The sequence below is a fragment of the Sturnus vulgaris genome, chromosome 1 (assembly GCF_052056855.1).
Source record: "Sturnus vulgaris isolate bStuVul1 chromosome 1, bStuVul1.hap1, whole genome shotgun sequence".
NCBI classification, from domain to species: Eukaryota; Metazoa; Chordata; class Aves; order Passeriformes; family Sturnidae; genus Sturnus; species Sturnus vulgaris.
The window spans coordinates 13,138,745-13,276,000 of NC_142243.1; the positions used below are offsets into that span (position 1 = coordinate 13,138,745).

Sequence of the window (137,256 nt, forward strand, 5' to 3'; positions counted from 1 at the left end):
TTGTATGGCCATACAGGAAGCTCTATCAGCCTGTTGTGCTTGAAGCTAAATCAGGCAAAGTTTTCAGCTAGCCTCTAACCCAGCTTACCATGTAATTGTGCTAACATTATTACTGGCTCAGGAGAGAAGCAGAGGAAATACGTGACTGGGGAAAGACAGGACTGTTTTTCTGGGTCACGGTCTCACTCAAGGGGCTTAAGTGACTGAGACAGCAGCCTAAATTTGGGAGTCATCTCTGAGAGCAAATGTATTCTCATGAATCCTCCCTATCACTACTCCTATATAGCCAGTTGCTTTTGCAGGACATTTCAATGTTTTTTCTAAGATGCTGAAATAAAAGCAGGAGAGGATTTTTAATCATGTGAATTTGACTAGTGCCAGACAACTGTAGCTTCAGCAGTTTATCTGAAATCTTCCACTGCACTGTTCTCTTTGTTTTGGTTATATCATTTACTTCCACTTCAAGAACCTGGAACATCAGACAGCATTGCTGAGCACAGACCAATAATCAGAAATATGTAATACAGATACTGAAACCAGCACTGGCTTTTTATTAATCTGTCACATTTACCTATCATGATGGAAATAATAATTTTGAATTACCTCATTTCACAAGCACAGTTGCTGGATCTCTGCTGGTGCAATACTCGAAACATATTTTTAAGTAAAAGATGCAAAGTTTTCTGCTGTGCCAAAGGAAAATTAGAATTGTAATGTTCCGTCAAAGGAGGAGTTATATATTTTTTGACAAAATAAAAATGTTCATGGAAATGAGGGGCTATGTAGCCAAGTGAAACTTAATCTCTTTTCATGCCCCTTCTCAAAAAGAAAATATTAACAGCTATTGCACAATCACTCACCCACTCCAACTTACTACTTGTTAGACATGTGAAAACTGCAAGCTACCTGATTCTACTTCCAAAGTTGTGATGTCATGCTAATCTTGACTTCTAGCAATCTGCTTGAACATAAGAGGAGCTAGTAGAGAAGCTTGAGAAGGATTTTATCTGGCTGTTACTGTCACAAAACCAACAAAAGTATGTTACATCAGGACATAACAAATCATAATAAATCTGAGGTGGTTTACCCTTTGAGGAGGGGCCTACAAATGCAAGGCTCTCTCAGTTCTTCCTAACACCTTTGAGATTATACAGTATTATTTGTAGGTGAAGCACTGGCATGAGAGTCCTACAAAACCAATTTTCATACATTTGGAGAACAAGCATAGCTCAGAAGAATTAAATCTTAGTTTCCTTGCAGATGTCTCAAAGTTTACCGAATTCCACCTGAAATAAGAGAAAAATTATTCCTTTATTTCTGGAAGTCTAGGTTAAGAGTGGGCAGGTTTAGCATTTTTGAGATAAAGGTACTTGTGAATTGTCCCACATATCTCATTAATACTTTTATTTACAGAAATACTTCTTTTACCTTATACTGTATACATCTGGGCCTTCACCTGGAAATATTTTTATGGGCAGAGGTCAAGGTTTTTCAGACTGTGTCCACAATTTCTAAATCCAAATATGTTCATATTGGACTAATGCATTGTCCATGTCATCTGCCTATCATCTCTATGTACACTGATTTTTCACATTTCCTGTAAAGTTTACAGCATTGTATATCACAGCCATGTATACCATGTATTCTTGCTTTTTCTTGCCCCTGAAATCTGGGAAATTCTACTTTCTTTTGTCTGTCAAGGCATTCCAGGGACTCTTCATTTTCAAAGCAGTGACACAGGCTCTTTTTATACCTCTATTTTATGCATTTGAGCATCATTTACATCTTTGAAGCTTCTCTCACCCACACTACATACAGTGATGAGTAGTGGCTGTTTTTGTTATTGTACCCTGTATACTTAAGAAAAAAATGTCCACTTGCAGGTGTAACTTTGGAATGTCTAAAAATGTAACTTAATAGAGAAACAATTCCAACCTCCACTGTCAAGCTTCTGCTGCAGAACTTGGACTCTGCATAAGGCACAGGTTTGCCAACAGCCTTGTGACAGAAATCCCAACTCAGGCACATCCCAGTCCTTTCGTATGCATGGGAGTCCACCACCTCCAGTCTTCATGCCCTGTTTTTAGGGCAGCTTTCTGGGGAATACACGTTTAAAGTGAACCTTGCCTCATTTCTGTACTTAGCTAACAAATCTGTTGTGGTTTAAGCCCAACCAGCAGCTCAGCTCTATGCAGCCTCACTCTCCTCATGTTGGTATACAGGACAAATTAGAAGAAAAAATGTGAAAAAAAACTCACGAGTTGAGATAAATCCAGTTTAACAGGTAAAGTCAAAGCTGTGCATGTAAGCAAAGCAAGAAAAATTAATTCAGCACTTCCCATAGGGAGCTTTTCAGCCATCCCCGGGACAGCAGTGCTCCATCACACGACGGTGACTTGGAAAGACAAACACCATTGCTCTGAACATCCACCCCTTTCTTCTTCCCCCAGCTTTACATGCAGAGAATGGCACCCTGTGGAGTCATGCTATCAGCATGTGGAAATGCCTTCAGTCAGCTGGAGTCAGCTTCTTGTGCCACCCCAGCCTCCTCACAAGAAGCAGAAAAGGCCTCAATGCTATATCAACACTGCTCAGCAACAGCTGAAGCATCTCTTTGTTATTAGCACTGCTCTCAGCACAAGTCTGAGGCACAGCCACAACCAGTTACTCTGAAGACAATTAACTCTACCCCAGCCAAAACGAGCATAAAGTCAAAGAAAGCACGATTAAGTCACTCCTACAAAGTAGAAATGCATTTTTTACAAATAACAAATAGAATGCAAACCCTCAGACCCCAGTGATACAAGTATATGACTGTAGAACAAGTGCATTCAAACACTAGGCCTGAATAAACACAAGACTCAGCTCTCTAATGAGTCCTGAAACAGAGAAATGTTGCACAACTGGGATTGCATTTCTTCAGATTGTATCGATACACAAGATCTGGAACTAACGCTGTTTTCAGCTCAAACAATAAATAAATAAAGCTGTGCTATCTTCACTAACCACTCAGCTCAGCAGAACTCCAATGTGATTTACACAATTTCCTTTGCAAGACTATAATCCTCAAGCATTGGACAGGAAGCTTAGGCAATAGACTGAAGTATCAGGATTTTACTACTAGTGTAGTATTTAGACCTTATTCCTTATCTTCATTCCTTGTTGGCTATAGTAGAAATAGGAATTAGGTTACAGGTTCAAAGATTTGAGATTCTGAAGTCAAAGAAGTAAACATCACAGTGAGATGCATTATGCCATTAACTAAGCATTATCAAACACACATTTACTCTAAGCTCCAAGGCACATTAATGTATGTTGCACAGAGAAGTGCACGTGGGATATTCTGTTCTCTTCATTCTCTTATTTTGAAATACATTTTAATTGCTTAGTCCTGTTCCTTCATCACATATCCATGGGAAGTATAGGAATTATCACATCGGAGCAGGCACCCTAACCTCCTGCTTTTCTTGTGTTGTGGGCATCCTGGATAGAAGTTAAATGGCATTTGTGGTATCAGAACAGTTTCCCACAAAAGGGTAACCATGTTCACCGGATTTTATACTTTCCAGAGTTCATTTCATGAAACACCATAAACAAATGGCATCTTCATCACACCCACTGGTCTTTTCAATGAAACATATCACAGGGAACTTTAATGTTGTTCTAATCCTTCTGGGGTTTCACACTCCTGGGCTGTCAAGAAAGAAGCCTTCACTGATGTTATGTTTGATTTGAGTTTAGGGGTTTTTTTTACTATAAGAAAAGAGAAACATTACTCCATTGAAAACCATGTATTTTTAGCTAGCCATAGCAGAAGGCAAGTGCCTTCATCACGAATCAATTTCCTTCATACAATAAAGGGAAAAACATTGCTGAAGAAAGTACTGAGGTGCTCATGGGCTGTCAGAAGAGACTAACTCAGTATCTGTGGGATTTTCTGAGAAAGGAATATATGTCTCCATCTCTTTTTTGGCAAATAAGGATCTCAGTCTTGCAATTCTTTCTATCACTATTGTTTTCACCAATGATCTGAGTATCCTGAAGTCTACAGTTACTGCACATATGTGTTGGAACCCTATTATGTATGTAATTTAACTATATGGACCAGAAAACCCAAACATTTTTAGAGATAACTACTTTAACAGTCTTATTTCAACAAGCTGATCTGTTGAATTAAAAGCCTTTGCTATCCTACCTCCTAATGCAAATCAATACACATAAAGAGAAGGGTGATGTGCATAAAACTGCAAGAACTCAAGGCAACCACTGTTTTCCAGGTGGGATTGAATGGTCAGGTATAAAGAACTGGAGAAGCAAGATCCACAACAACTCTGTTAATCAGAATCTTTTGTGATATACTGGTAAGACTGAAAGCAAAAATACAGGACAGCAAATAGATTTCTGTCTGCAGAGAGAACTAATCACACATGTCCTAAAGCTGTCAGCATCAGTGGCACATGGTACTGCAAATGCAGACAAAAATATCTTCAAACATTTTCAGATATGCACTGATTATTAATTTATGTTGTTCATCTGAATAACATAACTTTTGAAGTTGACATCGGGAACCCACATAAACTAAATAACTATCTTGGTTAGACTAGAAATTTGGGTCGGGGAACTTTATTGCAATATGCGATTTGTACAGTGTTTAAATTTAAACCTTCCTCCCTAACAAAGAAAAAGAAAAAATAAATCTTGTGAAGAATTTTGTGGTTGTATTCTGAGACTGTGTCACAGGTAACAGTGTATTTTCATTTACATAACAACGCTGAAAATTAACTATTGACAAAAATCCAACAAATTTTAACAAAATAGCTTCACAACACTTTATAATATCCTCCCGGGATTGTGTATTTTCAATTCCAAATGAACAGCTGACTCATTCCCAAGAGTTGCAGAGTCACACATTATCTTAGGCCTTCTTATGCAGCTGTTCAGCTCTGTAAATATCCATAAAAATAGTTCTAGAATACATTCAAAAGGTTAGGAACTACTCAGAAATATTTTTTTACTTAATGCTAAGTAAGTTATAATATACTAGCTGATAAGGAAGAGTAAAGAGAAACAAAATAATCATTATCTAGTATTTCATGGTCATGGATATCTCTGTACTTCAAGCTTAATTCTATCCATATTCACCAAAGTAGAAATATTGAGAACATGATATTTGACTAAGCATATTGCAAGGCCAGATCTAAAGTCGAGGGTTTGCTGTTTAAAACGAGATGTGAATGAACTTGGATCTCCATCTTAAGAGCTCCTCACATGGCTACAGTTTTGCTCCTGTTAACAGCTACAATTTTTCCAGTGCTCACAGAGCTGCTGCTTACACTCAACCTAACCTGAATGCCAAAGGCAACCTGATATCATTAAGGTTTTCAGTTAGCTTCAAAGTTGCAAAACTTATTTCCATACTTTCAGATCAAACTTGACATATGAAGCCAACAAAACTATTTCTACCCTTTAAAATGACACAATCCACACCTGGAATGTTTATGGCACATCTTCCATGGCACAGAATCAGGACCATTGTCCCAGATGTAGGATGTATCTAATTCCTCTTCTGCCAAAGAACATTCAATCTTACCTCTCCTGGGAAGTCTTCAGCTACCATGCTGGTCAGGGTCTGCTGCCTGTACACCATTACTCTGATAATACCATCTCCCCTTCCTTACCACAGCTGTTCCTCTCAGGACCTTTTCTTCAAGATAAAAGTTGATCTGTCTTGGAAAGTATCAGGAATCTATAACATTGAGGTTGGGTGTATCTTGATTAACTTTAATTGAAAAAATCAGCCCTCTGTTTCTAGTTCATCTTGGAACTGTTTGTTTAGTGGAAGGGAAAGAAAGAGACTTCAGCAAGGGCAAATAATTCCATCCTCAAAGTTATGGGCTGCATTATGGAAACACTGCCTGCCATCCCACTGAAATACAGAACTAGACAGCAGAGAAATACCTAGAATTTAGATTACCATTGTTACAAAGGATGTGTATCACTTCAAGCAACTAACAGTTAAATTATCCAGGAATGAGGAGAAAGGGGATGGACGTTTTATATCTACTCCTATGAACTTCTCTGAATTTTAACATAAGCAGTTCATGTACTGTGTAGAGAGTTTATACACATCGAGAGATCCAACTACCAGATTTGGCCCAGATATCTTAAGTTAAGACATGCAACAATTTACTGGACCATTTAGTATCTGGCCCTTAAGACACTGCTATTTCCCCCAGCAGGCTCACAAATGCCATTGCAGTTCTCCTGGGTAGCATCAATGTGGGATGCTCTTCTAGGTTTCACCCCCTCTAGCACTTCTGCAGTGATGACATATCACCTACATTCCCTGTATTTTTTAATATCTTTCGTCCTACTTTATGTTGCTAAAGATTCAAAGTAGATGAATTCATTAGGAATAAAATCTTTAACTACATTTAAAATGTATTTAGCCACTGTCTTTATGATTCTATTAATTTGATAGGCTTATTTCCTTTTCAAGTATGTATTTTTAAAACAAAGCTGCTGTCCTGACACCACTTCTCTACATTATTGCAAAGTTAATGTTGTATTTTAATAGGATTATTTTATATCAGTGATTCCATTTAGTGTGTTTCATTTTGCTGGGCATCTGTCCAAGATCCCAGATAACTAATCTCTAAAAAGTGACCTACATACTTAACCATTGTCCAGTTCATAAGTGACACTAATTGACTCATATTTTTCTGTTTGATCTATACACCATTTCTCTCATGCAATTGCATAAATCCTTGTACTTTAGTATTTTTTTGTTTATGAAGATTTTTCCAAGAGTAATTCAGACAGATAAGACCACCCCTTATCCTAACCAAAATTTATGTGGACACTGTTAATCATGCTTTCCTTTGTCCTAAATATAGACTTTTTGCAGTGCATAATAAAACCATGAAAGCACTAGGTTTATTTACTTAAAATTTCAGCAGAGGCAAGCATCAGAATCAGATTTTTTACATAATCTGCTGCAAATTAATTCTTTCAGATTCCTTAGACTGGCTGGACAGTTGAAGCTTTGTATTTTCAAAACGTTTGCAGGGGGCAGAGGAGTACTTGAGGAAATGCTTTGGCCAGATTTAGAGCTCAGAGTAGAGCTTTGATAGTTTTATTATGGGAGTATCCTCTTGTTTGAAGGAAGCTTTTCCTTCCTTCAAGTTTGAGCATATGCCTTTATTTTACCTTGGTGCACTTGAAAAAGCTCTTGGACATTTCTATAGCTGTTCTCTTAAACTCTGCATTAAAAAGAATAACAAGTTCCCTTGCCTGAGACAGAAGCTGACCATCTTGCTAGAGAAAAATTCAAACTTGAACTTTGTTACCTACAGGCAGCTATGCTTTGCTAGAAGAGTCATTGCTCTGAGAAAAAAACTTTGAAAAACCAAATAAAAGAAGCCAATAAAAAGTGATAGTTCCAGAACTATTAATAACTTGAGAAAGTTCTCTTGCATGTGGTTTTGGGGAAATGAGCAGTAGAAAGCAGAGGTTCTGTTGCCAGTCATTTACAAAGGAGATCTGGTAAAAGTGTGTCTCTAGAGATGGCTCTTGACCTGAGGACTGCAGACACTGCTGTGCATATTTGCATAAGTTGTTTCTGTTCTCTGCTCATACCTTTCCAAGTTGCACAATGAGACCTCTGCTGTTCATGAAAGCACACAGCTGAGTTATGAGAGCAAATCCATTTCTGATCCATAGGGAGCTAATGGCAAAGTGGGAGATCAAACAGAAGAGCTAAGGATTTCCAGGGCTAAAATACTGGCTAAAGACATTTAATGTTTATTTCATTCTTGATAGTGGGGTGGTGTGGGGGTGTGTGTGAATTGCAAACAGGAGGACTTTGTGAAACCAACTGATCTACTCAAACAGCAAGAGCTAATATTAGATGTTGTTTGAGCATAATGTTTGTCACCTCAGGAATGCTCTAGTCTGGGGAAGAGATACACAACCAGATCTAACACTGACCAAGAACAGCTACACTGAAAACAGCTGGGAGAGCAAATCAGTTTTATAAGCTTTACAGTCATATGCTACAGTGAAAGCGGATACTGATCCCCTTCAGACTATCTCTGTTACAACACAAAGTTAACTGTGACCAAGTTAATATTTTGGACTGGGCAAAAACTTGGCATACATTAGCACCTGGTTTAATTGTCAAATTATATAAATATTTAATTTAATCTCTTAATAACAACAATTCCCAAACCACATATATTTTAATTTTTCATGGAATAGGCCTATAAACTTACCATATGCAAATGCATTTGTTGTTCTAGATCTTGACATCACATCTCACGTATTTGGCTAATTCTCTTGAAAGAGTTTAAAAAAAATTTCTATTTAGATGCTCAGTTCACTCACTTCACAGGTGCTGTGGTAAAACACACATATAAACTGCCCCACATGGTCACTTGCAGACGTGTCTGTGGGGGACAGAATATATAGTCATGGCTGTAATGCAGACCTGTGCAATTCATTAGAGAAGTGGAATCTATCTAGCCTGAAGAATTATTTTTTTCATGACTTTGCTTTTATTCTTCCTGTGTTCTGAATTCCCCCTTTTTACCTCCCCCTTCCATGTCCAGAATGATATTTCCATATGCCAGGATTAAAACTACATTATTTCATTTTCCCTTCACATCATTACATCTCAAAAGATACTTAGGTTTTTTTATTGTATTTAATTTCTGTGACCTAGAACTAATAACTACTGTGCTTCAATAGCAGTATTTGTAATAGAATTTAGATAAAATTGTTGTTATTATTATTATAATTATTAATCAAAATTAAATAATTCCCATTTTGTCTTTCATTAAATGGAACTATTGGTCAAAAAGACTATAAATTGAAAAACTGTCAATATGATTTTTTTCCTCTTGAAAGGCTATCAAATTTTAAATCACTTATTTCTAACTACATATTAACACAGGAACAACAGGAAAAAATGAGTTTGTGTCCTCAACAGCCAAAGAAAAACCCACCCCTCATATCTCCCCCACAAGATAAAATAAATTCTTTACTCCTGGAACATCCTCTGGCTGCTTTATCAGTTTGAAAATAAAGTGCAGACATTTATACTCCACAAGGTGTCACTCTAAAACAGCTGGAAAAATATGATGACTTTTTTGCTCTGAACTTTACTAAGATGGTCAGAAATTACCAGCATTTCAAATTTAAGAATGACTTACCAGATTCTACTCAGAGCTACTACAATGTAGCAGTATAGGCAGTGGGTATTTTTTTCTTGTAAATAGTGTATTTCAAAACAAAAAAAAAAAAAAAAAAGGAAGGTGTCAGTAACCGTTTCAATTTGTGGGAGCATCCAGCAAGTATCTTATCAGGATACATTGCACTGTCCTTGACTCAACTACCACTGGCTCGCTGAAGAGACAGAAAACAACATCAGACCCAATAGCTTAGGTCTGCAAGGTATTCAAGCTTTTTAATAAAATACATTTCATCTATAAACAAATTGTCATTTTAAACAAATATGGTATAATCTATAGACATTGAAACATCCTCCAAAAATTACAGTCATCAACAAAAAAACCTCATTTTCTATGATTCACAGGCAATCAGTGAATTAATTCTATGGAATCTAATAGGAGAGAATTCCCACTAAGTTTTCTTGAATCTAAAAAAAACTTACATTCCAACTTCTCCTGTAGAAAATCCATGCCTTCATTTCTAACTACCTATTTTCATGAACTTTTGAGAGATCTTTGACACATCTACGAACTTTTAATTGCTGTTGACCATCAGGTGCAAGACATATTAGAAGAAATGTGACACAAAGATGAGCAACTGTCATTTCACAGGAAACAATATTAGTATTTCAGGAAAATGAAAATCATCAAAGAGAAAGAACAAAGAATATATGGAACAGGTCTGAGAGCATGAGGGAGGGAGCTGTAGGTAACAATTTACACAAGATACAACAAAATAGTGGAACTGATTTTGAAATGTTAACAATTTTCATCCTGGGCTCAACACTGCAGAGCTCTGATCCCTGCATAGACCAATAGGGTTCTTGCACAAAAAATACAGAAATTAAAAAATAAACAAACACAAACTTACCAACATCTTACATCCAAACTTACCATACCTGCTTGTGTTATACTCTGTAACAGCATTGCTTTTAAACACTTTGTTCAACCTATCCGGACTTTTCCTGGTTTTCTGTGGCTGTATTTCATGTTAGGACAATTTCCAACAGACACACTTCAGAAAAGCTAATTAGATCAGACCTCAAATGATAGAAAAAGAACAATGTCTGCTTCAAAGATCTTAACAGATTTAGGCTGCTCACTTGTCATGAAAGCTGCAGCTCCAGGCCCATATCTGGATCTTTGAAGTAACTGACAACTTCACTGGTAAAAATGCAAGGGTGTCAAATATTTGAGCATTTTTTTGTTTGTATGCCAACTGACAAACTTCAGAAAGCTTTTAGTTCACACAACCAGGATCTTAGAAAATCTAGTTCTTCAAAATCAACTTCATCAAGCAAAACACCTCGATATGCATTAAACTTAAAAATGTGTTTGCAGTTCTCTCACTTCTGCAAGAATTATTGAAAGCTAGAAACGTGATAAATACTTGCTTAGTGGGGAAAAAAAAATCTTTAAGAGAACTATTTTAGAAAAAACAACCCCCTTGGTCCAGACCAAGCTTGTTAAACAACTGCAGCGGCTTTTACCTGGTGTGAGTACAACCACATTGGGAAGGGGCAGAGGGGAGAATCATCAAAGTGAGAATATTAAGACCCTCATTCAAGTTTGTTTGGAAATCGTATTTTTGAAGCCACAAAACAAAAACAATGACTTGGCTAGATAACCAGATTTCTGAATCGTGACATTTTTATAGCCATAATTCCATTCACAAGATGTATTAATCACACCCGATTCTGCTAACAAAGGCTATTAAAGGAGAGGAAAAAGCTCAGCAGTTACCATAACAAAGACACTTCCTTCACTGGTTTTTCCATTCAAGTCACACAGAATACAATGAAGTTATTTTTTTCCTTTGTGTACATGCAGCCTTCAACTCACACACTACTCTCTCTCTCAGACTTAGTGCATATACACAGCTTCTGCTTCATACTGCATTGAACAAGCCTGTTGCAAGAAGGAAGTTCTAACTCAAAATTAAGAAAAAGAACCAGAAACCTGAGAAAATAAGCTAAAAATTCATTTGATAGAGAAGAATAAATTGATTTTTGCAACCTGCCATTTCCAGTTGGCATGAGAGACTATCAAATTGCTCTAAAATTTACCTATTTTCCTCAGTTATTAAACCAAGCAAATACTAGAACACTTCTGCTGGAATAATGAGATTCTGTTATTCTTATCCAGAAGGGCCTCATAGTGCCTTAAAAAAATTTCAGAAAAACCAGAACCCCCTCCCCACACAACAGTATTTTCTACAAAAAGGCTGACAACCATAAGGCAGTTAATTCTGTCAGCTGCTTAACAGCTCAGCACTCAGTACAGTCTTGCCATGTACACACCCACACACTAAACACCAAGGGGATCAAACAGAAAAAAAACTGTGGGCAAAATGAGTCAATCAGAATCAAAGTCAATTCAAACCAGAAGCTGAGCAGACCCCTTCGTTTTCTTTGAAGTGATATTTAATTCAGAAAAAGATCATGCTGAATTTAGCTATTACACTGATGTCTGCAGGGTACCGGTACAGATCAGCAATTGCATGTGACATGAACTGAAGGAAAACCAAACAGGAGACAACTTGCACTCCTCAGTGCAGAAAAAAAAAAAGAAAATCCACAATTATTCTTGCAAACAGCAACATCTATGGGACTAACAATCAAAAATCCTCCCAAAGAAACTAAATCCACACCTACTCACACAATATACTTATTTTAATCCCTTTCTTCACTGGCCAAAATAGCTGAGGCTGTTTTAGAGAGTCAAGAGAGATCTGTCTGGATAATCTATAGAGATTTCTGTATGCACATCTGTTTAAGAAAGCAGCTATGACTCAAAGCTGTACCTTAAGAGGAAGCTGACTATTACATTCCTCATCGCCCACAACTCTAGGAAGCTGAAGACATTTTACAAAGACTATTTTACCTGAGCTACATGAAAATCTATTTTGAAAAAAAAAAAATTAAAATCCATGCAAGCCTGTATACATTTTCCCTCAAAGGCCAATCTTCTAGCTGTCTATCTTAAAGAAATTTGTAATTGTGTGGTGTCAGCAAGAAAGGAGTTTCATACCATAGAAATGCAGTTTTCTAACTGAAAGGAAAAAAACCCACGATTATTTTGGCCTTTTTTCCTGATAATGAAAAAACAAAATTCCTGTTTCTGCCAAATCAAAGCTTGGGCAGTACTCAAATTCTCTTGTAATAAACCAACACGGATTCACTTGATGTTTCTATATAAAGAACACTGTTGAAAAGGCCTTTTTCTGCACCACATCCATCACTCTGCTTCAGTGTGTGCCTGTTACCCCAAAGGCCGAGTGCATCCAGGGCTGCATCAAAAGCAGGGTGGGCAGCAGGTGAGGGAGATGATTCTGCTCTGGTAGGATGTCACCTGCAGTGCTGCATCCAGCTCTGGGGGGCCCAGCACAGGAAAGCCATGGACCTGTTAGAGCAGGTTTGATGGAGAGTCACAAACACAATCCCAGGGCAGGAGCATCTCTCCTATGAAAGCAGCCTGAGATGGTTGGGCTTTTTCATCCTGAAGAAAAGAAAGCTCCAGGGAGACCTCACTGAGCCTTTCACTACTTACAGGAGGTTTACAGGAAAAAAGGAGAGAAATTTTCACACAGGTAGACAATGACAGGACAAGGGGCAAGGGTTATAAAGAAAAGAGAAGAGATTCACATTAGATATTAGGAATTAATTCTTTACTCAGAGGTTAGTACTCAAGCTGCTCAGTGAAGATGTATTTGCCCCATCTCTGGAAGCATTCAAGGCTAGGCTGGATGGAGCTCTAGGCACCATGATTTAGTAGTGAGTGGCATCCCTGCTCATGGCACAGGGGTTTGGAACTAGATGACCTTTAAGGTTCCTACCAACCTTCCAACCCAAACCATTCTATGATTCTACTAGTAAAGAAATTAGTATTAACTACACAGATGTGGAACAGACAAGGATTCCTCCCATCAAATTTCTAACTGTAGTTAGTACTAGATACTATTGTGAAGATGAAGGGGGTTTTTTACTGGAGACATATCTACCACACACAAACAAGTTTCTCTCTATTTAAGTTTCCAAATCCCTCGTGAGTCAGGAGCAATTCCTACCTGTAACAGAAAACACACTTTAGTGACAGAGCCACAACAAACAACTTACTTGGTGCACTACAGAGGCTGCAACACAGACGTGCAGATTGCATTCATCCTATCCAGCCTGAACAGAACCTTTGACTTCTGCTGACCTTAGCACTTCAGATGTATTTTCACAGTGAAGAAGGTATTTCAGAGTTTACTTTACTTTTGTTCCAAACCTGCAGCAGAGTCCTAGAGGCCAGAGGCATCTTGTTACCTCCTTTAATCAACTGATGTGGCTGCAGGAAGTGAGAGAATACCTCTTCTTACAAATGGTCTCACTTAGGTACCTAGTGGGATTTTCAAAATATTTGAGAAAATTATCCTGTGTACTTCAAGTAATTCAGGAAAAAAAGAAAAAATCATATAAACCAACCCACCCCAACAAGATCAGAGTGAAGAGGGTTAAAAGCAAATTGAGTTGAAATTAAATAAGGAAGTCCCAATAACTTCAGTATGATTCCATCCCTCCTCCCCTTCCACTCACACTCACACACTCACACACACTCACCCCTCAGTAAAGCAATTTAAGTAGGAACCAGGCCTTTCTTCCTACCACATCAGTAAGGCAATGGTGCTATTCGTTCCATCAAAGCTCCCAAATGCTCTGCTCATAGACTGTACTGACCAAACAATTAGATCACTCATGAATTAAAAAATACCCAGAAGCAACTTTGCCTGTGCACTAGCTTTTTCAAAGCACAATGGAAAGTTGGCACACACTGCATTTACAAGAGCTGTAATCTAGTTTAAACATGGGTTTATTTTAAAAATCTTCAGCTCTCATCTGTAGGCCACTCCAGAACCCAGTGAATTAGCAAGTAGTTACTATTTATTGGAAAGCTTCCTTCTTTAGGACACCTTGACCACCAGTCAGTAGTTTGCTGAAATTGTAAAAAGAACTGCACCATCAATCTTCACTACAGGCAACTATCCACAGGTGTACAGGATCTAGAATGTGAAGTATTCAGGAGAACATTTGAATTTTGATATATAGACCTCCAATGAAACAAATATTCTGCAGATTACAAAAAATTTAAGTAAATAGCAGCTGTAAAACAGAGAGCTTCCTACAGGTATTGACAATATATACTTTGCATCATGTCATGAGCTTAGGTGTGCTTTTTTCCCTTTGTCTTCTTTCAGATACTCATGGATTTTAAAGCATCTCAACCAGGTTTTTAAAGGAAATCAGACAGTACACAGGTTAAACAACATGGTTCTATTAAAAACTATCTTTAACCATGGCACTCAGTGACAGCAATACAATACTTTTCTCCACAAAGCAACTAATATAAAAATATGCCATAAAATCATCTGTAGACTAGTATGCTAGTACATACATATAATCATAACATTCTTTTATAAACTCTTTCCTGAGATACCTTGAGTTGTTTGATTTTCTTGTATTACTGGATGCATTATTTTTATGATTCATCTGAAACAATTGCAAAATATTTTGAATGTGCAGGACACTCAGTAACATGTAAAAAGTAGTATGTAAATATATGGCAAAGAAACATCTCTTAGAAATTATGCGCTTTTTTACTTTGTTATATTTTTTAACATTTGGCTCCTTGGGAGACAGAAGGATGGTGCATGAAAAACCTGAAAATAGAGCTATGAACTGACAAAAAGCAGGAAAGCATTCAGGAATGTTAAGAGTTGGAATATATTATAAATGACACAAAGAGAAAGCTGTAAGTCATGTTGGCTATGTATTGTCTTACAAAGCAACTGGACATATCTTAGTTCACAGTATAATAAATATTTTTACTAATCTGTTTTGGAAGAGCAAATGTCTTTTAGGGTTTCAAGCTCCTGTATAAGTTTCTTGTTCTGAACTTCTAGCACTGCAACACGACTCTCCAGACATTTAATGTATTCTTTCTTCCGACGGCGACATTCTTTAGCAGCTTCCCTGCAAAAAGCAGAAGTAAAAAGTGCAAACAAAAAAGCCATTTGCATGCCATTAGAAAGCTCAGCAGAGTATGGAGACTATGACAGAATTCCAAATTTTGGAATATCGCCCAAATCAGTCTGAAAATACTAAGCAAAACTGGGTTCCACAAGGGCCTCAAGTGTCTCTTTCTCAAGTTCATATGGCAATCTGTAGAATTGCTTCCTCTCATGCCTTGATTAAAGTTCATAATAAAGGAGGTCCAAATGAAAGACAGTTATTCTGCTTTATGACAATAAAGATCTTTGAGGGCCTTGAGTTCCTCAATGAGAGTCTTGTTTTGGTTTTCAAGCACAGCCACACGATTTTCAAGACATTTGACATATTCTTTCTTCTTTCTGCGACATTCTCTGGCAGCTTCCCTGGAACCAATACAAGGCAAATGACTACAGGAACAGCCACAATATGGCAAAGACTGGATAAATGCAATTACCTGCATTCCCTGTGGTTCCACAATAACAACAACCACCACCAACCACTGCTGGATTGCACAAACAAAACATTGGATAGCAGCCAAAAGCAGTAACATAGACAAAATATAATCCAAACCATCTAGAACTTGAAACACATCCAGCATCACCAAATACAAAGATGGAACCGATACACAGAAGAACTGAGAAAAACAGGGAGTAAATGATAATGTATTGACTTGAATTGTACTGAACATTAGGATGGAAAGCAGCATTTCTTCTTCCAGTCACATTCTACTTTGTGTGTTTATCAGGAGCATTGTCTTCTGCCATCAAAATCTTAAAACCAAACCCAGAGAATATACTTTCAGAAATCACAAACATAACACTACTCTCTTCAGATAAAAAACTAGATGCCAAGCTTACATGAAGATAAAAACTTACAGCATGTTGTAACAATGTACAGTACAATTAAAGTCCAAACAAATACAATTTATTAGCATTTCAGGACCAGCTGCCTCTGCACATTTCAAGCATATGAGTCTGTGGTTTTTGCTGCTGGCAAATGATAGCCTGAAGCCATTCCTGAAGGTCTGCTCAAAAGTCTCTTCCATTGGAACTAAATATAGAAGTGTTCAGAAGCATGTGACTAAACAAGCATTCAATTCCAGAAGAAACTTTAGAAGTACTGGGAATCCTCCTTTACCACCTTGGAATATGATAAACTATCAAATTTTGAGAGGCTAACATTCCAGCAAGTTAGGAGCTATAGCATAGGCACTAGTTTTAAAACTGAAGAGAGAAGAAACAAAAAGTAGGCACAACAATGCAGTGATCCTCACAAGTAATTTAAAATAAAGGACAGGCATGAGAGCAAAGCAATACCATTAATTCAATCATAAGACAAGTGGTTAAGCAGTGTATTAGAGATCTGCAGAGCAGACTATTTCTACTATTAATCTGCCAATGATAGAGGTGGCTACACATTTAAAAAAGACAGACTCCTCTAAGAATAACAAGAAGAATGCACAGAGAAAGACTGACATTTACAACATTCAGTCAAGTCCATGACAACTCATTAAAAAATACACAGCAACTTCACACAATATGCCTCACAAAATGACAGGGGCACTGCAAAGTATCTCATCCCAGCAGCCAAGTATTTAGGAAAGTCTGTAATTATCATTCCATCTTTGAATAAGTCCTCTTCACAGCATCATTAATGGACAGCTGCTAATGAGATTCTCAGCTATTTTCCTAACCAATTCTTTGCTGGGATGTTTTTAAATGAAAAATCTCCTACTGGTCATTTTATTGTCAGCAGTGGGAAAGGATGGGAAGTAAAATTCAATTAAAAGTATAACTCTACATCATCACAAAAATTATCTGATATTGATTTCTGAATCATCTAATATTTTCAAGTTAAAAATCCATGGGTAAAAGGGCAACTCTAATCTTCCAGAGTTAACAAGCAATACTCTATGCTAGAAGGACATGGGATGACTGACAAAGAATTTCCTGCCTTCCCTTCATCAATTACAGGCAGTGCTCATGACCTTAAAAAGAAAATGTCATTATAATGTCCACGGGGGAGGGGGGTGGTTTGCAACACTGACTACAAATTATGATATAGTCTTACCTGTTTTTCAAAAGTCTCAGCTCTCTCTTGCGTGTTGCCTCTTCTGCCATTTGCTGAGGGCTATGCAAAGTCCCTGGCGAGGCTGCCATAACCACTCCCTGAGGTAAGGTAGTAGTGGGAGTTCGAATCTGGTAAGCTGGCATGTCTCCAGTGGCAGCTGTATAAAAGAAACATATTTTACAATGTATGGCAAATAAAGAAGTATATGTGAAAATAACAGATTTCTGACAATGATTTATTCAGGATTCCAGATATGTAAATTATTTCACAGGTCTGTAATGACACAACTTCCACACTATAAAGTATCTGAATTCCTCTAGCATGTGGCCCCACTAGCCAGCCAGACTGAAAGCTTTTACATGGCTCTCGTCAGACAACATGGAGAAAGCAGTTTGAGAAACAGTTTACTTCCTGTTTGCACAATTCCACAAAAATAGCGTCCTGCTGTGGCAGCCACTGAGGCTTATATGCTACCCTGTTCTCCCTGTACAGGACCCAATTTGCTTCAGAAGACAACTTTCTTCTCCTTCCTTGTGACAGCAACACTACCAGGTTTACAGCCTCTCCTCTTCTTACAAAAGCAATATGGCAACCCTTGGGTAATGAGTGAGAGCTGCTGTTGCTACAATGAAAAGGAACAGACAAGTGCTCACGATGTACAGGCATTTGCTCCCTGGGCAAGAGGACCAGACATGGGATGCTGCAGCATTAGCAAGCAACAGGAGGCAGCAGAGGTTACACAGGAAGGGGTGGAGCTGCACAGTAAATCAGAGGGCAAAAGTTCAGATTCAGCTCCTGAGTTTAGCAGTTTTGTGCTCTCCCCAAGATAAATGCTGATCTGATGTGACTTGAAGCCAATACCTCTCTGACAGTCTCATGTCATTTCTTTGTTTCAGACATACTTGTCCCTACATGATGTACCTCAACCTAAAAACACTGGGGAAGTACTAAGTACTTGTATCTTGTCTGACAGAAAACAAAAGCAAACAAAAAATATATCCCTCTTTACATTTTAAACAAGTATTTATCTACTCTTTTCCATAAGTGTTTTATATTACGATAAAACAAAATTTCAAATTTTGTCATTAAAGCAATTGTATAAAGCTGATGTTTCAGAGGCTATTGTTACACTTGGTTTACACTTTAATTCTTTAAAGCATCATTCAAATAATGGAAAAACCTGTCTCACAGTTTAACCCCAGCCTGCAACTAAGCACCAACCACAGAGTCACTTGTTCACTCCACCCACACAGCTCCCCAGCTGAACAGGGTAAGAAAACGCATAAGTTGAGATGGGAACAGTTTGATGGAAATAAAATAATAAATGTAATGAAAGGGAAAACAACAAAAAGAAAGAGAAATAAGACCAAGAAAAATAACTGATGCAAATTAAAAACAATTGTTCACCACTCACCAACTGATGCCCAGCCTGTTGCTGAGCAGCAGGCCCCAGGCCAGCTTTCCCTACAGTTTATATGCTGAGCACAATGCCTTATGGTATGGAATATCCCTTTGGCCATCTGGGGTCAGCTGTTCTGGCTGTGATCCTTCACAGCTTTGGGAGCACTCCCAGCGTACTCACTGGCAGAGCATGAGAAGCTGCAAAGTCCTTGACTTAGTGCAAGTACTGCTGAGCAACAACCAAACAACGAATGTGCTACCAACATCTCTCTCATCCTAAAACCAAAACACAGCACTGTAGCAGCTGATAGGAAAAAATATTAACTCTATCCCAGCTGCCACTAGGACAACTTGGAAAAATAAAATGTAGACAAAAACATCTTGGGAAGGCTGACAGGTTGAGCAGTTAAGAAACATCTGTTAACTATAGGGAGTAAAAAATTAAACTATAGGGGGGAAAAAATAAAAAATGAAAATATAGCATTATTCTTACTATATTAATGCAAGTGCTCACTAATTCAAAACAAAAAAATTAGAATCAAGTTGTGTTTAGACTCCATTCCACAGCTATGTCCTGAAATTATTATCAGCTTAAACCCTGTGCACCTCCCCCCCGCCCCCCGCCAGGTCGTGCGGGTAAAAGTGTTTGTGGAATTACAAGATGAACTGGACCAGTGAACTGACCTGGATAATCCCCCGGGGATGTGAGAGAGAGGGAGGGAGAAATCAGCCCGGAACAGCCCTGTGAGCACTGACAGGCAGCTGCCATGAACACAGAGCTTGCTCATCTTGTACATCTACACAGGAATTAACCCTTTAAGTCCTCCACATTTCTAGCAGTCCCAGTCACGTCAACGGACTGATAGCTCACTAATTATAAAAATGTAATTTTAGCAACTCTTCAGGCTCACATTTATGCCGGCCGTATTACATCACATGCATCTTACAGACTCTCTGGTAAGAACTACCTTTTTCTATCTCACCACTAGGTATTAAAAGAGATGTTTCCCTTAGCTACCATGAATTAGAAATTCAAGTAAGATTTTGTAGATCAAGTCATGGAGAACACTCTACAACTCAGATAACCTCAGCCTGGCAAGACCAACTACTTTGTTTTCTGTGTCTGATTTATACTCAGATGGCAGCAAACAGGACTTACTGCAGCTTTTGTGCAGAGGACTCAGTGTGATCATGTACCTCCAGCAAGACTTAACAAAAGCAAGTCCCTATCTCAGCTGTGATCAGCAAACACCACTGGTAAGTATTCTAGTCTGAGCAGGTCCCTGTAGTGGCAGGCTCTGCCTGACAGTTGTCTCACTTATAAACCTGTCAGCACAGGAACACAGATAAATAACTATTCTGGTGGTACAAATCCAGACACCATTGCTTAGAAACAAGAAAGAGGCATAGGATAACACTGACAAAGTACCTTTTAGCTGTGCAGAAGTTTTATGATAGATCATTGCAAAAGATATTTCAAAGACTGAAAAATGTTTTGTATATTATCTCAAGACACTACAATGTAACTGATTTCCCCAGAAAAAGACGTTTGGAAAGATGAAACAGGCTTTAAACAGAGTGGGATATGCTTAATGTTTTTCAAAGTTATTCGAAGCCTAGTTATGTATCTATATTACAAAGAAGCACACCTTCCATTTCAGAATCTGAGACAAATGTCACACACATTTCATCCAGACCGACAAAATTCTGTGGCTGTTTCTAACGTGACACTTCACAAAGGTTTAATGCAATTCCTGAAGTACCAGAAGTAGAACTGAGAGTGTTAACAAAGCTACAAACCTGGAATTGGTGCATTTCCCTAACACATCGCCCCAGGCAATTTTTTTTCCTCCCTCCTTAAAATGCAAGGTAGTACGAAGTCACTGAAAACCTGAAGCTTTTAGTTGAGACTTACAAAACAGAAAATTTAAAAAGCCAAAAGACAAATAGTGAAAAAAAACCCCTCTGCATTAAAAAAAAAAAAATTAAAAAAGGAACCACCTCTTGGAAAAAGTAACTTGCCGAACACTAGAGAGCATCCCTGCCCTCGAGTTCTTTCAGTGACTACTCAGGAGAAAAAATACCCAATGTATTTGGACACCTATTCTCCCCCTCTGTGAGTCATAATGGTGGGACTTGATTATCAAAGGGTTTTTAACTTCACCACTAAACCGGCTACACAAGGGATGAATCATTATCCCTTTGAGCATTAAAAACATCGACCTGGAGAAGATATTTATCTGTGGATTAATGAAACAACGTGTGCCAGCACTGAGCAGCAGCACGTAGGAGCCGGCAGGGAAGTAGTTAATGTTACCGAGCTGCCGGAGGCAATTGACGAGGCAGAAAGGAACTGACTAAATCGCAGCATGACTTGGAGCTGACGTCAATGTGTATCTTGTTTGGAGTTTAACTTTTCCAGTTCCCTACTGCAACACGATTCCAGGAAATCTAATGACGTCAGCCTTTTGAACTCAATTAGCTGAGGAACAGACCATTTTAACAGTGGAGGAGAAAACAAGCAGGCGTTACAATACTTCAATTATTGCCCTCAAATTTGTTTCCATTCAGTGTTTTTCTTAATAATGGAAGCACAGGGTTGATTTACACTGCTGAAACAGTTTCTGTACAGCTAAGCTTAAGCCCATTACTATCAAATTTGTAGCGTCTATTGCTCAATAAAAAAGGCAGTTGTCATTTTTACAAAAGAAAAGCAATTGTAAACGCAGTAACATACATGACTATCATCACAATAAAGGAAAATGCAAAAGTAGACTGGTGGATTGTTTTCAGCAAAATCCTGCATCAAAAAATAAAGAACAGTTACTGAATCAATCTCTGAAAGAACTCATGCACTAGCAGTGATTTTTTGTTTTTTCCCTCAAACAGAACTGTTAAAATAGCCCTGGAATCCTACACTAAGTAGACAGAATTAGAAGTTATTTGTATGACTTTAGAGAGATGAAAGAATTACAGTAATAAGTTCAAAAGAAAATGTCACGAATATTAAGCAAACACTGCACAGACATAAAAACATACCATGTCAAAGGCTAACAAAATTGTTACCTGTTTCATCTCCTGTTACAGCCATGCTAACTTCTGCACACAGGATTCTGCTGCTCCTCTACCAGAGCTCAGCATGAACTGTTCCAAACTACCAAGCATGTGCAGGATTACAAGCAAGAGCACTGACATCACAATGACCTCACTTGCTTACCACTGTCATTAACATGCTCCATCACTGGAACAGCTCACTGAAACTGAAGCCTGAAGAATTCCTTTTCCAGTAAACCTGCTATTTTTTTTTCCTCTTCCATATTGCTATAATCCTAGCTTTGTTCTTTTTCCCTGAATTATTCATAAAGCTACAAAAAGCACTCACCACAAAGCAGGCTATTAAGAAAGACCTGAAAATTCACAGCACTGGCTGACAGAAATTAAAACATGGTTCTAGTATTCATGAATGAATCCAAATGATAAAGTCATGATTGGATAGAAAATAGGAAATTTAAAACAGACATGCAGTTGTTTTTATTGGCACAGTTCCACTAAAAGGCAGAGAACTCTGTTGGACAGACATGCAAGACAGGAAAGCTTAATAAGCTGTCACAAATAGGTAAATGAAAGGCTGGAGTTCCTTGCTTTGCAGGAAAACCCACAACTCACTCATTTAATTTCAGTTAAAAGCTTCAGAAATTTTTAAGGAACACTCCAAGAAAGTAAGTCAACCTAATGCCAGTGATTTCAGATGCTCTAACAAGCAGAACAGTAACTCTGGGTAAAGGCTACCTCTTCCCCCTTCTCTCCTTTTTCAAAATATGCCCAAGAGATCTGGTTCACTTAGTTTTAAAATATAAATTAAAACAAACAAACAAACAAACAAACAAAACCAACTCGGCTCCAAGAGAGTTACTCCTTATTTACATCAATGCAAATGAAATTAGTTTCAGACCAAGAGTCAAAGCACTGGTTTGTATGTAGGGCACAGCAAACTTCTAACAAACAAATTCAGACTGGTAATTTATCAACTGTGAAACTGTGCTAGATGGCAGCAGTGAAAGCATCGATGTTTGCATTGATGTTCTCTGTTTTACACTCTGTGTTTACAGGAGTGTTTTGTGATTACAGGACCACTTCAGGATCATATGTACAGAAGATCAGAACTAAAGCACAAGAAATTCAAGCCACAGATTGGAAGTATCACTAACAATATAATGAGAACACAGACAGATCCCAATAGAATGATTTTTTCTATAACTTTTCTATACTCATTTTCCCTAATAGTCAAACACTTCCTTCTTCAGCTTGCAAAAAAATCCTTAACCCTTAATGTATTAGGAAACTGCCCACACACTAGAACTGCCTCTTATTTTGTCTACAAATGTAAATTTGCAGCAAATACAATGTCACTCAGTTGGATCAATATATTTGACACTTCTATCCCTAGCATTTTTCCACACCACAGGTTACCAGAAAATACCAAGCACAAGGCTTATGTCATCTTATCCATTATTACATGAGATACATTAACAAATACTTTAGAAAAAAAATACCAATACATATGCTATCTGAAAGATTCTGAAACAGATTCTGAAACAGATCTTTTCTGCTTCCAGGTATTTGTTATATTATTTTCTTCTTCTATGATTAAGAAAAAAATTATATGCTACCTACCCCAAAATCATTATAAAAATACATATGTAAGTGGTAAGATTACTAAACAGAATAATTTTTCTATTATAATCTATGCTATCACAATATTAGGTGAAAAGTCAACTACAAAGTGTACATAAATGACAAATGTTCATAATCTGTATTCCAACAGACTTTCTAGCATAGACAAGATAACCTGTAGTAAGGACATTCAGACACTTGTCTATTCAACTTATTCTATTGTCTCACTCCATCATGATTAATTCAGGTTTGCTGCCTACATACAATTTTATTACTATAAACATCTTCAAGTGCTTTCCCTCTTTTTTGCTATAGAGGGTTTTTTCCCCTGAAGATTTTCTCATATCAATAGCATGTAGAATAAGTTGAAACCTTTTATGTTCTCATTGTCTCCAAGTTCATGCTCACTTACCGTTTGCTTTGTACTTTTCCCTGTATATGTTATGCTGCATTTTTCTTCTGTGTTAACAGCTATGAGGCTTAGTAAAGCACAGAGGAATAGAGAATTCCAGGAAAAACTTCTCTGAGCATGGACAGAGAACAAATGAATTTAGTTTAAAGCATCTGGATGCTTCTGGAAACATGATACAGAAGGTATTCAGTAACTGTCTCTGAATCCATTTTGAAAGTTTCCATCACAGGGAAAACACTTAATGGGCAATTCCATCTTGTGGAGCCCACTGCTGAGACTGAGTAGCTCTGTCAGAGAACAGCTCTGTAATGGAGAGTCTGTAAAGGAAAATCAGTCAAATGGAATTCCCAAGGACTGAAATGCTGCCAAATAAAATCCTCACATGCTGTACTTTTTCACAGACTTGGGAAGTTTTAGGAAGCAGCTGAGGAGTTATTCTTTCTGGCCCTGATGCCAAAGCCCTGAAGAATCAAAGCAATACCTATAAAAATACTACAGTCAACCTGGAGAGATGGAGGTGCCCTCTGATTTAAGGGATGTGTAGGCACACACATAGAAAAGGTATTAGACTCATAGTCAGAAAAACATGCAGTACTAGAGTGGGAAATTGGTTTGAGGGACAGCCAAATTTGGGTCTTAAGGCTTTGTTAAGAATGTATTCATAATAACATCTAGGGAAATTGTAACAATACTCTCTGAACAATAAAAACTAACATTTGGCTACGGTGTTTTCATCTTATAGTCTTAAAGCACTTGAAATGCTTCTGGAAAGTCTTGGGATGACAATGTATTTCAGCATTTATTTGATGACCCTCACCCACTCCATGAATAAATATCTGAATCCTTCCAAGTAGCTCTTCTCATGGCTTATTTCAGATAGCTGTTTTGGCTTAAGAAATTATTCATACAGCCTTCCCTCCCTACTTCTCTGTGTCAGTAAGTTGTTTTTTTTTTTTTTAATTCTTTATATTCTCCATAGCTATTAATTTAGTGTCTCTATAGATAAATTTCTCTCCCATTTTCAAAGGTTTTCATCACATCATGTGTGCACTTTATAGAACCTTCAAAGTGTTCCTCTGTGGGAAAACTAGCTTCAGTAAAGGATCTGCTTTCTGGTAACTGCAAGAACCATAAGTTGCAAGGAAATACTGCCCTAAACATACTGCACAATCTTCAGAATCTGTTTTATTAACATTAACTGCTGAAAAAACCTAATTAGTTTCATATATTAAATGATGCACACCTTCAGCATCTCTCTTCAATCTGTAAGAGTACCTTTAGTCCAATTAAACATGTCTGAAAATCTGGGCAAGAGAATCCAAAGGAGAAAGTGATGTTATACAGCTATTTCATTCTTTTTAACCAAGCATAGTAGTTGCCTCACTAAGCAGAGAACCTGAATTCTTTCCTAAGACTCCTTCATCTTACCATGAGTATTTTACTTAATAGAGCAATAATGTCAACACAAAATAAGAAACCTTTTAAGAAAAATTGTTTAATATGAAAAACAAAAAATGGAGTAGACTAGTAAAATATACCTTGAACAACGACTTGGCTTCCAGGAACAAAAAATTGTTGTGTGCCATCAGATGACTGTGCTGCATATTGTACAATGGTAGCACCTGGCTGAGGAGCTCCTGAATTTGTCACAGTCTGAATTGTACCACCTTGAGATATGGTAACTAAACAGAAAAACAAAACAAAACAAGGTAAGTTAGGCAATAGAAAGACATAACATATGATAAAAAACATGAAATAAAAATTGTCTTATAGGAGTCCTGGTCCTCTCCTTGCTTAAGGATCAATTGTACAATAAAACTTAGGCAATATCAATACTGATTTCCACAAATATAAAGCCTGTTGTATAGTATATGCCATACATATAAGATAAAAAGCAGTGTTCAACACATTTTATCTCTATGTTTCCAGAAATATTAACTCTACTAAAATAGTTTAAATATGGGGGGGGGGGGGGGGGAACAGTAGCTCCTAGCCATACAAAAGTGTTGTTTTAAATAGTAACATAGAAGTTAATTAAAAAAAAAAATCTTAAAAAAAGCTGCTTATCGACTCTCAGAAAACAAAAACCAGGACACCAAGACAAAGGAAGAGAAACAATCCTTTCCTAAGTCTAAGAAAAGGTTTAGCACATTTAACCAGGTAGTACACAGTTATACAGAGCCCAATACTCATGTAAAAAGAGAAACAGAACAAAGTGGGGTTCTTTCCTCAATGTAATAGCAATATTAAAAAAAAAAATATACTTTACCCATTAAAAAACATACTGCATTTTGTCATTATCAAGTATTTATAAAAATGCAATTCTCTAGAGATATTAATTGTATATTCCTTTTGAAATTAGTATTGCCTTTGTTAAACACAGAAATATCATTGAATCATAGAATGGCTTGAGTTGGAAGGGATCTCCAAGATCACCCAGCTTTAGCTCCCCTGCCATCTTCCACTAGATCATGCTGATCAGAGCTCCCCATCCAGCCTGGCCTTGAACACTCCCTGGGATGGGGCAGAAGTGTTCTTCCCCACTTCTTCTGGGCAACCTGTTCCAGTGTCTTGCCACCCACAAAGTGAAGATTTCATCCTAGTACCTAAATTAGGTCTATCCTCCCTGTTTAAGCCATTGCCCCTCACCCTATCACCACACTCCCTCCTGAAGAGTCCCTCCCTGTCTTTTCTGTAGGCCTCCTTTAAGAACTGGAAGGCTACGGCAAGGTCTCCCTAGAGCCTTCTTTTCTCAAGGCTAATCAATCCCAAACCTGCCAGCCTGTCTTTATAGGGAAGGCCTCCAGCCCCTGTTAATCTCCATGGCCCTCCTCTGGATCTGTTCAAGCAAGTCCATGTCTGTCTTGTGCTGGAAACTCAGAGCTGGATGCAGCACTCTACATGGGGTCTGACCAGAGAAGAGGGGCAGAATCGTGTCTCTCCATCTGCTGCCCACACTGCTTTGGATGCAGCCTAAGACCTGGCTGTCTTGCAAGCACACATTGCCAGCTCATACTCAGTGTTTCAGCCACCAGCACATCCAAGTCCTCTCAATCAATTGCCCAGCCTGTATCCACAATTAGGATTGTCACAACCTATACACAAGACCCTGCACTTGGCATTATCATGAACTTTCCTCTCTACTCTGTCACAGTCCCTTTGGATGGAATCCCTTCTCTCTATTGAGCTTTGAGTACCAACTGCACCATTTAGCCTGGTGTCACCTGGAAACTTTCTGAAGCTGCATTCAATCCCACCTTCCACATCTCCAGCCAAAGATACCAAATAATACTGATCCCAAACCAGATCTCTGCAGTACACCAGTCATCACTGGCCTCCACCTGAACATCAAGTATTGACTATAAGTCTTTGAGCCACTTCCTTATCTACCAAGTAATTCACCAGCCAAATCCACATCTCCTACAATAATAAGAACAGTCCCGAAACTTAGCTGAGAACCCAATCTCCAAGGAGTAAAAACTCCTTTCTCCCCAAAAGATATTTAAACTGTGAACATTGTATTTAAAGTGATCTGAGATGTTACAAAAGTTAGATATTAAAAAAATTTCAGGCTTGCCAAGTCCTCTGAATTCATTGTGAGATTACAGTATTTGATGACATTGTTGAAGGTTCAGCTCTGCTTATCTCAATACAGGATCTGTTAGATACTTATGTGAATTGTAGAGATTGCTACAATTTCAAATGTTGTGTTTTGACAATAGTAGGTTATTTCAAAAGCTCAACTTCAGATATAACCACTTGAAAGAGACTGAGATTGCCAAATCCCAACAGCTGAATTAGCTTCTTTTGGGGAAAACATGGAATTCTTCTCATGCTGAATTAAGTTCAGAGCCTTATCTGCAATACTGAAACAGGATTCAGCATGGACCTCCAGTCCTGCCCTTGGAATGAGGAGTATGTAAAATAGGGATTAGTTGGGTGCTGCACACAGCCTCTGTAAGGCATTGAGGAGAAGGGGAAGAGTGTGGCAGGGTGTAGAGTGCAAGATGTTTCAGTCTGGCCTCCAAAGCAGAAAGTGCCCCATTTTAGGGCAGGACAAAATAGAGAGAGAAGCAAGAAAAGTAAAGCATTGTATCCTCAACTCTTCACAAAGTCCAGGACAAGAGCAACAAGATTTGTCAATTCTACCTCCCATAGAAGTTAGAAAGAGCCAAATTCTGCCTCTCAGAGTTAGCATCAGGAATGGTACATCTATACCATCACAGAACCATACCATATAAACCCCAGTCAGTTTGGCTTCCTAAGCAGTAAAAAAGCATAAGCACAGATTGATACAAAACTCTTGGCTTCACAGTGAATCTGAGTAAATAACTGTCACAGCTGTCCTGCAATTATTCATTCAGATCCCAATCTAGTACTTTATAAACAAAAGTGAATTAACTCCAGTAACTGCCTTCATGGACTGGTAACTGCCATATTCCCAGAACAACACACTGCCTGCCCTCCCATTCACTGTCCTGATCTTAGCCACTGCACACACTTTGTTGTGCTGGAGCTCCACTGAAAACTGGGCCTTTTATGATGAGTACAGGACTTTCCTGGACAGCTGAATGTCATGCAGACAGATGGGTGCAAGTGGCATCTTCTCTTCCAGCTAGGAGTGAGGACAGTACTAATACCACCCTCTGAATATGATCATCAGCTCTAATCCAGAAAAAAAACGTAGATGTTTTCCCTTCCAAAACTGGAAATGGACCTAAACTTAGTCTTTCCCAAAAGATTTCTTAATTCTCCAATTGTTAAAATCTATTCTAGGACAGCAAGAAACTCAAACAGATAGAAAAAGATCTAATAATTTTCATCCCCTCTGCATTTTTTCATGCAGATCATAATGATATGCACAAGGAGGCAGGGGGATGGGGAGGCTCATTCACACACTCCAACTGGATGAACAACTCTTGCACATTAGACCACTACTGCAGGTGAACCATTTCTTTCAGCATTAAATAACCAACATGACAGAACTACAGCCAACAGAGAAGGTGTGTAGTCAGATGAGAACACAAGGTTCCTACATAAGACAGCACCTTGTGCAAAACTACTCATTTCCCTGACAGAAAGATCACACATATGTTGATGGAGGTAGCTGGCAAAGACATTTTATCTGGTCATGTCAGTCTGTCTGCTTCCATAAGCCAAAGCCAAGAAGCTCCAAGGAAAAAGATATTTGGAAACCATGGTAACATACCATTTTGGCTGGTGAAAAGTAAGTAGAGAACAGCCATGAATGCTGCTAATAGACAAAAATCCATTTGTTTCCCAGAAAAATTTACTTATCAAGTTCTTCCAAAAAGAATCATCCCAGACATCCAGACATAAACACACACTCAAAATGATCTTTTCAACTAAACTGCCCTTCCTTTGCAGGAACAGAAAGAAGAGTAGAGAAAAAAATGATACAGCAAATGTAGTAACATAACACCTCCTTTAAACCAAGGCACACTACAGATAGCCCCAGTGACACCACAAGGCCAGTTCTTCATTGCCTCGGACACTGCACAAGCTTTATGCATCAACTACTGGGTACCTGCACAGGAGAACCTGTGCAACCCATGCTGGCCAGGGAGAGAGGAATCCTCAGGCACAGCACACACAGGCAGAAGCACAGAGTTATTGACAGCAGACATAAAGATGAAGGAGATACATGGAGTCACCCTCTGCATCTTATCAGTCTAAAATCAACTCTATCAACTGGAAAAAGCAACTAAAATCAACTGGAGTTGCTACATTCCCACCCAGTGCTCCTGGTTTCAGCTGAGCAGTTCCTGAGGATCACAGGCAACCAACAAGATGGCTCAGAAATGCTTCAGATCTGTGCTTCATACATGTAAAGACTAGGGATCAACAGTCAAGCTCTCTTCAGCAAGTTTCAAATTAAGACCCCCTTTATTACAAGGAAATGACCATCCTTGCTACCACCTGGCCTAACTAGAATTAAAATACATAGACTTTGCTGAGACAAAAGATATTTTAACTTACAAAAATGAACTTTAAAAAAAAAAAATCAAACTAATGAACTAATAAATTCAGCAAGAAAATCTATTTCCAAGAAGAAAAACTCTCAAAACTAAGTTTTTGAGCCAAAACCAAGAGAGTCCATGAAGTCTGACATTGCATTTTGAAGCAATGCCCCATTATGATGAGAACCTTAATTATACAGCACATGTTTTAGGCTAAAACTATAACTTACTCAAAGAAAAAGCAGGAAAGAACAGAAATTTCCCAAACTTGGCTTATAGCCAAGTTTAAACTACGACACATGAGATTTAATTAAATTTTTGTAGATTCTGTTCTCACATTATCAGTGATGCTCTCTGTTTCTTACTTTTCGGAAATAAATGTCTGATTGAACAAGAAAGCAAAACCTTTGAATTTTGTCATTCACTTAAACACTTCCCTATCACTATTGTTTATGGGTGTGTTCAAATGAAAATATATGCCCCTAAGAATCAACTCCTGCAAGACATTGCAGTCAAAGTACAACTCTGGCTTTCCAGATAAACCTAAGCTCTAAAATTTCTTAGAAATCCTATAGGTTTACAGGCTCACTAGGTAATACACAGACATTGTAACACTTTTTTTAAGCCTTTGAATAGTAAATACATGTCTTCTTAATTAAACCTAAGCAAAATCAAAAATACAATTCAAAATTTGAAGCAAAATATTTAACTTTTCTTAGAACACAAGAACACATGCTAGATTCTGTACTGGATAGTTGTAATTTAGGAGGACCATATTCTTTTCCACAGAAAAGAACACTTCAGATGCTGGATATCACACAGCAAACATTTATTCATGTCTATAGCTTACAGAACGGGTAAGAAAAGCAGCCTAGGGGCACAATTACTTTCTATGCCAAAAGGATAGATACTACAAACAAATTCTATCTTCTCACCATTAATAATTAGTTTAGTTACATAAATTAAAAATAACTGAAGAATTCTAAAGGTGAGTAGAACACAACTAGAGCCATTCTATCCTCTTTTATATGCCACTGCAGCATTTTAATAGACTTCCTCTGTTTTCTCATCTCAGGAAAAAAACTCCACAACAGTTCTTACGCAATCTTCCTGTCATTATATCAAAGGAAAAACACCTGTGCTTTAGTGTGTCTGCTTATGAAAAGAAATGAAAAACCCCTACAAACTGTAGAAGTGAAGCTTCATAAAATACATAATTTTAAAAAGAGATGTTATTATAAAGTTTTCCAAGCTGATAACTGATTATCTGATTATGTCCAAAGAAGCCACAGGGTCTAAGTTATGCAACACTTCCACTATAAATACAGGAATAAAAATATCCAAAAGCAAATCTATGGAATAGATCTGTGAATATAACTTTTAACTTGCATTTGGATGATGTATCAAATGTTGGAAACCATTATTTAGGTTAATTCTGTGGTGAAAATGTAGATACTTAAAACTGGTGACAAAAAGACAGTTCTTTTAAGAAAGAAAATTTGAACTTAGAAGTAATTTCATACTCCGACCTTACATTTCAAAAAACTATACTTGCCATTTCATATAATGAATAGTACTAATACATAGCAAATCACAAGAATTTGAAACTGCAATTATTTGTATCATTAAACATTCACATAAAAGCGTCAACATTTTTCATTTCAGCTGAGCCTCATCCCCCACATTTTAATGCATAGAAGCTCTAGAAGGACTAAATCTAGCAGGCAACAAATACTACAAGAAAGAGACTAAAAGTCTATAACCCCCATGTTAGAAAAAATTAATAATGACTTAAAATACAGAAACCCTTACTCTTCTTCATCAAAATCAAACATCCCTGTTGCATTATGCAACTCCTACAAACAAAGCTGTGCTATGTATGTTCTGCATCATCACATAGTACATTTGCAACATACGGTATTGCCCTGTGTTAGTATGATACAGGCTGGTTGGCATGGCCATTGCAGAAATACCAGAGGGCGTTCCTTCATCTTCTGACTTCTCTTCTTCTTCAATCTTCGCTATTGCAGGAGCATCTGATGAGAGCTCATTCAAAATTTTTCTAAAAAAAGAACGTAAGTAATTTTATGTACTTGGTAATTCATACTCATAAGAAAATCAAGTAACTGACTTTTATCAGACAGTTTTGCTGTAATAAATAAGCTGCCTTTAAACCAGCAAAACCAAAATTAAAGGTCCTTACCGGTATGAAGGCCTTCTTGAAAGTATTTCCCTACGTTTTTGAGAATCAATTATCACTTCTGATTGTGCAGCTTCATCTGCAATCGATGCTACCTGTAATAGCAAAGTTCCTGAAATTCATAACTTAATTTTTAAAAAGTAGCAGCAGAGTAAAATATTTTTAAAATTCCTTCCACGTTCATATATGGGAAGTTTGTTGACTTATTTATCACTAATCATGTGATTTTGGACTACTTTTTCCAACACAAATCACAAATTCTGAGGTTACCCAGACATAGCCACTCAGATAACAGCTTCCATTTGAAAAATGAAAAAGTCAATGTAATCCAGGTTACTTTTTTGTGAATGACACTTAGAAAAAGTACTGGAAACAGATTTCTTTAAATATAAAAATATTATACAATTTAACTAGCTCTTAAAGTGAGGTCAAACATCTAAAATGCGTTAATGTGCCATAAATAATAGTATACAATATAAAAGTTTCTTCACACCACACCAAAGCTATTTAAAAAATAACTTTATTTACATATACACGTTTATTAGATTTACTAATACATTCATAAATACAAAGACATTGCTTAGCAATGTTGTATGAATTTTGGAAATGCCTGAGAAGTCAATTTTCTCAGACCTTTAGTATCTTCATATATTCATCGTCTCTTGAAATTACCCCAGACAACATTAAGGCCTAGGGCTGAATCACATTCTCAACCAGCACTTATCTTACTACACAAAACTCAAAGTCATTATTGAACAAGGAAAACACATTATTTTCTTGGATTCTTTTAACTACTCTATTATAGAACTATTGCTGTATTTAGATTTCCAAATTGAAACAGTGTGAAAATCTTTTTACATGAAGACAGACCAGACTGCAGTTTCAGATTAAGCACTTTGTTAAACTAACACTGAACAAACATGATGTAAGAGACCAGAAGACTTCAAGTGCTTGAACCAGCTGCAGTGGAAGCTCAGGGAATACAAGGAAGAATTCTAGAATTAATGCATCTGCCAGTCCTCTAGTGTTTGGTACTAGAAATAAAATCTGACTGACCTCAATAGAAAATGACTGTCTGGAAGGTCCTGAAAATTTATAGGCCTCGGTCACCTCAACACAAACCTGCAGAACTGCACCTTGAAGGAACTGTGGGTTATTGCAGAACAAAATTGTCCCTTCACTTGTTAATTTTATCACATTGCACTTCTGCATAAAAATACTTAATGCAGCCTCATTTTGCTGGGTAATATGCAACAAATAGCATTAGAACTTTATGTCTGCCACCTAGATAGTGAGAGTTACTTCTACATGTGTATAGATGTATAGTTCCAAACCAGACATCAGAGCTGACTGCAGAGATACAGGTGCTTCAAGAAGTTTGTATTCCTCCTTTCGCAGAAGAGACAAATGCTAAGCAGCAGAGAGAGATCCTGAAAGACATTTCCCTCCCAATGTCTTCAACAATCTCCTTATGGATCGACCTTCAAGCCTCTGGCATAATCCTTCTAAATAAACTAAGGTAGTATTGCACAGCCAAGAAAGAGCCTGGGCATCCTAACTCAAAACAGATTTTTCATTCTGCTTGGATCTGAGGATGGATCTGGCCAAGCTTGGGCCTATAAAAGATGGTGGTAACGCCTCTGTGTTAACATATTTAGGAAGGAATCAAAACAAAGCTTGATTTGTTTCAAACAAATCAAAACACAGTTTCAATTCTAGCCAGAAAAGAGGAGGAGGTGAGAACATGTGAGGGAAACAACATGGAGACACCAAGGCTAGTGAAGAAGGAGGAGAAGATGCTCCAAACGCTGGAGTCAAGATTGCCCTGCAGGCTGTGGTGATGACCATGGGGAAGCAGCTGTGCCCTTGCAGTCTGTGGGGATCCATGGATCATGCTGAGATCCATCTGCAGCCCGTGGGGATCCACAGCGGACACAGAGATCCATCCCCAGCCCATGGCGGAGGTGCCCATGCCAGAGGGGGCTGTGATCCAGTGGGAGACCCATGGAGAGACAGGGCTTGCTCCCAAGTTGGAACAGCCTGTCCTTGGAGGACTTCACCCCTTGGAAGAGTGAGCAGTTTTGGGAGGACTGCTGCTCAAGACATTGGAGCCACACTGGAGTAGTTAATGGAGAACTGTCTCCCATGGGAGGGACCCCACAGTCTCACTGGGGAACCACTTCTCTCCCTGTGCAGCAGAGGAAAATCCTGGGTGACAAACTGACCAAAACCCCCACACTTTGTCTCCCTGCACTGCCAGTGGGAAGGAGGGGCTGGGGGAAAAGAATTGTTTTTAAGGGCTTATTTTACTTCTCATTATCCTGCTCTGATTTAGTATTAAATTCGTTTTACATCTTTAAGTTGAGCCTGTTTTGCCCTTGGAGCGTTTTCTCCCGGTCCTCATCTCAACTCATGAACCCTTGGTTAAATTTTCTCTCCTCTGCCCAGCTGCAGCAGAGGAGGGGTGAGTGAACAGCTTCCGTGGGTGCCTGGCATTTGGCCAGTGTCAAACCACCACAATGTGGAAGAGAACATTTTCTGCAAGAAATTGCAAAAGCTTTAATTTTCATCACAACAAAGAGAGAAATGAACACTTCAGATCACTCTAACGGCAAACAACCATGTCCATAATGTTAACAAACAAACCGTTGTCATTTTTTTACTGGACATCATTCAGATTTCAAATTTACCTATTTCAACTTAATCTGCATTTGAAGAAATTTAACTTCAAATTCATGTTAAGTCTTTCCAAGGCCTGATACACTATAGGGGAGAGCAAGCAGTAAATCAAATAACAATTTAAATCTTCCTACAAATAAAACAACATTTAACAAAACAATAAGGAATGCTGTAAACGTTTTTTTTAATCTAAAAAGCAACAGCATTATGAGAAAAGCTTTCGAGCACTTTCCGGTTGAAAATGGCAGATGTTTCAGGGAGAGGTCATGCAAGCTTCAACATCAACCTTCAGCATACTTATTTCTTTTTTAAACTGATACAATTTCCCAAGTTCTCCACCATCTGGCAGAGAGAAGATAGCAAGTTAAAGCCAAATGATCTGGAGGAAATACCAGGTGGCAGGGTAGTGTACTGAAAAGGATCACAGAAGGGCTGAACACCCTCTGTAATGGAGTCTTCTACAGCAAGCCCTTTCTTATCCAGATGAAACCAAAGCAAAATCCTGGAACTAACTAGCTGGTATTGGGACAAAATTTTCCTTTTTCTACTCCTTTGGGAAAGGGTGGACAGCCAGAGCTCACTCAATACAACAAATAGTTGACTTCCACTCCCCTAAGATGACACAGCAGCAGCTGGCAAGAGACTCCTGAGATACTTCTCCTTCTGAGCTTTGAAAAAAATCCTCTTTGTATCTATGTCCTAACTACACTGACTAAAGGAAAAGCAGTGACAGAAACTGGGAATTAGTAATGTGCTTATTGAATGAAGGTTACTCAGGAAAATTACAGTTAGAAAGAATTCCAATAAAAAATGTATTCGAATACTCTGTTCTGACTTCAAGTTTGATCAAGTATTGACATCTACTGCACCTCTTTCAATAGTGATGTAGGATTTCAAAACCTTGAGGTGCCATCATCTACACCTACTGCTCAACAATAAAATATTCTTTATCTGATCACAGTTTTATTCTTTTTCTCAAATATAAATCATATATGTCTTTTTATTTAATACACTAGAAAGTTACTAAGAAGCCTCTAACATTAAAGATGGCTTCTCAAGACCAGCAATGCAAGGCTTTTCCTTATGTTGCAATAGCCACAGGTAAAATCCTTCCCTCATAACAGGGAAAAATCAATTGCATCTGCAAAAAGCAATCAGTTGACATTTACCAAACAGATTTTAATACAGCTAGAGCAGAGGCCTTCCTAGCTACAAGAAAAACACCAATGGGAGGCCTAGCAATTTTCAAAACATTCTCTCTTGCCTTTTCTACTTTTTAAAAACTCTGAAAAGTCTTACGCATTTTGCACTGATCCCTGTTTACCAGTTCCAGCAACTTTAAACGTGAACATTTGCCACATAAATGTTTGCTTTGAGGCTGCCCCTATTTTTGGTATCTACATATCCACATCAAGCAACACTGGATGCTCTAACAGGGTCTGATAGGGTCTAAAAACAAGGAACCACTTGATACAGTATGCTTACTTCTGCTATGTTCAGACCCTTTCCAATAATAAAATAGGAGATACTTGAAAATATCTGAGTTCATAGTCTCATTAGAAATATTATGTTCATAGAATTTAACAAAATGGACACACTGAAGTAAGGCCATGTTACGACAGAAATTTGCTATTGCGTAAGTTCAGACACAAGTTCCAAGACAGCTTCTTATAAGATAAACAGGAAGTATTAAGGAATTGCTACACAATGCTTGTAGAGTTGCTGCTGGTTGGATGTTTGCCACCCTTCCCCCTGCCTCTTCCTGTGCCATCTGAGTAAATCTTGCAGCATTGGTTGGAATGAAGAGAAACTGAAGATGGTTTGGGAAAAGAGTTATGAGATACCAAATATTCATGAAAATGTAACAATAAAAAAGCTAACCTGAACAGCTTGCATGTGTGGTGACTGAATGACTGAGGGCTGTGTGGCTTGAATGACACCCTGGACATGAACAGTTTGACCAGAAGGCAACTGCACTAGAGTTACAGCTGGAGATCCTCTTCCAGCACTGGAAGCAGCTACAGAAACCTGCAAAAATTATAATCATCATGTTTAAGTAAGATGCCTTAAGACTTCAGCAAATGCTTTTAGAAGTGATAACTAAAACAAACTGATTTTGTTGTCACATCTAAAATAGCTTAGCTGTATATAATTATCACACACAAAAATAAATTAGTTTTACTAGTTAAAGTTTGGCATGTACCATTCCAAATGGTCTGGAAAGCTTAAAACTGTACCCTAACAGTTTTAAGCCTAAACTGCAATTATTTGATTTTTTCCCTCCAGAGACTTCGTATTTTCTTTTCAACCAAAGAAAAAAAAAAACTAACAAACAAACAAACCAAAACCAACAACAACAACAACAACAAAACAAAAAAACCCCAACTCTCAGCTATCACACACCAAATCTGCTGTTGCTAGCATGAAGGTTAGGAAGAACCCCCAGAAGCACAACAAAACCTAAAAATGCAGATTCACTGGAGTGGAATGTCCCTGACACAACAAAAAGGGCAGAATGTTCTTAGGAAAAAAAAAAACAACCTAGAACTGCTTTAGTTTTGCTCTGCTTATTATGTAAGAAGTTATGCTTTTTGGATGGATATCTCAAGAGACATAAGAATTTTTCAGATAGTGAAAAGTCACCCAGTTAAATAAAACCATACAAGGATTTGTAAATTGATTTAGTTTAACACACTCCTGTTACATATATAATTATATATATCAAGAAAAAGAGAGCTGGAGTATATCAGTGCTTCAAAACAACAACAAAAAGAAAGAATAGCTGAATCTTTTCTAAGCCTAGCACAGCCACAGAACAGCTTTCCCCAGCCTGTGGCTCTCAACCCTCAGTGCTGAGGATGAAGGGGTTGAGAAACAGCTTAAGACCTGTGGGCTAAGAAATAGTTCCATATTTCTTCTGTTACTGTTAAATCTATTAACAGAAACAAATAGTGATGCAAAGGGAAAACACTACAATTCATCTCAATTTGTGTGAGGAAACATCTCTAAACTCAGAAAAGACAATGATAAACATAAAGCACATAATAAAAAGAAGTACTGTGTTTTGCAATTAAACTGCATTGAAAAGTCTTATTTCTATATTCTGTACATTCAACACAGACTCAAATATAAAACTCTGTTATTATTCCCTTCCTAGCTTTGTTCTCAGCTCCAAAGGCATCTGGCATGAGTAGTAAATGTAAAATGAGATAAGAGTAAGAAGAAAAACATGAAAAATGCTGAATATTTAAAAAAAAAAAGTTAAAGAAACTTTTGTAATTTTTATGTATTTTCACTGAAGTGTTTTTTTAAATCCAAATATAAATGCAGTTTTCATTCCTGATTCATACGATATTGCTTGCCTAGGAAATAATCCCATCTTGAAGCAAGTGAAAAATTTTAACTACTATTAAGATGCACTGCTATCAAAAAGTCCTAACGTTGGTTCAAATTACCTCGAAGAAACAACGTTTCTAGGAAACAAAGCCAGGATCTTGTCAACATTCACTATTCAATTGTTCAATGTTATAGGAAACCGAACCGCTTTTCACAAAACAGAACAATTGAGGGCATTTTTAACCCTGAAATGAGTTCCTTAAATGGCATGAAATGCTAACAGGGAAATTGGACATACAAACCTTCTTCCCAACCCATTCAACAAATGTTATGAGAAATTTATCAGAAATAGATATTTGAGATTAGGCTCTAGAAAGCCATAAAGATCTGAAGCCTATGATCTATTTTGTGGAAAAGCTTACACCCTAAACCCAAGCTTCAAGAAGTGATCACAGAGCAGTCTAAATGTTTACAAAGCACGCTAACTTTTCAAAACATTATAAAGGCAGCTTCACCAAACCTTTCCACTTACTGCTCTCTTTGTGAGAATTGCAACTTCTACAATTCTCAACAATACTCAGTGGGTCAGAAAGAACTTTCGAGTACAACAGCCACATAACAGTAAAAGGTGAACAGTTTAAAAGTTTCCTTTGGGTACACAATGGGTCAGTCACACATAATCAGGAAATAATCCAGTACTTGAGATTAAGAAACTACATTCATTTTAAAGCTCCTTATTCAGTATAACCCCACAGGAAAAAAAAAAAAAAAAAAAAAAAAACCAAAACAAAAAACCCCTCACTCAGCTAATACTCTTTTGGACAGTTTACAACATAACATAGCAGGAGAAATTGTTTTCTTCCATTAATTCAGATAAGAGATTAAATGAAGGGGGTAAATGCTAATGGAAGAGGAGATAGTAGTAGTATAAAATTTTCAAGGTTCATATTCTGCATCACTTTTATAGATATTGGAAATTATTATTAGAATATTCATTCCGATTTCCTTTTACAGTTTTTAAGCTGAACATTCCTGTATCAGCTGAAATACTAGAACGTTTTTGGGCTTTCATGCATAAATCCTGACTGAAACAGACTTGGCAAAGAAATTTCTTTCTGACATCAGTGATGAGCAGTGCTACCTTTAACATCATTACTTCAAGGACAGTTGTCTGGCACAGTAACTGAAAACAATCCACAGAAGCAACCCAGAAACACAGAGGCTGAGGGGAAGCTTAGCACATTCTACAGGTTCTATGCTCCTAGGCATGCAACAGTCATGTCCAATAGCTTCAAAAAATATCAACCATGCAACCACAATAGCAGTACGGTCCCATATTTCAGGTATTTGGAAATGTAAGTGCTTCCTCTTCTACATGAGGAGAGAAAAGTAGCCAGCAAGAATGATCAGGTACAACCTTCCTACTGAGACACACTCTCTTGCAGAGAAAGAGGCTGCCCACCATTTATCTGACTTCAAGATACATGGTATAGCTGAACAGTTATCCTGGGGATCCTGTGAATGTCAGATATCCTTTCTCTGCTAAGTACTAGAGAGGTTACCTTCACATTCAACCCCTCATACCTCCAACACTGGCAAATGAAGAACACAGGACACAGGCCTATTTGATTTCTGCCCCTGCTGTAGACTCTAAATACTACAAGGACTCTAGAAGTGAAGTGAAAATTAATTCTGGAAAAGTCAAGGCAAATCCACACTGGATTCACCTAACAAACGAACAAAGGACCTGCCACACTTGGGCACCCAGTAGCCTCCATGAGGAAAAGTCGGAGACAGATGGTTTGATCAATTCCAAAGCTACTGCCAAAGCAGAAGCACCTACTTTTAAGAAAAATAAGGTTAGGCTGACTCCAGATATTTGGTGCCACCATACACTTCAAGGAAGTACAAAATGGTGACACAGCAGCACATTTATAATCCTCTAACATCAACTTTGCAAAATGGCCAGCATTTGCATTTGGCAGACCATTTTAGAGCCTTACTTAAAACATCCTAGCAAACTCCTATTGGTCTCAAACTCTAGGGAGCAAGATTTAACACTGTTTGATGTCAAGAGCCCACAAGGACAACCCCCTCTAAGTGCTAAACTTGAACAGCCCCAGCTTGCAATAGCTGTGCACTCCAGACTCTGAAAATCTCCCTATGCTCTCTGACAGCAGTTCTCATATTGTAAATTCTGACATATGTCTAATTCAGGGCCACCATCAAAAGGTCAACAGATGGTATCTCAGACAAGGTCAGCAGATAGCCCTACTGACAGACAACATGACAAGGTTAACAGAAAGTGAACCAAAGAGGAATCCATCAAGATGTAGGATTAAAGAAAATAGAAAACACAACTGAAAGGGTTTTTATCAAATCTGAGAAAGGTTAAACACTGTTACATTTTGTGTAACTGAGCACAGAGCAACATAGAGCACAGCACGGCTTCTGGAAATCCTGCAAAAGAAATATCTAATTTCTCTTTGAACACCATTGCAGATATAAGTCTTCCAAGATGCAAGTTTGACTATCATTAACACTATCAGAATATTCCAATACAAATTAACTTCCTTTTAAGTACAGCTCTATATACAGCAACAGATGACCTATGCATGTGAGACAACCCATGGAACTTATCTTAAAACAGGTTGAGAAATTTGCCATCTCGCACCTCTCCTCTTCCCTCAAAGACATTAAGCTTTTGTACAGGTGTTCTGCACATTTTCAACAGCTTCTAAAGACAGCCACTAATAATTTTACTTTCTTATCCATTTATTCTGATGGCTGGATCACAAAAATATTACCATGTCAATTCATCAATTGGCTAAAAGTGACAGATGCAAGAAATGCACCTATAAACTGATTCTATAGTAGGGCACTTGATTAAGAAAATAACCATTTAATGGACAAAAAGTGCATCCCGTCTTTGCTAGTTTCAAATTTACTAATTTTTGCTTTAGTAGAAAAAGTAATTTTACTTTTAGCACCAAAAAATTGCAGGAGAATATAGCCGTATCTATGACACAAGCTAAGAAAAAAATGCAAACACTATTTTTTCTTTACAAATAGTGTATAATAGGTCCTTCTTAGCATTGGAGGTTATCCCATCACACCATAGTGCTCCAGCCCACACATTCTTAATGTCTCCTCTCCCTCCCAACAGGGGAGACATTAAAAATACTTCAGCACAAAACAATCTCTGCCCTCTAGAAATTATCATCTTATGGAGTACCTGGTCCATCCTTTTAAAACTAAATAGCAGGTATTTCTTTAAAAATCCTACAGAAGAGGGGAAAATAAATCAGCTGCTCCCCCAAGAAGAAAAAAAAAAAAAAAGGTGCCCACCTCCTACGTAGTTGTATCCCTCAGCATTTTGCTAGTCACTCCCTGGCCAAAGTCATAATTCAATTAAATATCAAGCACATTAAAAACCATTACATTCCATCTGGACATAAAAACTCCACTTATTGGAATGGCAGTCACCTGCTGGTACAGATGCCCAGAGAGGTTCTAGAGACTCCATCCTTGGAGATATCCACAACCCTGTTCTGGTTGACCCTGCTTGCATAGGCAGGTCAGACTAGATAATTTTAAAAGGCTCCTCCCAAGCTTGACCCTTCTACAATTAATTATTTGAAAATACACAGAAAACCACAAATTAAAAGACAGTGTATTAAAATATTTTACTTCTGACTGACCAAAACTAAGGTTGAACAAATATTTCCCTAGGAAAAAAACACAAAAAAGCCGCCGTCTCCCCAGTTCATTGGAGATATCTGAAAAGGAGTCCTCATTGACCAGGCATTTTAGTTCTCAGTAAGAATCAAGTCTTTCTTTTCTCCCACTTCTGCTTATTTACAAAATAATTAGGAGGAGAGATGACTGGAAGCTGGCAGAAGATATTTCAGACACTTGTAGTGGTTGTCTTCTCTTAACTGCACTCCTCTACAGGTCAAACTGGGAGAAGGGATCTGTGCTCCTCCAGAACAGTCAAAATACACAGGCACCGGAGCAGCAGCACAGCCACAAACTCCTCAGAAACACACAAATTTCTCACCTGGACCAACACAAAAGCAGTCACATGTCCCATACAGGGGCCTCCAGTGGGCTTTAGCCCCTCAAGAGCCAGGCCCAACTTTCCATGACAAAGCGCCTCACCTTCCAAGCCAGCCAGGTAGGAACACAGGCTAAGAAAATCCTACTCATCTTAATCCAAAGGAGCGTCTCAACAAGGCTTGTCGGCAACAAGTGTTCTGTCTGGGCAGTTTTTCCACAACAAATGCTGTGGCAGAGCAGTCTGAGGGCTCAGAGGGTGTGTGAGGGCTGCGGGCCCCAGGAGGCAGCGGCTGAGGAGACGGGCACAGGCCCGGAGCTCCCGGAGCCCTGGGAGCGGGACAACAGCAGCAAGCCCGCGTGTCCGGAGCCCAGGACACGGATGGCAGCGCCAGCTCCCTGCGGCGAGCAGCTCTCACAGCTCCGGGACAGCCGTCTGAGCCAGCTGACCAAGGAAAGGGACTCCAGATGCCGACTCCGGAGTCTTACCCTCAGCCTTCAAACTGAGGTACATGTTTTGGTTTAATGTTAATCGAAGGAGGTTCATCAATACTTCAAGGTTATTCATTTTAACTGGAAAGTATGAGACCCATACCCAGTACAGCTGAACCTTCACACACAAAACTCAAGCATTAAATGCAAACGAACATAAAAAGCGTTATATACTGCACAACATAGGAGTGCAAAAACTCTCCTACAGCATTAGTGCCACCTTTGTCTCTAGATCAACATTAAAAATCCCAAGTGACAGAATTCACAGCTGTCTTCTCCAGAGACTATGGCACAAGCCAATAGATTTTACACATCAATCATCCTATGAAGTTCAAACAGAAAATTTGAACAGAACTACTAAAGAAGAAATGAGGAGATGACATCAACAGAGCAAACCAAATAAAATTTTAAAGAAAAAAAAGAAAAAGCTGAACCAGCAATATTCCCCATGCTGCATGTATGAAAACCAACAAAAAAGGTTGATAAATATTTTGCAATCTATTTTGTGTCTGAAGATCTGACAAAAAAAAGCAGCTGCTTTCAGTTTTAAAAATATATCTATAATGTAAATCAAGTATCTAACATACCAAATACATGGCATCAAATCTTAGCAAATAACTTCAAACTTCCAATGATGAAAAAATTCTGTAAGACATTTTTTAAAATCAGTTCTTTTATTTAACAAAGGGCTTTTGAAGATCTTTTTAAGGTCCATACACTTTTCTGAAGCTATAAATCTTAATACTGTCAGGAGCACTATTTCTATCAAGTGCCAAATTTTTCAGTACGTATTTTAAATGCCTGAGAATTGTTACTATATAATGTTTTATCCAATAACTACCAAAGAATAATCCAGGTAGAGCAACCATAGAAAACATGTGAAGAATGCTTTTTAAAAGTCCAGACATTGTCATTAGATACACAGGGTTGAAAACACATTAAAAATGTACCTGCGATTAGATGAAATACATTCTGTACAAAAACTGGAACTATGAGAGAACCATGGTTATTTTTATTCATGTTTTCATTTTTGTTATACAACACACCTTCAAAATATACAAATGGTTTAGATATGTTTGATCTTGTAGCCACCTCAATTCTTTAAGACTGTATCCCATCTCTGTAACAATCACTCTGTGAAAGTGAAAGGAAAAAAACCCATCACTCTTGTCTCAAAGGGCTCCTGAAAACGTTACCTTTTAACAGACCTGATGTTGTATTAGTCCTTTGTTAACTACTGAAGGCATAGTTTCCAGTATACCTTTGCTATATTTTTCCTATTTAATACCAAGCCTTATCAAACATGAGAATAACATACAAACTGATAGTTTAAAAATCATAGCAGCTCTGAATATCTCTTCATTGATTCTTCTCATCTTTCCACATTTCAACTTACCTCAGATCCTGAGGAAATCTGACTTTGGCCTGGCTGATTCTGAAGGTGACCAGCACTTCTCTCTGTCACAGAATCCACTGCATTGTCATCCTGTTCAACCATTTCCATGGTCATCAGTCTAAAAATAAGTATATACACATTTAAATAACTCAATACAGCGAGGTATATCAGGCAACTAGGGAGAGTAATTCCAAACTATTTTATATTTGGAGCAGACAGAAAATAAATGTTTCTGTCAAACTGAAGTCATTTCTTCATTCTCCTGTATTAAAATATTCACTCATATAGCCAAGAGCTCTAAAACAAGTATTTTAAAAAGCTGCAGGGAGGGGCAGTTCTGGAGATGGCTCTCAGGGGGGAGGGACAAGCAGAGTCCCAGGGTCCCATGCAATGCTGCCTACAGAAGGTCCCTTCAGCCTCTTGGGCTGCCACAGCCTTCTTGAACCTTCCAAGATGCCTATTCCCTGCTGGCACCTATGCTTGAATTGTCTGTAACCTACTCATGGCTCGAGAGCCACAACAATTCTTCTCACTTTACAAATTTAAAAGTAGGGTAGATTTCATCGAAAAATAAGCAACTTGCTGACCCTCAATTCAAACTAAGAGTTTAAACTTCATAGAGAAAACTTCCAAATCTGCTATATAAAAATACAATTACCTGACAGCTCCTTTTCGATATTTCTTGGCACACTTAGTCATAACGGAAGGTGTGAGTTTTAAAACAAGAGCTTGGATCTCTTCGGCTCCCTTTCTCTCCTACCAAACCCTGCACTGAAGGTGCAACATTGAACAGGTGATGTCAAACATTGCCATGGCAACTGGTCAGTTTACAAACAGAGAAGAGACAGGATAGGGTCAGGCAGAGGCAGGCAGGATGCCCTGCAGGCACGTTCCCACCTACACCCTACTTACACAATCAATTAACAGCCGCAAAAGGAAGACATAATATTAGTTGAGATATTTAAGAGGCCGCAAATCTCTGTTCCCCAGGTTCAGTTTCTGTAACCGGGGATGCCAAGCCTGACTGAAGCCAAAGTTCAACTATTTCAACTGGCTGATAGTTACTCTGGTTTCTTCTCAGGACTTACACTGAGAGATGCAAGAGGCAGGCAAAGACTGCTACCCACCTGACTCTGAGGCTCTGGAATTTAGTCCCACATGTTATAAGTTAACTACATTAAATCAAATTAAATGTAAACCAAACTCCTTTTGTGGCATTATTTTACAGAACACTCCATAATCTTTGAAGAGAATAAATTTTATTCATTTTTTAAAAATCAAAATTTTGCCCAAAATAAAGGCATGGAAATATGAAAAGATACCCATTCAAATGATTCAGAGAAGCATACTTCTAGCTTATATGCCTCCAATGGTACTCTACTGACCAGACTTAACAGTAGCATAACTAATGGTAGCCAAGGTGGAAAACAATTCACCATTTCATTCACCATTCACCATTTTATGGGTTAACATGAATATTTCTGCTCAGAAAAGTTATGTACCCTATGTCAGTATCAATTCAGATTAGAATCATAGGGATCTATTTTACAGCTAAAATCTTTCTATATTTTTGTCTCACTAGTTACCACCAATTACCATTTTCTTTAGATACAATCTAATTAAATGTCTACTGAAATTCACCAAAGTCTAACAGCTCTGGGGAAAACGTTTTCACCAAGCTTTTCACCATAATTTTCTATAAGAAGACCTTACCTGATTAAACTATTCTGGTTTCATATATGCACAATAATAACTAGGAAAAAAAAAGTTCTTCCTTTGTAAACTAGGGCCACCCATAGAGTCTCAAATACGAAAGGTCCATGTGGTTCATGTAAGAATAAGCTTCAGAATAGCTCACACACCAAGGAAGATTAAATAATGCATAGGTACTGGCAACATATTCATTGTAATCTCTTCCTAAAGATGGGAATACAGTGAGAATTAATTTACTTTATGAAGGCCCTGAAGTATTTTTGTATCCAGAGCCATCTGTCACAGAAAACCTACTGTTGAAAAAAAAGCAAAAAGCAAAACCAAACAAAAAACCCCAAGTAGTTTTATTCCCACTGAATGCATATCACAGAAATTTTACCCATAAAGAGCCATTTTTTATCTGGGAAAAAAATGAGTTCTTACTTTTTAGCTTAATTGTTCACTGATTGCAGAACAGTATAAAAAGGTATTTCTTTCTACTATTTTATCAGGATTTTTCTCCCCAAGACTTTTCACCTGCAGTGCTGCACTAAGTTAGCAAAAAAGCTACAAAAAGAGCATCAGTGCAGCAGAAAATCTAACAAAGTTATTCCTCGTATTTTGCAAAATGCAGTACAGAGAGAGGTGTGGTTTTTTTTATTAATATTTAACCTAAATTAAATTAATTAAACAGCAAGAACTATACATGTCAGTGGAGTGCCAAACAATTTAGATTTATGATATACGTGGAAAACTCTAGAATTTATATAGATTTTCCAACTATAATTGTGTGTATTCTGACTCTTAATACAAATTATTGCTTAACTGAAAACTTTAGCAGGGTGGAGTAAAGTCTGAAAATCTGACTACCATAAAATGCAATCACTTCTCTGAAACATAGCAAAATACTTTTCCTAGGTAAGCTCAAACCTGCTTCTTTTTGACAGCCTCTGTGACCAAATAGTGACTTGACTTAAAACAACATCCAAATACAAAGATCCAATCACAGCCTAAAAAAAAACCAAAATAAAAATGATAAGATATACGAGTAATTTTTAAAGATACACGTGCTATCTTGACATAAAACTTCAGTGAGAAAGATGACTTAAGATAAACTGTAGCACATCAGTATCACAATTCAGACATGTTCAAGATTAGGAATCTGATAGGCACAACCATGGGATCCCTGAACTGGCAGGAGCAGGTCAGCTGCAGTCATTTGAGCCCACAGGGTCAGCACAGGTGCCTGTGCCAGCTCATGTGGGCTTGTACACAGCTCAAGACCAGGCATGCCAAGGAACTCCTGAATTTCAGACTAGGTTGTCACTGCCTTCAGAGCACTCTTATAACCTGAATTGTACAGGGTTTTTCTTTCCTGTACTACATTCATGTCAACATGTATACATCAAACTTTTCAATAAATACACAGAAAAAATACTGAGTACACAGACTGTAGCATGAAGCCATTACCAATCAAATCCAGAAAAGTTTCTACACATACCACACTCAATCTGCATTGCAAGCAAATTCTAACATATTCATTGCTTTTAAGTTTCCAAGAAAGAAAAACAGAATTCTCCTCCAAGCCCTTAAAATCCTTTGTAAAAGTCTATCAGTAGCAGTACACATCATACTTAAAAGTTTAAATTACCTTCCGTTTTTAAAGGAAAACTAAGCAAATAGTTTAAAGTAGGTGACCTTGGGTCCTGTTTAAAATAACAATGTTTTTCTTCATTGTAAGACTAACTATATACAAGTTTTAGTCTTATACTCAGTATTAATACATTTATTTCTTATACTTTTTATCTTAGTTGCTTACAAAGACTGAACAATAATTTTAAATATTAGTCTGGACTTTGAAATTAGTAAACAAGTTACACCTCTGCACTCACATAAAAAGGGGACAAAATGGTTTTCCGTAATATAAGCAAAGATACCTGCTTCTTCCTACAACACTGCAAAGAGATCTTCAGGATCTAGCAGGAAGTTTAACTGTTATCAAACTAGCAACATTTCAAAATATATAAGCACATGTTTACTGTAGTCACTGAGACTAATGGACAGCAGGTCAGTAGCAGATAAACACTGATTAAGATGATGCATACAGTGCACATCAAAAGCCTCTTCAACTGTGATCAGATGAACCATCCCTGACAGGAGAAATCCGACAGATGGAATCAGCTAGAGGAAAACAGAAAATTTTTCCTAGAAAATTTGAAGTAATTTACAGCTAAAGGTGTGAAATTTTAGGATTTTTTCCCAAAGGTAAGAGATGATGGACAGCATCCCTATGAAGACATGTTATTTTGCAATAAAGAGCACAAGAAATCCTTTCACTCCTTCCAATACTGCTGTTTGTTTTACATCACTGCATATTAATATAATATTTAATGACTATTGGTGAAATTATGCTGCAAAACCAGATTGCTACAGTATTTTGCATAACTGGAAAAGTGTGTGACTGTCTAAATAAATACCCAGAGACATTTTAAAAAACAACTTTTTATTTCAACCATCCTTTATACATCAGGGACTGCTTACAGAGTTTGATACAAAGGAAATCAATCGTAAGGGGCTAAAAACTACGTTTCAGCCCTTACTCCAAATTTCTTTGCAGGCTTTTACTCACAGGGGAGTTACTAGAAAGCAAGAATGCGAATTTACAAACAGCTGTTTTGCATTTTCTGATGACCCCGCAGTGAATGTGAGAACTCTCAGAATGCACTCGCTTCAGGAGAGCACTGTGTTTTCAATTATGAACTCTGTAATAACTGCTTTACCACCCCAAAGGTGAAGGACACCAGCTAATAAGGTGGTCACAGAATTCAGTCAAGTAAAATGTGCAAAAGCAGAACAGACCCGATTTTGAAAGTGTAAACTCAGTTTTCAGCATCACCAGAAGCTTCATCACTAAGCTTCTTGTGCCTCCTCCACTCTCGGTATTTCCCTATTTTTTCCCAGAACATCTCAGCTAAACCCTAAAAGCCTAAAACCCCAACGTGCACAGGCAACGCTGCCTGGCCACTCGGCACCTGCCACCTCACCCATCCTGCCAAGGCAGCGCAGAGGACACACGGTCCCTGGGCAGGCCAGAGGATCAGCCAAGCATCGCTCCCCGCGGAACCACTTAACGCGGCTGCACTCAGCACCTAAAGCGATGTTATCACAGCACTGGGGGATGCACACAAAACGTTCAAAGTTTTAAGCAAGACTTCGGACTCACAAAGCCGACTGTGATCCCTGCCCACTTGTTCTGACCCAGCTCCAAAAGCCCTGCGGGCCAGAGTATAACCGGGAGTAACGGACTAAGGGGCAAACGTCACCGGGCACCCCCGTTCCCCTAGGCCGGGGCAGCCCCGCGGAGACCCCAGGACGGGCCGTCCGGGCCGCTCTGCCCGCGCTCCGAGCCGCAACGCCGGGAGAGCCGAGCCGGTGCCCCAAGCAAGGGCTGGAGCCACCGCCTGCCGGAGCTCGGCGAGCGCCATGGCTCCCGGGCGGCACCGGAGCCCTTCCGGAATTCCCGGGATGCGGAGCCGCCTCGGGGCCGCCCCACAGCGCCGTGCGGGCTCTGCGCGGCCGTCCCTGAGTCCTGCGCGCTCCCGGCTGCCGACAAGGACGCGTCCCCGCCGCCTCTGCGCGCTCCCGCGGCGGGGCTGAGCCAAGCGCGGCACAGCGCCCCCCGCCTGCCCTGCCCGTGCCTGCCCTGCCCGCCGCGCCGCCCGCTGCCCCCCGCGCTGCCCCGCTCCCGGCCCGCGGGGGGTCGGGCTGCGCGCACACGTGTCCCCGCCCCCTCCCGCACTCACCCGCCGCCCTGTACGTGCTGCCCCCGTCACAGGGGGTGGGGGGGACCGAGCCGGGCGGAGCCGCACGTCGGCCTCACGTCAGCGCTGATGCAGCCGCGCCGCCGCGGGGGCGCCGAGGAAATGGCGTCTGTGGGGCCTCCCAGCGCCAGCGGCCGCGACGGGAGGCGGAGCCGCGCGCGGGCGGCGGTGCCGGGCGGCCGCGGGGCGCAACGGCCGCGGCGCTGACCAACCGCCGCCGCGGGGCCCCCGCCGGCGCCGCCCATTGGCCGGGGCGGGACGCGCCGCGGTGCGGGCGGGGCGGCCCCGCGCTGCCGGGGGCGGGGGCGGCCGGTAACAGCCGGGGCCGCCGCGGGCCCGCCGCGCTCCCTGGGCCGCGCTCCGGGCGTGCGATAGCGGGGCGGTGCCGGCTCGGCCGGGCCCCGCCGATAAGGGTGGTTGGCTGGGCTCGCTCCTGCGCAGGGTCCAGCCCCGGTCGTCCTCGCGCTGACAGAGGGAAGGGACGCGCACAAGCCCCTGTTGTCCCCTGGGCGGTGCCGGAACCCTGAGGGACACGCGAACCTGCCCGGAGGCCGGCCCGCCGAGGTGCTGCCCGCGGGTTGTTTTGTAATTCTGCTTAGTAAAAACACGTTCCTTGCGTCAGTCATTCATGGTATGACATAGTATTTTGCATTTTTTTTAGCTAAATAAATCAGAAATTGCCAAGAGGCAACAAACGGGAGCGACGTGCGTGTTTCCCCGCTCTTTGTCACGGCATTACGTTCAAATATCCTGAGTCATGTTGGGCTTGTGCTGTAGGTGTGAGCACGTCCTTTGCTGGGAGCACAGGGCTCGTCGGCTCAGGTTAATTATTTTAAAATGCAATAAATGCGTGAGCCATAAACTTTGTTACTAGGGATGTTTGAACATCCTATGTCCTATAGCTGCTCAGTATTTTATGAAGTAGCGTAAGAAGGAATTACGCTGCAGTATATTTCAAATTGAATGTCTATACATCACTGCACGTATATTCTGAAGTTACATAATGTATTTACCTATTCTTGTGTTTTGAGTTTGGTTTTGTTTTTTTTTACTGTGAGAAACTACTCAGTATACTAAATAAACATGAAAAACCTAAGTTAATTTCGCATAACTCATTGTGATTGAAGAATTGGAGGATGTGTGTGTCAGGATTGGTGATACGTCCACACAGGTCAAACACTCAGTCTTATTCATGGCATGAAGAGAACCTGCGTATTGATTTCCTGTGTTTTTCTAAAAAAACAAATAACTCTTATCTCTGACTTCATAAGAGATGAATCATATTTATTTGCAAAGGTTTTGCCTTTAAGCATTTAGCTCTTTTATTTGCTTCACAGGAGATACTTAACATAGCTATCAAAATTGCAATGCAGTGGAAAAAATACAGAATCTTCAGTTATCACTATTGCTTGTGCAAGTTTTCGGTTTTCATCCTACATTTCCTTTGTTGAAATATTGAACACCCCCTTCCTGTTTTGAGTTCTGTTTCCCTCCCTTTGTTTGTAACATACATATTATGTGTCTGTTCTGGGTTTTTAAAGGAGTTTCTCTTCCCATAATTAATTCTGCTTTAAGGCTCACCCATTATGTACACTATTGTTATGCTCATTCATTAAAAGATATGTTTGCTCTTGTCCATTAAAAGTATTTATTAGAAAAGTAAGATAATGAGATGAACAGGGAAGTATTAGACTGCTGAGAACTATTTTGCTGAAACCTTTGGAAGAAATTCTAGTTTTGCCTTGTATACTCAAAAAGCCAAATATAGCTCTTAGGATATTAGCAGCGCCTCAAAAATATTTTTATACTGAAAAAGGCAAAAATGGCTCTTAGGGTATTAGCAAATATTTTTGAAGGTACACGTCTTATTACAAACAGGAAGAAATTTCAAATTAGCATGTTAAATAATGGAAACCACTGGAGTGAGTTACCTGTAAACAAACTGAGAATTTCCATGAACTCTTAAGGCCTGGATTTGGACAAGCAGTTATTTTTTATTAGTTTTCAAGTAAGTTATAAACAGCTTTGAAATGTTTAACTAAGAATTTATTACTATTTATACCACTTCTCTCGTAATGAAGTGTATCAGGGGAGTGAGTGAACTGCCAGAGGGACTTAGACCTTGGCGATACAGAGATGAGTAACCAGATTTGGCTCTTGGTGCAGCTCACTGATGTTGGTGGGCTGGAAGAGGAAGGGAATGAAAAGGGACTGTTGTGTTCTTACTGCAGCAGGGCTGGGGTACCGTGTTTGTTACCTGAGGCCAGACTGATCTGTGCCACAAAAATGCTCATTTCGACTAAAAACAGTTATCTTTAAATTGGCATCTATGCCTGGTGTGAACCCATTTAATTTCAAATACTAAGACGAAGAGGAATCCATAAAAAGGCCCCACAGGTCAGGATTCGTCATGATTTTCATAATTTATGAAAGAACATAAACTTGAAATCCAGGCACTTTGGTGTCATCAAAATGACTGCCTGAGTCATTTTTTCTCTTTCCCAAAATCGCCAATGCTTTTTTTTTTTTTTTTTTTTTTAAAAAAACTTCCGTTTAGTAGCAGAGCCACTAAGTTGCTTTCAACCTGGATCAGTTCTTGGGAGGATAATAGATAAGCAGGGAGTTGAAGCAACTTCATTTGACACCAAAAGAAACAAGGTGCTCTTTGCAGAAAACATAAATATTTCACCAGTGCCTATTACATCGGTAGGAATGCTATCTGTGTAATTTTCAGGCAGCTGATTTTTCATATGGATCTCACAGCTATCTTTTGAAATAGTTTTTTTTAAGGGGATTGGAAGAATTTCTTGCATTTCAGTTCTAATCTTATGAAATGCCTGTTTTATTTTCTTGTAAAAAAGTTCATGGATTGTCTGGCATAAACAATGACAGCAAAATGGATATGCTATCTATCTTAGTCAATTTCTCTTTAATTAGAATCCAGATATCTGAAGATAATACAGGTAAAATTGTCAGAAAAATAGACTGCTATCCTATATGAAATAATACTGATACTTACTGATTAATAATTTCACCACAGGTCTCCTCATGGGCCACTCCAATTTTAGCTGATCCTTGAATAATCCTACCTCTACTCTTTCATTGGCTGCAAGGAAATAGAGGAACAAGTGCAGAACTTGCAGAGTGGTCACAGGAAAGTACAGTCAACACATAGCCACTGTTTTCATAATTTATTTTGTAAATGTGATGGAAGTCAGAAGTCTGCATGCTGCAACAGAAATCCTGATCAGTCTGAAACAGAGGACAATTAGGCAAGAAGTACACTTTAATGAGTATAAAATATAAGACTAATAATTTACCTATTCTTTTCTTTTATAAACTCCTAGCAATGCAAGAAAAATATGGATTTCCATTGGCTCACAAATAGAAATGGCACACCCTTAGAAAGGCAAACATTGAACAATACTGTAAAAGGTAAAAAGCATTGTAAATATCTTTTTTCAAATGTATATAATTTTTTAAGTTACACATCTGTAGAATTATAAATATTTTGTAGTATCTCCTTCCCTAAACTATGTTAAGTTGGAAATAAGACTGAGTGACAGTACGAGTAGTACAAGAGCAAATTGATGATCCTTTTTTTCTTATTATTTGCTACTGCCCATCACTGGAATCTCTGAAAATCGATGCTGCCTAAATTAGTGCTGTGCTAAGGCACTGCCTTGACTTTTGTGGGTTGCATAAGCCAGAAGCACTGGAAGGAATAGCCTTGAGGAGTCCCGGGTCTGGCTTAGTGAGAAGCCTGGCCTAACAGCTGTGAGGATTTGCAGTACCTCAGCTAGCTCTACTTTGCCTTGTGTCATGTAAACAAAAGGATTTCTTTATTTGGAAGGGTTAGATGGTATTATTAGTGAAGGGGGTATCAAGTACTATTCTAGGTCCATTTTTTAAAATATCATATACTTTGATTTTCTTGGGTTTGTAATGATTTGATTTTGGATAGTAACCTGCAGTAATGTTATATTTTACACTCCAAATATTAAATGCAACATTTTCATGTGATGTGTTTGTTTTGTTTGCAATTTTTTTAAACTTTTTTAGGATTTGTAATAAGAAATTGAAGTTTATAAATACAAAACGGGTATCCCAAGTAATATGCTACTGTCTGGTATGTCCTGCAGTTTGAAAGGAGGTACTTACTGATGCACCAAAACATAGCAAAGCAAATCAGAGTACACTAGCTGCTCAACTGTGATCACTTTATTTGCTTGAAAAACAACACAAATGGCTAGAATGGTTTGTGAATGTGTAGTTAGATACCTGGTATGGTGTTTGTAAGTAATGAGCAGAATGAGCAGTCTCCTAATCTGCCAGTCCTAGGTCAGTTCTCCAGCATTGTTTTCTCCCCACACGCTGGATCCAGAACAAACAAAACAATGGACGAATTTATAGTCAGATAAATAACTTGACATTATATAAATTGCTGCATAGTCGTTTGTTGCATATTCATTTCATGAGAGAAATTATTATAATGGGAAAATAATATTTTGACTAGGGAACAATGTAAGACATCTGAAATGTTTAAAGGATTAATTGGTGACTTCAAGATACATGCATGATATTTCTGTTGCAGCAGAAAAAAGAATGGTAACATATCTACTACATGAAATTTTCATTTCCTGCTGAACAATGAACTTTACTTATATAACACCTTCCTCATAACATGAATATAACATGTACTTCACTGTATTCATAACCATTTACAACTTATTGCAGTTTGTAGAGATCTTTGAACTTTTCAGGTGAAAAGTATCAGATGTGTATAAAGCATTATTTTGTACTTATAGCATGAATATTAAGTTTCCAAGCAACTGCTTTAGTTGTATTTAAAATTTAAATACAAAAAACTTTACTATTAGAAATTTCATGAATAGGCTGTGTTAAAAGAAGCACACAGAAAACAGTTTGTAGCTGAATGTGAATACACTGTGCCTCAGGAATATGGATATCCCATGACAGTTGGCATACACTTGTGCCTTGAAAAAGATGTATCCTGTAAGGCACAGTGAGCCGGTGTAGGAATGTGGCCAGCATTAAGAGGACATTGAGGAACTACCTCACACAAAGGTGAATTACATCAAACATTCAGATAATGCAGTAAAAGGCAAACACATACAAAGAGTTCATATTTATTAAAAATATTCAATTAAAATATATTAAAAAGAAATTACATTTGGTTAGCAGTTGCAGGGTAGATTTTCTTGAAACTGTAAGTTGTTTTCAATGGGGGAGCAGATTGTTTTGTTGGTGGTAAATGGTTGTAAATGACAGTGAAGAGGAAGAATACAGAATATAAAATGAAAAGCAAAAGCTGCTGAATAAATGGAGCAAAGTAAAGGTGTGTGGGAGCTATAAAGAGAAGGAAGAGGTACAAGTGAAAAGTAACTAAATGGAAGAGCATTCTGTGTAACAGAAGATTATCAGGCTATATGCAGTTTCTTAATGTGAGAGAGCTTCTGTATTTCTTTCATGTGAAGAATTGTTAGTTCTTAATCTACCAGTGATACAGATAAGTGGCTAAAGAAACCTATTTTTCTGAAAAGGATATATCTTTCATCTAATGCTAGCTCAACTAATTTATCTCTTTGATGATGCTATTTTTTCAGCTGGTTTATTTATGAGCTGTTTTTTCTCATTCTATTTGTCTAGCACTTTTGCACGTTACAGGAGGTTTCCATCTCCATTAAATATGAAATAGGTGTTTTACTGGACTGAGAGACAAATATATATATACTTTTATAAAATAATTTCTCAAGAAAACTCAAGGAAATGGAATGATGCCTAGTTTAATTTGGAAAATGGCATTTTAGAAATGGGCACTAGACATTTCCCATTTATCATATTTTAGTGGAGACAGATACTATTTGCTCTTTTCCCTTTTTTTTTTCCCTGAGAAGAGCAGCTCTACAAATTCAACCTTATGTCAAAATTAAGTTGTGTTGCCTAAGAATCATCATCACTAGGGGTTCTGCAGTCACCAAGTTCAAGTGTTTTTCTTCCATCTGTGTGCATATTTATATGTACTGCACACACAGATGTCATAGAGCTGTATGCTGGGGTTTTTATTTTTAGTATAGTGGTAGAACCACTCAAGATTTACGTGACTATGTTCTCCAAAACACTGTGTCTAGCAAACAGAAAGCAGCAGTTGCCTTCCTCTCACAATATCTGCTCATAAAATCATAGGATTATAAAATCATTGAGGTTGGAAAAGACCTCCAAGGTCATGGGGTCCAACTTTTGGCTGAATACCACCTTGTCAAATAAACCACAGCACTAACTGCCACATCCACTTGTTTCTTGAATACCTCCCAGGATGGTGACTCCACCACATCCCTGGACAGCCCATTCCAATGGCTGACAACCTTTTGAGTGAAGAAATTCTTCCAGATGTCCCACCTGAACATCTCCAATTGCAGCTTGAGGCCACTTCCTCTCATCCTGTCTCTGGTCGCCTGGGAGAAGAGGTTGACCCCCACCTGGCTGCAATCTCCTTTGAAGGAGTTGTAGAGAGAAATAAGGTCTTCTCTGAGACTCCTCAAGGCTAAACATCCCCAGCTCCCCCTGACTGCATCCTCATGTGACTTATTTTCTGTACACTTCACCAGCTTCGTTCCCCTTCTCCAGACATGCTCCAGGACCTCAATATCTTTCTTGAAGTTACAGACCCAGAGCTGGACACAGGACTCGAAGTATTAAGCAATGTCTTTTCACTATTGTGGCATCTCCATGAAAGGATGATTTCACTATGATTTTTAGAAGCGATTGTACAATGGTGCACATGGTCTATGAGCCTTTTATAAAAAGATACCACTAAAAAAGGACTCGAACCACTTTCTGAAGACAATTGCATAATTTCTGAATCAAAAGGAAAAGAGAGGCATTTAGAATAATATTGTTTGGTTCACTGCTGGTACTAATAAACAAATATATTCCCAGCTTATGACCTGGTAGAGGTAACAGAACTTTCTTGGAACTGCAGCTTTCCTTCCCTTGTGTGCATACTCCTCTCATGGCTCTTTCCCCCTCTCTCTCTCTCATTTCCACCAGCAGTGATAAGTGATGTTGTTTAAACAATTCCATGTCCTCTGTCACAATGCTTCCCTAATTCATACTAACTTTGGAATTTTATGCATATAAGCTAAAGCATGAGAACTACAAGCTAGTTTATTTACTAGAGTAAATTTCAGGGGTAGTTTCATATTCAAATTAAACCTGAAAGCTAAATCCCAGTAATTAATTCAAACCTAGCCAGATGATGACTCAGCCAGGACTCCTTCATTTTTAACAATTCAGAAAATGAAGCTACCTAATAGCTTCTTTAGAAGCTTTTTGCATTCTTTTTCAAATGCTTAGATAAACAATATGATAAATAGGAACATTGAAACCTCTTATATGCCAGGTTGCTTGTTTGTTAGTAAATTGTTGTATCTGGTTCACACAGCCCATAGCAGTACCTGAGCCATCAGCATCTGGTGCACTTACTGAGCAGGAAGAATTTACAACCTTGTAACTGAACATACAAAAGCTCCAAAATCTTTTACTCTTTTGGTACCTCATATATAAAGCTTTTTAATATCTGAAAGTTCCTGTAAGTAGAATCATTTAGGCTCACTTACTGCATCATAAAGCCTTGACAGCTCATTGATCTCTAAATACAAGTTCTAAATACACAATTTTGCTTGTCAGTAATATTGCAGAATATTTTTAGCAATTTTTTTGGCAAAAATATATAGGAAAGAAAAACTAACTAGACTTTATCAGAAAGATAATTCAACTTCTTAGCTACGATGACATGAAAATAAATTGGTGCCCCTTTTTAATAATAGATGGAAAAAAATTACATTTGCAAATTTTTTTTCCAAGCAATCCCGGGGAAGGATAGAATTAATCTGGGAGTTGAACTAAACACTTGATGGCTAACTAATAAATGTTGTTTGGGAGAGTTCAACTTTTGTTAATTTTCCTATTTCACGACAAAAAGTTGTGGGTTTGCTTAGTTTTATTGTAGGTTGTTGGAACGCTTGAACTGTTATTTTTTAGCTGATCAGCGCTGCCATCTGGTGGCCAGGAGTGCAGTGAGCGCCTGCTTCTTCGTGAAAATTAAAGGAGTTAAAGCAAATTAAATAATCACACATTTTAAATTCTTCATAAACTTCAAAAAATCTACAAGAACAATACTTAATTACTGTGTATTTTTATTATCGCAAAAGATTTTTTCAGTTTATACATATATTTTGCATGTTATCAAATGAAAGACAAATACCCACAATATTAAAAGCAAAATATTATTTTTAAACATTTCACTTATTATTATCTGCATCAATAATGCAGAGTAACTCATCTAGTAAAAATGGAATATAACATGAATATAACATAAATAATCCAGTCAATATTCTCATTTTCTACATGAAAAAGGCTAAGGAATATGTTACTCTAAAAGTAAGATTTAAAATCAAAGACAAGAAAAGCAGATAGTAGCATGGAAGGCATTTGCAATTGAAATGGTGATGGTGGGGAATGTGGATACTCGCTATCAGTTCAGACTGCAGTCTAAACCAGCTTTTAAATAAAGCAGTAGGTGGTATAGTGGCACATTTAATATAGTGTTTGTATTACCATAGGGCTGTGGGATTCCTAGTTCTGTACCAGAATAATACAGTGTTAGATGTAGCATAAACATAAAATAGATAGCTCCTTCCAAAAGAATTAATTATGTAAGAGAAAAGAAAACAAGTTAATGCAAGCAGACAGAGAAACAGAAGTATCAGATGAGAGAAAACAAATGCATATAAACAATGGGGGAACTCAGGAAATACTGCAATAGTGGTTAGGAGAGTGAGCAGACTTGATATCAGATATAATCAAAGAAATATAAATTTGCATATGTGGTGGCAAAGTTTTAAGGTGACATATGCATGTAGCAGAAAAGAACCTGTAATCACCAATATATAAAGAACTGATTAGAATTTACTGGGAAGAAGTTGACTTCTCCGTAGGACTATCCTACAAAAACTTTGAGAATGTCCACCTGTCCCCCATCTGTGTCTCTGCCATCTACACCTGCTGAAAGACAACACTAAGCCTCGGTCAAGCAGGATTTAAAGTAGGTCTGCACATTTGCTGTCATCAAGACATGCATCAAGACATGACTGAGGTAGCTCAGACACCATTAATTGGTCACGCTTTGCCAAATGCAGCTTTCGTTGCTGGCTGTCTTGGCCATGGCTGCACAGCAGGTTAATTCAGATGATCAACATCTGGGCTTCAGCAGGCAGAGCAGCCCCACCACAGAGCTAACACTGAACTGAACTCACCGATGCATCAATCACGTATCCACTCCCATAAAGCATGGGTGTGTACGCACAGTTTTGATCTTGCTCTTGGCAGATCCATTGTAATTATTTCTTAATGGACTGTATGAGGACCTTTGCTCTTTTGGAAGTGCAGGCAGCACCGTGGGAGTGGCAAGATGACCTTAGTATACACACAGTAATGCTCTCAGCTTGCTCATCTCAGACTCCTGTACTACCCCAGTCTGTGTTTTCAGGTGTTAATAACACCATTGACAAAGAAACTTGATGAAAAGGATATCCAGATTTTAAAGTTTTGTGACTTAAGTAGGAGTTGTTATTTCCTAAATACATTTAAATCCAAGAACAATTTTTGAATACCTTACATAAAAGCAGTAATGAATGTTCATGTTCTTCCTCTGAATTGTGACTCCCTAACTGTGCTTCCTCAGCTGCAGCCTTCTAGAACAGAGTGTGCAGAATAGTAGAGGATTTGGTACCTAATTAAAGTCTATGCTATTGTGAATATTCATAATTTCAGAAAATTAATACATGATTCTCCCATGGTGAACACTCCAAATTACTAGTTTTGAAAATACCTCCCTTTCTGTATCTATGTTTCCGGTTTATAACAGTTAACTCAGGACTAAACTTCCTCATATAACAGAAATTTAGAAAATATGTACTGTGTAATGTTTGGGTAGTGTATAGATAAGGATGTTTTTCATTAACGGCCACCTAACTCGTGATAACTGATCTTGTACAAACAATACATTCACACAAATAGCATAATTAAATTGTGACAGCAATTTGAACTTCTAAGAGTTTAAAAAAGAGCCTTCAGTCCTTAAAAAGAGAAATGCCACAGATAGAATCCAACACTTGCAGAAAATGACAAGCACTCAAAAGCTTAAAATTACAACCTACCTCCCCCCCAGCAAATAGAACTTTAACTAGCAGAATATAAAAATAAAGGGATTTAGAGTGAAAATAGAGAAAGCTGAAATGGTGTTTAAGATGTCTAGAAGGCGCTAATAAAAATAATTTTAAAAGACAACACAAAGGAAAGCATTAAGGCTTAGTGATAAAAGCTGCAAGAAGTGGCAATTAAATGGGCAAGGGCTTGATTTGAAAACCGGGAAAGCATTTATTTTGTCATGAGTTTTGAGTAGGTTGAACAATAGAGAATTTTCAGAAATACGTCTGTTTTCCAGAAGACTATTGTCCCCTACGGAGAGCTGCACTATGCGCTCCAAATGAATCCCTGTTTTTTTTTAGCTTTTTATACAAAGCCCTCCTCTGTTCGTTTGCGAGGGCTGGGAGCGCAGCCCCGGTGTCCGCAGGCGATGCCATGCCCAGGGGCTCCCGCCGCGCGCACGTGCGCCCGGGGCACGTGAGCACGCCCGGCGACTCGGTCTCCACAGCGACTCTGCTTTGTTACTTCACACAACAACTTTGCGTTGGCCCTTTCCGCCAAGGCCACCATAGGGACGGCACCGGAGCAGGGTGCTGGAAGCTGGGGAAATTCCCTACTGGGGACAGGCAGCGGGACGGGAACACTTCCACCGTCTGAGGTAACGGCGACCTCCTCACACGAAGCCCGGGAGCGCCGCGCTCAGGGGAGAGGCCCGTTCCAGCCGCCGTGCCCCGCGGCTCCATATCGGGAAGGGTCCCACCATGGAGGCGGAGTGACGCGTGCGCGGCGACCGCCCCGCCGCTGGGAAGTGCGGCCGCCCGCGCTCGCCGTACACTGCGGGCTGTACCAAACCCCGCTCCTCCGGCGGGGGTGGGTGCGACCGGAAAGTGACAAAGCGCCGGGACCCACCGGCCCCAGCTCACCCTGCGGCCGGCGGGGACAGTCCAGTGGAGAGAACCCGAGGGCGGCGGCGCCCCGGGTGAGGCGGCAGTGCGGCGGCAGCAGCACCGAGCGGGGCCGTGGGGCCGCGTGGCCGCGCCCCGACCCCGGCAGTGGCGGCGCCGGCAGAGGGGCGGGGCGCGAGCGGCTTTGGGTAATGGCAGCGCTGTGAGGACGGAGCGGGGCAGCGACCGCGGCCGAGGGCAGGAGCGAGGGAGGCCGGGCGGGGGTCCCTGACTCGGGCCCCGGGCCGCCAGGTAACTCTCTCGCCCGGCCCGGCCCGCGCTGAGAGGAAGGAGCGCTGCGCTCGTGGGGAGGTGGCGGTCCCGACCCTGCCGGGTGTGCGTGGGGGCGATCGGGCCCTGCCTCCCGTCCGGCCCCGGCCCCGGCCCCGGCCCCGCCGCTGCCCCCGCCCTGGGCCCCCATCCCCCGGCGGTGTCTGTGCGGCCGCGCCCGCCCGCCGCCTCCTGCCCCGGGTCCTGCCCTTGCCCTGCAGGGAGGGCGCGGTGCGGCCTCTCCGGCGGGGCCGCTCATTTTTCGCTGGCTGTGCTCTCAGCCAGTTTCGCTTTTGTTTTGGTGGAGGGAGGAGGTGGGGAGCGGAGAGCGGGGCGGGGGCGGGCAGCGCTGGTCACCTGTTTGATGCGAGTGCTCCTGCCTGTGGCTGCGCACCCATCACGGGCTTGTAGTGCTGCTTATCGAGGTGGTTAAGTAGCGTGGAGATACAGGGCGTTCTTTGATGCTAGACAGAATGCTGTGTTTATTTGTGTGAACAAATATATGCAGTATGACAGCCACATGTTTTAAAGAATGAGGTGATGGAAGCGGCATCCTTTCATTATTTGGCTGAGTAAATATGTTTCAATAACATCTGTTTACCTTAGGGCTTATCAAATAGTTTGGCTTCCCACCCCCTGAATTGTCTAAACCCTGGAATAGATATTCTACCCGCTATAGCTCTTACAGTGATAGTTCAAGACATTTAATAATCGAAGTTGGTGAGCTTGAGCATTGCTCACACTGGAGCACAGCATACCCCAAAAAGTCCAGTGTCTTAGAGTAACTAAGTGTAAGTATATAGTAACTAAGTAACTAATATGGTGTAACTAAGAGTTACATTGTATTTATTAAAATGTCTGTATAACACATTTAAATTCATATTTCCGTGAAAGTTGTAAGAGAATGCCAAATAATAGTTATCTTAAACTCCAGACTACTTGGATGACCATGTGTATGCTTTCTACAGTATTAGGTTTTAATCATCCAGAACACGGTGTTACTGATTAATGACATTGGGATGTACTGTGGAAAGGACTTTTTCTTCACCTTTCTTTCTTCCCCTCGGCTTTGCTTGTCTTTGAAGAAAGGGCTCTTTTACCTTGGATGCACCATGTGTGTTTCCAAGACAGCGACCTCTAATATAGCACAAGCACAGCTTCATTACCACAAGCACTTATGATTCCTAATGTCTTTTGTGAACCATGATTATTTTTTCTTGAGGTCAGCTGGAAATGCTCTCTTGTTTTCCAGAAGAGGGGTATTGGGTCTTTTTCAAGATGACCACTTCCCCTTCTCCCCTCCTGGAAGTGAGCTGTTGTCTGTTTCTGCTGAGGTTCATGTTTCTGTGAAACATACATCAGTGTGTTTTTCATTATACTTTCTTTGATGGATCTTTGTTTTGTCACTTCTCACTGATGTTTTTGTGTAAAGTCCTGCCTACATATATGGATTGAATTAATAGCCATATTACAAATATGACAACACAGCAGTTGAGGGGCTTGGTTAGTTAGTCGAGGGGGGAAGGTTGTATGCATCCATTCTAAAAGTTGCATCTGATTTTATTGCTTTTTTCTTAAACTTAGAAGTTATATATCCTGTAAGAGCCAGTAGTGGTTAAGGTAGTAAGTTGGTTGCTAAGTAGTTTTTTAGCATGACATTTGATTCTTTCCCTTACAGAGGTCTGCCTCTTATGCTCAAAGTCTGTAACTAGCTTTCTACTTTCCCTTCTGACCTTGAAAATTTGGAAAAATAAGAGTCACTTGTCCATCTGTTTGAAATGGAAATAGAAGCATTCTTTCCACTTTTTATTGTAGTCTTACAATGTTTTGTTTCTGAGCAGGAGCTAGACTTGCTTTGTGCATGGAATGTCACACATCAGGTCCTTTCTGGGTTAGGTACATAGGACAGAGACTAGTGGAAACAAGAAACCTTCACAGTTGTCTCGTTGTAAAATCACCTTACTTTTCCCCTAGTTTTATTTAGATAATTTAATGTGGAGTGTTTTTTAAGTAATAAATTTCTTCTGATATTTTTGATGTGAAATTACTAACACAATTTCTGTATTTTCAAGTCATGTCTTACTTGAAAGATCTCACTGCTTGTCCTACTGCATTGTGCAGTAAGCTGCACAAGCTCTGTATATTGTCCTGTGTTTTCTTTTTCACATCCTGAGCAAAGCTTTCAGGTTTTGTGGATTTTCAAATGTTACACCGAAAATGTTGCATGAAAGGCTAAGGTGGACATAGGCTACAAACTGACAGTGGGAATTTCAGATACTCGGGTAATAGTTTAGTTTGTTCTAACCCAAATTTTCTTAGATACAGTTGAAACATTCTTTGAATAGAAGTGAACAAATCAAAATTTGCAGGAAAGTTGTTTTATTCATGTGACAGTATTAAATTATTAGTTTGGTGAGATAATGAACTTCATAAAGCATGATGCTGTTAGATTAATTGGTGTTATGTTGTAGGCTCCTCATGCAACGTTGATGTTCCATTCCAAAACATTAAAAATGAGGGATTGTGAGCTTTATTTTGGAGGGGGTGGGTGTTCTTTGTGTCACTCTATCATAGTGGTGCAACGGTGTACAAAGTTGAAATTGAAAAATTCAAATGAAGTGTATATTTTTTCAGTGATTGTGCAATGTTGTCTGACATGTTTAATTCTTCTACAGATTAACACTAAAGCCCCACAATGTCCTTGAAACCACGAGTAGTTGACTTTGATGAAACATGGAACAAACTTCTAACAACGATTAAAGCTGTTGTTATGTTGGATTATGTTGAAAGAGCAACGTGGAACGATCGCTTCTCGTATCCTTTAAGTGAAAAATCTGACTTAATGTGTTTGTGTGATGTGTCTAGCTCAGAGTAAACCCATGTTATGTAACAATGATCTTGAGCAGCTTGTTGTTAGGTTGTACCTGTTATTAGGACTGTGAATAAGTTGAAAGGGATGGGAAATTCTGCATATTTGGGAAGGATTCTATGTGAAAATCACAATGCTCATAAAAAGTGAACTCGTCCCAGTTTCAGTCAGTTTTGGTAGCTCTAGTACTTTAGATTATGCTGAAGCTGTTCTTACAGGTATTGAGTGTCCTCTATTCTGACTATGAGGTTTTCTTGTATGTTTAAGTGTTTGTGTGTAGCAAGGGAAATGCCCTTGAAGTACCCCTTTAAGTTTGGGTTGTGAGGGATGTTGAGGTTGTTCTGCATAAAGATTTCTCCCTCTTCTCTGCATTTCTAACTGTACTGGTAACTACCATACTAGACATTACTACAGCAAGGATTTATTAAAAAGCCTTTTTCCTTTCCCTCCACTGTTATTGCCACATTACTCGTGACAGCTAAGCTATGTTTAAAAATAGCTACTCTTTCTGCATTCATATGGCCTTGCTGTTCAAGTCACAGCTATACGTACATTGTTGTAGTAGAAAGGTTTGTGTATTACATGTAAAATGCACCTGTAGTATTTTACAAAATTTAAGTTTTAGCGAACTTCTTTTAAATTAAGTATAACCTTTCTAACCAGTTATACTGTGCCCTGTGTCTATATATTCATTAGCCATTATATCCTGGTGAACAACTGGAGAATTTTAGGAGGCTTTGCACCTGTTCTGCAGGGATAGGACACAGTTTGGTTTAATTATGAGGGGGAAGAATCATTTAGACTTATTTATTGATTTGTTAATTCTTGTGGGTGAAAAAAGAAGCACCTGAGAAGATCCTTATACATAAATGTTTGCAGCATAAGGTTATTCTGTGTGTGGGAGCTTCACTCTAAAGTCTCATCTCATTCTGGACATGTTAACCATTTCTCAGAATTGCTTTCCCACAGAGTTTGTATTTTGAGTGTGTGCATGTGTATATGTACATCATTTGTAGTTCTTGTGGAGACTTTTTGTGGTGTAATAATCTTTAAGAGCTCTTTCATTTTAAAATTTTCTAACTAATTTCTGGGGGCGTGACTTGCCACCTTGTACTGAAGTCAAGTTCAATGGACTCCAGAATTTAATATATTTTTAAATTAATTAGCTGGGTGCTTACATGCTGAGAAGTTGTTTTGCAGTCATTCTTTCAGAGCAGTTTTTGAGTATTACATAATTCAGTCTTATCAAGTGGTTAAATTCTGTAGCTTAAAACTTTAAACATTCAAACAAGGGCATCTAAAATAGATTTAAATATAAAATAATCATTATTGCATGAGATGTTATGTTGATTCCTCCTGTCACACTGTTTTACTTGCAACTTCTTATGTGGAGATCTTGTACACAAGTCTGCTGTTGATCCTCTTTTGGGATTTAGTCCAGTTGGTTGAACATCACAAAAGGATTGTTTATGAATAGTGGACTCAGGAAGCAGTCTTGGAAGAATCATTTGGCATGTAATTCTTAAGACCTTACTTACTATCATCTCTTAATTACATTCCTTGGAAAGTGGCACTATTAGTGTGTGTTTTGGCACAGGCATGAGCCTTTTGGCTTACTGTCTGTGGCTGAATGGCCCAAGGAGTTTGTGTAACTGCAGGCTTGAATGTTGGTTGTTTAGTACTTCTGCTTCCTATAACCAAACTTTGTGCTTTAGCACAAGCTGCTCAACGAGTATTCAACAACTTGGTGGAATTTGTAGTTATATACAGCTGGAATAAAAGCTTTTTCCAGGTTTTATACATAGAGAAGATTAAGGTATTAAGGATTATTTTTTTAATTTGGCATTTAAAAATTTGTCATCTTGTGCTTTGTTAACTTTTTATTCTCTCTTCAATTAAATTGGAGTAATGTTTCTAAATATCTGCAGGGATTTTAAAGGAAATGTTCTATTAACTATTTTTCTGATTGCTTAATCAGCACAATAGAAAGATGGCAAATTATTTGAACTGTTTCAACTCATACAGGTTATTTCATTGATTATAGTATCACTTGATCTTTGTACTGTATGGTCGACACAGTGATGTGGAAACAAAGGTTAAGATACAGCAAACAATCACTGTTTCAATCTGCATCAGTGTATTCTAAGAAGTATTAGCTTTCCCTTGCGCTGTTTGGGGCAGCTGAGATCCAGTGGAGTATGGAAGCTGACAGTATTGTAGGGATGTCAGGCTTGTACTGCACATAACCCACTTCTAGAACTAATTTTTGCCCCATTAGTTCTTCAGAACTTGTTTGTCTTGAATACAGTGTTTCCTTTGTAACTTATGGTAACTTTATTGTTAAGCATGGCTTATCTTTAAATGAACATTTTACTTCATACTCAAAATGCTAGAATGGCAATGAGCTGGGAACCACAATGGTGTAAATGTTAAAATCTTCTGGAAAAGATGAACTGAAAGACCATATGTCGCTTTATGTGAGTCATCCTGAGCCACCTTTGACCTTCAGATTTTCTTTTAAGATTCTCTGCAGAAAGAAATGTGTATGAACTTGTTTCATTGTCTGGTAAATGAGTGACAGTTATGTCTCTGTTTCAGGTGTTATTGTGAATACATTGTATCACTTTCAAGACTCTGCTGTTAACTGTTCAGTAGGCATGAGAGTGCTTTTTAAGTTAAGGCTTGGTTAGAGAGTGGTAGGTAGTTCATCTGTACTTTGGTAACTGCCTTTTACCTAGAACTTTTTTGAACAGGTAGAACATTAAGCTCTTCCTGTTACTGTCTTGGATTTTCCAACCAATAAGTTGCAAATAAGATGAAGAGTACCCAGGGGCAGCTCTACTTCAAACAGAATTATTTTAAAAGTTTGCAGCATGGCCACCTGCTTTTTTTCACCATTTTTTCTCCAAGTTTGTTCTCCCTCCTCTAATGAACTATTTTGCAAGGGCCCTATGATGAACCAGAAACTTAAACATGTATCTTTAAAAACAACTGGCTGAGAAGGAAGAATAAATAAAGTTCATATGGTCATGATTCTTTCTGACCGACTCCTGAAATCGTCTACAAGATTTTGGTTCTGTTACAGAAGACTGATGAATAGAAATTTTCCCAAAGCTCTACATTGGTCTCCTAGAGAAGTCTTAACTAGGTGCTTTTTTAACCCTGAGGATAATATTTGTGAGCTTTTATAGCTTTGGATATAGTATTTTCTGGTTGATGGTAATTTTGTTGTTGTTCCTTCTTAGTTTGGAAGTGCTTCAGTTTCCCATTGCTGCTTAATGCCCCTCAAATAGCAACTACCAAAGCCCTTAAGTCACAGAAGGGTTTTGATGTTCTTGTTCTCAAGGCAGAGTGAAGGCCCCTAGGCAGCAGTTCGGCTGCAGCTTCCTCTGACCTTTCTCACCCTGCAAAACTACATGCTGAACTGGAAGAACAGATGGCTTTCACCATTAAAGATAAATTATTGAACAGTAAAGGCTTCTTCTGTTGTTCTAAGGGACAGCAGCAAAGGAAAAATGTGCTTTAAGTTTATGGAGTAAAATACCAGTGATTAGTGATCAGAGTTTTTGGGTTGTTTTTTTTGTTGTTGTTGTTTTGGTTTTTTGTTAAGAGAGTCACAACATTTTGAATATCACACTTAAATTTGGATTCTGGACTCAAAGAAAAAATGGATAAAGAAACAAGTACAAATTGATCAAGAAAGAGCAGTTTTGCAAAAGTCAGATATATTTCAGTCTCATTATAGCTTTTCTTTTGTAGAATTCTAGAGAAACTTGATCCAGCAAGTACTATTTGGTTGACACAGGAGTGTGAGATGCCTGTTCAAGTGCTTCTGTGATTAAGCTCTTAGTTTGTGTATCTGCTGATATTAAACAGGGTGGCAAATGTCGAGGAAGAATACTAGATTCAGCTTTCTTCTTTTGTAAGAAAATTCGTTCTCTAGAATATGGAAAGGCATGTTTGGAAGATGTGCATTTTCATGAAGGAGTAGGGATACCATTTTCGTTCTTTAACAGGATTATTAAAACTAAGAAACTTGCTCAGAAGATAAATTCAGAGATATTTGTTTACTGCTTTCATCAAATAAACTGTCATTGCTATTTTCTTCTGCTGCTGTGGTGGAGACTGCCTCTTTCCTCTAAATTTGTGTAAGTTGTTCTTGTGGTAGAGATCTGTAGGTTTTGGTGATTCAGGTAGTGTAATTGTGGATCTAAAGAGAAAAACGTCATGTCCTCTTTGCTTGTGAGTAAATTAGGAAAATTTCTAATTCTGAGTTTAATTTCTTAAAAATATCTTTGCATAGTAAAGAGGATGCATACTGAAGATGCATTTGACTACTCACCATCCTTAGACTGAGAAAATTTGTTGGGGAGGGGAAAGTGTAAAAACTAATTATTCTTTACAATCTATTTAATAGAATATTTCATTCTTCACAGTTTTAAGTTTATTTTGATATTTTATTGGTCATTATTTTACAAGCTGTTGTAGTGCAGTGGTAGCTACTGTTACAAAGCAGTGAATGTTGTCTGTTTTGTTTCTTGGTGTTTCCATGTAATGCTTTTTGCTGTTCTGAGGAGAATTCTAATAAAGATTATCTATATGAATGAAATAACTGTACTCAAGATTCGATTCTGGTTGGGGTCTCTGAGATTCTAGTGGCCAGATAAAGAGTTTTTTCCAAATTAGTTCTTCTGCATCAGAATCTTCTTTGTTTTGAGCAGTAATTCCGTATAAAAAATGAAAAACATGCATTTGAACACTGTTCTGTAGATTAAGCAGGTGACTCTTCAACTGTCTGTCTTCCACCTCCTTTTACACAGGCATGTGATCTTTTAGGGTATACTAGAGGAAAGCAGATCTTAACTCTTTTCTTAATTCAAGTGATACACTAAATCATTGATTTCTGCCATGGCTGGCTTTATGTAGTGCCTAGGCTTAGTGGTTAAGCATAATGTTTTAAAGTAATTTTTGCAGAATTAGTTTATTTCCCACAGTTGTTCATGTGAAGCTTGACCTAATCCTTGCTTGACTTTTCTGAAAGCAAAGTTCTCAGTCACAACTTCTCTTCCTCAAGTTACTCTTAAAACTTGATACAAACCAAAGATGTTGCTCTGCAAGGTAGTTTAGGAACAAAGCCACCTTAAGGGTGGCTTAACAGTTTGCTGCTGCCCATTTAAGTTAACAAGTACAACTGTTTTTTTGTGGCTGTGATTTAAACTGGCTTACTGAAATTATAATAATGGTTAAAAAGAATTTTTATCCATTGCAATTATTTAATTTTCAGTGTACCCTGAAGTTGTTTTACTTGTGGAGGTGAGGGCAAAATGCAGGGACAGTAAGTTGTTTTGGGCTCCAGGAAGGGAAACTTGAAGTCGGCTTCACCATGTGTTTGCTCTGCTCTGTACTTGACTAATCACGTTCTTAACCTAATTAGTGCTTCTTTCCATTATGTGAGAAGAGTTCATGTTGGCTGCAAATACAGAAGAACGGTGCATGAAAGCTGCTTTTTCACCTTGAGATTATTGTATATTATACATGGCAAATAAAGGGTAAAAGCCACATCAGTATAGGATCTTAACTCTAACATTGCCACAGCATTCACTATTTAAATTTTAATATTGATGCTGTAAATTTGGATTCTGCAAAAGCCTACATACTTAACTAATTTCAGAAAATGATTAATTTTATCTTTTTTGCTCAAAAGTAAAAAAACCCCAAAATCTAAATTGTATGTGTGGAAAAGAAAGAGTTCTGTAAATCATAAACTTTGTTGGTATGTTTTCACTCTTTAATACAAACCTTGACTTTGAGCCCAGAGACATTTATGCTTTGTGTGTGGCCTATCCTGAACCTCTTGGAGAGAGACTTTATACTGAGACTAAAATTTTTTTGGAGAATCATGTACGCCATTTGCACAAGGTAAGCTGTACAGTTAATGATGTCCATGTAGGTGTTCTTCGTCGTTTTTTTTTACTTTTTGTAGGTCTTTATGAGACTAAATCACAGATGACAGAGTTGCAGAGACACAATACTTGTATATACGAAATATGTAATACGTATCACACAACTATGTTGGCAGGTATTATAGATACCTGTTAATATGCAACACAAAAGAAATCGTTTTCTTTCTAAGCAAACAGTTCTAGTTTATGCAATATATTCATTGGCTTGAAAAGCGAGTTCTTTTATATGTCGAATGCTTATAAGCAAACAAGTTAGAGAAACGTCTTAATTTTGCAAATATACTGGAGTTTGTCATTCGCCTTGTGTTTCAACAGTGAAGTATACTCCAGTATCTTGGAAACTGACTGCATTTACTCTGTTAAAAATATAAACAAAAACCTTCTGAAACAAGTGGGAAATAACACAAGTGCTTGGGAGGAGAGGAAGTAATGGCAAATTATTTATTATGACAGCAATATTTTTATGTCTATATAGCTTCTGTTTCATCAGCTAAGACAGGTAATTTCATTACCATCATGATTCATTATGTTTAATAGATAGGGTAGATCAATGGTGCCTCCCTCTATATCAGTAAAAAGTGAAGTAGATTTAAATAAGATGCTTAGCAGTGTCTTTAGTGTCTTTATAGTGGGTAAAGCATTGCAAATTCTGTATAGTGCTGCTGATTAGCTTCATGCTTGGGTATCTAAGTATTTGACAAGATAGGCTGGGTGTCTTAATGGGCAGTTCCACTGGTTACAGAGAGGATAATTCTGACACTGATACACTAAATCAGTTCACTAAACTAGCAGAGAACTCTGCCAAATAAGTTCTTCCTCATTTATTTAGTGAGCTGAATGAACTCACTTAGGATAATCAGGCAGGTGCCAGCACAGTGGAAGCTGTGGGAAGTAGTGAAAAACAGATATCCAGTTTTTAAATTGCCTATCCACCCCTTGTCTCTGAAATAATGTTGGAAAACCTTTGCAAAATGCATACAGCACAGGAAAGCATTCTCAATTCTGTTTTGTCTACCAGCTTTCCTCTTTCATAATTTTTTACCCTTTTTTTTGCATGGGTTTCTTTGCTGCTTGAGCCAGATTTTAAAATTACGAACTATAGAGAGAATTAAAGTTGAATTCCTAGGATCTTGTCCCTCCTCACAAATCATACTAATTAGTTTAAATTGTTGCTAACTTCTCTGAAGTATGAATCTATTTTGAGAAGTTCAGTAGCTTTTTAGATGATGATTTGCTTAAATTTCAAAAGATTTGGGCCTAAATTTGAAAAACTTTAATGTGTTTTATATTTATATGTATCTGTGCTTTGTTAAACGTGTTTTATTCTGTGATTCTTAGTAAGTATAAGGATTTGTCTATCCTGTAAGGCATAGTGGTTTAATTGGTTATAGTTGGTCAGTTCTTCTGGTGTGCAGTGCATATGGCTGTGTGAATATAAAACTGATCTATGTCAGTGAGGGAATGGTTCTGCGAGTTGTCCCACCAGTTTGATGTGAGAATATGAAACAGGCTTATTCAAGCAGGTACTTCTGAAAAGATCAAAAGAAAATAATACAGTAGAGAGCTAGCTGCCTTACCAAAACTTGCTAGTATTAAGATGTGTTAACTTTTTGGTCATTGCTACAATTCTGAATATGCAAATGCTATTCCAAAATGATAATCCCCTGATAACCTTCTGTGTGCTATTTTCATACTAATTCTGGTGTGTGGGGGGTGTGTGCCTTCACAGAGAGTTCTGGAAGCTGAAGAACAAGTACTGGTTATGTATCACAGATACTGGGAAGAGTATAGCAAAGGGGCAGACTATATGGACTGTTTATACAGGTAAGCTTTGCAAAAGAGTTGTTAAACCTTTGAAATTATTTAAATGATCTGCAGGTTAAGTTGAAGAGTGTTGATTAAAGAGAGCAGTAGATTAATATGCCTCAGGTCAGTTTTGGAGAGAATATAGTTATGGTAGCAGAACATGAGAAGAAAGGAATAATGCCTCAACAGGTAAGTATCCAAGATGGTTCCTAAAGTTCTTTCATACTAATGTATTCTACTTGATGCTGCAGTGCCAAATGTGTTGTGCTAATCAACCCTGCTGTGTATAAGCTAATAATCCTAGGAGTACTTCTACAACGATGGCACCGTGCTGCAGTATGCAGTTGAACCCATGTGGTTTGAGTCAAAGTTTTAAGATATTCTGCATTTTATAAATCAGTTGGAATTTTTTTCTTGTTGCATGCTTGCTCTGAAAAAAGTGTCATAATTTAGTTGACTCTGTTGTACCCAGGTTTGTATCCCAGAATTTCTGTCGTTCTTCCAGCAATGAAAACTGATTAATGTCTACAGGTAGTAGTCTGAAAGTTACTTTAAAATAGATTCCCTTAAAATTTAAATAGGCTTGCATCTCTGCTTCTAACCTGATAGGCAATACTTCAAACACTACTCAAATGTGAGACACTTTTGAGCAAAATTCATAAAATGTGAGATCAGTCATGTAATTGGCAAATGAGTTAAATCTTTTCTTTCTTCAGTGTTGATTTTGGTTTGTTTATTTTTTTTTCTACCATCCTCCTCAGTGCATTTTGCTAGGAAAACAAATCTGGATTAAATTTGAGAAGTAAAATCCCACATGTGCTTGACTAAACCAAGGTGATAAAACTGTTGGAATAAGGAACACTGAAAGAAACTTCTTCAGTTGTTTTTGTTAGTTCTGATGATAAAAACAGTAGATAAAAACAATGCTGGACATTAGCCCTTACCAGTGTCTTGTTGCTGCAACTGTTTTCATAGGTACTTTTAAAAAATCTGGTCTGCGTACTTTAATTTCAAGTGATTGGGAGGGTTTTCTTATCCAGCAAATTGAAATTAAGTCATTTAAAGAAAAAAAAAGTATTGCAATTGTTCATAATAAAATCCTGAAAACTAAACACACATACACACATGGTGCAGCTTTTGCTTTGTTCCATTTTGTCTTTTAAATACTTGTAATTATACCAGCATATCAAGGTATAGCAATTTTTAGTTTTACATGCTACTCTTAGTTCTCTTTCTGTATGTACTGATGGAAGAGAGAAGTAGTGAGGGGAGTTTAGGGCTTTCCTTTTTAGCAAGCTTAACGAGAAAAAGCAGATTGGCAGCTGTTGGCTTTGTTCACATGGAGGGAGATGGGAAAATGCCACCAAGGAGCCTGTTTGAGGCTCATGTTCCAGCTGTTCCTAATGTCCCCACAGGTTTTGTAGGACCTGGAGGGCCTGTAGCCCTCTAGAGAGAACTGCATTTACAGTTCATGGCTGGTATCAGTGGTAGCACAGGGTTACAGTACTCCCTGAGTCTGAAAGTAGCTCAGGCTGCTGTACTCCAGTTTGTCATCACTGTACTATGACAAGTCTTACTTCTTTGGACTCCTTGGTGTCCTAAATTCTTTCAAGTTCCCAGGATTTCACAGTGTGTTCCTCCTTTTCTCCTTCGCTTGACTTTTGCCTTCATGCTGAGAGTGTTCAGACATCTCTGGTCTGGTGCAGCCTCTGAAGCCTCAATCTCTTAAGGTGCTTCAGTAATCTGGCTCTTTTCAGTGTCTGAAACTGAGCGTCTCAAAACTTCTAGTTAGATCAGAAATTTAAAAAACCTTCTTAGTTGCCTCATTTAAGCATTTCTAATATAAGAAATATTATAAGTGTATATTATTGTGAAATATATTAGAATTTTTTCCCAGTTACCTGGGAAAGAAAAGAATGGTTCAGTTTAAAAGTGTTACAATGTTTGTTTTATGGCAATGCTGAGGGTCAAGATGGATGTTTTGGCAGGTCTTGCACAGAATCCATTTTGTGTACTTTATAAAAATTATGCATGCAGTAGTAAATACTGAATTTAATAGTAGCATTTATAGGATTTCTTCTTTTTAACTGTTACTTAAAGTAATTTCTGAAAATTCTCTTTAAAATATGTTATCTGGCTGTTAACTAGTTCGTGACCTGAGTAAAGGATCATAACTGACAAAAGTTTGCCCTGTTAAAATTAGCAGTACTTCTGTGTTACAGTCTGAGAGAAACACAAAAGAATAAACAGTACAGGTAGAAGAAAATACTTTTAACTTAAAAATATCTGATAGTAGGAGTGTTTTTCTATGATTAAAATAAACTACTATCCCTCTAATACTAATCTGTGAGTTAGGAGTATTTTGCACATATATATGTATGAGTAACACAGCAGTGCATATTGAAAGGTTGGATTCTTACACAAGTATATTGCTCACCAAGAAAATGCTGACAGTGATATTTCAGATTCCTGTTTGATCTCTCAGTTACCAACACTACTGTTTTAATGTGATGTAAATTCTTTCAATTCGTATTGTAACATTTTTCTACAAATAGCAATGGCATTGGTTAAAGGAGGTTATATTTTGTGATGTGGAAGACATTCCACAATTCTGAACTGAACTTTAAAAGCCTTTTCTTTCTGTCTGTTTTGATTAGAATATCTTTATTTCTATAGGTACCTCAACACACAGTTTATTAAGAAGAACAAATTGACTGAAGCTGATCTTCAGTATGGTTATGGAGGGGTGGATATGAATGAACCTTTGATGGAAATTGGAGAGGTAGGTATCTCTCAGAGTGGGGTTGGATATTAACGGCATTCAGAATGCTATAAGTTCAGCTTTGTCTTTTGAAATTTTCAGTTTTGTGTGTCACAGAAATATTGTAAATGCAAGCATTGTTTCCTTTGTAAAATGAGATTACAGTTTTGGTGTAGAAAAATAAGAGTTCCCTGGCAGGGAAAAAAAGCAAATATGAAAACTGTTGGAAAACCTGGGGTTAAAATGTGCTAATAGAACCACTTTGCAAACAAGCTTGAGATTCTTAAGTGATACTGCTATCTAGAAAACATGTTGAAGAAGCAGTATAATTTTGTTTTTGGAAACCCTTGAAGCATTAGATTTTAGGCTTCTATTTCTTGATGTGACGAAGTATGAAAGCTTTTCGTGAGAATCTCAAGGCAGTAAGGTTAATATCTATTCTTGAATGGTGTAGGATTAGGTTTATGGCAGTCACACCTTTATCCTGAAAAGTAATGGAGACTTGAGTCCTACATTCATGTATTAAATTGCAGCACTATTTTGGTGGATTCATTGCTCCATTTCTTGACCTATGAAGCACTTGGCAAGTTTAGCAAGTCTTTGTTTTGAAAGCATTTTCTCTTTCATTATGGTTCCTGTAGGATTCTGTCTTTTATTCTTTGGATTGTACAAGGGCTCTGGCAGAAGTCAAATTATTCGTTGTCCATCAGTTTAGGATTGAAGGAATTACCGTTTATGCCAATTTAGATGACTGAAATGATCTGGCCTTTATCTACCCAAGGGCAAACATGTTAATTTTATATGTAGTTCTCTTCAGTCTCAGCATGAAGTTACAGAATTAATGCCCAGTATTTTTAGAAGCAGAACTGCACTCTCTGTTCTGAAGTTTCGGTCTCAACATCACTCTTGTGTGGTTACAAAACTTTGGGAGCTTTTCAGTAATCTTGAACAAGTTGATTCTTGCTCAGTTCTTCTGAGGTATATAACAGTAGGTCTGTAGCTGAGACAGAGGTGTGTGTGTGTGAGGTGTGTGGGCATAGCTTCAAACAGTTCTTCATCCCCACAACTGTTCCAGACATTCAGTAATTGTTGTACTAGGAAACATACAGGATGAGATAAGTTAATGAAAATAGTCTGCAAGTGCTTACAAGAGATTACTTTTTTCCCCTCTGCATGTTATGAGTGCATGGTAAAGGAGACTGCATTTCTGAGTTGAGCTCCTATCACTAATTTTAAACTCCTGAGTTTTCAATGGCTCTGTTGAAGCCCTGAGCTAGAAGGTATTTAAGATGTGCCTTCTGTGTTTTTTTTCCCCAAGAAATAGATTCTGGGAAATGGAGGAAACAGCCACTTTCAGTATTGCCAGTCTAGTTGGAGAAGTAAGATTAGTCCCTGTCTTCAAGGGGGAGAAACTTGAACTAATATATCAAGTTGCTGGATTGATGTGTCTATAGTTTATTTGACAAGAAAATTCCAGTAGGTGACTTGAATTTGCTTCTCACTGGTAGCTCATATGTGAGCACGACCATGCTGGAGACCACATTTTAGAATAGATCTACCTGAGGTTGTTTCTCTTCACCTCTTAGTCACAAAATGTATCAATTCTTGTCCTTTTTGTCCTTCCCTTTCTCCTCTCTCTCCAGAGCTGGCTTCTTTCAGCTGGCTTCTTTCATTCTGTGGTGGATGAGTTCCTGTTGTCGTACAGAAACTTACCAGTTCTCCAGTACTCTGCACAAGGCGAGACAGTGAAAATCACTCCTAAGACAATTTTAGCTTCAAAACATGATCTATCTTTGGATTTATAAGCAAATCTTTACCTCTCCTTTAGCCTGCTTGTGTCAGGTTTACATTCTCAACCCTGTATTGCAGCATGAGTGCTGAATAGCTGTGACAGCTGGAGCAAGTTCATGCTCTTTAAAAAGGAGATTTATTTCACAGAGTGGATCAGAGTGCCTGCTTTCAGTTAAGACAAACCTGATTGATAGTTTAACTTTTAAATCTAATGACCTGTTAGTTGTGTCAAAGCTTTCTTAGAACCAATATTCCCTCTGTCTTTATTGAACTTTGCAGTTTCATTTTTTCCCAGTCTACTACTTCTTGGCAGGTGTTTTTGGAGGTCTTCTATGCACAGAAGCATTGTCCCTTTGGGCTTTAAATCTGACTTTGATTCAAGTCTAAAAACTCATTCGAACTATTGGAATTGTGTTTTAAGAGTGGTATATCTTAGGAGCAACTGCTTCACCAGTAAGAATTAGAAATATTTGAGTCCACTTGACTAATTCCTGCAGTGATCTATTAGAAATAGGGTGGCCTATCCCGAATGTGAATTGATTTGAATTCCATTTGAAGCCAAATGTTAGCTTGCTTAAGATGTAAGCATCTTAGTTTAGAGATGTTCTTTGTGTGTTGGATGAAAGGATTCTGTGTCTTTGACTGTGACCTCTGGCAAATTGGCCAGGAGAAACTCCCCTTAGTCAGGTGAGGCTTATTTTGCCATCATTGTTAAAAACACTGGTGTTTGTACACATTCAGACACTTTGGGTAGAAAGGTATGTTACTTACCTATACTGTGCAGATGTTTGGTTTATGTGTAGTCTCAAAATCTGCTCTTGTAACCAGCTTGCTTAGAGTCCTTATATGCCTTTGAGAATACCTGATGGAGTGGAACCAAGGAATAAATCAGTTCTATTAGATGTGTAGGAAGAATGCAGGCTGGGAAGCCAGCATTCACAAAGTCAGTCTGACTAGAGATAGAAGAGGTTGTGTAACAACTGAATTTTTAAAATCCTGAATGGGGAATTGTGTCATCTTTGATACTGTTCTAGATTTAGTGTGGTGGGTTTTAGTTGTTTTTTGGGGTTTTTTTGTTTTTTTGGTTTTTTTTGGTTTTTTTTTAATGTATTTTTTATTGATGTAAACCTGTGCTGTGTCCTGACAGCTAGCTCTTGATATGTGGAGAAAATTAATGATTGAGCCGCTGCAGGCCATCCTTATTCGGATGCTCCTCCGAGAAATAAAAAAGTGAGTACTTGATTGCTTCTTCCTTTAACATATATCAGGGTATTGCACTTGTTTTTTTACTTTGAAAATTTGTGGACTTTGACAGAATTGTTTTATGTTTTTTTTAAGGTAACTTCTTATCTGATAATGATGGTCTCTCCGTTCTCAATGTGTCTATGTATTTGTGGCTTTCATGTGTAGAAAAAGGCAGTGAATTCTCTGTAACCACAGAGTAATGATCATTCTATTTCAGCAGTCCTTCTTATCAATGAGAGGAGAGGAGTTAGAATAATTGCCCAGGTCCCATAGGATGCCTTTTGTCTTTTTCTCTGTCTAATACTGACTGTCTTTAGCTTCTGTGCTGTCAGTAAAGTTAAGGGACCAGGCCTTGGACGAAGATTTGCCAAAGCCAGTCAAGCTGTATTGCTTTGCGTGGAGCCCAGAACAATTCTTGCTTATCTGCCAGGAAGACAAAGCTTCTGGGTTTCAGTTTTTCAGATCAGTACCTTCACTTAACAATTTTGATGTTTGACTTGAATGAAATGAAGATAATTATTTTTGCAGTTTGAGGGAAAGTTATTATTTTATTTTTGGTTTGGGTTTTTTGGTTTTTTTGGTTTGTTTTGTTTTTGTTTTTTGGGGGGAGGGTGTTTTTGTTTTGTTTTGGTTTTTGGGGTTTTTTTGGTTGGTTGGTTGGTTGGTTTTGGGGTTTGTTTTGTTTTTGTTTTTTTTACTTCTAGAAAAAGCCAAAGACCTTAGGACTTTTAAAGCTTTGATTTAAAAATTTTATTTAACTTCTAAAGGATTTTCTAATTTATGAATAAACAGAAATTTCGCCATCTACTGCAGATCTTGTGTGCAGTCGTAAATTTCATCAGTTTCTGCATTCCTACCATTGTTTTGGCTAACTCTGGAGTTGCCTAATGACTGGGGTTTTTTTAAGTGATTGCTCAGGTGACCAGACTGGTGTAGGTGAACTGAGGGAGAAAAGTAATTTGGCCGATTGAGGTTCCTTGAATATGAACTTGGTCAAAAAACAATTTGTAAGGCATTGAAAACCTAATTTTAATTGTTTATTTGTATTTTCCATTCCTGAATTAAATATTTGACAGTAAAGTCGCAGATATGATGTCTCTTTTGGATGGTGTTTCTGAAGCCAGGAATTATTTATTTGCTTCCAGTTGTTAAATCATGGTTCCTTTGTAACCAGGGCTAATAGTGCTTTATCCATTTTTACTCTATTTGTTTTCACTAAATGGAGATTCTCTAATTCATAGTGAAGAACATTCTCTTTTGTTACATCAAGCATAGTGATGCTGAAGACTTGTTTTAGTTAATTATATATGTCCCTGGTGGGTGGGAGTGGAAATGTGTGTGAAAACCTTTTTCAACAGACGTCTGATGCCGCTTAAAATAATAGTCTGTGTTTAGCTTGAGGCTGATTGCAGACCTCCCCAGGGTGTCTAGATCAAGGCTGTCACTGGCTTTGGGAGGCATTAGATCTTGAGACAGAAAGAAGTTATCACTATTTATTACTATTTTGAAACTTTGAAATAAAACTTAGCTCATTGTCTCTAATGGTTTGATTTGGATTTTTTCCCATTCTTTATTAGGAAGTCTTTCGTGTGATCTCAGAGAAGTTCAGTTCTGCTTCTCAAAATATGCATCCAAAATTAAGTTTCTTCTAGCCACTTTGTGATCTGCATATCATTTAATGAGTTACATAAGAGAGAGCTGCTTCTTGTTGATGTTTTTTTTCCTGCTATCATGAAATGCAATGCTTCCTGTGGGAGTTCTGAGGATGGCCTTTGCATGTAACAATAGGCTTGTTGCTGTTCTTTGCTGTAATTTCAGTGGTCAACACAGCTTTTAAGAGGCAGTTTTAAAGATGCTGCAAGTGGCTTAAATGTCTTCTAGCACTCAGTAATTCAGGGATTAAACAAGATGCATATCCATAAGCTATATCTGTCAGACATGCAAGAATATGCATGGGAATAATATAACCTAAACATTTTAACAAAATTACTAATACATGTATATGCTTAAAAACTCTTCTATTCTACACCTTCCTCATAGTACTTGTTTGTGCATGGTTCAATTTATTACAGTGCTTTAAAAAAATAAGTTAATGTAGATGGGAGAGTTGAACTACTTCTAGTCAGGAAGTTTGCGTAGCATACAACAATATGTGGAGTTGATAACCAACACTGTAGTTAATTGTTGTATATAAAAGTAGCTTTCTTACTGCACTGGAAGAGGTAGGGAAGCAGAGCCACATATTCTTTCAAATGTTACTTTATCAATGTATTTAACTGGATTTTTAAAAAGACTTCTGACTACAGCCTTGAGTACACCAACTTTTTAGAAGCTATAAGCTTGTGCAATGCATTATACATTAAAACTGACAAACTTTTTTTGGTACATGAAAATAAAGAAATACAAGTAGTGGCTTGTGGCTCAGCTGAACAAGATGGCTAAACTGATCTAAGAGTGTACTGACACCAAAAAGGAGCAGGCTGTGCTCTACCACCTTTCATGTGCTGAATTTGGTGTTCACCTGATTCCTTAGTGACCCAGCTCAACTGCTAATGTGACAGAAAACCATCTTGGCTAATGTTTCATCAGATTGGCACAACAATTCAGCAAAGCATTAGATGAGTGCCAAAGCAAAAGAAGAGAGATAGAGGCCTGTGACTGAGCAAAGAGAGCAGGATTAGCCCCTTGAACAGCAGAGAATTCTTAAATCACTTAAGCCTGCCTTGTCTGACTGCACTACCAATATAGAGTTCTGAGTATAACACTTTCATCCCACTCCCTCTAGTTCAAGCACTCCTCCTACAAGGCAGGCTGAATATCAACTTAAGCATTTTGGTTTCAACACAACAGGAAGCTGACAAGATCTTGAATTGTGAGAAAATTCGTCTATGAAATTCTTAAACAGAAATAATTTGGAAATTACTCAGGTGCTATCTCAAATGATGGTGTGATTAGTACAGCCTGAGAGAGGCTTCTTTAGTAAAGATAACTAACACTTTCTAACTAACTGGACCTATTCCTCTCTAAGCTGATACATTATCTGTTCCATTTGTTTGAAATTAAAGCTATTGGAAATTAACTTTTTAAAAAGCATTTGGAACAGGCTCATCTAGTTCACAATGAATTCTGTAGGTAATTGGCCTTGAAAGACCCTTGGTCTGACACAGCAGAGCATTTCTTTTGAGTGATGGAATCTTCTTTTAATGAATCTGATATTTAATTATTGTACCTGAAATTTTTAAAATATTCTTCTTTGGGGCTGTACTAATACACTGTACAATACATGTTGAACATCCACTGTTAGCTTGAGCCTGAAGACAGGAGCAAGATGGAGATAATATAAACCAGCACAACTTTCTTGTGCATGTGTTTTGTAGCTTTCTCTATTTCTTTTGGAAAAAAACCCTTGTCACCACCTGAATTAGCAGAACTTGTGTTTCTAGCGCTTTATCTTTTTATCTAGATTCCTTTCCAAACATCGTCATACCCAAGATATCCTGTGACATCCCTGCTTCAACCTGTGTTGCAGCTGCTCTGTAGTTTTATGCATCTGTATTGCTTGCTGACTGCTGCCAAGAATGAAAAAAAACATTTCATAGACTTCTACCTTTGGGGGGTCACCAATTCCATTTTAGTGTGGCAGTTGTTCTTCTGCTACAACTTTTGTGAAAGTCGTCCTTAAAACTTCTGTGAAATTTTGTTGACGTTTGCACTACACATTCCTGGGAGCAGAATGCCATTGGTGTAAATAAAAGCCTGGAGTGGCTACCAGAGCAGGCAAGGCCTGTTCTGTGCTGGGTTTGTTTTCATTTATTACCTTGGTGCCATCTGACCTCTGCTTCAAAAGCTTGTTTCCTTCCTTCCAGCTCTTCTGTGGAGCATGTCTCCTGTACTTATACAGCTTTTTCCTAATGTACATTGTCCTTTAAGTCCCCTGGGTCTGGCCATTGCAGCCCCTTCCCCTCCGTATGGGCTAAGGTCTCAAGTGGCCTGTGAATCGAGCAGAGGGAAGCTGGGACTCGAGCTGTTCCTCCAGTAATGCTGCTTGTGTTTGTGTAGCCGATCCAGGGTCCTGTATGTGAGAGCTGGGCTGGGTTGTTTCTTGCCAGAGCCCTGCTTTGTAATATGCTCAGCTTTTAGTTCTGTGACTTCCTATGCTCCATGGCCTAGCCCTGTGTTCACAGGCTGCATGCATCCTATAGCTCTCCATGCTCCTGGGCTCCTCTGGGGTGGAATTGCACGGCCAGAGCAGATGTTTTTTTCCCATCTGTGATTCTGTGCTGCTGCCTCTGCCATCGTAAACCAGACCCTGCAGAGAGATGTTAGCAAGGATGAAGGGTGTCATTGCATGTACCCAAATCCAGGTTTATTCCACTGGTTCAGCTCCCACAACCAGAGAAAATCTTCTTGTTCCCTGGGTGAAAAAATCAGACCATCCCTGATGGAACCCATCCGTTCAGTTCATTTGTAATGGATAATAAATCTGCATAAACCATACAGTGACTGTTCATAATCTGTTAAGAGAAATAATTCTTTACACCCATCATGAGTTTAAGTTTTCAGATCTGAGAAAGCAGTAGTGTTTGAAAGCAGTATCCATAATTATCAGTGTTGTGAATACATGAAGATGGTCTAGCGTGCATAATACAGTGACTGCTTGTGTGGCTGTCCTGGTAAACTCCAGAGCTTATGGTCATCCTCTGGAGTTTTTCCTGGTTACAAACCAAAAATAAATGACATTAGCAAAATTACTTCTCTCCCATTTCACACCAGCCTAGATGGGTATATGATAATGTTTGTATTTGATGGTTAACACCTTAGGAGTTAAGGAATATTTTTTTACTTAATTGTAAAGTACATATGCAAAGTGATTTTTTTTTTTTAGAACTTTACTCTGCTGTTTTGAGTGTGGGTCTGTTATTTCCAGTCTTTGCAAAGGCCTGAACACTATGTTTTTAGCATGCAAAACACTCGTTTTATATTACTTCTATTTTCACCTGAATGGAATTAAAGACAAGATTTTCTTCACTTCATCTCCTTCATTTGAAGCTAAGAACTTGACTGGAAGATGTAAGATTTTCCTTCTCTCATGTATAATTAAACATTGTGACAATGGGCCAGGTGTGTTATTTATTCCACTTGAAATCTACATGTTGAATAGTAGGTATTCAGCAAAGAAAACAGCACGCTTCCTGATGTGATGCTGGTAAAATGGATGGATCTTTTGGAAGGGGCAAGAGTGGGAAGGTAGTCTATATAATAAGGCTATAAACACAAGATGTAAATTACTGTAGCTTTTAAACTACTTGCTTAGAATATGTGATTTGGAATATTTATATCCTTAGCAAATACTTGGAAATTTCATGACCTTTTAATGTTTTTGAACAGTTTATGAATAATTATCTCAACAATTTAAATGCATATGAGAGAAAGAAGTGCATTTTTTATTTTAAGATTAATCTTCTTCAATTTTGCCAATTCAAGCAGAGGAGTTTACTGAAAAAATGTTTTCATCCAATTTTATTTCATTTGGCTATAGATGAATTATACCAGATACCTCCATTCTCATAAATGTTTGCTTTGTCTATTTCAGTGATCGCTGTGGAGAAGACCCAAACCAGAAAGTAATCCATGGGGTTATTAACTCCTTTGTTCATGTTGAACAGTATAAGAAAAAATTCCCCCTAAAGGTAGATACACATTTCTGATTATGTATTTTAATTTGGAATGTTAGTCTAGTATATACATTATTTGTCCTTTAAAAAAATTCTCTGTTCTAGTTTTATCAGGAAATTTTTGAGTGTCCTTTTCTGAATGAAACAGGGGAGTATTATAAACAAGAAGCTTCGAACTTATTGCAAGAGTCAAATTGCTCACAGTACATGGAGAAGGTAAGAGATTCTTCAGTACACATGCAGCTATTAAAATAGTTTTAGTGATGATACATGTTGTCTTCTACAATTCCCATAGTTGTTCTTTGTGTTATGCTTTCATGCAATTGAAATATTATTTTTTAGTGATGTGGTTAATCTGAACATAAACTACAAACCTTGCTATGGATGGTCGGTCAGTATCAAAATATTTCATAATAAATGATGATTCAATGGCATGAAAAGTGAAAAAAAAAAAAGACAAAAAATAAAACATATTAGGTCGATCAGTATTACTTCCTCCCTTCCTTATTTTCTTTCAGTTTGGAATAGGGTAACATTAGAGTTTTAGCAATATGTGGTTAGAGAACACTCTTAAGTTTTTACAAAACATTATTAAAAATTACATAATCTAAAGTGGATTTTCTTTCATTTTGCTTTGTGGTGTATGAAGTTATGTTGTGGTTAAATTACCTGTAATTCTTATACCTTGTTTGAGAAAACAAAGATTAATACAACACTAAGAGTCTGTTCTTGGTCCTATACTATCCACACTACCAAGATGGAAGAGTTGAGAAAAGGGCTGTGAAATTGCTTCTAAGCTAATGGTTTCACACCTGTGGTGAAATTCAGGGACAGGCTAAGACTTCAACTAAATCAAAAGCAGTTTTACCTGTCATTAGCAGTCTGCAGCTGCACTGCTCTCCCTGGATTCCCCTCGTATTCACAGGGTGTTAGTGCTTTTATGGCAGTATTCATATGACTTATCTTATTATAAAGCCTATTGACCTCATTGAGTTATAAAAAGAGCTTTTATTAATAGCTCAGATGTACTCCTAGATGGACTTGGAATAGTAAAGTGATTCTTAGAGTTCTCTTTTTATTAGGTATTGTGGTAAAACTTTCTCAGAAGGAATAAGAAGTATGGTCAGAGAAATTGGGGAGGACTGGTCACAAGGGTAAAGAGAACAAGAAATTTCAAGATGAAAATTATGGAATGCTGGTAGACATCTAGTAGTGATCAAGCCTAATTAGTGCTCAGACTAGATCATATTCATTCAGTAATAGCCTGATTCAGAGGAATAAATTTAATTTTTCAGCATCCTGTACAAGTTCTTTTGTAACTTTATTACTTATTCTTGTTTTTCATTCTACACTGTTGTATATTCTGGTACTGTATTGATTGTCAGTATTTCTTCAGCTCACAGTTTAAACTCTGGTTTGCAGGTTTTAGGTAGATTAAAAGATGAAGAAATGCGATGTCGGAAGTACTTGAATCCCAGCTCATACGGCAAAGTCACTCATGAATGCCAACAGAGGATGGTAGCTGATCACTTGCAGTTTCTACATGCAGAATGTCACAATATTATCAGACAAGAGAAAAGAAGTGGTAAGTCTCACTGGTCACAAGAAGACAGAAATTATTTTTGTTTTATTCACTTAGCATTGCAATTTCCTATCTTTTTTCAATGACCTTTTGTGCACGTAAGCACTTTCAACTAATGTTACTTATCTAGAAATCTCCATTAAACCCTGAATGACATTTTTCTTTTAGCATGTAACTAATTTTTATTCTTCCAAATATATAGTCAAAACCTTCTTTTTACTGTTAACAACCCTTCTTTAAGGTAATGCTCTTTCTCTTTCCTCGTCTTAGTCATCTTAAAAACACACTGAAGTCCTGTGTCCTGTAGAATTGATCATATTTTATGTTTGTGTTTTCATTTGTGAAAACCAATGGCTTTATTTTAACCGATTTCTTCATAATCACCTAACAGGTCAGGCTTATAAAATATTTTGCTCTTGTAGTTATATTCCCTACCTGACTAAAAAAAAGCCATGCTTCCCAATGACTACATGCCTCTTACCTTTGGAAGAATGCATATTCTTACATGGAAGATGGTATCTCCTATGTGAAACAAATTATTTTTCACAATCAAACTCAAATTGTATCTAATAATGGTCTGTTCAGTTTCCAGGGAATTTTTCAATTTTGATCAGAGTCTGGATCTCTTATGTTTCGTTTCTATTTTGGGGATGTGGGGAGGCAAAATATAATAAAAATAGCAGTTGCTTGTTTTGAGCTTTTCTCACCTGAGAAAAATTTCAAGCTACCCCTGGAAGTGAATAAAAAGTCAAGAAGATATCTAAACTGATTTTAGTCAGCTGCTGCTATGGGAGATTTAGGGAGGCTAAGGTTAAAATGGGACACTATTTCTCCACACTAGCCCACCTCTCTTCTTAGAGTCTCTTCTAAAGAAGCTGTATTGGAAGAGTGAGGTAGTCACAATGGCAGGACTCAGTAAATACTGATAATAGGCCTACTCTTTCCTTTTTTTCTTTTGTCAGTGATCCACTGTATTAATTTTTTCCAGTGTTAATTTTTTCTTTGAAAACAGCTGGTCTTGTTTCAGTCTTTAAAAAGTTCTATGTGAAATTATGATATGTTACTAAGTGTTAATTTGTAGTGTTTCTAAGTGTACTCTATAAAAATCTATCTCTGTTACAGACATGGCAAATATGTATACTCTGCTTCGTGCTGTGTCAAGTGGTTTACCTCATATGATTCAGGAACTACAAAACCATATCCATGATGAGGGCCTTAGAGCAACCAGCAATCTTTCTCAGGAAAATGTGAGTTTCCTCAGGCAGCTAAAATGACTATTTGATTAACATTCTTGATTAAGTGTTTGCCCTTTTCCTGTTAGTTTATCAACTGTTTGGTTTTTTAATTTTTCATACATCAAATTGGTTTGAAATGTGATGTAACTTCTCATCAGCATGGTTATCTGTGCCACATTTCTCTATCCTGAGAGCTGATTGTTGTAATTGTTGTGATCTAACCAGAAACAGCTGCAATTTCTTATTGTTGTTTGCTTAATAATGCCAGGGCAAGTAAGTCCTTTTGTTCCATGTATGCATTTTTTCCCTGAATTTCTGGTAAGCCAGTGGTATTTGCTGTTCTGGTATATTAGGAGCCAGTGATTCCATTTTACAAAGACTTGACATCCTGTCCTGATTTCAATGCGGTGGTTTTTGTTGTAGTTATTTTGCTTCATATTGTCATGTAATTTCTGAAAATAATATTATTTATTTTACTAAAGTGTGTTAAACCATTTTCCATTTATGTCTATTTAAATTACTCAATTACATTTTTGTTTCTCCAGCATTGCTATTCAGAGATAAACAACAAGCTTTCATTTGACATTGTATTTGTGCATGTGTACATCTTGCTGTCTAGATCTGTGCTCACTTTAACATGGTGACTTTAGCTGTCCAGTGTTTCTGTCTATAATAATACATAAACATGAGCTATTGTACATTCACTCTGTTACTGACTGCACAGGAGTGCTTACTATTCTGTGACTCAGTGTGCATACTGAAAAGGGACTGAAGTCTTTAGTAGTGTATTTGCTTTCAAATTATTTTTAGGTTTATTCTTTCAAACTAAGAGTATCTACACAGACAAATAAATACAGACCCAAGAGGATGGTGACAATTCACAACCTTATGTAGATAATTTCAAAGTGTGAAATACTCATTCTATTATAAAAGTTACGTACTTTGAAATATTTTTAATGTATGACCTGAGAATGTATTTGGGGAGTTATGCTACAGAGCCAGTGCCTTGCACACTGTTGCACTTGTGCCTGCCAGCTTGTCTGTGTAGGGACTCCTCCAGCTCATGTCAGTCATTTCTATGCAGAATGTGATGCTGGAATGTAGTGCCCAAAATTCAATTGGTAACTGTCCTATGTAGGAAAATGCAAAGGGATCATCCAGATTTTCTGTCTCTGAAGTCACTGTGTAGGAGAAGCAGCAGTTTATTATATCAGTTGCTTGATTGCTGTATTTATTCTATCATTAATGATTTTTGAAAGGCTAATAAAGGGTTTTAGGGAAAAATTAGATGGCTCGAGAGCAGTATAGACTCAAATCTAGGTTGCATAGCGGGACTGTAAATGTAGCTTAGACTTTTTATTTCCAAAACATGCTTTAGCACCATGGTGTGAGAGTACAGCAATGCAGAATCCATCTTCTCAAAAATCACTGTAGTATTAATTTTCTCAAAAAAGAGTAATTCGTAAAGAAACTACAACTAATGTAGATATATTTATGTTTGATACTGCTACTTCTCTCATTAACTTGCTTTCTTTATCTACCCTCTCAGATGCCAACTCAGTTTGTGGAGTCAGTTTTGGAAGTACATAGTAAATTTGTTCAGCTGATCAACACTGTTTTGAATGGTGATCAACATTTTATGAGTGCCCTTGACAAGGTAAATTTTACTTAAGTAAACAAAGCATTGGAAAACAAAATCCAGGACCCTGATTCAGGCTCACCAAAACTCTTCACGGCATCAACACATGTTCAATGATAGTTCATATGCAGTCCTTCTAGTGTAGAACTGCAGTGGAGTGAAAGGCAGTCCAGTGTAAGGGAAAAGATACATTAAAGGAGACCACTTTAATACTTATTTTCTGAAAGAAAGAACTCTCCTTTCGTCTTATTTCAAAACACAAAATTGGTGCTGATCCATTTAGTGTAAATAGAAGTGCAGATAATGAGTAGGCAACTGAAGGGGTTTTGGAGGTTTGTTAATTCTTAGGTGCATTTGAACTTGAATTTGCTTGCTGAAATAATGTTTATCTCTGAATGCTCTTAGTATTACTTCCACGGAATCTTTGCTTAGATTTTTTCAAGTTGACTATAAAGAGTATCTGGAAGCTTACATTACTTCAATCACTGCCAGGATAGGTAACTTTTTCCAGAAGATAGCTGCACTTGGATTTAAATAATAAATATATAGAAAGAGGCTTGCTGCTCTTTTATTTGAAATACATAGCCATGCAAGTATTCAAGATAACAGTTCTAATTATCATAAATTTTAATAGTAATAATTATTAATTATAACTAATAATTATTAATTATAACTAATAAATTCCTTTCTTTAATTTCCTGTCACAGGATGCACACCTACAGTTCATTGCTCTTTTGTGGTGTGTGCAGTAGTTGCAGTTTGTAGAAATGTCAGAGTCTTGACGTTAAAGTCAAAGCTTTGATGAATTTCAGTCAAGGTTAACCTGAAAAGGCATAATGGAGAAGCTGCCAGTGATGGTCCCAACAGTAGTTGCCCATCTGTATTTGTGACACTGATAAAATAATTATTTAGCATTTTAAAACAAATACTTCAATGCCAAATGCATTTTTCTCTCCATTGCAATTATTGTCATGTACCAGAAGGTGGAGTAGCATGAGATTGACAGCTTAATTTGCTAAGACATAGGCAGTGTACTTTTTTCTTAAATGCATCAGTTCTTCATTGAACTTTCTTACAATAAATATTTAAAACATTGATTTTGATGATGGATATCAAAATTGCTATTGCTGCCTCTAGTATTATTGCAAAAGTGTGCTCCAACTTTAAAGAGTTTCCTATTTCTTGTCAAGTAATTCATTCTTTTCTCAGAGGAATTATAGCAATTTTAGAATCTTGAGATATTATACGAAGAGTTCCTTGTCCATTTGTCCTTTATAATAATAACAACAATATTTTCCTTCTACAGAGGAGCTATAATTCCTGGGAACTATGGTCATGCAGTATTTTTGTTTCATTGTTAGTTTACAACTCTAATTTAAATGTGACATGTAGTTTAGAAACTCCATTATTTTTTTCATTTCTAAACTGCCATTATCTCTTTCCTTTTTCATCTTATTCAGGTTTTCTTCAGCCACCATATTGTTTGTACTCTACTGCTTCAAATTTCCACTTTCAGCAATACATTTTTCTCCTCTTCGGTGTATGAAAAAATCCAACGACCAAAAGCACTTAGGTTTCTTACTCTTGTGAACACGTCATACAAGTTTTTCAGCTTAACACACATGATGTTGATGTGCTGCTACTCAAATCAACTTTATCTGCACTTATTCCTAAGTTTCTTTCCATCCGTTCTTTTGGATCATAATATTGCTGTATACCAAAATCGTCATATTTTTGTGAAGTTTCTAATCAGGACTTAATTTGTTCTTTGGTTTTCTGTAATTATTTTTCTTCCTCTACTCTTTCCACTTTTACTTAATTCTCAACTTAAAAACGTTTAACAACCAAATTCTCATAGAGCAATAATTTAAACCTTCTTACTAGTTGTTCCTTTTTTTACCTTCTTTTGTGTAGTTCAGTTTTATAGGACCTCAGATGGTCTTTGCCCTGAGGATTTTCTTGATTTCTTCAAATTTCATAAAAGAAAAAAGCTTAAGTCATTGACAATTTTTCTCTTTTCTCCATGTTTTTATGTAGGCTTTGACGTCAGTAGTTAACTATCGGGAGCCCAAGTCGATCTGCAAAGCACCTGAATTGGTAAGTGCTGCACACAGAAAGTAATAATTCTTGTATATAACCATCAAATGAATTGCCGTTGGGTCCTTCACATCCATATCCAGCTCTCACACTGGGTCACACTCAGGTGTGTATTTCAGCAGTAACAGCTTAAGCTGCACACACATTTTGTGAGCGTGCAAAATTGCTATGGTTCTCATTTTTTATATAAACTGTATTTTCTGTGAATGTAGAGTGTATCATTTGCCTATGAATACAGCCCTTGTATAGAATGTGAGACTATAGACTGTGACTTATTTCGTGTTTGAACTGTTGTAGAAATTTGGAAATACCTTGGCATACAATTGTTCTCAAGCTTGACAAGTAGGTTTGGGTTTGATTTTTCTTTTTTTAATTTGAGCTGGCCAAATACTGTGACAACTTGTTAAAGAAATCAGCAAAAGGAATGACAGAGAATGAAGTAGAAGACAAACTTACAAGTTTCATCACTGTTTTCAAATACATTGATGACAAAGATGTATTCCAAAAGGTAACTTTTCCTATCCAATAATGGTTAAAATGTCACATTTAAAGCATACTTGAAGAATGTGGTTATGCTTCTTAAAATCCTCATCTCTGTTTTTTTTAATGCAGTTCTATGCCAGAATGTTGGCAAAAAGATTAATTCATGGTTTGTCTATGTCTATGGATTCTGAAGAAGCGATGATAAATAAACTGAAGGTAAGGTAAATATTCTTCTAACAGAATAAAAAAATGTAGGAAAATGTAGTATTGAGAGGCAGCAGCAGAGGGTGCCAGAGGTAACTTAGCAATCAGTAAATTTGTTTCCAATAGCTGAAAGCAAAAGCTAGTTTTTGGTAGTCTATGAAAGATAAAAGGCTGAGTATCACCTAGGCATTTGAGATTTTTATTAGATTTTGGATAATTTTATTAGCTGTATTCAAGTCATTCATGTTAACATTTAAAAAGCACCAAGGACTTTCATAAACATGTCTATCTTTTGATTATATAAAACAATATTTTTCATATAGATTAATGTATGTAAGGTGAAACTAAAGTAAATGTGATAATTTTATTTTACAGTGTTTGTTTTTTATTGTAACTAGTGTTTTCTGTAAATATAAAACTCTTCTGCTGAGTAGATTTTCATGTTGCATTAGTGAGGGAATGTAATTTATATGATGAATACTGTTTTCATTTTGAAACCTGTTGCAATATTTTTTCACAGCAAGCCTGTGGTTATGAATTTACCAGCAAGCTCCATCGAATGTATACAGACATGAGTGTTAGTGCTGATCTCAACAATAAATTCAACAACTTTATCAAAAACCAGGACACAATCATTGATTTGGGAATTAGTTTTCAGATATATGTTCTACAGGTACTAATGTATGTTTATTGCTGCTGAGTTATTTGTACTTATTTTTTATGTTCTGATAACAAATACACAATTTTTCTAATTATGAATACTTCTTTATATGAAAACTGATGGCTTGTGATCATTTTGGAATTGCTTAATTTCCTAGTGTCTTTATAAAATCAACCCACTAGGTCCCTAAACAATAGTGATATAAAATTTCAGTCTCAATTCTCAGTGGGGTGTGCAGAAAATGCAGTAAAAAATAATCAGCAAAACTTCCTGAGTGAATTGATTGTCTTATGACATAATGTATGCTATACGTCCACTTAAGAGTGTTTTATGGTTTTTTTTATCTATATGTTGTATGAAAATGTTAATGCTTTTATTTTTCCTAATTCTTTTAGGCTGGTGCATGGCCTCTAACTCAGGCTCCTTCTTCTACATTTGCAATTCCTCAGGAACTGGAAAAAAGTGTACAGATGGTAGGTTAGTAGGTGTAAACATGTGGAAAATATAAAATAACTCCGAATGAAAAAATCATCACTCTGAGAGAGAAAAACTTGAGCTATTGCATTATGATTGTAAATTATGGCTATCATGTTTCCAGTCCATATGCAATGTGGAAGGGTCACCCAAATACCTTACTGAAATTATCTGTGTATTTGTGTAGCTTTTTCACATATCTCTTTGTGATTCATAACCACTTCGTGATTGCTGAGAGAGATGCTAATAAATGCAATCAAATGAACTGGCTTGGTTCTTAGCTTCAAAACCAACTTCTAATATTTAGATAAAACAAGATTCTATTTCTAATATTAAATCTGAACCATCTTAATAGTGATTAAGATGCAAATACAGGTTTCTTGTTCCCTGTTTCATAGAAGCTGTTCAAAGTCAAGCTTTGTTCAAACTTCTCTAAAGCTCATTTTAGGATTTCTCAAAGCAGTAAAGGTTTTGCTTTAGCCAAATATTTTCTTCTTATGTGATTATTTCTGCTATTTTCTATTCTGCAGAGGTATTTTGTTGCTTTTGATTATATTATTGTATTCTAAATGTTATCTGTACAAAGTTCGTTAAAATACAAAGTATTTGTATTGATCTTTGCTAAGGTGTATTTAATGGTGAAGTACAATTTAGGCAACACAAATTTTGAATTATTGGACATAAGAGATTTAAGCTGGTTTTATACCTTAAATTGTTATTTGATGTAGGTTATAATGGCAAATTTCTTCTGTAGTGAAGTGTCTTTTTCTTGTACTACTACTGAGTATTAGGACTACTTACTCAGCTTTAATTTCCACTTATGTGGCACTTGGATTTAGCAATATAATGGTTTCCAACCTACACTACAGGATCACCAGGTGACTGAGATTTTGCTGTCTTTGTGGGTTTAAAATAGGACTATTGTCAGTTGTGCCTCATGGAAAATTAGTACAGAACTGTGTATCAGAAGCAGCTCAGAGTCTGGTTTGCTTACCTAATTTCACCATTTTGCCATTTTAAAGGAGCAAAGTTACTCATGTGTGACTTAGCTAGAGATCAGTGCTTTAAACTAGAATCCCCTAAAGAAACAGAACATGACCTTGAGAGGGGAGTCTGAAAATTGTCTGACAATGTCTTTATTTAATGTTTATTTAATTTGATCATTTGACCCCTGAAGAGAGTTCTTTTAGGATTCTGGCAAGGATTTAGAATGAAAAACAGTTTTGCAATTGCACTCCAAAGTATGTGAGTACTTCAGTAACTGGGCAACCTCTTCAGCAGCTTTTTCTGAGACTGCTGGAGCTTCCTGTAAGTGTAAGTGTATATTTATCTGAGTGGTGTACAAATACTGGTTTTTATACTGTGCAAGCTTGTGGGTGGAGAAAAACCTAATTCCTAAAGAGGAATTCCTAAAAAGTCCTTGTTTTTATGTTTTCTTTCAATGTTAATCAGAGTTGCCATACCAAACCAGAATAAGCCAAATTGGTGTGTGTACACAGTGTTGGCATTGTGGGGTTTAGGGAGTTTGATCCCATTTTAGGGAAAGATTCTTTGAATCTGCTTAAGTTTTTCTCCTTGCCAGAGGTAGACCTCAAATTAGGATTGAGTCATCACTCATCTTCTGAAGGAAAATGCTGTCCTGAATTCATCTGCAGTGTTTGCATCCAGTGTGATGGACATAAAACCCGTATTTCCTCATTAGGGAGGTAGGGTGATGATAAACTGTTGTGAGTAGTTATATGTGTGACTAATGATGTTCATTTTGTTTTGCAGTTTGAATTATTTTACAGTCAGCATTTTAGTGGAAGGAAGCTTACTTGGTTACATTATCTTTGTACAGGTAAAAATAAGTGCTTTGCTAAGCTTATGATCTAACAGTTATTTGCTGAAAGTTCTTTTCAAATGGCAAAAGACTGAAGCATTGGAACATTATTTTGCATTTTACATCAACAGACATATTTTGTGTTATAAATTAATTTAATATTTATTACTTAGAATTTCCAAAATCTGTGTTTTGTAAACTTGCATACCTGTGATTCATTAAATCCTAGTAAAACTAGAGTTGCATGTTCTTAACTGCAAAAAAGCACTGCAGAACTGCTAAGTTAATAACAATTGCCCTGGAATTGTTTCTGTAGTGTAGATGTTCCTTACATAAATACTAAATAATTTTAACAATGCATATTATACTCTTTTACTCAGGTATGTGAGTATCTACATAAATACTTATATTTACTATATAGGAATAGATGATAAAAATACCTTAGAAGATATTAAATTATAATTTATTTTACTAAGTGCCAGTCAATCATGTTTTATTTTAAGTGCTTTCAGTATCAGGCTTTAACAACTGAGCACTGCAACATACCACACGGAGGTGAAAACCATACTAGTCTACAACAATGTAATGTAATGAAAATCTAGTTCTGGTAATAGGAGAATAAATCTGCTTTCAGGTAGATTTCTTCAGTGCTTTTTGTTTTCCATGGGAATTTTAAAAATATAAGAATATGAAAAGTTTTTGATGGACACGTATTTTAGTGTGTTTTGAAATCTTTCCTTTAAACAACTTTCCTGTTAATCAGGATTCTGTGTAAACTATTAATTGAAGTTTATGCATTGCAATATATTAAGGCTACTTGGATTTTTAAAAATATTATATATTATAATTATTGTATATTATAATTATATAATTATAATTTTTATTTATTATATTGCACTATTTTTCTAGTATTTATAGTTAATCAGGGTGAGGGGAGTGTTGTAGGCCATATTATATTATAGTAAATTCACAGCATCAGTTGTCATTGTCTCATTTCAAGTGTTAAATACAGACTTGTGTTGAATGTCTGGAAATGTAGGAGGAGCTCTAGTAATTAGGCTTCAGATGACTTTTCAGCACCTTTCATCAGTTTATAAAATACTACTTGTATCATTACAGGTGAAGTAAAAATGAATTATTTGTGCAAACCTTATGTAGCCATGGTCACAACATACCAAATGGCAGTGTTGCTTGCCTTCAACAATAGTGAGACTGTCAGCTACAAGGAGCTTCAGGACAGTACACAAATGAATGAGAAGGAACTGACAAAAACCATCAAATCTTTGCTTGATGTCAAAATGATCAACCATGACTCAGACAAGGTATGCCATAATGATATAAAAAGTTTCATGTTTTCAGTCTTGTCATCCTCATATTTGTTGAGGACTATTTTTAATATCCATTATTTACTTTTATTTTTCTAAGCTTTATTTTTTACCCTTGTGAAAAATTGTAAATCCCTACTCATAAGGAAAGAGGCAGGAGAAAGTAAAGTACCTGTCATACAGGTTTTCTATGGCTGTGGCAGTATGAAAAGGTGATCGTGCAGGGACTCTTCATTGTTTCTGTTGCCTTGCTTTCAGAGTTGTACTGAATCACAGGAAGGAGCCTGAGTAGTAAACCAGAGTCTTACAGTGATCCTAAAAAAATATTTGTGGGATTTAGACACTGAAAGCAACAGCAACCAAATTCTTCCTTGCTGCCCAGTAATATCTGAGCTTTGTTTGTGATTAAGGCAGTGGTTAATACTTCTTTTTCTGACTCTGTCTCATCCTTCTGTATAGCCTATGTGAAACTTTTTTTTCCCCATAAAGCAAAGGGCACAGACTTTACTCTGTTAAGTAAGGAACACTGCAGAAGTGCCTGTGCATCCCATACAGACATTAGCATGTGCTTCCAGCTCACCCAGAAAGCCCACTGTGCAGACAGTACCAGACAGAAGAAACTGACATAAGCTGTTCAGTTCGCTTACAAGAAGAAATCCAAAGCTGCTAGCTGCTTTTGTTTTTAACCAGGAAAATTTTAGAAAATGGAAAGTGAGATCACAAGGAAGATCTTATGTTTGGCTGAAGCATAGGACATGCTTCCAATATCTAGAAATGAGCTCAGGCTGGAACAATTGCTGGGGAGAGGTCTGTTAAACCACATGGGTCAAATAAAGCAGTGGGAGCTATTACAGGAAACAGAGAGACCTCTAATAATCTTAGAACATTGCCTGTTATTTAAAGGATGTACATTTATTTATGTCTGTTTCATAAGGTTCACCCAGTTTCTTAAAGCTTATGCCTTGGAAGAAGGAATAATACAGCTTTCTGACCCCTTTTACTTTTTAATGTTTACCACTGCATTTTCCAGTTCTTTACCTTCCAGACTGTTGTATTCAAGTGTCTTTACTATTTCTGTTTTCTTTGCACTCCATCCAGCAATGTGATAGTAGATCTGTAGACAGTCTATCAGCTTACTTATTAAATAAACAAGTGAGCTTTGGTGGCTTAAGCAGTGGAATTCAATACACAAACTTCTCTTTACCTGTATCTGAGCCAAACAGAAAAGTACAGGGTAATAAATGTTGTAGTTTGCTTTTGCTTGTTTGTTCATTTTTTGAACAGGTGTGAGGGAAAGAGTAGGAGAAACTTTGGGTAAAATCTTCATTGATTCATGCTCAACACACAATTTATTTTGGTTTATATTCAACTATGTCAGCAGAATAATGCTAAAATGTAATGTTAGCCTATTTTTTGTTTGCTTATTATTTTTTAAACTCTTGGTCTTTCCCCTTTTGTGTTCTATTTTCTATACTATGCTTGGTATCCTGGTTTCAATATATATTGTAACCAAGACTATTTGTCACAAGATATAAAATGAGAATTAATATTGGTTTGAGTGCATATTTAGATAAATATTTTCTGTGTTTACTAAAATGCTTGTGCTTTAGACAGTTTGGCAAGATTCCAAGGTCTCAGAATCCCAGTAACTTTATTCTGGTGGAAATTGGTAATACTTGTACAGAGTCTTGCCTGGAAACTGCAGAGATGTGTCCAGTCATGCTGTGTTGAATGTAAAGGTGATTTTACTGTGAGGGGGAAAAAAAAAAAAAATATATATATACACAAACATATATATGTGGAAAATAATTGAGATTAATCTGCAGATAATGTACACTGTAGAATTTGCAGTTTGTCAGCTATTTCTGCTATAACATACAAAATGCTTAGATACTTTTCCTTAAATTCTGGAAGACAACTTAAAAATTATAAAAGCAGCAGCTCCCCTTTGAGGTCCTGTCATAAATAACTGCAAATCCTACTTTTTTGCAGGGAGAAAATGACTTCAAATGGAGAGTATTTGCAACTAAGATAAGCTATCAAAGTATTAGAGGAGAATTGCTTGTTAACAAAATTCCTGTATGTCAGAGTTCTTCATAGTGTTTTCTGAAATAGACTTGATTTCTAGGTCAGTTAAACTAGCTTTAAAAATTACCCAGTTCAAGTGGCGTTTTAGAATTTCCAGCCACAAATCTGAAATTTTTTCTCTGTATGTGAAACCCTAACTGTGACTTTTCAAACTAAATTGTTACTATTTTCTGGTACCATTTCTAATTTTTAAAAATTATTCTCTATTACAGGAAGATATAGAGACAGAGTCTACATTTTCATTAAATATGAACTTCAGCAGTAAACGAACAAAGTTTAAAATTACCACATCAATGCAGAAAGACACGCCACAGGCAAGTATTCTTTGGTGTTTCTAGCCTGAATAGCTTAGAAAGTTTATTTTTCTGAAATGGAATTTACTGTGTTAGTTTGGTGTAGTAAGCAGCTATCGGATTGCCTAAGATTTACAGAAGAAATTTTGTGAGTTTAAAGCTTAAGCAACACAATTTTTTTTTACTTAAAATATGGGCAAGAGAAGATGAAATAGGGAACAAGAAAGTAGAAGAAATAGATAAACAAAATGGTAATTGCAAATGGTATTGATGTTTAGTCTATATCGTGAGACTTTTTTGTTGCTGGTGTTTATAACAGCAACTTACTGCAAGAACAGCAGAACCAATCAACTGTTTTCCTACGATTTTGTATGCTTTGGCAACTAAAATCAACTCCTGTGTTGTTAATCCGTGTTCTCAGTATATCTCCTGAGACACAGGATTTTGTACAGGATAGGTATGTGCTGCCAAACTCAATACATTATAGTCAATTCTGCTTGCTTTTCTCCCTAGCAAAAATGTTGGTTGGTTTAGATGCCTCTCTCCTACCTTCCTATTGACTTTCATGAAACCTGATATCCTTGATTTATGGACATACTTTTCCTGGAATTGAACTACACCTGCATTTTTTTAATTAGTTCATCACTTTTAGTAAAGTAAAAATTATAGATTCAAGATACTTTTATACTTTTATCTTTATTTGTCTTCCTGTATTTTGAGCATTGCTGTTGCTCTTTTCATGGTATCACAGGAGATGGAGCAGACCCGAAGTGCTGTAGATGAAGACAGGAAAATGTACCTTCAAGCTGCTATTGTCCGTATCATGAAAGCACGCAAAGTGCTGCGACATAATGCTCTTATTCAGGAGGTAAGAGAAAGTCCTTGAGCTTGATTTGATGAAAATCTTCAGGATAATAGGGTAAAACATCCAGCTACAAAACTCAATCATGTGGAAACCAGTACTCCAGTGAAAGTGAGAACTTCCCCGGGGTTTATTTTGAACTGGAGTACTAGTTGGGATCTCTCAATCTCACGAATGTGTCTTAGCACCAAAGCATTAAGTTCTTGCTCTTTCCTGTTAGCTGGTTCTATGCCAAGAATGTTGTATCCTATAAAAATCATTGCCAGAGCTATGAGTTCGGTTGAAAACATGAATAGGGATATTCTAGTGTGGAGTTTCCACAGGAGCACTTAGCCAATTTTGTGCTCTAGTAATTATTTTATTATAAATCACGTTTTAAATTTTAGAAGTTGTCTGAGTATGGAGAAATGCACTTTTTAATCTCCCTTTTCCACAAGGTGGTACAGTTCTCTAGATATTTTAGATTCCAGATTAATGACCTGTGAACTGTCACAGGCTGGCTTGGAAAGAAGTGCTATTTCTTTAGTTTTTCTCCCACTTTCCCATCTGTTGGTTGCCTGCCTAATTGTATTTCTCATTCCAGCCTAACATTTGCTTCTTCCAACCAGTTCCCAGTTTTACTTTTCTCAAACTTCCAAAGCTCTTTCTTCAGTTTAATTTGTTCTTGAATCTCTGAGCCTTGCTGGATGGCCTCAGAGAAGGCTGGTGGGAGAGGGAATAAAAATTCCTGCTTTATTCAACCATTTTGAGCATAGAGATGTAGAGACATTGAGTAATTTGTGGTGGTGGAGGAAACAGTTTACCACATCCACTACTTAATTTTTATTACTTAAAATACACCTAGCAGCAGCAGGAAGTTTGTAAGCCCAGAAGATGCAGTGCAAGACCTCTTAAAGGCTTTGGATATTGAAGAAATGTTTATACACAAATAGTCTGAAAGCAAGCTTAATTTGAGAAGTCTGATTTTGAGTATCTAAAAGATGAGGCAGCATAGGTCCTGATTTTTCTCAAAATCTTTGTTTATTTGGTTTCCATTATTTAAATCATCCACGCAATTATGATGAAATCATGTAAGAATTTGCATTTAAAGCTAGGAAATTATAGGCAAGCAAGCCCTCTCTTCTTTGAAAATACTTTTTTTGCCCACTGTCAAATTATTAGAAAAATTTCTTGAAATGTGCTTTGCTTGACACCAGTTTATAAGGATGAATAGATCACAAATCTTCCTCTTGGAAACAAGTCCTTTCTGGTTGTTTATTCCTTTGTGTAACTGAAGGGCCACTTAAATGCCCCTGCTGTGTTTTGCTCTTGCAGGGCTCTTGCAGAATAGTAACATTAGGACCTTTTTCTTGAGCTTTGCGAGAAAGGTGGATATTTTCATGGTTACTCGGTTAAAAATTAAGTATAGTTGAGAGAATATGGCTGTGATATTGTTACTAATTCTGGTCCCATTGTTATTTTTGTTATGCTGTTTTAATTGATACATTATATATAAAAATATAAATGTGCTGTTGGACCTCATGAGTAAGAACGAATCTTTCTGAAAGGAGTCTGTTTCCTATGAAGAGTTAATACTTTCTCACCTCGTTAATATATTTTTTTTTTAGCTATAAGGGCAGGATTACACTGTTAGAGAGATATTTCAGAGACTCCTAACCTTAATGTAGTAAGCTCTGATTCTAACACTTAGACTAGAGCACCACACACTTCATTTAGGGTAAGGTGTTGAAGAAAATACTCCAGGCCCTTGGTAGATCTGTATGTGTCAGGATGTGGTGTTTGTGGAATTGTTAATTGTGTTAGATATGCCCTGATAATTTCAACTCTAGCTCGATGTTGCAGTTGCCTGCAGGATAAGGTAGCTTTTCCTATAAAATGAGTCAGTCTGGAAGAGTAATGGAGGGGAGTCAGAGCAATCATTCCCAGAAAATTTTTATTCTGGCCATCAGGTATTTCTGTCTATCCTTCTTACCTGTACTATCTTTGATTAAAAAAAAGTAACAACAACAAGAAAACCCATACCAATACAAAATTCTCTCCTTTGTTCTCTCTGTCTTAAGTAAATATATGAAGTGTGGTGATGATAATCAGCTTCAGTGGAGGGCTAAGTTAGGTGAAATCCGAGCAGATCTATCAGCTTGTTAGCACCCAGTTTCTCCTGACTTGCACTGCTGTGGAACTTACCAGACCCTTGGCTGTTAGCCCAACAAAACTCACTCTTTTGAGCTTTTTGTTTGCTTTGCTGGGTGAGTTCCACCTGGTGAATTTTGTTGGCTCACAGAGGGCCCCAGCAAACTCTAGAGCTGGGACAAAGCCAGCCATGAGGAGTTGTAAAGAAAACTGAAAATTCAGCTGATATAAAAATAATTTTCTTTACAGAAGAAATAAGAAACTAAAGGCAAAATATATTGTGACACTTGAGTAGTAAGATCTTTTGTTTGAAAAGTTTTCCTGCTTATAGATTTGCATGTTCTATTATTACACACAATTTCTTCCCCTTCTCTACAAGAGAATGGGCAGAACTAAGAACTACTAAAAGACATCTAAAGTTTTGCCTGGAATAGCAATTTCTTCCACAATGCAAATATAGATTTGTTTTTAAAATAACTTCTTGTATGTATTAAAAAGTTCCAGCATAGCCAGATGGAACTCAGGAAATTGTAGGTCTGTCTTCGATGACTGAAGACAGAGAAGTTCATCCTGATTGTCTCCAATTGTATAGGGAAGGAGGTTAGTGGTAGGGGAACTCCACTGTGATAGTAGTCAAGAAAAATGTTAATATTAGATTAATTTTTAACGTGGATATCTGTCTTCATTTGTACTGTGACAAATGAAGCAAGCAAGAAGAATTAAGAGATCTGAGGAAAATGTGGCCAAAGTAACCAGTGAGCTGACCAGTCAGTTTCACCATCCTGACACTAATACAGCGAGATACTTTCTTGGTTGTTATAAATTAACTATTCCAGGGTTATATAATCCTGTCTTTAAAAGAAAAATATGCTGAATTTGCGTTAAAATCTTTGGCAAATATTTAGATGACATTTATAAATGCAAAAAATAAAAACAACACAAAAAATATGTCTTTCTTTTGCAGGTGATTAGCCAATCAAGAGCTAGGTTTAACCCAAGTATCAGCATGATTAAGAAGTGTATTGAAGTCCTGATAGACAAACAGTACATAGAGCGAAGCCAGGCCTCTGCAGACGAATACAGTTATGTAGCATGATGTTGCTATCCTGCAGGTATGATTGTAAGGAGATCATTGCTGTCACTGTTTGGTGTGTTCCTGTGGGAAGAGGCAGGCCTGTGCCTCCATAATTGGTCACTTGGCAGCCCCTGTTTTTCTGCTGTTTACAACATCACCAGTGCCATGTCATGAGCGTCAATGAAAATGCCTATAGATATTTCAAGCTCATGTCATTATGACATTTCTTAAAACTTTACTAAAAGAATGAGTGAAGTATTGCTGAAATGTGGAGAATTGGTTGGGTACCATGCTTTTTTTTTCCCCCCCCCTCCCCTTTCACGTTTGCAGTTGATGTTTTTTAATGTATCTTAAGACAAAGTAAAAAAAAATCACACAAAAAACCTAAATATTGTAATATGACAGATAACCTAATAATTGTATCTACATTAAAATGTACAAAAATGACGAACATGATACTGCTGCTTGTCAAATAAAAAAATAAAGTTATATAATGTGTCTCGAATGATTGTAGAGCTGGATATAGCATTAATGTCTGTAAATATTATTCAGGCCTGAAGAGTAGAAATAATGTTACGTGTTTGGATTTTGGATAACCTCAGAAGTAGGTCTGACATAACAACTAATTTATACAAAACTGAATACCAGGTATGTCATGTTTGATGTGATTATAAAAAATATTTATGGTTAAGTGCACATCTTGTTTTCTTGAGATTAGGCTAATTTACATTCTCAGTGCCTGAAGGCCTCCCCTGTGTCTGTTAATCCTACACTGTAGGAATACGTTACAAGAGAAAATAAACTGACATTTGAGGGGATTTAAGTGGTGTAGCTCACAAACACTTAGGAATAGTAATCATGAGCATCAAAGATAGAGTTCAGTGGCTTGTGAAACCACCTTCTTAGTGGGAAAGCCTATAGCAGACTGCTAACTGAAAAATGTTTTTTCTTTAATGTATTGGGTAGAAACACTACATGGATGGGTATCTGTGTTTGTTTCCACATAAATTCATACTGCCTGTTTCTTGTTTTCCCTCCTGACTCCTATGGTTGTTTTTATCGTGTTTTGTTTTCTTCTGCCCCAATTAGATTTCCAGCTGTTAGGGTGAGACAAGAAATCCACAGGCTATTTCATGTCCTATGTTTGTTCATCAGGGTTGTTCACTCTCAAACAAGCAAACTATAATTTTAAAGGGTACTGACTCTACCACTGGAAGTGAATGGAATATAAGAGTATTGAGAGTTTGAACACACTGAATGCCTGCTGCAGAAAAGAGTTTCCTCATGGCTGTGTGGGCAATTATGATTGACAAGATAAATATTAAGTTTAAATGTTCTATTTTTGCCAGATTTATTTGCGTGCATATAAAAATACATATGAAGGTATATACTATTTGCAGTATTTTTTTAGATTGTGTAGTATCACCTACTAAAAATCCACACATCAAGAACTAATTTTAAAGAAATAAAACTTTGGAGGGAGCTTTTTACTCTTTTTTTCTTTTTTCTAGTTCTTCTCTGTATGAAAGGCTTCTCTCTCAACTCTCAGGTTGTTGCTCTCTCTTATTTCTTAAGTGGTATTGCATTACCATATATACTATCTCGAGGGTATAGGAAACTTTCTATGGTTAACTAGGAAATGCATCAAGAAGTGGTGCTATGTTCTTCTGATGTGGATTTTGCTAAGGATGAATAAAGGGCAATAAATAATAAAGGGCAGTAAAGATTCCTTCCATATTTATGGTGTTTTATCCCACTATGCTAAGATCAAGATTTTTTACGTGGATTTATGTCTTCAAGAAGTGAGGTTTTTTAACTAATTGTAATATGGTGCTGTAGAACATTGTCTCAAATGTTAATTTAGAGTTGTCTCTATGTGGCGAGACAGCACAGGTGCTTAAACTCACCAGGTGTAGTAAACAGGAAACATATCAGCAGAGATTTTGACTGGAGTGACTTCTGTTTCAGTGTGGAGCATTTCTGTACTTGATAAAAAAGAATTAATTCATTACATCTTAGGAAAAAAAATAGGGGCAATATTCTATTACATAACAAAATTTTTAAAAAGGAAAAATATTTCCTGAATGCTGAATTAGCAGATCCTTTCTCGAGAAAATGAACTAACACTGACACCAAAGTTTCTGGAAACAAATGTGTTTTATCTTGTAACTTGTATTTGAGTCAACAGATTTTAAGCTTGTTCATAAAAGCGTTAATAAAAGCTTTATTTAAATATAGATTCCAGTAGCAAAATTTTAAGGCCAAGTTTGAAGAAGGCTTGGCCAGTTTATTTTCAGAATCATTTCATAGGCAACACAAGAACTTCACTGCTCTAGCCCAAACGTGCAAGGTTTTAACATTACCTTATCTCAATTTTTGCATACCTAAACCATCATTTTGGGTTTTAGGTAAGCATGCTGCTGAGTTGAGACATGTTTAGTGAGTTAAAAACATTCATCTATTTCAGTGCAGTTGGCATCCCCAGATGATGTCTTTCATAATTACACACAAACTCAGTCTTTTTGGTGCCTCTTAGGAAATGTTGTTGTAGCTGGGAAACATTTTGAATTTTACCTTATAAATCACACTTTCCCCCTCGGGAAAAGAGCAGTGCAAAATTCAGACCCCTGTAGCTGGGTTATGTCGCTGAAATCATTGCTGGCACACAGGGATGCAGTTTACAGTGTAGAGCTTCAGCCTGGCAACCAATACCTTTGGCAAGTGTAGGTTCAAAGTATAAAGTGCTAATGGGTACTAACAGGAGGGGCAAATTGTAAAAAAGAGAAGATAGCCAAAAATACCATACAGATTTAATTTTTTACTGGAAGAAACTGGTATAACTGTGCTGCTTTTTTTTGTTTGTTTGTCATATGCCTATGGACATGTATGACACCCTATTGTATAGGAAGCCATAGAGCTGAGTGGAAACATAATGGTTTCATACATCTCATACATGCCTAATATCAAAATGCATTTTACCTCTGGTACTGAGTACTACTGATCATTCTTACACTAACTGTAAAGGTGTTTCTATTCATACACACAAGGCAGCCAGAGCTGTGAAAGATATTTTATCACCACAACATAAGCTGTTTGCAAAGCAGTGAGTATCATTACTTTCAATGAGTACATCACCTTTCCAAATAAGCAGAGTACAGAAATTGGTCAGTGGAGAAATAAATTTTATAAACTGATATCTTTCAGTTATGCTTTGAAAGACATTTCTTATCCTTAAAAAGTTAAATTTAAAAACAAGTACTGCAACATGCTATTGATATTGAGCATAAATTCTTTCTACCCCAGATATTTTAGGACTGTCCATGCTTTTCAAATAATAAGTATTTAGAGTTAATTAATCTAAGATATCACAATGTATGAAAACATATTCTCCAGAAACAATTGTTCTTGCACTGATTATTTTCTCTTATTACAAATCTGAATTTGTCTTTACTTGTTTATGGTAAATTGTACTGCCTTTTGAAGCTGATAAGAAAACAGCATTTTTCAGTTTTGTCAGGGAAAAGAAGAGGAAGGGTCAAAAAAGTATTTGAGTTTAATAATTTTAAAACAGTGCAAGACTTTGGTAAACACGTGTGTGGTTTTAAAGGGGAGGGTGAATAAATATGATTATAAAAGTAACCAAACATATACATATGGATGCTTGGATCTGCATTTGTTATTGTCTCCATTCTGTGGAATTTGTAATTCCATCAATAAGGGAAGAACATAACAGGCAGCAGAAGTAGAGAGGTAGATGAGAGGCTGGCTGTTTGGCACCTGGCAGTTGTGGTGGTGCTACTCCAGCAGCTGTCCCAGGAGTACAGCACAAGGCATGAAAGCTCCCTTAGTCTCCCCAGTAAGCCCAGCCTTGCATATGCATCTGGGAGGTGAAGGACTAAGCCTCAGAAATAGTACAGAGCAAGCCTAAAGGTGTTGTTGGTCACTTGTAAAACAGTTCTAGTAATTTAGGGAATTACTTCCACCATTCACGTCTGCACATTTTTAGGATCCCTTTGACTGAAAGCTGAGTGGTGATTTAAGCAGAACTGAAATACTCACTTGTTTGGTTGTTTTGGCTGGAGTAACAAGCAGGTGACATTAACAATACCATAAAGTTCTTCCTCCTCAGCTGAGGACAGTGCTGGGTAGGTGCATTACTAGCCTGTTACAGTATCAAGTACAAAGTACACTTGAACCAGTGGCAAACTTGGTGTATGTGAACCCTTTTCTAGAGCTTCTGTACTAGCTGGAAATATTTGATATTTTACAGAGGATGGCTATTTGTGTGTCCTTCCTTCCACTCTTCCACTGAGATAAAATCACACACTGGTGTTCCGTAAAATTTGCTCTTCAAATCTTAGATGCAGTTGTATACCGTGAACAGAAAATCATGTATTTTAGGACTACAGAAATCAATGTAGGATAAAACACTTGCCAATGTCTGTATAGCCAAGGCATCAGTTCTTTAAGTCTGACTCTTATCCAACCAAACATTCAATATATTGGTGTTTACAGGAGCAATGGATACATAAGGAGATTGTTTGGCATCTTCTCATCTGAAAGAGACCTTGTTCTTAACATAATCACTGAACAGCAAACACTGTAATTATCACCTTTTCATGGAAGCTGGTGGTTCTGATGTGTGTCCAACAGGCTTTTTCCAGCAGCTGAGAACAGTAGCACTGTTGCTGTCAACAGTTAGTAAAAAGGAGTGATTTGAGGGCTGTCTTGAAACTTGGCAGATTGCTATTGCCTGTCTTTTAGTGTTGGTTTTATAATCTATAACCTACTAGGTCTATATGATAAAGAGTGCAGTACTTTTCTGGTAGTATTTCACATTATATTGAACAGTTTCAGTTGAGTTGCATAAGATGTACTTGGTCTGTTTTCTTAAAAACTCTACTTATGGATCCATTTTCATTTCTTCTTTCCACCAGCTTGATAGAATTGTGATCATCAAAACCAGAGTATGAGAGAATAAAACAAAAGTCTGAAACTCACGATGCTGTGTACTCATCTGTATATTTGAAACCAGTTCAAGATGTTTTATGAGAATTGTTTTTAAAAATGCCAGACATTTGGCTCCTTCAGAGTGGTGAGATACATTGAGTGAAGTGCTGCCTGGAGCTGATCAAGAGGAAGCTGTCAGTGGTAGGGTATGAACGATCTGCTGATTCTTACACTTTGGAAGTTGATGTAGTGCTCAGAATCCAGCACATCACATGCTCTCTTCAGGGTTTGTTCTCTTTTTAAGAGAGGCACAAGAAGTGATGCCAGTGGGCATTCAAGAAACGTGAGACTTGGCCTTTTTGAGTCTGTTCTCATTCTTTCCTTGACCAGAAGAGTGCCCAGTCTTAATCCTTTAGGCAAGCAAGGCCTGTCACCTCTCTTGGATGTGTACAAATGTAAACTGGCTTGAAGGGAAATCAAGGGTGAGCTCTTACCTGCTTTCCATGGCTTTTTGTGTATTTTTCATTGCAATATTTGAGGGAACAGAAAACAATAATTTACACAAGGGACCTGTAATTTAGTCATTAATATATTCCTGTGGGAGCTGGGGCTAGGGGTGTGGGTTCCCATCAGTGGGTTGGTAACTGAAGAGCCATCTGCTTCTCAGTGCTGAATGAAAGCGGCAGTGCCCAGAATCCTGTATGCAATCTGCATCCTCTGCGCTGGTTGATGTTCATAATAGACTTAAGTGATAGCTAGTAATCTAGATGGCAGTAATGAATATTTGAGCATTTAAGTTTAGAGGTCATCTCACCATCTGGCGGCTCAAAAAGATTTGAAAATTGGGCTCTCAAAACTACATTTATGGGTTTGCCCGTATGTTCTGCCTGACTGCCATCTGAAGTCATGAAAAGGAGTCATGTGAACCTCATCTGTAGCCTTGTCTCAGTGATTCCAAGTTAAATTCTCCCTTCCCCCAAGTGGGTGTCTGCTGGCACATGTTTTAGTGTACTGGTAATGGTGTATCTAAGCCTTACTGTAGCCACAAATTGAAGAGAATAGATGTACACCCACAAAACATTCCCTGCTTAAAATCTGAGTCATGGCTGTGAATCAGAGGTGTGCTCGTTGCAGCTGGTGAAAGAGATTTGGGAAAATGTAACACTCCTCTTGGAAACAACAGTAGTCTGATTTTGGGGCAAGGAAACTGTCCACCTGCATGAAAATCGGCTCTAGCATTAAGATACCTCTGTCTAGGGAGAAGACCCCACATACCTGTCGTCCATCCTGGAAGAGTTAAAGGCCAGACTGGATGGGGCTCTGAGCAGCCTGGTATCATGGAAAGTGTCCCTGCCCATGGCAATGGGATTGGAACTAGGTGATCTTTAAGGACTTCTCCAACCAAAACCATTCTATTATTTTTGAGTGATGTAATTGAGAAACTGCACTAGCTGCTCCTCAACCCTCTTTCCTCAAGGCAGTAGCCTTGCCTGTTTTCGATGGTCTCTCTCTTTCAGAGCACTGGGCATTCAGTTTTTTTTTAAAGTGTATTTTCAAGGACGTGTGTAGTTTGGCAGATAAGACGGGAAAGAAATGAAGCTTGTGCCACTGAGCACGACTGGTATTAACTCAGTGGGGTGGGCCAGATGGGGACGTGCTCCGGCCCTGAGCGACAGCCTGGCAGTTGGGGCAGCAGAGTGTGGAGTTTTGCATGTGGACTGGCAGACCCTCTTTATTCTTTCCCACACCCAGGCGCAACCTTTGAAATGCAGACTTGACAGGCAGAGCTGGAATATCTGCTCCTTCCCTTCCTGGTGCAGCTCCCGTGCGCGTAAGGGCCGCGTGTCGGGACAAGCCTTGCTTTGCCAACAGAGCCCATGGAGAGCGGCAGCGCCGTCACCCTTTTGGCAGCAGGGGAAGGACAGGGCTGGCCGGGACACGGCCCTGGGGATTGGCAGGTGGCAAAGGAGGCTGTGATCTGCATGGACTTAATTTTAATATAGGGACAAAGATCAGAAACTCTGTGCATAAAAACACCAGGAAGCATGGGATAAACTTCTTAACTTAATAGCTGAGGTAGCTCAGGAAACTGTAGGTTATGTGGGTCATTTACAATGACAAAGATGAAAATACGACAGGTTAAAAGCTGGTTTATGCTCAGGTTTGCCTTTGCTTTTGACTTTTTTTTTCATTTTTTCCTTTTGTAAAATAAAATACAGGCTTTTGAAAAGCAGATCTTCAAGAAGTTTTTTTTGAAAGGGGTTTTTTGTGGAATATTTAATCCTCATTTCCTGTCGATGTGCACTCTGGGCTTTGTCTCCTTCAGAATTCCCTTCCACACTGTCTAAAATGGCCATTGTGCTGTTGCACATCTGCAGCAGTGGTTGGCTGGCTGAGCTCCAGACACAGGAAAGTTGTTTCTCTTTGCAGGGGCTGTTCTTGCTGCATCCACCTCATTGTGATCAGCTCCTTTCATATCCTACCATCTAGGCTCTAGTGCTACCTGGTACATTTTGTATATGACACTTGCATATAGCACCTTAACACTTTTTTTTTTTTTTTTTAATCTGTGCCTATAAAGGTATGTCACAAGTTTCTACTTCTCTGTCTGCTTCTGTAGCAAGTGGTTTGGCTTAGCCTGCCTTAGAATGTGATTTTATTACTGTCGTACTTACATGAGCTCTTGGATAGTTGAACCACGTTTTCTACAGAAGTTTGCTATGGTTGTGTCTGTTTTTTTAATTATGAAACTAAAAATCCCAATAAACTCTGTCCATACAGACTAAAGTTTTGATACCACTCCTACAGAGCACTGAAAAGCAGCATTTAGTGCTTCATGTGCTAGAGAGTAGTATTTTGAAATAACTTTTTTGATGTCCTTAGCAATCCTTTGGGGGATATATTGTTCATTTTTGAGTGTATAAAATGCTTGTGAAAAGTTCCACTTAGCTACATTAAGTATGCTTAAGTTAAAGTATGGACAATATAAATGCAAACTCCTTTTCAGGCTATTACCTGCGGTAATGGAGGAAGCAAATGTGACAGAACATCTCTGTATTCAGACTCTGCTGGAGGCTACAAATGCTTTCAGAAATTTTAGAGCAGTTACCTTCGGTGTCAACTGCTCTAAAATCAATATTTTTAGGTTTTGTTTCAGCATGGAGGGGAAATATCCTTCCACTGTTCTGATTTTGCACAATGAGATTGTTCTTTACTCAACAGGTTCATTGGTGGAGTGGAAAAATTTGGAGAAGGTGACAGAAAGCTATCAAACCTGCTTGTAGCAGTTCTCATCTTCCCTGGAGCCACTACTGCAATATGATTCCCCTGCTAGCTCTGAGCAGCAGAATTAATTGTGGTTGTGGGAAACCTGGGTGCTTTCCTCAAGGTGTTACAGCAGAATCTGTGCTGATTGAAAGACTTTCCAATCCTAGTGACTAGTTTTTCTGCTGAAAAGGTCGAATATTGGGAAGACAAATATGCAGAAATGGAATGGTGTTGCTTCTCCCTGGTCAGATAGAGGCGTTCGAGGTGCCTGAGAGCCTCCTGCCAGCAGAGGTAGCTGCGGCAGCTGAGCTGGGCAGAGCGAGCCTCGCTCACTCCTGCGGGTCCCAGCGGCATCTTCCCACAGCAGCAGCCAGCTCTTCCTACCTGTGCTCTAGGAGAGGAAATGCTCTCCATGATGGGCTCAGAATTTAGCACTTGCTGCAGCAATGTGAGCTGTCCAGGACCCAGCAAGGAGAGCTTGGAGGGCTCAGAACACAAACAGAGTGAAACACCTTTGGAAGCTGGGAAGACAAAGTCCTGCTGCTGCCATGCTCTTAAGAATTTGGGTAGTGAGGTTGGCATTCTTGTGACTGTCCTGTGCAAGGCCTTGTGGATGATCCTTGTGGCGCCCTTCCAGTTCAGGATATTCAGTGATTTCATTATCCCTAATGAATATTAGGACCCTAATTCTGTGAAGCATTTCTGCTGAGATAGCTGCAAACTTTTAGCAAATTTGGGTGGAAGAGGAAAAAGGGGAAGGTGCTTTGCATCACAACCAAGTGCCTTCTCCGTGCATGAATAACACATCTTGCAGAAAAATGTACTTTGCTTTTCTACTCGAGGCTTGGATAAAGGTAACTGTTGTTGTAGGAAGAGGAGGCTGGGGGAGCACTGCAGCTTTTGAAAGGTGTTGATCATCCTCTTGCCAAGACCAGAGTAAGAGAGAAGGGCTAAGAAACAACACAGGTGTGAAGCTGTTCACAGACAAATCACTGTTAGTGTAGAAGGGCCCTAGGACGGTGGGGAAAGATACAGTTTTGAGGTTTAAGGGAGGAAGGAGGAAGAGGCAGATGCAGAGGTAACAGTGCAAGAATGTGTTACGTGTTTTGATGGGTGGTGCATAATTTTGTCTCAGGCAGGAAAAATCCCTAACCTACAATTGACCATCTGGGCAGTTTAAAAGCACAAGTAGTAACTGATGAGAAACTTCATGTCTGATTCACTGTAATTTACTCCTCTCTTAATATCCTCATTCTCTGTGTTCCTGTTAGCTGCTTCATCAATTCCAAACCTCTTCCTTTGAGTTTTGTGTGGATTATCTGATAGTGTGAGTTTTTGAAGCCTTAATGAAAATAAAGGGCTCCTCATCTGAGGATGTTGCATGTGAGTTAAATGGGGATCTAAACTTGGCTTAAGGAAGAAGCTGGAAGTAGTGAAAGCTATGAGTTACAGGTGCAGATACCACCAACATTTTGAAATGGCTTAGCAATGCTGTTATGTGAATTCCAAGTGAGCAGGAGAGAATGGGAGAAGCCCTGAAGCAGAGAAACAGATTGGGAGTGGAGCCAGAAATCTATACTTGTCTTACCATTTGAAACAGGCTGTAGCTAACTGGAGAGAGGGGGAGGTGTGACAGTAGAAAATGGATATAATAAATCCTGTTATTTGAAGGCTGGTCCTATACCATTTAATGCCTCCTTACTGTTCTGAGATTTCTGTCTGAAAGCTGTTTGCTTTTTTTTTCCCCAAAGCCTTTATGGGTTTGTGGTTTTTTCCTATTTTTTGTGGCAGAAACAAATATTTAAAAGGGATTTTTAGATGCCTGGATGTAGTAATCTGGTTGGAATATAAAGGGCAACCTGATAGTAAGAAGATTTAGAGATTTTAACCTTTTATATTACAGAATACTTGTCTTCACAGATTCATGACCTTGGTCGGTGGTGCTGTGGATCTGAAGAAAAGTGAGGACTCATCTGGGAGCAGAAGCCAAAATTTGCCCCAGGTAGCCAGGGAGAGTGTGCTTTCAATCTTCCCTGGTGGGGTCCTGAATTCCCTTGTGTTGAGCAGCTTCAGTAGCAGGATTGGAGAGGCCTCACTCCCAGATGAACTTTTAGCAAGGTGCCCCTAAGAGTCTGCTTTGGATTACCTCGGGCTCCGTGTAGGGAACTGAGCCTGGGTCTTCTTCCTGGGTGTGCACTCTCATCCCCAGGCTATTAAATAGAAGGGATAGGTGAGAAGGTTGCTGGCTTCCTTTGGCTCTATTTTAAAAGGAAGTATCTGCCATCAGTACACTTCATGGGGTGCCTAATCTTGTTGTGTGTTCTGAAAACACCCTTCAGATAGAGCCCCTTAGGGGACATGAGGTTCTGGAGCCTGCTCAGGCTGCAGTGCTGAGCTGTTCAGCCCTGCTGAGACTGAGGCAGTTCTGGGCATGCACGGAGGTGAGACATCACCTATCCAGAACGTCTGGAAATCAAAAACGGTAAGGTACCTCTGTGTGTGAAATTTCAGCATCACAGTTTTTGTCATTATTGGGTTTAGCTTGATAATATGGTTCAATATTTTAATTTTGAATAAACCTTGACCTAGTAAAGTCAATCTCCATCTCTATGAGAAGCAGAGATTTTTTTTTCTTTTATAACTTCAAGCAAAGGTTGAACAAATTTTAATGGGCAACCCCATTGTTGGATTAGTGCCCTCATTCAATCAGAGCATGCAAAACACAAACCCTAGGCAGAGCTAAACTACAAAGCAGAGGAGATTTTCACAATGCTAAATGGAGTGAAAGCACCAGGGGAAAAATATCTGAAATCCTCTTATATGATTATTTAAACAAAAACACACACGCACATGAAACTAGCAAAGTCTTAGACTGGGGTGCCACAGGGAACTGGCAAGAAAACAGCCTGTTCTAGTTGGATGCTTTGTTTGATAACAGATGGAAGCTGTAACAAAGCAAATACCCCAGGACTGCTTGTAGGTCTCTGTGGACAAGCTGACCATGAGTCTTTTGGCCCCTTTCTCCTTCCACAGCCAATCCCTGCTACCTTCCAGCTCTTGTCACTACCCCTCTCCAGTTGCACTGTCCAGTCTTTTTTGCCTTCAGGTTATTAGGAAACCTCATGCTCATTTCTTCCAAACCCTCATGAGATGAATTTCTCGGCCTTTCCATGCAAATACCCTTTGTCAGCTACAATTGCACCCATGTCTGTGCTGTGGATTCCACAGGATTAGCATTCTCTCTTGGGCATCTTGCTTGCTTGCACTGGCCTTCTGTGCACACACGCCTTTAGCACTACCAAGAGACATCAGTATGTGCATCTTCACCAGAGTCTAGCTAGCATTACTACAGACTTTTAGAAATAGATTTTAAAGTCTTTAGGAATACAACCTTATTTTCTGTCTTCTTTCTTTAGCAGCTGTTCAAAGGCACCTGCATCCCTTTTCAACTAAAATGGTAACATTAATAACAGTAGGTTCCACAGTGGGAGACTGGATTGTTGAAGTTGTATGAAGCTTTCTGAGAACACAGGGTGGGATGGGACTGCATAGTTTACATGGGCTGTTCCCATTAATGTTACTCTCTGCTGTGCTGTATGGAACCTTACAGGTGAGGAATTACTTTAATTTTGTGTAAATTGCATCTAGTTTATGGGGCTGAGGCCAGTGATTATACTCAAAAGATGAAATATAATATAATGAAATAAATATGCATAAAATTGCATGAGAATATGAAATCCTAGGTGAGAGGAGCTAAAGGGAAAATAGAGAGAACGAAGCTGAATAGCAGAATGAATACCATTAGATTTGCCAGGCTGGGTTCATATTCATTCTCTTCCCCAAAAGGAAATGGATAGGTAGAGGAGAGAATTTGGCTTCCAGGCTTTAATCCGAAACTTGTTAGGCAAATCATGAAGATTTGATAAGAAACATCCTCAGGTACTGCAATAATGAATGGCCTTGCTCTGCTACATAGCTGCTGGTGGCTTGGAGCATGGTGGCAATCCCTGAGTGTCTTTACTCCTCTGGATGTTTCCAGGAACAGAAGGAAGCCATGGTGGTTGCCCAGCTGGAGAAAGTGGCCATGAGTCAGGCTTGGCCTCTTGGATCTACTGCCAGCATGCAAAACCCCCTGGGCTTAGTTCTTACTGTGGATGAAGAGTCCATGGTGGTACCTGAGCCCATCCTGATTTTGGAACCACTGGTAACACATCATTAATGTGAGCCAAAGCTCTCTCCTTGGCTTAGCTGTGGGTTGGATTCTCCTCTGGTACAGCCTTGCCAGGAAGAGTTCCTCATGGCTCCAGCTACAAGAACATGAGAGGCTGGTTCCTGAGTCCCGACCTACTTGGTGGAAGAGCTGTAGAACTGCAGAGAGTCTCCTTGAGCACCTCAGGGTTTTGAGGGAATTACTTTGATTTAAAAATATTTGAAGGATATATATGAACAAGGAGGAGGGTGGGGCGGGGACCATAAACAACATACAGACAATCTGGGGGCATAAAAAAGCTACAATAAGGGATGATTGGGTGAACTGAAAGAAAATTTCAAGCTGAAGTGAGGAAAACCTTCCTTACAGTGGTTTCTAACTGTGCATTAACAGCATTCCAACATTTTGGATACTTAGACCTTGAATGTAACAAACAGTAAGAATGTAACTCAAGAGAGGCATTTGGCAGAGTTCAGTGAAATAGACCTATTCCTACTGAATTTTGACTGAGGTGCTCTAGGAGAGCATCTACAGAGCTCTGAGAAGCTTTATTCTTTGTCCTTTGCAGATATTACATGCGAGATCAAAAATAAATTAAATTCATTGTCTTAAATAAAATTACCCTTGTTTATGTCTTTCTAAGTGAGCTGCAGAATAGTTGCAGTTATTTTAGAGAACTCAATTATTTTCTAAATCTATATTGAAAGCAAAGGCCTCTTCTTTAATTATTTAGGTTTTGTTTTATTGAGTAGACAGTTTATAATCATAAACAGTTTTGCATTTAATAACAAACTTTGAAACTCACACTTTGAAACTGTAGGAATTGTTAAAATTTGTATTTGTTGAATTAATATATCCTTTTATCTAGGAAAAAAAAATCCATTATTTTAGCAGCATGTATAATCCTTTTTTGATGTCAAGAGATGTCTAACTTCAGAAGTCTAGAGTGTAAAGGTTTGCACCTGAGTTACTCATCTTCTGTTCTTGTATAGTCAATAGGAAAAAGTAGGTACTTCAGGGTTTCCTCTGAACTGTTCTGGCTCCTTTCAGAGAATAAAGGCTCCAGAGATGCTGCTGAGTGGATCTCTACCTGTGAGAGGAGTGCTGGATGAATAGGTTACACATAGACACCTACATTTATGTAGATGAATGCAGTAGTGCCAGAAGCTTGGTCATGAGGAATGCTGTGAGGTCAAAAACAAGGCTGGACCCAAAATTTGGAAAAGACATTGCAATTTCTCTGAGCACTTGAAAATGTTTAGGGTTGGAACAAGACCCAGGAGGAGCTGTGGGAAATCAATTCTCGGGATGCTGTAAGGACAGGGGGCTTGTTGTGATGGGCTTTGGTTGTGGGGTTGGACGTGTAGAAGAGGACGTGAGCTGACAGACGTAGCCTGCTCCTACCAGGGCTCAAGGCACTAATCCTTCACGAAGCTCAGGCTGCTGCTGCTGCCTCGATTACTGTGAGATAAAGCTCTGTTCTTTGAGCTAATGGAATAATACAATTAGGACAAGGCACTGCTCATAAACTCTTATCCTTTAAAGGGCTGGTTGATAATGAAAAAGAAACACCTGCTGTGGCAGGTACAGAACCTGCCTGACCAAGCCTTGCTGTGCTGGAGAGACACCATGTTGTACCTGCCCATGGCTCTGGAGTGGGAAGGACAGATCTGTTGACAGGAATTAGGGAAGAGGTGGGAGCGGAGGAGAACTTCATGAAGGTCACAGCTGTGAATAATGTGGAAATTATGAGCAGGGATGAAGTTCCTTTGAACAAAAACTATGGGACACCAAATGAAGCTAGCAGGAGCCAGGCTAAAAGCAATAAATAGTAAAGTGGATTTTCATAGGATGGGTAATTGAGTGGTTAGACACTTTGCCTAAAGGATGTTGTGACTGCAGAAAGTTCTTGTGGCTCAAGAGGAGACCAGACAAGTTTATGGAACTCTGTGAAGGGCTACTAATACCGAAAAAGCCACATTTAGCCAAGAAATCCCTGAAAAGGCCTGGAGACAGGGAGAATATTGGCAGAAGTACATATTCTCACACTCCAATATGGTCTAGTGTTTAAGGAGTGAAGGTACTGGGTTTTAGAGGGACCTTAGTCCTGACTTGTGCAACCATTCTTAAGTGTTCTCTCACCTCCAGAAAATTATTTAGTCTTCCTTAAGTTGGTAGCTTCTTTTCCAAAGCAACTTTTCATGTTCTTCGTATTATAGAACCATATTTTCTTTTCCTGTCATGTTATAATAAAGATTTGTTTTGCTGGCTTTACTTATATTTATTTTTAAAAGGAGATATTCATCTCAGGGGAACAAAGCTCATTTTAAAAAAAGCCTGATTCATGCCAAAGCACTTCTGGGAGATCTGTTTTTGTACTTTAGAAGATGCAAAAGTAAATTTAACTTGCTGAGGTCAGACTTTCATCTTGTTTTCCAAAATAAGCTACAAAGAGCTGTTTACATTGTTGTTACAAAGCAGCATTGACAGCATCAGTGCTGTTGCTGCATCGATGGGCGCATCGACAGCCTTCAGCTTTCTGTCCTGCCTGCTGTGACTCCTATTGCTATCTCCATAGGGAAAACAGGGTGGTGGAGTGTAGAGATGGACATAAATTTATGGAAGGTGAGGGCTGATAGCATAGCTACAGCACATTTCCCAGGATGAAGGAAAAATCTGTCAAATCTGTATCATTAATCTATTTTCACAATGGGAAGAGCTGCATTGAAAGATCTGTTTTAATATTTTGAATATGCTGTGTAATTGTTGTTATGCAACTACAATTGTAAAATCCCAGGCAGTTGTCTCAAAATGAAACTGTTTCTGAATGTCCAGATTTGAACCTTTGTAACAGAGATGCTGGGTACTCACACAAAGCACTGCAGTCCCTGGGATGTCTGTTTTGGATGGGCAAATACTCTATGGAGTGCAAAATTCAAGTGAGATGTTTGAGTTTCTGGTTGGGAATCTAAAAATCAGCATAGTCTCAGCAGTTTCGGCCTTTGTCATCCTCTGCTTCACAGATTCACTGAGGAATGGGTAATGTTATCTGCTCAGCTTGGGGTTATTGAGAAGAAAAGCCAGTATTCACAAAGTTTTTATAAATAATTGGCCAATACACCTAGTGCAGTGTAAGGAAGATTTGGGAGTCTGTAGTGAATGTCTCTTCAGTGAGATAACAAGCATTTTGTGCCTCAGGAATCCTGTGACAAGATCACCATGTGGTTGTGCAATCTCAGTTCTGCTTGCATTTGTCCTTTTTTTGTAACAATAGAGTTACATTTTATTCACTCTACCACCTTTCAGAAACAAAGATTTCACAGACATGTGAAAATGGCACCTTGAGAAAAGCACTGTCCTTTCTATGGGCATGGGTACACAGAGGGCTTTTCTCAGTGAAGCCTTTAGGGATTTAAAATACCTCTTTTATGGGAGTGATGGTGCTCATACTGTTGCAATGGAAAGGTACTGATTTTAGGAGTAAGGGGAGCTGTGTAAATGCATAGACAGTGTAAGTACACCCAAGTCAGAAGGAAATAAACCATAAGAAGCCAAACCTATATTTGTCATGAGTTAAAAGCTATCCTCAAAGAGTGCAAGGAGCTTTTGTCCTTGGTGGCAGCAGGTAATAACATACCAGTGGTGACTGATACCAGGGAAAATTACCCTGTGTAATGAAGGTTTCAGCAGAGTGTGTGCACTGAGCTGTTGTCACAACCTGCTGGCACTCCTCAGCTCTCACTCCCACAGGCAGTGTTACATTACTGTGTCTGGAAATCAGGCAAGAAACAAAGACCAAACTGCTGTCCTGGAAAGCAAATGTTTATTACTCCTTTTCCTGGTGGAAAACGCTTTCTGCCTGGTCAGTAGCAAAATTAGCAAGGAATGTGTAGGCCGAGCTGACTAATCTCCAGAGTAAAATGCCTTTGGTGTGACAGCAGAAAGCCAGGATGAGAATTGAGGTTAGTCCCTGCAGTGCTGTGCGTGTGTGTTGCAGGAGCCTGCTCCCGGTACTGCTGCTCCTGCAGTGTCCTTCCTGCAGGAATGCAAACCCCCAGGTGATGCAGGGTGAGACATTTATGCAGATTGAACTTCAAATCTCTATGTTTAAGGCTCCCTTTTGTGTTATTTGCTCTTGCACATTATTTACTTTGTGAGTACTGGGCCAATTAACTATAAATTCCCGAAAATAACTTTTGAGAAGATCTGGCTTGTCTTTTTGGTTGTCAAAAATAGACATGATGCAGAGTTCTAAAGTCAGCTGAATGTATTACTGAAAGGATTAGAATTACTCCAAATTTTTGAAGATGAGTGAGAAAATTACCCTTTTTTTTCCAAATTGATGCTCTAGCAACAGCAGTTTGAATCAATATGATAAAATGTTTCCATTCATCTTCAGATGTTTTGGACTGCTGTTTTTCCTGGTTTTGAAGTAGCAATCAGTGAGACTGTTGTAGATGCCATGTATAGTATAGACTCCACTCCATACTCTTTTCCTCTGAGGCTCATGGAAAGCATATGGACTTGCTACCCAGAGATTTAACAAATGCCGTGATAAATCACCTTGTGAGACCTTTTTATCCTGCAGAGCTCTTACTTTCTCACAGACTTTGCTATTCTTCATACAATTATATCAGACAAGTTGATATAATAAAAACAGATTTAAGGCCAAGAAATGAGATTGCTTGGTCTGCTTTCATTCCTCCTTACCACCCACCTGCTACTCTTTGCCTTATTTTCTTGTTTTGCTGCATAGCCATAGGCTGAAGTTCATGCTTAATCCAAATAATTTTAAAAAAACAACCAAAACACCAAAAAACATGAGTTGGACATTCCTAAAAAAACCTCACAAACCTGCTTAAGCAAGCTCCCTAAAATCTCAGTAGGATTATCACTGAGCTATTGGGTTTTACTCTAGGCTGAAGTGATGCAATCTGGTGGAAGGGCATGGAGTCTCTGATCCATATCTTGCTGTCAGAAGTATTTCTATCTGGAGTGCATCCTGCTCACAGACAGGGAAGCACAGGCTCCTCACCAGCACAAGTTTAACACCAGAAGCATCTGGGTCTGACCCTTCAGAGGCAATTGGATTAGCAGCATCAGATATTCCATCCTTTGAGAAAGGTGAATGTTGTCTGGTTTTATGCAAAGGAAAGTGATCCCTATTCAAAGGCAAACCAAGATGTTCTCTGTGTTTGAAAAACAAAAGAACACAAAAACAACCCCTGAAAGCACAACAGTAAGCAAACAAGAAAATCTTAGAGCAGATAAGGTGTAGTAGGGCAATGCTCTCGTGGGAGATGAGACTTTCTGGATATAGTCACACAAACAAACAAACCGTAAAACCTGTCTGCAGTTAGGCAGTACAGGTTCAGTGATTACTCCAAAATATTTGGTTTTTGATTTCTCTCTGCTAGTGTCATTCTGCTTTTGCAACACTGAAGTCTCAGAAGTCATTAAAAGATCTTATATCAAATACAAATGGAAAGCAGAGGATGCTGTAACTCACCTGCTGCCCCTGCAGTCATGCTCCATGAGATAGTCTGGAATTCCTCAGCAGAGACCCTGAAGCTGCCATTCATCTGATGATCCTAATGTGCTGAAAACATTTATTCAAAATATTCCAATGTAGATAAGTGATTAGTTTGAAGGTAAGCATGTTGTCAACCAGATCACTTATTTTCATATAATTTGTATCATTCTGTCTCTAGACTATAATTTTTTTCCAGGTCTGCCACAAAATGTGTGTGGGTAACCAAGAGCTGTGGTTCACCAGTTGCTGTGTGCAGGGTATAAGTCAAAGGAAACTCGTTTTTGGACCTGGACTCCAGGGAAGACTCTTGAAGCTACACTTGGTAGCTGAAGTCTTCTGTTTAAATCCAAGGGCAGCACAGTTTTGGGTACTTGGTGCTGCCTGGCAGTAAGAGACAAAATACCAGAAAGATGTTGTTGCAGGTGGCAGCTGACTATGGGCTTGAGTTCATCACAACCTGCTCTGATTGATCAGCAGTAACACAGTTAATAATTCTGGTCAACACTGCTACACTGGTGCACTCACACTTTAGAACAAGTGGTGAACAAATATTCAGGTGCACACCTCCTTTGCTCCAGATTATCTAAAGTTATAGGAATACCTTCAGTTGATATATACAAGGTTCATACTTTTAAAACCTACCCACTTCTGTGTGGTGCTGCAACCCATGAAAGTAGGAATGTTGTCTGTTGTGGTTTCATGAGCCATCTTCATCTGATTCCCAGCTGAGGTATTGAAATGACAGACAATGTAAAAGCAGTCAGAAAAACCAGTTCCTGATTGTCTCATGATCATCTTTCTTTTCCCTATGCTAATCATGACTTTCACTAGTCATCTTTTTTCAGTTACCCCAAGTTCTCCCTCTAGCTTATTTTTGTAATCTCTTACTATTACTGAAATTTGAGAGTCAAAACTAAGCTGCTGCTGTTGGCATCTCTGCTGTCGACTTTGTTTCAGGACTCTAAAACTAGGTGTGATTTTTGTCTTCTTGCTGCTCTTGAAGATATACACCAATCATGTATCAATTAATTTGGTGGAAATGTACAAATTTCCTTCTTTTCTTTGTGTCCATACTATCAAAATCTTTATCTGAGCATGTTGTCTTAAGTTCTGTAACCTTCCTCCCCTCAGCATGGAGTTATGTCTGACTGCTTAGTTAGTCTTACGTCTCTTCAGCACCAAAATGGGGAAGTTTTCATCATACCTGCTCCCACCTTGATTCCTTCCCCTTCCTTGCCCCATTCTGCCACCTGCCAGACCCTGGGTTCAGCCTGACAGAAAACTCTACTGCTTGTTGCTGGATTAATTTTCTGCCTGTTTAGTGAGTCGAATATTCTGACCATGGGGTCCAACAAGCACTAGAGCCAAGGCAAAGCAAGGAGCAGCAGCAAGGAATGACAATGTGCAAACTGGAAGAATGTTTTCAGACTGAAGACTAGGAGCCCTGCTAGAACTCTGTTGTTGAACTTTACCTTCAACCTCCAGGGACTGATGGAGGCCTTGCACAGTCCTCATGGTACATAGTTTCTAAGCTTGGCTCTTTGTCTGTCACTTTGGGCATATTCCTTCTTAATGCTTCTTTCTTATTTCAGCATACAAAGGTTAAGATTCTTGTCTTCACCTTGAATGCCTTCAGCATTCTGCTCCTCTCTGTTATCTTCTCCTGTCCTAATCCATAACCTTCATTTTATCAATGATACTTGCATTTTCCACCCACTTGCCTTTTTTTATAATATAGAGACGTGTTTATGTGTGTATATATACACACACACATTTGTTTCATATTTGCCTATATATGCAAAGATCCTCCCCCAGTTCATCAGCAAGATGAAAACCCTCTTCCCAAAATATGCATCTTTGTATGAAAATAATTAATAACTATAATATTGGGCAAATGAAAGAAGCTACTTTTTATGGTTTAGATGGGTAAGGAGAGTAATGATTATATAGTTTAAATACTCAGTCACTTTCCTTAAATCACTTTTATCCTAAAGATTCAATTTTGTGCAACAGGGATTGTGTATTGCATGTATTTTTGGGGCCCATTACACAGTAATGGGGCCTGACTAATGCTTGTACCCAAGCAGAAATATTTCATAACAACAAATATAAGTGAAGGAAGTCAAATAAAATGACATCTGTCTTCAGTGCTTGAAAACAGAAAATCATTGAGAGTGTTTTTTGAAGATTGGCTTTTCTGAAAAATTATTTTGCATTTCATTGTTTTGGCTTTTTTTTTTTTTTTTTTTTTCCTAACCTAAGCAGCAGCAGCAGCAGCCGCCTGTGCTGGCAGCAGCAGAGGCGTTCCCATCAGACAAGTTTTCAAAATAGAGCTGCCACAGGAATTCCAGCTGTCACCCTACTCACAATGTGGCCTTTGTTGGCGATGCTCTGGAGAGTATCTTCAGCTTCTCATTTAGGAGAGGTGGTGGTTGTCAAAGAAACCCCTCACTGATGTCTTGTTATATAAAATACATTTTTCAGTGTGTATTGCAGATCAAAGCATGGTTGGTTGTCAAAAATTTTGAAAATTATTTTGTTAAGAATTTTGAAAAGAAGCAGTACAGGTACAAAAGCAAAGATGGGCAGCATTCAGGTGAATTCAGATTTGATCTGGCCTTCATGAGTGGCACAGCAGTAGAAATATGGGCAGAAGTTGCGGTATGGAATCTTCCATCCATAGTGCTTGTCTCTGAGGCTGTCAGTGCTTCTGAGCAGGGACTGGGTCACCTTAATAGGCTGCCTAAATTCCATTGCTGTCTTTTGTTTATCCCAGTGTACTGTAGTATGCACTATCTAGCAGTGGGGGTCTTTTGTGTAGCTTTCACTGGGTAATTGAGTGTGTGTGGGGTCAAATATTTCAGAATATCCATCAGCTTCTTTCCCTGAACAAGGTAGGAATAGAGTGCATCTGCCCAGCTGGGACTCTCTGTTCCCTTCTCCCTGAAACCACACCGACAGAGCCCATTATTTATTTTCTGGTGTCTGTGCAATGTACTTTTTATTTTTCACTCTTTTATACCACTTGTGTTGTAACTCTAATAGTTAGGCTTGTAAAAGAAGGAAGGTTTATAACTGCAAGAAATATGTGTGAATAGATCAGCTGATATAAAATGTGGTCAAGCTTTCCAGTTTGTGTGCATTTCAGCAAGTCTGATGCAGATAACGCTGGAAAACCATTATTCCCAGGCTGCTGATATATCTGTTGGAGCAGCAAAGCAGATCTAGGAATCCTTCACCCCTGTAGAGCTTTTCACTTCTCACCCCATCCCTGCATTGACTGTTCCCTCAGAATGAGACTACACTGTAAAGCCGGTGAAGTTCTGCAAATCATTTTGAAGTAACCAAACAAAAGAAAAAGTAATCTGTAATTATGTTAATGAATTAGTCCATTCATTGGAGAAGTGATGTTGCCAGAGAGTTTCAGTACCAAGGGAGTTGACAGATTGAAATGAAGAAAAAGCATTTGCAGCACAGGAACAAGGCAGAAGGAGATGAGATGCTGAGCGAATGACAATGAACATAAACTTGATGTCCCTATTTATTCTGTACTATTCAATACTACATTATATTATAGTCATATTTAAACCTAAATGTTTTGCAAGTGTCCCTTCAGAGTTCAGAGTCAGATGTGAGGAGGAGTTACTGGAGGAGTATGTCTTGGGGGGAGGTAAACGATAACTCTGCTTTTTATTTTTAATTCAGATGAGTTTGTTTTAGTATGTAGAGGTTGACAGATTTCACCCCTGTATGCTCTCCAAGGACCTTTGGCATGCTGTACGATGTGCATCACATGCTGGCTGTAAAGTCTGATGACTGAGGAATTAAGAGTATTTCTTGTAAACCTTCTATGGACAGGCTGGTAGCTTTTGCATTTCTGATTCTGGCAAGATGTGGTTGTATTCAGTCCTCTGATCCTTTGCCTTTGTTTTATTTTGTTTTGTTGGGTTTTTTTCCTGCCTGAAAGATTGAGTGTTTGCTTGAAAGCTCTGAGATTAGATTCTGGAAAAAGATCTGTCAAGGATGCCTTGCTTCCCTAATAGGCTGTATTTCTCTTCCATGTGATTGCCAGTTTGAGGCAATATATGACAAACAGAAATGTCTTGTTAATGGTAGTTTTCTTATTGTGTGTGGTGTTTGCTAGAGAATGAGCCTAATTACTTCTTATATTCCTCATGCTCTGACATGAAGGTAGCATTTATGCCTATCAGCTTTCGTGGTATTTAAGCCAAAGTACTGGTGTAAGAAGACATGGAAAGTAGAAGCTGACGTTTATAATATTTTTTTTTCCTTCAAAATTTGCTTCCTTTATTTTTTACCCCTCAGACTGGGTAGTTATCTAAAACATGTCTAAAATTGAGACCTTCACAGCTGTGCAAATTGTGCAGCAACCAACTGTTTCAGGTGTCCGGAAAGGAAAGCTCCTTCAAGAGCAGGGGCTTTTTTCAGAGTTAAAAAAAGAGACATATTTAAAATTCTTTTGACCCTGCATCATAGCATGAGCAGCTGTCACCACATCTGACTGGGAGCCTGAAGGATTAGAAGGAAAAAACTTTGTTCACTGCAGAAAGAAAAGTTCTTGTAGTGGTGTTAAACCATTGTGCCTAGTGGTGGGAGCCCTTCCTAATTCCTCTTCACCCCCTTGAGCTTTATGTTATGCTCAGTTCTCACCTTGTCTATAAAATTTTCTGCCCTCATGGTTTCTTTAATTTTACGAAGATAATTTTGTTTTTCTAAAATGCTGTCTCCCAGCACTTATTTACAGAGCTCCAACCCTGTCTGCATTAAGAGCTCCATTAAAAATTCCAGCCCAGGCCTGGCTTCCCATCCCTGTCCCCTTGGCCAGGGCACTGGGTCTGCTTTGGGACAAGGACCCCTTCATCTCAACCTGAGCAAAACCAAGATGAAGAGAAACAATTTGAAATAATAATTATAGTGCACAGAAGGTCACTGGATTAAATGTAGCACGTGTATCCTTTCAAAGGGATCTTTAAACTTCATTAAGTAGAGTCTATTAATATGGTATGCATATTGCAAATAAAAGTATGTCTTGCAGCATGAAAGAAAGCCCTTGCAGATCAAGCAAGTGGTTAAAGCATGGTAGAGCAGTAAGAAACACATGTATTGTTTTGAAAAACATATTAAAGCAAACTACCTAACTAGATTCAATCCTTATGCCTTCTTAAAGCATGTAGCAAAAATAGCTATGATTCTCTCTCTCTAGTTTTCAAATTTTAAGAAAAAGCAAGTTAGAAGGAGGGAATATGTACATACTAGACGAGGAAGCACAGGCTTGTTGTGTGTGATGCTGTTTTCTTATGAGCTAGCATTGACAGTCTGTATTTCCTTCCATATATTTTGGTAATTATGCTGGTGGATTTATGTTGGGGAAAAATTTCACTGACTGCACAGTCAAAATGTTTCCTTGACATTTTTTTGGTGAAGCTTTAGCAAAAGCATTTTAAATTTAAACTTTCATCTCGGATACTACTGCTGTTTCTGCTGCTGAATTCAGAGAATGAAACTGGTTTGATAAGAATGGACCAAACTCAAAAGTGAGTCAGTTTTAATTCCTAAGTAAAATAAAATGCAAAACGTAAAGAATTTAGACATGAACTATAAGTATCTCAAGATTAAAAATTGTCTTTTAGTACTGTAGTTACAAGATGTTAATATTAACAACAATTTTAGTTAGTAGTCTCATTAATAGTAGCTAGTAGATATTAGTTGATGTTACTATTAATAATTAAAAATATTTATTAATTAAGTTTTCTAATAGTTGTTTAGTATTTCGGGCAGTGTCCCTAATTTGTATTTAATAACATATGTATTGAAAATCAGTATTTATATATTGTGCCACATTATTGACATTTTCTTCTCTCTGACTTGTTGGTTACTAAAGATGCATAGAGGTAGTGCTCACGTAGTCAAACCTTACAGAGACTGAGGCAGACTTCCTGCCAATGCAACCTGGTGTTTTAGGCTGAGTGAAGCCTTGCAGGGGAGAATCACTGAATAATTGATCTGCTTATGTGTCTCAGTGAACCGTCATGCTCCACTTCACCTGTCTGTGCTCGGCTGAATTCACTTGTGCTTGGTGAAATGATGAAATGATGGCTGGAGCCAGTGAGCAGAGCCCGGAGCAGGCAGCGGGGGCACCTGTCCCAGCATGGACAGGTGGTGTTGCTGTGCTTGCTCCACCAGGTTCCTTGGGCACAGCTCCTGGGATCACAGTTGCTAGAGGCAGGAAAGCTCTTTTCATAGATCTACATCTACTTTTTTTTTTTTTTTTTTTTAATGGCAAACCAAAACAGCTCTTATTCAATCAAGGCATGACGCTCATATAACAAACTAACCAGCAGTTTGCTTTAGCATCTCACCTATGTCTAGCGTTTAGAAGTTATTTATTGTAATTTTAAACTCTGAGGGGGGTCATGTGCTGCTCTCCAAGCAGCAGCTGGCCTGTCAAAGCAGCAGGCAGCAGCAAAACTCAGCATGGTGAGGCATTGCAAGCAGTTTTCCTGCTGTTGCTGTGTTCACCAGGGTCATTCCATGGGGTCTCTTTCTGGAATGCAGGGTGACCACGGTGCTTATTCACCACTGGAGAGTATATTTGTACCATAGTTGAAGGGAGCAGCTGGTTCTTGCTGAGGTTCCTGTAAAATTTATTGGCAAGGGAGTAGCAGTGGAAAGCAAGTTTCATGCAGAAATTTCGTTTCAAAGACTCCATAGGTGATTGTCACGTTTCCTGTAGAAAGAAATAGGAAAGTCTTTGTGTCCATATAGAAGATTGTCTTATTGTCAAATTACTGTAGGTTTTCCATGTTTATTTTAACCAAATAATGAATTGTCCTTGGAGATTAATTAATTATATCTGAGATATATGAGGATCAGTACTGAGTCTCCTGCCATGAAAGGGTGACATGGAGTTCACTTAGCAGTAGCACCAGATCAACCTCTGTCCTTCCTTCAGCCGTGTCTTTGAGACCAGGTGTGTCTTCATACTGAGATATCAGACTTGGGGTAGAAGCCACAGGAGATTCTTGGTGTAGCTGGGGCACCTGGAACTGGTCACTGGAATGTGTCACATTGGGGCTGAATTAGTATTTTATAACAGCAGCTTGACAGGAAAACACAAGTTCTTTGTAAGGAGAACATAGCATAGACTGATAATGGAGCACAATAATTACTTGACATTGAAATAAAATATTTGATTTTTTTTAAAAAGTGGGTTCTGAACACATCTATGCAGGCTTTTTTTTTGTAAATCATGAGTTGCCAACCACATTTGAAAGTCTGTCCTTCAGAGAAAGTTTTTCAGAGCAAACGCTTTCCAAGAGCTGGGCAGGTCAGTGCAAAACTGTGAGGTTACACAGACACACAAAAAAAAACCCCAAAAATCCAAACCTCCCAAACCAACAGACAAAATTTGTGCTTACTGTATCTGTGATTCATTTGATTCCAGTATCAAATCACAAGAGATTGCCCTGAGAGCAGGCTCTTGTGATTCTTACTGTGGGTAATTCAACTCTTGGTGAAGTAACTTTAAGGAAAAACCTAAAGCAGTGCATAAGCCATATAATTCGTAATTGTATATTTTAGGGCTTTACAAGCAGAGTCATTAATCGGAAAAGACAAAATAAATTTCCTACTTGTGAAATTCCTGGACTTGCTGTTTACAAATTTATCACTGTAGCTACCAGTTATACCTTATATAGCATATACACTCAATGGGCTGTCCCAAGACACTGTGAAATTACTTAATGCTTCTTCAGAAAAGAGATATTAGAGAAGGAAATATAGACACTTTGCTTGGGAATTGAAATGAGTTCAAGTTAATGGAAACGAATAAAAGATTAAACCATAAGACTATAAATTATTGCTCAGTTGAACTAAGTGAAAGCATCAAATCTTAGCAGCAGAAATGTTTGTCTGTGACACTGTTTGTTTTCTACATGAGATATGTAACTATGTCATCTGGGGGAGATGTATAGAGGGGGTGGATGGGGACAGGATTTCACCAGCAACCAAGGGTGGGCAGGGTCAGGCAACTGCAGGAGCTGAGCATAGAAGGACAGTGCAGCATTCTGAGAATAATGCAAGTTCTTTGAAGGGTAGCTTTTACTTAAGAAAAAGAGCCTAATTTCTATCTGCTGTTGCTTTATGGGCAAAAATCCCCCGAATCCAACAAACAATAACCACCAGGGCATTAGAGATGTGAAACTGAGCAATCTGTCCGTTCTAATGGGGTTTTCCAGATATACACTAATGTCACTGTGCTCACAGTCTGGCTGCAAACCTGCCTGAAATTATATGAGCTAATCAAGAATTTTGTTTCAGATTGAATTGATTGGTGGTGATATTTTTACTACTATATGGAATTTGGAATTTTTATTTCCAGTGGACAAGGGGGAGATCAGCTTAATTTATTTAGTAGCCCTTGAAGTACATAGTCAATATCCAGATCCTTAGTTTTATTACTTTGTGTGTTTTAAAAATATTTCTATGTTTTATATGTTTTATACATATTTATGTGTATATATTATATTTTCATATATTTTATATATATGTTATAAATATATGCTATATTTACTCGGTAAATAGAGTCTATATTTAAATATAGAATTTATAATATAAATATAAAAGTAACATAAAAGTAATATAAAAGTAAATATAATCTATATTTACTTAGTCTCATTACTTTTATTGAAAAGTAAAATACACTACATAAACTTGTGATACTATTTTTTGTTTATGTAAATAATGTTAATTATTTACATAAATAATGTTATGTTATTAAAATTATGTTATCTGGAAGGCACTAGGGATGAAACAACAGGAGGAGGTTCCTTTTCCCAGACTCAGTATTTGTCCTCCCAGCCCTCTGGTCAATATGGACTTTTGTTGCCTTTTTTACATTCTAAGTAAACAGCTTCAATCTTGTTTCATTTTGGCCTTTTTACTGCCTTTTTACTTTTCCCAGAACATTCCCACAAAGCCATAAACTTCATCTCCTTTCTACAGTGTTCCTTACCACCACCTATACTGTTAAATTTCCAAACACTACAACAACAGCCTGATGCAGTAGTTTTTCTCCTTTTGGCTAGTTTGTTCCTTAAAGAAACGTAGCAATTTCTTGTTTTTATTCTGAAAAAAGATGACTGTAATGTCCATGCTCTGCTTCTGTCAGTTTTTTTTAAACCTTCAAAGTATTAACAAAAAGCTGTAATTTTTTTAAAAGAAGTTCCTGAGAAATGTTTTGGTCAATGATCATCAGATACTCTGTGCTTGGCAGGACAGAAGCAGCTGAGAATACACGGGACCTGTGTATTCCCAACCTTCCTGTGCCAAGTCCCTCCATTTTCTCTGCTCCCAGTGTTCCAAGCCAGCCCTGGGCAGAGTGGGGCTGGGGAGAGCTTTGGCAGCTCCTGGGCACTGTCCTGGCCTTGGGCTGCCACGGTGTCCACCCAAGATGTTCTTGTTGCTTTTATAGCAGTACTGCTGGGGCTTGTTAGTCCACTCCACATTCCTCCCAGTGTCTGCTGTTGCTACCGGTTCTGAGTACATGAGAATATTATAAAGACACAGTCCTGCCCAATTCAAAGGAGGTTTTGGTGGAAAAACAGTCAAAGGTTGTCATTTATCACCCCTAAGGCCCTTGCCATATTTTTGTGTGCCAGCAGAAGCTCCTTGCTGTGTGGCTGGGAAATTGATGTCCTGGTCTGCCTTGGGAGTGCAGAGCTGCATAGAAAAACAAGGAAGAACATGCAACTCTACAGGAAAAATAAGAAAACTAATAATAAAAAGAGCACAGAAAAGCTAGAGATGAAGGAATACTTTCGTGTTTCTTTAAATTCTTTTAAAAGAGTATGATTTACAGCAGTGTGTGCAGTAAGGTGTGACAAGTAATAGTGACAGAGGAGACAAAAGGTCCTGGTGTATGAGACAGGGGGAAAACCATATTTTAAATGATCTCAAAGTGAGATGGGATATTAGCAGCATGATGGAACTCTTTTTCTGGTAATAAAATCTGCTAAGGAGAAAATCTTTTAAAGAAAGCCCATTTGTTGAAATGGAAGAAAGTCAGTAGAGAGGGTGGTGATACATGAGAAAAAGTAAGAACGAAAACCCAGCTGGGTAAAGAAACCACCTGACCATCTTTACCAAGAAAACTGTGCAAATGGCATCCTCTTTTAAAGACAAATCCCTGCAGAAAGGTAGGACTTGCCATTAGTTTCAGAAAAGTATTTGTTTCAGTCTGATTTTAAAACTTATAAAACTTTAAAAACTTTTATATATAACACATCAGTGCTGTTCAGCCAGGGTTTGCCAGAGGTTTTCTAAAGTATGGGCAATATTAGAAAATTTTAGACAGTCAGCTCAGAAGATAGAACCTACTTAATTTCATGCTTTCATTTCTTCAGTGGATAATTTCAGTATCTGCTTTTATGGAATAGGGAGGCGTGGGATGTCCCCCTTGCCCTGAGGGAGCTGAGCTGTTCTGGTAGCACCAAGCTTTTGTCCCAGCATCTGGTGGCAGCGAGGTTGTCACTGTGTCATGTGCTTGCACTCTGCTGCTGGGTGGAGCTGGAAACGTTGCTCCCACAAAGAAAACCAGGGGGCCTGGAAAATGTGATTTGCAATTCTCCTTCACTGTAGCTCTTTTAATTACTGCGATTTGGGATGCGCTGCAGTAACCCAGCACGTTCCTAAAATGTCCCATTGCAAACAAATACATGGTTATACACTGGCCCAGTTCCTTTGTTTTCCTCCATGGGGCTGGCAGTATTTTCTTGAATGCAGGACAGCCTTATGCCCATAGGCTAAACTTCAGTGCCCTGAGACAGAAACAAAAAATTTGACAAAAGGCTGAATAAAAAAACAGTCAAGGATTTCACCTCTGGGGTCCTTGAGCAGAAGGTGACTGGGCTGATGCTTGGAAAGAGATGTCTATGTGCAGTGTTAGCTGGGAGGTTTGTATGTATAAATAATTCAGTAACGGTGACTATGCCCTCTTTACTATGGTTTTCCCAGTGTTTTACGGGCACTTATCCAGTCTCTTAATCAAATCACTTTAATGCACTAAAGAAAATGAGTGTGACAATGCAGAGTTTCATGATGAGTATGACAGTAGATGGGCTAATTCTGATTGGCCTGGAGGTTTTAAGTCGGCACTAGAAATTTCTTTTTATCCTCTAGCACTGGGGGATCTGGAAACATGGAAACATGTAATATTACATCAGTCATATAAATATTTAATGTGGTGCTGGAAGCTGTGAAGAAACGCCATGTGGAGATTCACACTAGAAATACTCTGTCTTCTGTAGTCTTCCCCAAAACATCTGCTCCTAGTTCTGAGGTTACAATAGTGAGCTACATGGATCGTGGTTCTTGACACAGTATGACAGGTTTTATGTCCTTATACATAAGTGTTGGCTTTGTCTGGCTTGTGGCAGTGGTGCATTTCCAAAGTGCTTATGAGGTAACAAAAGAGGAGTGAGCAAAATGCGGATTGGAGGACGAAGATCCAGCATAAAAGTGCTATTTAAGTGTTAGCAGAAAAGATGTGTGCAACACATTCATTAATATAACTTGGTAGTCAAAGATGTCTTCTGACTGAGAAATATTGTTTTACTGTTTATTGTATTCGAATCTAGGCAGTATTCATAGAATCATGTATTATGTGTTCTTGTAGCCTGGGCCACACTCTGCTTGCACTCCTGGTATTAACCTGGTAAACAAAGATTCTAATTGCAGTACAGACATATAGATGGTGCTGCTGGGAACAGAATTGCACTCAGAGTTACTTTTGAATTGGCAAGCTTGGAACTAGTAACATACCAGATCACAGGCATTGACGAAATTCAGCTGATGAAAAAGATGCCCAGCTTAGATAAGTGTTCTAAATACAGAAACATAACCATCAGCACGTACATTTATATGTAATGTTTAATAGTTCCAAAAGTTTATGCTACTTTATTAAAGCAAAAGTGTCAGCTTATGTTATGGCTCGCTAGCAAGTTTGCTGACCAGTTTTTCAGAATTTCCTGTGTACTTTTCATTTCCCCAGGAAATAAGGGAGGGCAAAATTTATCTGAAGCAATATCACTCAACTTACATTAAACCATGTAATCTAATACAATATAGCTGTTATATTTCTCCACAAAGTTGATTTATTTGCTCCTGGAAAGGCTCTTCTTTGGGAAGAATGTCATGTAGGAATTTTGGTTCTGAGTACTGTTGATTCTTGTTACCTGCTACTCCTGACCGAGTCAGGGAGATGGAGCAGAGATACTCGGAACTGCTCAGGGAGTTGCCTTCCTGGGATGCTGCTCCTGAGCACCTTTTGGGTTTATAGCACTGAGACATTCCCAGAGCCAAAGGAAAAAGGAGATTCAGAAAATAACCTCAAGATTAGAGTGATAGGAAATTGATCCTCGTGTCACCTTTTCAATCTCTGCCTTGCACTCTCCCGTTGTGCTACACCCAGCAAACTGGCCCACTGCTCTGATTTGGAAAAAGCGTGGTTACAAGTTGGGGCAGGTTAGTTTAGGCAACACTTGCTTTGAGAAGTCACTGCCTTCAGACACCTTTGCACACACCTACTGCTTTGTCCGTAAATAATTATATGTACATTAGATTACTTGAATCCTAATTATGACACACATTTAGTAAATTTGAATGAAATTGTGTGTCCGTGTTACATTTGGAAGTAGGTTTGGGTTTTTTTAAGTTGGAAAAAAGGCCTGAGAGAGGCTGATTTCACTGCTAACTTCTACAGTTCTCTCTTTCATCCACCTGTTGTGTCTTCTTGTAACACTTACGTGGCAGGAATAATTTCTATAGACTTTGAAATACACTCAGTGCAGCTGCTCATTGTGAGCCACAGGCACTGCTGTCTGCAAGGCAGGAGGCAGCCAGAGAAGGGGCTGGCAGAAAGCAGGGTACTTTATGAACCCTTCCAGTCTTTGTATGCCAGCCTAGGAGACCTAGGGCCTTCCTATCACCTCTTCTTGTTTTTCCTATGTGAATAGTACACGCAGTGAGAAATATTCTGTGTATTGCAAATAAGTCACAATACTTCCAGGATTGGTGTCACACAGAGGAAGAGGTCGTCCAGTTCTTACTGATAATGGGAGAATATCTTCCTTAAAATTCACATGGAGAAGGAGGCATTTTTGAGTCTAATAACTTAAATGAAAAGGCAGTGATCATGGAGCTTACAGCTCTTAAAATATCTCTATCTCTGCCAGTGACTCACTCCATTGCCCTAAATACCCCTAGACTTCAGCTTCCTCCTCTGTCAAAAGGGGAGATGAATACTTACTTGTGTTTAACTGCAGAGATGATGCAAGACTTAATTAGCTATGTTTGTTGAGAGCTCTGAAAATGTGGAAATGTCACTGCTCTTGATCATCTTGAATAGCTGTTGGCCGGCTTGTCAATGTGTTACTGTCAGGCCCCTCTTCAGAAGTGAATGGGACACGTGAAATCTCCTGGGTTTGTTTGCTTGCCTCAGTGCACAGCTGAAGCTTGGCTTTACATGTCTAAGTAGGTGGACAGAAACTTGGTGGTTTCAGGAGGGAGGGTCACATCCCACCTGCTCCTGGGTGCACCAGTTCCAGGTTTCCTCTGGGGCCATGTTAGAGAATGTGCTACGAGTGGCTCCCTCCTTAGCCTGAGGTTACATCTGCCTGCTCAACTATGTTTTCTCTTCTGTTTTGTTAACACGACAGCTCATTGGTGGAGGCTATTAAGAAATTATGGCTCCTCTGGCAGGACTCTGGCAGCAGCTGTACTGGCAGAGAGCTGCCTAAACTTACTAAAACAAATCAGAAAGGAACATAATCAGAGGAGAAAAACTTCCATGCCAGTGACCAGGACCTTTTTTTTTTTTTTTCAGATGAGGCTGTGCTCATTCAGTTATTGATGGGTTCAGCTCATTCTGAGTTCTCTCTTCCTGAGACTCAAGCAACCCTTGGGGAAAACCCTTGTTCAGGGCTGGAGGGTTAGGCAGGCTGCAGGAGGAGGAGGAGGAGGGCTCTCTTCCGTGAGCTTGTCCTACCACGCTGCAGTGAAGTTTCACACACCCAGGCTGTAAAATGGTTCTCAATGAACTCTTAGGCCCAAATATGGGCAATTCTTCCTACAGATGTACAGGAAGGAAGGAACGAGAAACATGAGTTTTAGACACAACCATAGACCTTGGCATTTCTTCATACCTCTATTATACAAGAGCCTATATACCATTTTTGGGCTCACATTTCAAATGGCTGATGCATTTCACATCCCATGCAGTTCGTACATTGCCCACAACTTTAATGTTGTTCATTAATACAAGGTTAAAGTCAGAATCCTTTGCAGAACAGGTGGAGTAACTCTGTGCAAGTCACAGAGGCTTTCGGTAACTTTGGCTTTGTGGTCCATGGACATCTGAGGTGCTACTGCTAAGAATTAGCAGGTAAAAAACTCCCCACTTACTGCCAATAGGCTCTAAATTTTTATGGAAGTGTCAAAAGACCCATTGATAATTGTTTGGGGTCTACACACTGGAAGAGACTGAAACCACTAAATGTAAGTTCCCTTAAGAAAGGCAAATGGATTGTGGATATCAAGCTATCAAGCACAGATGGCCCACAGAGAGAAACGCCCAAGCAAGATGAAATGGTTACAGCCTAAAATTAATCTTTCTGTAGTTAACCTCATGTAATTTTGTGGTCATTGAATTACAGAATAGAAAGAAATGAGGAAAATGCCTGGGGCCAAAGTACGATTTTGGTGATAAGTGATTTGGAAGTAATAATAAAAAAAACCTTTGCTGTGCCCACCTAAATATAGGTTAAGAAAATAAAATTTATTACCTATTGCATACATTTTCACAAAGTTAAAAGTATACATATGTAATTAATTGTCTTGGAGGTTTTATTTAAGTGACAGTAATGAGACTGCAATTCTGTACCTTTCTTTTAAGTTGTATCAGCATGTCTGTACTTGAAAAATGTTAACAGGTTTGTTGGAAAATCTTGCTGTGATTGGCCAACTTTTTATAAGCTTCAGACTGATCCAGTTTGAAGATACAGATAAATATTAACCACTCTCAGGCAGAAAATCAATATCAGCTTTATTTTGGCACTCTGTGACTAGCCTGCCACAGGTAGGTCATGCCACCCTTCCTACCCACCTCTAATATATATATATATATATATATATATATATATATATATATATGTATATATACACACCTTCCCTCAGCAGCTGACTAAATGAAGACTTCATATGGTGACCTGGCAATTCCTCCAAGGTGCAGTGCTATGTGGCACACACATTTATCTCCCGACCCCTATAAAAGAGCAGAACAGTTATTCTTTCACAGAACTCAATTTTATTTTTACAAGAATGCAATGCCATTGCTACTACCTCTCTTCCCTCCTCCCCAGCATGTCAACATTTATCTCCACCCTGCTGAAGATGAACTTTCCATTTCTGCCTTCCCCATATCACCCCAACACTCTCGGGCTGCCCTTGGCCCCCTCCCTGAGCTCGCTCACAGGCAGCAGTTGTTGTGGGCGGTCGTTTTATTTCAAACTCCTCAAGCTGGGAAACTCTGCCAGAGTGAATCACTTTGCCTTCTTATTACTGCAGTTAGGAGCAAGCCAAAACTTGCCATTCACGAGGTAACTTTCATTTTGTTCCCCACATTGTTTCTTTGCCCTTGGCTTTCAGAACTGAGTTTTTTTTTTCTTTTCTGCCAGCTCTGCTTGTATCCAAAAACAGGCTGAGCGAAGTAGTTACTAAAATTGTCTAAATTCAGGTTACTGCTAAGGATCTTTACTATTTGCAGTTATCTATCTTTTAAACATGCTGGACTCTTCTGGTTAACATGAACAGTCAAGTTCAGTGCTGTGGGTTATTTCACAGTCTGATGAGAAACTGGTGATGAAATCAGGTGTGTCTGTGGCACAGTCCTGTTTATTTATAATCAAAGCCTTGTTTTCCACTATTATAGGGTAGATCTTAAGCAGCAACAGTTTTTCAGATCTAAATCCTGTTTCAGGCTCACTCAAGCCTATTTGTGAGGCTTTTTATTGGGTCCATACATTCTTATATGCTGCTATTCCTTGCTCTCTCAGATTCATGAACTTCCAATCCCTCTTCATCCAACATTGCAAAATAATACTAAAGAAACTAGTCCTTTAACATGGGTCTCTATTTTGAGTAGTGATACATGGAATGGAAGCTGTGTGTCATAAAGCAGAGTTGCAGCTCCTCTTCCTATTCATCCCACTTGATTACAGATATTAACACGGTCAGATGGGAAATCACTGTATTTCTAGGGAGAGGTGAGAGCAGGCAGGTAGGGCAGAAAGTCCAAAGCCTGTGTCCAAGTTGCTTTTGTCAAGAAAAGATTTTCACTGGAGAGAGAGATGTGAAGAGGAAGAAGAAAGCTGGTCCTATCAGCCTCCGAGATCACTGTTGTTCTCTGGGTTGCAGGAGGAAAAGCAGATGCTTAAGATAATAGATTGGGGGTTTGGGCAGGGAGGTGTTTAGCTGTATTTTCTCGAGGACAGTGGTGCTTTACCAGGTGTCTTTCATCATCAGGTGAAATACCCCTATAAAATGACTGCTGAGAATATCTGCACTGGTGCAAACTGGAAGTGTAAACTGGATTAGGCAGCTCCTGGAACAAAGCTCTGGAGTCCAGAGGAACATCTACCCCCAGGGAGGGCAGGACTGCCTGGATGTGTGAGTTACTCCTGGGTAGGCAGTGTAATCCTCAGAGCAGATATTCAAATATGAATATGAGCCTGAGCATAATGACAGTGAGCCAAATTTTCTGGCAGTGTGAAGGCAATCAGACTCATGATGGATCCATTCCACTGCACTGTGGATGCTACAGGACAGTTGGAAATGTCCTCTCTTGTAAGTGAAGGGTGCTGGACTGAAGGCTTTGTCATAAGGACACCTTTACTGAAAATTACCACCAACACTCTCTGCTTTGCCTAATGAAACTGGTAGCTCTGATATGTCTAATATTTCACATCAGAAAAGCTTTGACGGACAGTTCAAAAGAGAGCCAATGGTTGGATGGTATTCTTTGACCAGTGGAAGTTCTAGTTCAAAAGCCAATATATTCTTCTTCTGCCCTTCAATAAAATCCCCAGAGTTCAATGATACAAAAATATACTGCATTTCATCTATTTGTTTAAAGTTTTCACTACAATTATCAAAATACTGTGGGACAAGCCAAGAAATAAATTACGTTTCAAATAACTATCCTGTCTCTGGTTAGTAAGGTAACACAATATGCACTTTTTCCCAAGCCTTTCCAGAGTTTGCAAATACTAAAAAAATGTATTTATTTCCAAGAAAGTACAACAGAAGACTGTTCAGAGCTGAGTTTGTGCCTTCCAATAAGAAGTTAATGGCTTCCCTGCTTTGATGTATAAGAAAGCTTAATAATTATCTCGCTTATGGTACCAAAGATATATTGAATAATTTTGTGTGCATGGAAGTGCTGACTCCACAGCAGAATAGGCAGACACCAGCAAAATGATGCTGTAATCTTTCTGCATATACAGTACTGGTTCTGTGAAGAGAAAACTTGGTCTAGTGATTAGTGCTGCAAAACAAGTGTGCTAACAATTATTAAATCAACCCCCCTCCAGTCAAACCAGTAATGTTTTGTTCCACTGAGTTAGAGAAGACATAAAGCACTACACAAGCGAAATCTAGAGCAACATCTTCCATGTCTGATAAGTCTGGCACTTTTCACCATCACTAAAATTATCTCCAGCCTCCCACGCACTAAAACAGGGCTTAACAATTAGTTCCACAAGTGCCAGTGAGAAGAGTCTCCTAACCATGCCAACAACTACAGCTGAGCTTATCCGGCTGTATTTGCAGAGACAAGGGTTGGATCCTTCCTGCTTCCACTTGTCAGCCTCAGGGAAAGGCCTCACTCAGCCCATGTGTTGGGATATTTGGTTTTGTGTCCGTTCTGTGGGCATTGTGATTAAAGGGGAGCTTTACCTTTTCATTAGTAGCTGAAGAAATTTGAGACCACAGAGGACTGTGTCTTGCTGTAGGGATGGCTATTTCTCCGTGCTGGTGATTAGTTGCAAGAATATTTAGAGAGGAGAAAACTGCCAAAGGAGAAGAAGGCTGCATTTAAAAAGAGGAACAGAAAAAGAAATCACGGTAGTGATGGGAGACCAGAGCTGCAATGTTAGCAAAAAGAAGCTCCTGCAAGGGCTTTATACACACAGCTCTCATATCCGTCAGCTGGGATTGTGTATTTTTGTG

The 137,256-nt window shown here is 38.4% G+C and overlaps 2 protein-coding genes and 1 long non-coding RNA gene across 27 annotated transcripts; 2 read left to right on the plus strand and 1 right to left on the minus strand.

The window, feature by feature from the left end:
• Positions 1 to 14,527: 14,527 nt before the first annotated feature.
• CREM (cAMP responsive element modulator) lies at positions 14,528 to 49,617 on the minus strand. Of its 23 annotated transcripts, none has more exons than XM_088159526.1 (9): positions 46,579 to 46,676; positions 44,615 to 44,727; positions 43,957 to 44,074; positions 36,558 to 36,704; positions 32,001 to 32,092; positions 31,771 to 31,859; positions 25,355 to 25,498; positions 17,330 to 17,486; positions 14,528 to 15,241 (listed from the first exon to the last, which is right to left on the minus strand). In XM_088159526.1, exons 2-9 carry the CDS (start codon positions 44,653 to 44,655, stop codon positions 15,097 to 15,099), a joined length of 933 nt encoding a protein of 310 aa, XP_088015652.1. In that variant the 5' UTR covers positions 44,656 to 44,727; positions 46,579 to 46,676; the 3' UTR covers positions 14,528 to 15,096. The 23 variants fall into 23 exon arrangements, with proteins under 23 accessions (XP_088015652.1, XP_014747683.1, XP_088015623.1 ...); XM_014892197.2 differs by having other exon boundaries at positions 31,714 to 31,859; positions 46,579 to 46,662; XM_088159497.1 differs by having other exon boundaries at positions 14,528 to 15,642; positions 31,714 to 31,859; positions 46,579 to 46,654.
• A 170-nt stretch (positions 49,618 to 49,787) lies between these two features.
• On the plus strand, positions 49,788 to 56,312 carry LOC148225080 (uncharacterized). The gene is made up of 3 exons (XR_015801421.1): positions 49,788 to 50,100; positions 52,817 to 52,904; positions 55,806 to 56,312. It is a non-coding gene; the product is annotated as an uncharacterized LOC148225080 (long non-coding RNA).
• A 3,935-nt stretch (positions 56,313 to 60,247) lies between these two features.
• CUL2 (cullin 2) lies at positions 60,248 to 101,498 on the plus strand. 3 transcript variants are annotated; one of them, XM_014892195.2, is made up of 21 exons: positions 60,248 to 60,357; positions 63,589 to 63,727; positions 69,599 to 69,701; positions 71,475 to 71,569; positions 74,228 to 74,333; positions 77,251 to 77,333; positions 82,942 to 83,038; positions 83,129 to 83,239; positions 84,446 to 84,608; positions 85,728 to 85,852; positions 87,390 to 87,497; positions 89,517 to 89,576; positions 89,956 to 90,084; positions 90,189 to 90,275; positions 90,784 to 90,936; positions 91,320 to 91,397; positions 93,172 to 93,238; positions 94,340 to 94,542; positions 96,846 to 96,947; positions 97,678 to 97,794; positions 100,883 to 101,498. In XM_014892195.2, the coding sequence occupies exons 2-21, from the start codon at positions 63,609 to 63,611 to the stop codon at positions 101,012 to 101,014; spliced, it is 2,238 nt and encodes a 745-aa protein (XP_014747681.1). In that variant the 5' UTR covers positions 60,248 to 60,357; positions 63,589 to 63,608; the 3' UTR covers positions 101,015 to 101,498. The 3 variants fall into 3 exon arrangements, with proteins under 3 accessions (XP_014747681.1, XP_014747680.1, XP_014747679.1); XM_014892194.2 differs by lacking the exon at positions 60,248 to 60,357 and adding an exon at positions 60,512 to 60,678; XM_014892193.2 differs by lacking the exon at positions 60,248 to 60,357 and adding an exon at positions 60,759 to 60,895.
• The last annotated feature ends 35,758 nt before the right edge of the window (positions 101,499 to 137,256 follow it).

Coding starts and splice junctions, on each gene's coding strand:
- CREM (XM_014892197.2), bottom strand. CDS start 44,655: ATGACTAAGTGTGCCAAGAAATATCGAAAAGGAGCTGTCAG. Junction 36,705..43,956: donor AGATTTCCTCAGGATCTGAG/GTAAGTTGAAAT, acceptor TAATTTTTGCAG/GTTTCTGTAGCTGCTTCCAG. Junction 31,860..32,000: donor TCAAGAAGGCCTTCATACCG/GTAAGGACCTTT, acceptor TTCTTTTTTTAG/AAAAATTTTGAATGAGCTCT.
- CUL2 (XM_014892195.2), top strand. CDS start 63,609: ATGTCCTTGAAACCACGAGTAGTTGACTTTGATGAAACATGGAACAAA. Junction 63,728..69,598: donor ACGTGGAACGATCGCTTCTC/GTATCCTTTAAG, acceptor CTTTGAGCCCAG/AGACATTTATGCTTTGTGTG. Junction 84,609..85,727: donor CAGACAAGAGAAAAGAAGTG/GTAAGTCTCACT, acceptor TCTCTGTTACAG/ACATGGCAAATATGTATACT.